Source organism: Pan troglodytes, chromosome 16 (assembly GCF_028858775.2).
Source record: "Pan troglodytes isolate AG18354 chromosome 16, NHGRI_mPanTro3-v2.0_pri, whole genome shotgun sequence".
NCBI lineage: Eukaryota > Metazoa > Chordata > Mammalia > Primates > Hominidae > Pan > Pan troglodytes.
Window position 1 is genome coordinate 93,028,520 of NC_072414.2, and position 144,179 is coordinate 93,172,698.

General features: G+C 44.8%; 3 protein-coding genes across 4 annotated transcripts; all 3 read right to left on the reverse strand.

Annotated features, from left to right (window-relative positions):
• Window positions 1-16,339: 16,339 nt before the first annotated feature.
• CHSY1 (chondroitin sulfate synthase 1) lies at window positions 16,340-95,282 on the reverse strand. The gene is given in 3 exon segments (NM_001396069.1): window positions 16,340-19,688; window positions 77,930-78,425; window positions 94,356-95,282. Coding segments are annotated over 3 exon segments (2,409 nt in total). The 5' UTR covers window positions 94,676-95,282; the 3' UTR covers window positions 16,340-18,095.
• Window positions 95,283-115,519: 20,237 nt separating this feature from the next.
• On the reverse strand, window positions 115,520-120,851 carry SELENOS (selenoprotein S). Its single transcript, NM_001114756.1, has 6 exons — window positions 120,676-120,851; window positions 119,875-120,009; window positions 118,589-118,695; window positions 117,926-118,015; window positions 117,754-117,829; window positions 115,520-116,194 (listed from the first exon to the last, which is right to left on the reverse strand). The coding sequence occupies exons 1-6, from the start codon at window positions 120,749-120,751 to the stop codon at window positions 116,109-116,111; spliced, it is 570 nt and encodes a 189-aa protein (NP_001108228.1). The 5' UTR covers window positions 120,752-120,851; the 3' UTR covers window positions 115,520-116,108.
• Window positions 120,852-124,842: 3,991 nt separating this feature from the next.
• Window positions 124,843-139,065, reverse strand: SNRPA1 (small nuclear ribonucleoprotein polypeptide A'). Of its 2 annotated transcripts, none has more exons than XM_510625.8 (9): window positions 138,875-139,065; window positions 136,417-136,564; window positions 135,366-135,444; window positions 131,034-131,080; window positions 130,286-130,388; window positions 129,592-129,671; window positions 129,104-129,179; window positions 128,345-128,438; window positions 124,843-125,115 (listed from the first exon to the last, which is right to left on the reverse strand). In XM_510625.8, the coding sequence occupies exons 1-9, from the start codon at window positions 138,954-138,956 to the stop codon at window positions 125,057-125,059; spliced, it is 768 nt and encodes a 255-aa protein (XP_510625.2). In that variant the 5' UTR covers window positions 138,957-139,065; the 3' UTR covers window positions 124,843-125,056. The 2 variants fall into 2 exon arrangements, with proteins under 2 accessions (XP_510625.2, XP_016783045.1); XM_016927556.4 differs by having other exon boundaries at window positions 138,233-138,883.
• Between the last annotated feature and the right edge of the window lie 5,114 nt (window positions 139,066-144,179).

Here is a 144,179-nt window from a genome sequence, read left to right on the forward strand (position 1 = left end):
TAGAGGGAGCAGCTCTTCAGGCCAGATATAAAACAGAAAAGCGCAGATCTGAGCTTGGCAGGACGAAAATTGGAAGGACAGACAGTTGGATGCATGGAGAGATGGAACTGGGAAGAGGGATTTGCATTAGTCAGAATGTTTTCTGTTACCAGTGACAGAAACCCAATTCAGACCAGCTTAGGTGGAAAAAAAGAGGGTTGGGGTATGTTGTGGAATCTCTCGGCTTGTGCACCTGAAATATCCCGGGGTGGGCTCCTTTCAGGTATGGCTGGATCCAGGACTCAAGCAATGATCTCAGTCTCTCTCTCTCTCTCTCTCTCACTCACATTCTCTCTTCACTTTCCTTATCTTGACTTAGCTCTCATTTGTGCGTTGACCTTTCATGTCTTCCTGCAGATGGGTCATGCTATCAAGGAAGAGACCACCAGTAGCCCAGGCTTACATCATCCCAGCTCGGTAATCCAAGCAGAAAGAGACATTTTTCTAATAGCCACATACAGACCTGATTGGCTTGGATCACAGGCCTACCCTTGAGGCAACCCCTGACACCAGGGTGACGAGAGCACTAGCTCCAGGCAAGCCAGGGTCATGTGCCAGTGACGTGGCCAGGAGAGAATGGGACCATGACCCACAGTCCCACCAGAACTATTGCTGGAGATGGAGGAGGGTGGTTTTGTGCAGACAAGAAAAAGTCAGTCTGCTACAGCAATCCAAGCTGATGGTATGGAGTAAACAAAAGCCCAGAGATGGGAACAGCCAGCCAGGGCAAAGCATTCTTGCTGGGAGAAGCAGGAAATGAGAGGGAAGGTGGGTCAGGCCACCCACAGAGGGTCCCGGACACCCCACAGACAGCTCATCCTCTCCATCCACCACTCTCTCACTTTCTGTCAAAATCACCTCTGGATACAACTCAACAACAACAATAAAATAAACATCCCAACTCGAGCAAAGGACTTGAATAGACATTTCTCCAAAGAAGATATACAAATGGCCAATAAGCACATGAAAAGATGCTTAAATCACTAACCATTAGGGAAATGCAAATTAAAACCATCTGAGATACCACTTTTCACTCAGTAGGATGGCTATTACAAGAGAACAAAAAAGGAAATAACCAGTGCTGGTGAGGATGTAGAGAAATTAGAACGCCTGTGCACTGCTGGTGGAAATGTGAAACGGTGTAGCCACTGTGGAAAACAGTATGGCATTTCCTCAATAAAATCAAAATAAAATTACTATGTGATCCTGGTCAGGCGTGGCTTATGTCTGTAATCCCAGGACTTTGGGAGGCCGAGGCGGGTGGATCACTTGAGGTCAGGAGTTCGAGACCAGCCTGGCCAACATGGTGAAACCTTGTCTCTACCAAAATATACAAAAATTAGCTGGGCATGTGCGCCCCTGTAGTCCCAGCTACTCGGGAGGCTGAGGTGGGAGAATTGCTTGAACCCAGAAGGCGGAGGTTGCAGTGAGATGAGATCTCACCACTGCACTCCAGCCTGGGTAACAGAGTAAGACCTTTTCTAAAAAAAAAAAAGAAAAAGAAAAAAGGAAAAATTACCATGTGATCAAGCAATTTTACTTCTGGATATATGCCCAAAAGAAATGAAAGCAGGATCTCACAATAGCCAAAATGCTATAGCATATATGCATATAATATAATATTATTCAGCCTTAAGAAGAAAAAGATTCTGACATAAGCTATCACATGGATGAACCTTGAGGACATTACACTAAGCAAAATAAGCCAGGCACAAAAGGACAAATCCTATATGATTCCACTTGTGTGAGGTACCTGGAATAGTCAAATTTGTAGGGACAAAGTAGAATGGCGTTGTCAGGAGCTGGGAGCAGGGAGAACGGGGAGTTATTATTTAGTGGGTGTGGAGTTTCAATTTTGCTAAATGAAACAGTTCTCGGTGGTGATGGTAGCACAACAACGTGAACGCAGTTGTCTGAGTCAGCTTGGGCTGCTGTGACAAATAACATAGACCCAATGGCTTAAACAAAAGACACTTATCTTCTCACAGTTCTGGAGCCTGGAAGTCCGAGATCACAGTACCAGCATGGCTAGGGGCTGATGGGGGTTCTCTTCCTGGCTTGCAGACAGCAGCCTTCCTGCCTGGTGCTCATGTGGACTTCCCTCAGTGCAAGCACGTGGAGAAATCTGATTTCCTCTTCCTATAAGGGATCTAATCCCATCATGAGGGCTCCACTCCCAAGATGTCAACCAAACCTAATCACCCCCCAGAGATCCCACCTCCAAAACCATCATATTCAGAGTCAGGGCTTGAACATGAATTTGGTGGCAAGACCGTCTGTAACAGTAATGTCTGTAATGTCACTGAAGTACACACTTAAAAATGGTTACAATGGTACGTTTCATGTTATGTATATTTTACCACAATTTAAAGAAAAACTACACAGGTCAAAAAAAAAAAAAATCACCTGCGGAGTGAGTTAAAGATTCAGGTCCTTGGGTTCCGTCATAGGGATCTGATGACTGGCTCTGAGCTGCAACTTGGGAGGGGCTGATCTTTTATGAGCTACAGGCAACTCCAAGACACAATACAGCTTGAGAAGTACACTTGAGGCACCAGAGAGCCACGGAAGGTTTTCGGCAGGGCGGTGGCAGGATGCAAGTTGAGGGTGATATGATGGTGTGCAGAAGAGGTTCTAAAGCTGTCCTGTCCACGCGGATAAGAGAGGAAAGGTGGGGAAAAGAAGGAAGCAAGTTATGGCGGGGCTGGGGTGAACAATCCCCAGAGCAGCACTGAACAGAAACCCGCTGACCTCAAGGTCATGGCCAGCTGGGCCAGCAGCCTCCTCTTAATGAAAGGGGAGCGAGCGCCTTCCAGCTGGCTCTCCCAGAGCCACCCTGACAGAGGTGTCTTGCAGCAGGACCATCTGCAGACACAAAAAGAGCAGCTTCTTCCGCTGGAGGAAACCAGCCGGCATCACTGGGGCCCGGCCAGGGACAGAATCCAAGTTTCGGAGCAACCAGCAGGGACAAAGCCATCTGCACTGTCTCAGCCAACACCTGCCACGAGGGAAACAAGAAACCCTCACTGGGAACTGCACGGCTCTGCTCCCAGCCCTCCGGCCACTGATGACCACTTATCATCCAAGGACAGACCCTACGGGGAGGAGCAGAGCTGGGGCCCTCCAGAGGCCAGACTCTCAAGAGCCATTTCTGGTGCTACTGGAGGAGCGAGGCCCTGTTCTGATCCGGAGACACCGCAGCATCTGTAGAAGGAAGAGGCCTTTGCCAGGCGAGATAAAGAGGTCAGTTTCTCCTGGGGCCTCTCTCTGCTGTCTAAACACTTTCCAAGGCACCAAACCGGCTCTATCTAGAATGATAAGGAAGTGTGTGAACTCCAAGCCCCAAGGACAGGCACCCTCCTCCCCTCCAAAGTGAGTCCAGCCAGGTGGCAGTTGGATGCAACCAGAGAATGGTAGCAGAGGCAGGGTAAGGGCAGGGCATCTTCTCTGCCACATAGAGAACATCAGATGGTGGCAGGGGCAGATGGGAGTTTATGTTGGCTCTTGGGTCCCACTGCCAACAAAGTGATCACTTGGAAGAATGATTTCAGAAGGCCGATGTCTGTGCACTTAGTGGCAGTCTTCAGCCTCTGATGTACCCCTGAGGGTCCCTGCCTCCAGAAGGCCACTCCCAGAATGGCACCTGTCCAGGCCTCCACTATTTATCTCCAGATAATCGTAGGTTTCCTTTTCTGTCCCCATTATCGTGCTGTTTGTAAAAACCTTAAACAGTACTGTTATGGATTAAATTGTGTCCAATCCCCTCCCCAATTCATAAGTTGGAGTCCTAACCCCCAGTACCTCAGAATGTGACCTTATTTAGAAATACAGTCATTGCAGATGTAGTTAGTTAGGCTAAGATGAGGTCATGCTGGAATGGAGTGGGCCCTAATACAACATGACAATTGTCCTTATGAAACCGCCTTTGCAAAATTATGACCGAGACAGTGAAAGATCTAACTCAATCAACTCCACTTGCTTCTAACCTCCAAGCTGTCCTTGTTCATTCTTGGGCATAGGCTGAACTAACATTGGGAGAAACTTAGTTTATAGTTTATAGTTTGAAACAAAGATGATGGTAGCCTTTCCCCAAAGCAGACCTCCTTCTTGCCTGGGGACTAGATTGCCTTTGTAGGACAAACATTAGTCAAAAGATTAGAAATTATGGTTTAGGAGCCATGCAGCTGGAGGCTACAAGATTCCCATCCTCCCTACACTGCTCCTAAGATCAGTGCTTGAGATATTTTGCTGACCCTGCACTCAATGGATCAGCTGGTGCCACCCAGATTGATAAACTGGCTCATCCGGTCTTGTGGCCACCACCCAGGAACTGACTCACACCCTGCACTGGATGGATCAGCTGGCACCACCCAGATCGATAAACTGGCTCATCCGGTCTTGTGGCCACCACCCAGGAACTGACTCAGACCCTGCACTGGATGGATCAGCTGGCGCCACCCAGATCGATAAACTGGCTCATCTGATCTTGTGGCCCCCACCCAGGAACTGACTCAGACCCTGCACTGGATGGATCAGCTGGCACCACCCAGATCGATAAACTGGCTCATCCGATCTTGTGGCCGCCACCCAGGAACTGACTCAGACCCTGCACTGGATGGATCAGCTGGCGCCACCCAGATCGATAAACTGGCTCATCTGATCTTGTGGCCCCCACCCAGGAACTGACTCAGACCCTGCACTCGATGGATCAGCTGGCGCCACCCAGATCGATAAACTGGCTCATCTGATCTTGTGGCCCCCACCCAGGAACTGACTCAGACCCTGCACTGGATGGATCAGCTGGTGCCACCCAGATCGATAAACTGGCTCATCTGATCTTGTGGCCGCCACCCAGGAACTGACTCAGCGCAAGAAGACAGCTCGGACTCCATTTGATTTCATCCCTGACCAGTCGGCACTCCCGGCTCACTGGCTTCCCTCCACCCATCAAGTTATTCTTAAAACCTCTGCTCCCCGAATGCTCGGGAGACCGATTTAATAATAAAACTCCAGGCTCTTGCACAGCTGGCTCTGCATGAATTACTCTTTCTCTATTGCAATTCCCCTGTCTTGATGAATTGGCTCCATCTAGGCAGTGGACAAGGTGAACCCACTGGGAGATTACACTTATACAAAGCGGAAATTTGGACACAGAGACATGAGTCAAAGGAAGACAATGTGAAGACACAGAAGATGGCCCTTTGCAAGCCAAGGAGAAAGGCCTGGAACAGACCTTGCTGGCTTGCAGACCTTCCCTCACAGCCTCAGAAGGAGCCCACCCTGCTGACACCTTGATTTTGGACTTCCAGCCCCAGAACTATGAGACAGTGTATTTCTGTTGTTTAAGCCAGAGGTACCCAGCCTTGGTACTGTTTTCAGCAGCTCTAAATCCCCTCTATTAAATGCCTTAGTGCTGAAAATGCCTGAAGCAGTCTTTTTTTTTTTTTTTTTGAGACAGAGTCTCACTCTGTCACCCAGGCTGGAGTGCAGTGGCAGGATCTTGGCTCACTGCAAGCTCCGCCTCCCAGGTTCACACCATTCTCCTGCCTCAGCCTCCAGAGTAGCTGGGACTACAGGTGCCCACCACCAAGCCCAGCTAATTTTTTTAGTAGAGACAGGGTTTCACCATGTTAGGATGGTCTCGATCTCCTGACCTCGTGATCTGCCTGCCTCGGCCTCCCAAAGTGCTGGGATTATAGGTGGGAGCCACCATGCCCGGCCATGAAGTGGTTTCCATTTCCCTCCCTAGATCCTGAGTGATAGAAATAATTTGGTAAGTCTTATTTCAGACCTTTCTGCAGAGAACTTAAACACCATTTGTTAGTTCCCTATTTAAGACTATAAAATTGACACCTACTCATTGTGAAAATTTTGGAGTTACTTAAGAGTATACAAAAGAAAATAATCACTTAGCATTTTTGAGGTTTTTCCATTCAGTCTTTTCTCTGTGGATCTCTGTAAATATATATATTCTCTTCTAAGCTGGGATCATAATGTGAATACAGTTTTATAACTTGCTTTTTATTCTTTTTACTATGTGAGCATTTTCCCATATTGTAGAATTGTCTTCAGGAAGACAAGTTTGAATGAATACAGAATATTGTACTATAGTTCAGTTTATGTTTTAACTCATTTCTTTTGTGAGGTAGCTCATAAATATAAAAGAGGCCATTAACATATGTACAGTTTAAACAATAATTATAACATGAACACCAGGTAAAGAAACAGAACAGGCCAGGAACAGTGGCTCATGCCTGTAATCCCAGCATTTTGGGAGGTTAAGACAGGAGGATTGCTTGAAGTCAAGAGTTTGATACCAGCATGGGCAACATAGTGAGACCCCATCTCTACAAAACAGTTTTAAAGTCTGGCCAGGTGCGGTGGCTCATGCCTGTAATCCCATCATTTTGGGAGGCCAGGCAGGTGGATCACCTGAGGTCAGGAGTCCTAGACCAGCCTGGCCAACATGGTGAAGCCCTGTCCCTCCTAAAAATACAAAAATTAGCCGGGCGTGGTGGCAGGTGCCTGTAACCCCAACTACTCAGGAGGCTGAGGCAGGAGAATCTCTTGAAACTGGAAAGCAGAGGTTGTCTCTGACTATTTTTATAAGAGCTGTTTTAAAGTTCTTATCTGCTAATTTGACCTCCTGGTTCATCTCAAGGTTTACTTCTATTGCCTGATTTTTCTCTTGACTATATGTTACAGTTCCCTGTTTCTTCACATGCCTGCTAATAAAAAGTTAATAGTCTTGCATGGCAGCCAGGCAACCAGCAGATCTTGGCAAGAAGTGCTAGAATTTACAGGGCTTGATGCAGAGTCCAGAGTGAGGATGGGAAGCTATGACTAAAACTCTGCCCAAGGCACTAAGAAAGGCTTGACTAAGAAGGAATTCTGAACATCATAGATGATCTGTTGTATAAGCTCTGGATTATGTTATCCTCCTCTGAAGAGTACTGATTTTTGTTAAATTCCTAACTAATCATCTTGATTTTTGTGGAGGCTTGGTTTTCACACTTTATTAGGGAAGGTCTGTTTTGTTTTTGCCATTGGTCTTAGATAAATATAAGACCTAGTCTTTGTTCCTAATATATAACCCTCTTGGGGTTTCAGTGGAAATCCAAAGGTGTTTATGAAGCCCCATATAACTTAGTGGGACTCTAACTCCAAACTCTGACTTTCTTGCAATGGGAAATCTCTGATTGGCTTTTTCCAGCCCCCCAGCAATTACTTTCTTCTGGGTTCCTTGAAGTCTCCCCCACGCAAACATGGTTAGGAGTTAATTGAGACTGAGAAGGGGGTTAATATGCAGACTTGGGAGTCCCACCCTTTAGTCTCCCTTCTTTTTGGGATTTCCCTCCTCCACTTCCAGCTACTCTGGCAGCTCTAAACCCCATCCTACAAGATCTCAAGCCAATAATAACGGAACTTTTTGAGTTCTAACTCCTAAGTGCTGTGGCCTAGAAAGTGCCCTTCAGGAAGGGGCCGTATAAGTAACATGCATCTCACCCAATGCAGTTCCTTTTTATCAAGCATCAAATTCTCTCCAGTTTCTACCTGATCTTCGTTATTCTCCAGGGCCTTCAAATAGTTGTTTCTTTTTGTCCTGGTGGTTGCTACTTTGTCCATAGTTTATAATTGCTATCTGTGGGAGTAGTCTGATATGAGCTACTCCACAATTCCTGAAACTAGAATCTTCTGAATACTGTGTATTTTGAAGAAAAACGATTTTACTGCATCTATATTGAATAGTATGTTTATGGAATCTTAAAAAAACCAAACTTTTAAAAGGCAGAGAAAAATTGAACAGGTAAACTATTTACGAGCTTTACAGTAAAACATCCTATTCACGGGGCTGCCATTTCTTGGTACCCTACCAGCAGTCTAAATTTAGGATCTTAAATCTCTCTGGCACTGCATGTCCCCTCTCCCGCCAACATGGATTTTGGAATAAGGCTGATCTGGTATGAATTTTGGATCTGCCATTTATTGGCTCCATGACCTTGGGCACGTCACCTGAGCTCCCTGACCTTCCAGTCCTCATCTGTAAACTGAAGTCAAGAATTCTGATCTCACAGAGACGGGGGAGCAGTAAATGAAGTAACTTATACGAAGTCCCTGGCACTCAGTAATGGTTCCGTAAATGTTAACTTTATGATTCAAGAGTGAAAGCATTCCGTATCTGTGAAGTCAGGTTCTTGTTCTTACATTGAAAGCTATTTGATTGTTTTCACCTAAAAACTGAATGTCCCAGGCTGTCTTTATAGAAATATCTAATTTTAGCTGTTATTTTCCTTTGGCAAACCCAGCTGAGAGGCTAGAACAGAAGTGAAGGGGAACTAATCTTGGCTGCACACCATAACCTACCAGACCCCCGGGGGGGCCACAAAGCTGGGTGTGCATGGGCTTGGCCAGCCTGGTGGGGCAGCAGGCACCCAGTAGATCAAGACACAGTCCCCAGCTGGGAGTGAGATCCAATCATGGCAGGTGGAAAGGGGCCCGGGCTGAGGGTTGGGGGAGGCACGGCTAAAACCCTGCCTAACATGCCCAGAGAGAAGGTCACATTGCCCCCGAATCAGGAAGTGCGCCCAGGGCAGCGAGGGCCGGGCATTCCAGGCACAGGAAGCCCCGGGGGAAAAGCATGGCTTCCAAGAAGTGATTGCCTGGCTTCCTCTTCAGGAGGAGGCGGGAGTGACTGGGGGGCTGTGGTGATGGGGTGGGGGCTGTGGAGAACAGATGAGGTCAGAAATACAGGCAATGCCGGTCAAGAAGGGCCTCAGCCCAGTTAAGCCAGGAAGTCTGGGCCTGAACCGGTTCAGTCTAAGTGGGAGAGTCCAGATAAGATTTGTTTTTCTTTTTTTTTTTAAGGAAGAGGCTGGACTAGAGGAGCAGGAAATGGGCAGGGCATGCCCTGTAAATGCAGCTTTGTCAAGAGATGAGGGGGTGGGAGGAGCATCCTAGGACCTTATCTAGGAGGGTTTGTGAGACCTGGTGACTCACGGGATGTGGGTCTGGAAGGAGTTCTGAGCAGCTGATGCTACCAGGTGGGGAGATAGTGGGGAGGTGACACCAAACTGAAATGAAGTGACAGGGGGAGGGCCAGCTTCTGTCAATTCTCCCATCAGTCTTGGGAGTTACTGGTAACTATGCCCATCTTGCAGAGGAGGAAGCTGAGCTCTGGCACATGGAACTTGTCCAAGGTCACACAGCTGCAGGCACACTGGCACAGGGCCTGGCCAACCGTCTGTGGAGTTGATCCAAACCAATGCTGTGCTGGTAAGTCCAATTTAAAAGAGAAAAAAGCCTGCTTTGAAGCATGTGCCATTTCTTGTGGTGTAAATACTCCCACCTCAGCCAATTCCAGTGGCCAGCATGATGTCACTGAATGTGGGGCTGGGGATCCATTTTCATGAGTCCCTAGCTGGCTTCAGACCACCACTGACTCCAACTCAGGCCAGCCTGGTTCTGAGGCCCCTTCTCCTTCCACAGTGCCAAGCACACAGCTCACAACTAATCTGGGTCTTGGTATTTGTATTCACTGCCCTTTACCCTAGTCTCTCATGGGTTTTACATATAGGTTGGTGTGTACAGTGGGATACAGGAAAATATCAGACAGTGTAACAGAATCACTCTCTCTCACTCTGCCCCCAAGCCCAGGCCTGCCCTGTCACTTCAGGATGTACAATTTAGTTAATTCTTCTGGAGCCATATTCAAGCATCAAGACTCCTGCAGAGGGACATTCTGCTGAGGGCTCACACGAATCACTGCAGCACGGTTGGATTTGGTTTTAGTGCTCACTGAGGTGGCTGCAGCTTGGCGAAACTCTGACATTAGCCATAGCAGCTACCTGCTCACCATTCAGAAGCCAAACACAGTGAGGTCTTGTCCCAAATAGGAACTGTGTTTCTGATGTCAAAATCTGCAAATGGATTCAATTTGCACAGCAGCTGTCCTCAAAGTTGGCAATTCGACATCCTCTCAGACAATTCATTTTAAGACAATGTGCAGTGTTTTAGTCCCAAACCTACAAAAGTCCATATGCATCCCATTTTCTCCCAAATCCTGTGGCCTGTGGATATTTTCCTTCTAACTTGAAACTGACTGCTGTGGAGGCATAAGAAAGGCAGATCCACGAGGCCAGGAAAGGCGGGCAAGCGGAGCCGCGTGCGGACAGGGCCCTTGTGTGGGTGAAAAGGGACAGGGCACGGGGGCAAAACGGAGCCATTCTGTGACAAACTCACCTCCCAAAGCCACTCAGGGTGGTTGGCTGCAACAGCAGCGACTCAGAGGGAAAGGCCACTGCACCAGCCCTCAGCTCAGGGAGAAGGCGGTGAGATGATACCACAGGGCATTAAGCCAGGGCCCCAGATCAGGTGTGACGTGGAAACCAAGCACGCTTCAGGGAAGGCCTGGCAGCAGAGACCCGACTTCTGGGCAGGCAGAGCAGTCAAGGCTGCCCAGCAGCTGCTGGTGGACCCTGGGAAACCAGCTGGGGCTGCACAGGGCCATCCTCTCCTGCCGAGCTGATGGAACACGTATGTCACCTCCTCCTGAGGATGCGGCCCAGATGGTGAGTGCGCTGACACCCGCCTTCGAGAAGCCGGGCTGCTGAGTTCCTGCTGGAAGGCACATCCTCTTGGTAGAAAGGCCCATCCCCAAATCTAATTTTAAAGAAGGCCCATGAATCATTATCGTAACTGCTCATTACCCAGGGGCTGTGTGGGGAGCTGCCTCAGACCTTTGGGCTGCTCTAGCCCTGGGGAAGCCGGGAGGGCATGTATTGTTAACAACTGCTCTCCTCGAGCCCACGACCCTCTCTCAGAAACCCCCAGCTCACTGCTGCTGCCCTTTCTGCCACGAGATGTGCCGCGTCTTCCCTTCATCACCTGATGCTCCTATAAAAGTGCTCATTCACAGCGTCCCCAGGCCCCTGGACTCCAGGCCACCCCACAGCCAAACATTATCTTCAGATCTAATAACGTGCCGTGCCTTCCAAGTAGCACAGAAACCATATAATGATAAATCATAACCAATATATATTTTCTATATGACATTATATAAAATATAATATCAGTCTTCAAAACTTGCCTAGAACATAGGTAAAGATGGTTAGTAATTCCATCTATGCATATCCCAATGTATTCCCATCTGTTTGCAAATGTGTACTTTTCCCACTAGGAAATCACTCCTGGCTGCCCAAACGGAGGCCCGGTGCCTCTGGTCATGTCCACATCTCGTCCAGCGCTTCCGCTGCCTCACCAAGTCTGGAAAGAGCTGCTCTTATCTCAGGCTACCCACTTCCACTCCACGCCCCTGCCTGTCCCATCTCTTGGAATGAGCGCCAGCTTCCTGGGAGTGGAGTGTACCTCATTCCCAAACAGGCCCTCTGTCTGGAACGCGCCTCTTCTCGCTCCCTGAGTCATCAATAAATCTGTCTCACTTTGTCCTGACTCAAGCTTTGCAGTCACAGAGTTGGGTCTGCGGAGTTGCCATTTTCACAGGATGAGGGATCCAAGACACTGTGCAATATTCTCACAGTATTTCTTAAAGGTCATTTCACTTTTCGGGCTTATTTTTAAAAAGGTTTTATTGGAACTAGCTAGTAGGTACAAAATGTCAACGTTGACCAAATAAAACAAAACGCCAGACGACTTAGTGTTATGTCAGAAATGGCCAAGTCCCAAAGTCCCTCAGCCCTGGAAGAGGATGATCCAAAGTACGAAAAGGGTGAAGTGGAAAGATGCTCCCTGCATCCTGTGACTCAGGATGGAACCACGGGACGCTGGAGATGGCCAGCAGGAGGGAGACGCCCATTTGTAGGAGAGAAGGCAGCCTTCCCGGGCAGTCTCACAGGACCAATGTGTTTTAAATGGATGGAAAAAAAGCAAGACGTCAAATTGTATGGTACGTGCACCCTACATCAAACGGTACCTACCACAGCCCCTGACGGGAACTCGGCAGAGTGGGAACAGGGTGGTACAGAGGAAGGGCCTGGTCTTTCCTTTCCCTTCTCTACTTCCCTATATGGGTATCCTCTGCTGCAGTTACATTGTTATTTACCATGGAAGAAATAGAATCCGTTCAAAAATCCAAACTGCAGGCCGGGTGCAGCGGCTCATGCCTGTAATCCCAGCACTTTCGGAGGTTGAGGCAGATCCATCACTTGAGGCCAGGAGTTCAAGACCAGCCCGGCCAACATAGTGAAACCCCGTCTCTATCCCGTAGAGGGTTTCAACATAGTGAAACCTTGTCTCATTTTCATAAAAATATGAAAAATTAACCTGGGGTGGTGGCACATGCCTGTGGTCCCAGCTACTTGGGAGGCTGAGGCACGAGAATCGCCTGATCCTGGGAGGTGGAGGTTGCAGTGAGCCGAGATTGCACCACTGCACTCCAGCCTGGGCAACAGAGGGAGACTCCAGAAAGAAACAAAAACAAAAACAAAAAACAAAAAAACCCCCAAAAATATCCAAAATGCTTCCTTCACAACACTAATGGGATCATTTGAAAGTGCACTTTTAGAAATGATTCGTTTCTAGCTTCAGACCTCGGGGTGTGCCCAGGGCTTCTGAGGCTATAAATGAAATTCCCCTTTCTGAGCTTTTGCCTAAAACTCAACCCAAACTTAATTCAGAATGAATGAATCTGAAGGTAGCCCTAAGGCTTGGCTAGAAGCATTTCTTTTCTCCAGTAGGGTCACACGTGGAGCAGCGAGCGAGGCATGCGGAGGGCTGTGGCGTGAACCAAGGGGATGAGTGGCAAGTTGGCGAGGGGAAGGGGGCAGCGGCAGCTCGGGAGCATCGCCGACTTAATTGTGATGGAGAGAAATTCATTACAGATAAGCCAGCTTCATTTAAGCATTTTCCAGAGCTTGCCCAACCACTTTGCTATTAAGTGATTTGATCAATTTCTTATTATATTTTCTCATTAAAAAGCGGTCAGGCATAACCGACTACTCTTACAGTTTTAAAGGAAATGTAGCTAGAATGTTCTTTAAAGGACATTTCATTTTTGCCTGTATTAGTAAGAAATGAAGACCCTCATCACTGAAACATCATGAATGGTAAATTCAACGTATGAAGAAATATCTGACAAAAGACATTAAGTGGTTTAACTGCACTGATGACAAGCCAGCCCCTAATCTGTTTGACATGATCGTTTCTGGTGAAAATCTACACCCCTCCCTCACCCCTACACCCCTGCAGAAAACCAAACCGAACTCTGAAGCATCTACTTTCTACTGGAAGCCATTCGAAATGAGTTACTGTAATTTGATCCATTGCATTGTAACCTTTACATTTTCATTGCATTTATAACAAGTTAGACTAAGAAGATTTGGTGCAAGCATTTTCATTTCAAGCAGAACAGAAGGGGCCATCTTTCAAGGGTTTAGCAAGCACAGCGGGGCCCACCGCGGCAGGTAGCAGCCCTGTGCAGCCGCTTGAGCTGACAGACCACCCCCCCTCCAGCTGAAGCACATAAGCTCCTTTGCAGCAGAGATTACAGCAAGTTATATGGCAGTAATGCAGCCTAATTCCCCAGGGTGGGCGTCTGTGCAGGCACAGGGAGGGCTGGCCCTTGGCTTCCTCCGTGATGAGGGCACAAGAGGAAACCTTCCCACCTGGGGCCTGGGCAGGCGCCCCTCAGTGCAGTGGGCAGGTGTGTCACCTTCCTGGAGGATGGGTCTTGAGAAACGAGACCCTAACAGCAGGGAGAATGCCTCTGAAAGCCGCTGGTTCCCATAACCTAAGTGTTGTCCTTACGAGATGGAGTGTGGTGCCGGCAACACACTAGTGTGTACATTTGACTCGGTGAACACACTGAGTAGTGAATGGAGGTGGCTGCACGAACACCCAGACCTCTAGGTGATCCTTCAAGTGCATGGCAAGGAGGCAAATATGACAATCATTTTGCTCAGGTCAACTGCTATGTAGATGGCCAGTGAGCGCTCTGAGCCTGCTGGGCTGGGGGGAAAGAAACCCGTGTCCACTTCTGGGCTCAGTCAGGGCCTAGGCTTTGATGCCTTTGTGAAATAGCAGGGAGGGGCTCAGACACTTTGCCTATAGGAATCAATAACTCATCAGCAGGGCCATGAAGGCGTGTTGGGGCTGGGGAGGGAATAAGATGAGACATCCGAGGGTCAGAGTTCCTTCCATTATCTGAACTGTCAAAGGGCCCAAGCTGCGAGTTCACAAGCGCCCCCTCCCTGGCCCTCACATCCCGGAGTGGAGGGAATGTTCCACCTTCGCTCCCAAGGCCTGCCTGCTTTTGCAGCCAAGAGGGACCGTCTCATGACCTTGTGACACGTGGCGTCTCCACAGAAGGCCTTGGGATGCTAGGCCCACATCCACGCTCCGGTCTCATCCCAGCCCAGAACAGCAGTGCAAGGAAGTTGACCCACCTTCTGGAAGCAAGCTGCAGGTTCCCCTAGTCTGCCAGTGCTGTCTGCCCCATAAGGCTCTCCTGGTTCCACTCCATGCAGGGCCCCTGGCATCCAACCACAAAGCCGGGATCCCACTGGCAACCCCTCCCCACACACTTCACTGGGTCATGAAGCCACATCCATCTTCTGCCCTGAGGCTCCCCGGCAGGGTCCTCATGCCCAAGAGAGAAGGAATTCCCTCATTTGTGTGCAAAGTTCAAAAATGTTGTCTATGCATCTATGCACACAGCTCTGCCTTCCTGGCCAGGACAAACTTGGTGGCTGTTTGTGTGAAGTCCTGAGCTAGTGCTGGGAAGAAGGAGGGAGATTCCCCATCATGCTTTTGTGGTTGTGCCCTTCTCCCCTTCTTCGGCCATATTACACGCCACGATTTTAACCTACTGTCCACAGGAGTCACAGAGCAGGAAGCCACAGTGGAAGGGCTAAGCAGGAAGCCCCCAGAGATTCAGGGGGAAGGGATTAGTTCCAGGCCCAGCAGGGGCTGCAGGTCTCAGCCTGTGCACTGGCAGGAGTACTCAGTGCGGAGGATGGGAGGGCACGCCTTTGGCAGGAGGCACATGTGGAGACGGCGCTGGAGGGAGTAGGGCAGTGTGGTTCCCAACACGCCAGGGGACCGGCAGGAACAAGAGCCCCAGGCCTCGAGGGGCTCTAGTGAGACAGATACTGCCACATGGTCACAGGAGGAGGCCCAGCTGTGTCACATCCCACAGAAGGGTCCAGGGTGGCAGCGAAGTGGACAGTGGCGTGTTTCAGCTGCGTCCTGGGAAATAGGTTGTCCAGATGGAGGGAAAGTGTGTGGCAGGGCCGCAGACACGGATGCCCCCACGACTTGGGGCGCAGCGGCTGGAGGAGGTGCCCTGTGGAATGGGGGATGATAGACGCAGGGACAGCAGCCAGGCTGAGGAGGGCCCGGGTGCCCGTGGAACTGCCGAGTCCACCCTCTGGGCAAAAGAACAGCACCAGGTGACGGAGGAGAGTGGAACCTGGAGGCCAGCACGCGGAGGGCAGACACGCCACTGCCAGGGCGGGGAGCTAGAGGAGGGGTCCGGCCGCATTTCTGGAAATGGAGCCTGGAAGGGAGGCAGTACTTCCATGAACACCAACACTGCTATCAGGAAGAGGCACAGACCTGATCAGGAGTGGGAGCAGGGAAGGAAATGGCAGGTTTCACCAAGGGTCACTGAAATGCTGGATGCACACTCAAACGTGTCACTCACACCACGTCCCAATTCCCCAGTTTGTCACTATGGTAAATAGGAAAGCATTTATAATACTTTGTCATGAAGATGCATATTATGCTCTTCCTTACCAAAGAATAAAAATGTCTCTGCTTTTTTCTCCAAGAAAAAACTAAACACTCCCACAGAGTAAATGGCAATTAGGCTGAATTACGGCAATTCTTGCTGTGAGTGCAATGTCATTATGCTGGGACTTAACTGTCATTACACTGTAAATATACCTACCCAGGGGCAATGCTTGCCCACATGAGCTTGCTACCTTGGCATCAAAGATCTCACTTCTTTTGACTCTTGGGTTATATTGCAACTGTGTTGATTTATCCTCTAACTAGATTGATCCTGGAACCCCAAGTTGTGCCACAGCCCCACGCCGGGCACTTGTTAAAATGCAGATTCTATGGGGCCTAGGAGGGGACATTTCTATCCAGGAGCCAGACAGGGCCCGGGCCCGGTTTGAAGACCTTTGTTTTGAAGAACGTGGGGTCAGTGAGTTGACGAGGAACAAGGACGAGCTCATTTGAGGAAAAAACGGAAGGAAGCACTTGAAACCGGGTTTCGTTTCACTCCCAAACTGCGGTCCACAGAAGCATTTCCCTCAAATAACTTGAAAAACTTTATGAATCGTGTTTAAGTTTTTTACTCTCCAAATGTAATACAATTCTTCAGCTAAAACAGGAATAATGAGACAAAATGGTTCTGAAAAGTACAATAGAAAAATATTGTTCACTGGTTTATTTTTCCAAATGAGCATCAGGCTATTTACAAATACGCAGCCCTCCAATGACGTGTATTAAAATGGCAAGTCTATCACTGTTTGAAATCTAAATGAAAACAAATTTATTAAGGCACGTTTGATCTGAGAATTTAAAAAACTAACTTTCTGGTATAATGACAGATTCATTTCACTTTTGTCCCCAAAACACATGAGCACCAAAATTGTCAAAGAACACTTAATATTTAGTAAAACAGTAAGGAATATAAAAATTAAGGAGGGGAAAAAGCGTTTCCAAAAGGAAATCTTTGGAGATCGGTTTACTGCAAATAAAACAGACTAAACACACTCCCAATACACATAAATAATACTAACAGGTACTCAAGAAATGGCAGAGCTCTGAACAACAGATATTAAATAAATTAAAGGTATTTCAGATACAAAGGATAAAACAAAACAGTAATGAAAGAATGAAAACCATCTCCACCCACATAACACAGACAGGATGGAAGGAACAAAACTAAATACATTTTTCCCCCACGTTTTGATTAGGGGGTGTGTGTGTGTGTGTGTGTGTGTTTCAGTCTGTGTACATCAGATTTATTGTAATAATTCATCTTTCTCATTCTAAACATTAATATTTTACCCTTTAAAGAGAAGGGTCAGGAAGAGAAAATGCCAAATCCTTCTTGAAATTTAATGCCAGGTCTATTTAGGCCGAATGAACTACCATGAGAACAGCCACATCCCTCACTGTGCCTTCTTCACGCCCCTTGCTTTAAAACCTACGTGGCCAGCTGGGCTTGGTGGCCCACCCCTAGCACTTTGGGAGGCGCAGGTGGGTGGACCGCCTGAGGTCAGGAGTTCGTGACCAGTACGGACAACATGGTGAAACCCCGTCTCTACTAAAAATACAAAAAAACTAGCTGGGCGTGGTGGTGTGTGCCTGTAATCCCAGCTACTCGGGAGGCAAAGGCAGGGGAATTGCTTGAACCAGGGAAGTGGAGGTTAAAGTGAGCCAAGATTGCGCCACTGCATTCCAGCCTGGGTAACAGAGTGAGACTCCGTCTCAAAAAAAGAACAAAACAAAACAAACAAAAAACCTACGTGGCCATGCTGAGCAGAGTACCATTGAGGGGAAATGATCAACTCTGGAAAGCTCTCCTGAAGACAATGATGAAACAGCTATTATCACATTTCCTTATCTTACAACTGGAACATGAAATGGCTTTAAAACAATTGTAAAAAAAAAAAAACAAAACACAAAAGGTAGAATCTGTGGAATGTTAACAATCACAACAGAACATTTACCAGAGTTACAGTGTTTTGTTACAATAATACTTTGCAGGAATGTTCACGTTTTCTGCCATAGGACTGGAGCAAAGGGTCTCAAAAGAAAACATTTTTTTAAAAAAGTTTTGTTCATCAGGTACATTTCAAGTCAAAGTTAAGCAGGTCTGCTACATAATGTTCAGCAAGAAGATGTGTTCAAAGGCAAACATTGATCACATTCTTGTTCAGAAAGCTCAATCTTAAAGGAGTCCTATGTAAGAAAACCACTTGTAAAATATATCCTTGTATACGGACTTCAAAAACTGATCATACAAAAAATTTTTGAAAAATAAATTAGATAATTAAAAACGTCTTTTCCAGCAAAGCTGGGCATTAGGCTGTCCTCACTGAGCCATTATTATTGCTGCTTTTACTGTAACTTGGATCATTTTTTTCCAGCCACATCTCAGCCAGCTGCTGTGTGGACCCATAGGTCGATGCTTTGGACCCCAAGCACATTTTGTACTGTTTGGGGTCAAGATTGGGATCACAAAAGACAGGATGGTGGACGTGGACTACTCCTACTTCCTGGCTCCTAAACGTCTTCAAACCTGCCTGGACAACCTTGTTGAAAAGGTCCACATCCTCCAGCCCCCAGCCTTGGATGGAAACATCAAAGCCACCCACTCGGACAAGATCTCCCTTATAAATACACGTGATGCCAAACCCATAGTTTCTCCAGAAGCCAGTTTTCTGAGTAAAGGCAAAATGGTTGTCACTGGGAACTTTCCCACTATAAACAATCTTTGGGTCATACTGGCTGAAGATGATTGGAAAATATATTTGTTGGCCCAGAACTGTATTTGCTCGACATCGCTGAAGGAATTCTGTAGTAAACACGAGGTCGACGTCGCAGAAGAAGAGCAAAGATTCATTGTTAAACTGGGAGGATCCTACTTCCAGGGCCAGGGCTCTTGAAAACTCTCCAGACACAGGCAAAATCTGCATGTCGGCTTTAGGGTACTTAACTCGGTAATCTCTCATCAGTTCAACTTGTTTGGCCTTGTCAGGGTTGGAGTCAGAATTGAAAAGCAGAACCACGAGCTTGACGTTCTGATTGGGGATAAGACACGTCTTCTCAAAGTTTCCCATAAATCTCACAAACATGTCGAAACGCCCAGACAAAGGAATCAGTATGTTTATCTTTTTATCTTTGGGTTCTTTGTGCTCACTCTTCGACCCAGGGAGCTGAAAGGGGACGAGCTTCTTCAGGGAGTTTGAGAGAAAGGACAAGGATCCAGATTCCTGATTGATCCTCTTGGCCAACTCCTGTGCATCCAGCTCCTCATGCTCCACAAACTGGATTTTGCTGAAAGTCTGCTGTAAATACGCGTGCCTCCTCACAGGGACCGTCATTTTCTTCCCTTTGTGCTTTTTGTACAGAAGCAGCAGGTCCAGGATGTACTCAGCCCCATACATGGGGTTCACCCGGCGGTAGCCGTACTGGATCTCCTTGAAGTCGATGACGCGCCCTCTGGTCTTGGCGTTGGCATTGATCATCTCCATGACCTGCATGACAATGTCGTCCAGGGCTTCCCTCTGGGCGGAGTCCATTCCTCTTCGCGGGGGCTGGCCGTCAACTGCCGAATACAAGTATTTTCCAGTCAGAAACTCCCATTCCAGAATCTCCTCTCGCTGGCGGGGCTGAAACCTCATGAAGGAGGGAGGGATTCCCAGCTGGAGGTCCTCTTTATGAATTTCTGTGTTGCTGTATTTGCTCATCAGGACAATTTCGCGGTGCAGCTGTATTGTGCGATGGCGGAGCTCGGCTATCTTGCGGCTCAGCATGTAGCTGTGGAGCCTGTACTGGTAGGGTGGGTTTTTGTTGGGGTGTAATGTGATAGCTTGGTGAATTTTACTGTTATGGAGATCTCTAATGTACCCCTTTTTGTTCTGCTCATAATTCTCATAAAAAAGCTGCTGCATCTGTTACGGGAAAAAAAAGAGATCACAAATTTAGTATTGTATGATTGAGTGCCAGCACATGCTAAAGAAAATGCAAATATTAGAAATGTTTCTGAATGGACCACAGCACACAAAAGGCCCTAGATAAGGCCCGATCAACAGCAGTCCAATGTGGTTAGAAGAATTCACAGATAGAAAAACTGCTTAAGGAAGTAACGGTTAATAACCAAAGTTGGCCAGTATACTTTCACAGGCAAACAGAATTATGAAAAAGTTGTCCCATAATGAAAACATATAAAATTGAGATCACAGTGCACCACAGGAGCATGCCTGAAAGATAAAGCCACCCCCATCCCACTACGCCTGTGAAAGGGACCCACAGAGTCATGCGTCCCGGGCTGAAGACCTGAAGAGCAGACCCTGCGGCTTCTATCTGTGGGAATAGACTTCCTCCTGAGAGCCAGAAGAACTCCAGGCAAACAACCTGAGCGAAGGAGTACCCTGCTTCCAGGGAGCTAAGGGAAAGGAAAGCCTATCAGAGGCAGGAGGCGGCCTGGCCCTGCGAGGATGCTGTAGGGATGAAACAAGGCTCTGTGAAGTCTCTGGAAGCAAGCACACGCTGAAAACCCTCTTCACGCTGCTGGCCTCCTGTGTACGAGGAAGGTACCCCTCTCTCAGGTCTTCTGTGGAGGCAGGAGCGGGCCTGCTTGCTCAGCACGGGGTCTCCGGCACCAGCACGGAGCTTGGTGCCTGGGGGATCAGAAAATGCTGGCAGATGGGAAACATGCAGGACGCACAGGGCTCACCATTCCACCAACTCTGCCTCCGCCCCGTGGCGCAGGTTTTGGGAGAGCATAAGCTTACGGGCCATCAGCCAAAATGGGTTCCCTCAAGTTAGGAAGGGAATGTGCCTAGTGCCTCAGTACATCTGGGCAAGGAGATGAACGTTTTTACAAAGCATGTTGGAATGCAGAGTAATAGTTTGCAAAAAATGTTCAGTGAAAGCATTTGAGGTTGGTATCTGGTAAATTAGTCCTGTTTCTTTCAAGTTCATGGTTGTTTTTTGTTCATATTGTTAAATACTAACTCTTGGTAAGGGATGATACGCATTCTGGCTGACTGGTTTATTTGCCTCCGGACAATCATATGCTGACTTTTTCCTGAGCCACTGCAACTACCCTAATAGCAGAGAAATATAAATGGGCACTTTTATACCTTACTTCTTTTTCTCATAAGGTAAAAAGTAAACAGGGAGCCGGCATGCCTGCCAGGCCCCGCACAGAGCTGGGGTCTGATGAGGGCTGACCTCTACCTCCTGGGCACCCGTGAGTCCGGTCTTAGAGCAAGAATTAGAGCAGAATTACAGCTCCTCCAAAGCGCCGCCGCTGTTTCCAACTTTCCTTCCCACACCGCTTCTGCTCCCCACATGGCAGGTGCACGCATGGACTTAGCACTGAAATCACTCCCACACTGTGGCACACTTTTCTAATTAATTAGAAAAGGTGGTGAGGTTTTCTGCGGGGGTAGGAAGCAGGGCCTCCCTAGGCTAGGAGGAGAAACTCTGACTCTGACCCCCATGCAGCACACAGGGCACACTTTATATGGAATTTTACATGCCCTTTCTGCTACCTACTATCAACTTTACTATCAACTACAGGAAAGCAAATCTCAAACTCTTGTTTTAAATAAACTGAAGCAAAGAAGTAACCTGGGGCTTGCTGGGAGAAGGCAGTAAGCGACTGGCACTGGGACTCCTTCAAGCCCTGATGGGCGGGCCAGATACAAACAACATGAAGATAAAGGCCCTGCCACAAGGCTTGGATGAACCACGCTAACTTATCTCTCTTTTTACTTTGCTCCTTCTGTGGGTCACAACAAAAGAAGCCTGATGCACTTCCTGCCCAAAGCATCCTTACTGTTCACTTTCTAGCTGGGCTGATTCTTGGGTACAAACGGCAGGGCTACAAGGTGGCAAATGTAATGTGGGGACTCAGAAGAAAGGTTGAGAACGATTATTTGCAGGCTATAAAACCCTGAAGCAAATATAGTCATTTTCCAATCCTGTTGGGGCACTCGGGGACACAGCAGTTACAAGGACCTGCTATGGTGCCTCAGAAGATGCTCCCAGGGTCTGGGAAGCCATGCTTCCTGTTCCACCAAGGCCAGCCTTTGCAACGTGACTTAAGTAACTGCGCAGGCCACCAGACCCCACTGCTGACTGCACCTGACGATCTCATGGTAAGGAAGGCTCTTCCACGGCAGAGACCCACAAGCCCACATGCTGCCTAACTGAGAGCTAGCACAGTCATGACTGTCTGCTGTATGATAAAAAGCTAGATGACAATTCCAGCAGAGATTCTATATGGATTTGTTTCAAGTATAAATTGCTTCCATTTCATCTGCTCATAATTTCCAAATTGTTAACAATGAACACGAAGAACCATAATATCGTTTGTGGAAGGTCTCTCCATTTCCAAGAGTGTAAACACACATTAATTTGGCCTTACAAGCTGCCTTCTACAGTGAGGTGAGAACAGTCTGAAGCATGTGCTGTTCCTTCTTTGCCCTGCAGGAAGCTCGTGCTGCCAATTCCATCTCCACATGTATCTCCGACCCTTCTCTCTCCAGCCCCACTGGGTCATGCCACAGGTTCCCCATGGGTCTGCTTGCAGAATTCTGTTCCTCCCTCAACAGTGCTTCAAGACAGTAGCACAGAGGTATTCTTAGAACACACATTGGAGACTTACGGCTAAACAGGAGTGGTGGAACTCACATGATTTTCTCCTCTCTTCCCAAATACAGTGGATCCTTGAACGACGTGGGGGTTAGGAGTGCCGACTCCTCACGCAGTCAAAAACCCATGTATGAGTTCTGACTCCTAAAAAACTTAACTGCTAATAGCCTACTGTTGACTGGAAGTCTTACCAATAACAATCAATAACACATCTTTTGCATGTTGTGTGAATTATATACTGCATTCTTACAATAAAGGTAGCTAGAGAAAAGAAAATGTTATTAAGAAAATGGCATGGAAGGAAGAGTAAATACACTTACAGCACTGTATGTATTAATACTGTGAGTTTACATTGTCTGTTTACAAGATCAATCGTCTGTATCTGAAATGGATGGGCCACTGCAGCTGCAGACCTCAATCTACAGTACCTAGCAAGCAATTCATCTTTTTCTTGTAATGTCATGACTTTTCCGTTTCTTGGGAGCCATTCAGCATGGTTAGTGGTACTTCATATGGGTCCCACGGTGTTATTCGAGGTTCACAGTATTGCACTAAATCTGATGAAAAATATAAGAACTGCAAGAGATCGCTCTTGACTGCAATATGCAATTTTCTGGAGCGATGAACTGTTCAGGCAGGGATGATTAGTGTCACCCAGCATTTCAAGCCTATATTTGCACCAGCTGAGCTCACCACAGTGGCAACAGGAGGAAGCTATGAAGTCACTACAGGAGTAGAGTATGTACCACAGTTGTTTTATACAGTTATGACTGAATGCTGCATCTTAGTCCTCTGGCTTTACTTCCTTGATAAATACATAACTCTGAAGTTTAGTTTTTCCAGAAATTACACCCAAGCACAAGGTGGTGAGGTGCAAGTCTGATAATGGGGAAATGGAAATTGGGGGACTTGAGCAGGACCCTGCCCTCATATCCCACTTGCCTCCCAGAAAACTTATCCCACTTCCCACCCGACGTAGGACCCTGCCCTCATATCCACTTGCGTCCCAGAAAACTTATCCCACTCCCCACCCCAAGCAGGAAACCGGAAGAGTCTTTTGGATCAACTGAACAGTACCATAGATAGTTAGAGTCTGCCAACAAAAACATCAACCAAAAAGCTGGTTCATTACAGCAAAGACACTAGTTTTAAAAGCCTCTGCTACACAGCTCCTGGTCAGCTTCTCAATGCTTCACTCTTAATGAAAATCAACAGTCAAGGATCATCAGGGCAGCTGAAAAAGGGTTCCAAATGGGAATGATGAAAATAAAACAAAACAAAAGCAAAACCCTTGGTGGAACAGAAACAACGCAGTGAACAGAAGAAAAACCCAACAACAAAAACAAAAAGCTACAATATAGTCAAAGGGAAGACAGTGCAACCAAAACAGAATATGATAAACACGAAAATCAGAGGAAAAAACCCTTGAAACCAAACACAAGACAGCAAAACAAAGGAGTAGAGTTTGAAGATAAAACTGAAGAAATCCCTAGAAGATCATAACGATAAAAAAAAAAAAAAACCAGACAACAGGAGAGAAAAGTATTCATTCTAGGAACAAAAAGCACACAGGAGGGAAAACAACAATATAAAAAAATGGATCCAGAATTAAGGGAGTCAGGTGCCTGGGTTAAACTCTAAGTATCCAGTATAAAAAGTACAGTATAAAAGTATCCAGTATAAAAACTACAGGAAAAAGCAATCTAAAAATTTCCACAGAGGAGGAAAAAGGGCATATACAAATAATCAGAAATGGAAACAGCACCGGACACAGATAACACCACTGGGAGCTGAAGAACAATGCCTTCAAAAGTGGGAGGAGTGGAAAATTATTCTCAGTGTAGAATTCTCTTCCCAAACTATCCATCAAGTGAGAAGAGCGAAAGATGTCAGACACTCAGGACTCAATTTCACCTTGCATCCATTCCTTCCCAGGAAGCTCCTGAAGGATATATGTTCGTCTAACGCAAGGAAAGAAAGCTGTAAAGAAGATGACAGGATCCAGGAAACAAGACGCATGGGCCAGAATGACCATGCAAGGAGGCACCACACGGACAGCCCTGCAGCAGCTGCGGGAACACGTGCAAACAGGGGAGGGTGTGGGTGCTCACTGCCTCCATCTCCAGAGTCCAGCTCAGTGCTCTATATATCGAATTCATAACAAGTGAGGCCTTTAAACAGAGCAAGTATGGAGAAATTGTTGAATGACATCCATACAGAAGGAAACAGCTGATGAGGACAGACACGATATCTTACACACGGTAAACGGCATCCAAGGATAAGGCTGGGCTCCTCTGGCCAGGATGTGTTTTAAAACGCAAAAATCAGTAGCATATTGAAAGAGAAAATATATACTACTCTGGAGAGATGATATAGTGGTCACCTTTTTTTACTCCCTAGACCAAATATGACTGCACACTTTATTCCTGGCCGTCCATACCCCACACAGGGAGGGCGGGCCCCCATGGGAGGCCTCTACATGACTGATTACTTCTCACACACCCACTAGGACAACACGTCCCCACACATTTTCAGGAATCCATTTCACAAAATGTTTTAGAAGCTGCTATGGTTGTTACTTTCACAGAGTGTGTGTGCTAAGGGGGTGAACATGGAGAAAAGCATTGACTAAACAGGTTGGTAGAAGCTGTAAAACAGACTGAGGGTTTTAAACTACAGTGAAAGTTGCTGTAAGTACCTTCCAGCTAAACTCTACAAGTTTGAAATAAATGTGTTACATATATATATAAAAATTTTTTTTTTTTTTTTTTTGAGACAGGGTCTCCTTCTGTCATCCAGGCTGGAGTGCAGTGGTGTGATCTCAGCTCACTGCAACCTCCACCTCCCAGGGAGCTGGAACTACAGGCATACACCACCACATACAGCTAATTTTTGTATTTTTTTGTAGAGATGGGGTTTCACCAGGTTGCCCAGGCTGGTCTTGAACTCCTGGGTTCAAGCAATCTGCTTGCCTCGGCCTCCCAAAGCCCTGGGATTACAGAGGTGAGCCACCGAGCCCGGCCATTTTCTTTTTTTAATGAAAAAGAAATCTGTTGTAAGATAAAAAGGTGTGTGTGAGTGGTGCACATGCACATATGCTTGGGGGAGAGCCCCTGAGAGAAAGTGAACTTAAAGCCAAGTCTATGCCCAGACTGGCTGGTGGCCCCTGCTCTGTCCCAGAGGAGTTACTTTTATTAATTTATTATTTATTAATGTTGCTACAGTATAGAAACAATTCAGACAGAGAAGTTCCTACCTGACAGACTGGGTGGAACACATACCTGTAATGATCTTTAAAAAAATCTAAACTGATGTCAAGGAAATAGCTCTCCCTTTCTAAAAGAGGGTGATGCGGGTTTAAGCAACAGGTGAGCAGACACTCTGTCACAGGTAAGGACGAGTACCTCCACCTTAACCAAGACCTGCCCAAATGGGCTTCAGGTGGTGCCCTTCAGCCAATTTCTGTACAAAGCCTTGTCATAAATGGCTTTAGTGTAGAGGTAGGGAAACATTTCCTTGTTACCCTCAGCGTGTGGAATGGGAGATGGAGAGGCAGAAATCAAATATGCTGTCTTTAGAGCTCTTTAAGAACAGGAAATGTGAAATATAATGCAAAGCAAAAATGTCAATGAGATATTAAAGCCAGGTTAGGAAAGAAATTCATACATCATCTGTGATTTCTGAATGGAGCAGGAAGGAAAACCTAGGGAAGCCCTGACGGGCCCCACCAGGCTCCAGGGCCATGGGGCCTCCAGGCCAGCCCTTGCTCTGAGTGTGAACACCGTCCACGGAGCACCCTCCATCCCCCTTCCCTGTGAACGCCCTCCACGGAGCACCCTCCATCCCCCTTCCCTGTGAACGCCCTCCACGGAGCACCCTCCATCCCCCTTCCCTGTGAACACCCTCCACGGAGCACCCTCCATCCCCCTTCCCTGTGAACACTGTCCACGGAGCACCCTCCATCCCCCTTCCCTGTGAACACCCTCCACGGACCACCCTCCATCCCCCTTCCCTGTGAACGCCCTCCACGGACCACCCTCCATCCCCCTTCCCTGTGAACACCCTCCACGGAGCAGCCTCCATCCCCCCCATCCCCCTTCCCTGTGAACGCCCTCCACGGACCACCCTCCATCCCCCTTCCCTGTGAACACCCTCCACGGACCACCCTCCATCCCCCTTCCCTGTGAACACCCTCCACGGAGCACCCTCCATCCCCCTTCCCTGTGAACACTGTCCACGGAGCACCCTCCATCCCCCTTCCCTGTGAACACCCTCCACGGAGCACCCTCCATCCCCCTTCCCTGTGAACACCCTCCACGGAGCACCCTCCATCCCCCTTCCCTGTGAACGCCCTCCACGGAGCACCCTCCATCCCCCTTCCCCGCCTTCCCAGGTAGCCCTCCCATGTGACCACATCAAGAGATCTCAGTGCTTCTGGATGGAATCTTTGCCTCTGTGGCAATGCGGCCATTTGTACTGAACTTTGGGATCCCCTGCAATGTTCTCCTCGAAATATATATATATATATTTTTTAACCTCACCAGGTTTCCAGTTTCTCTGCTGTGATTTGGCTTTTCCCTACTTCCTACCTTTCATTTTTCTTTGAGGATGCGTATTTAAGAGGCATGCTGTGGGTGAGATGAAACTGAATCATTCTGCTCTAGGCACATCAAGGAGAAATGCTGGTCATTAAGCGTTTAACACCTACATCTCCAACCATCTTCCTGCTTTCCCTCATATTATGGGCTACGTCACTGCTCACCACCAGAATGCCATTAAGTAGGAAACACACAGGTAACATTTAATTACTGAGCTCCAGGCAATTTCCTGCATTCAACAGGAAATTGTTGAAGTCCCTGACCCTTAAGTAGTATAGTCAGGCCAGGCATGGTGGCTCATGCCTGCAATCCCAGGAGTTCCAGACCAGTCTGGGCAACATGGTGAAACCTTGTTTCTACCAAAAAAAAAAAAAAAAAAAAAAAAAATAGCCAGGGGTGGTGGCACATGCCTGAGGTCCCAGCTACTTCGGAGGCTGAGAATCAATTGAGTCTGGGAGGTGGAGGTTGCAGTGAGCCGAGATTGTGCCACTGCACTCCAGCCTGGGTGACAAAGTGAGACCCTGTCTCAAATAAATAAATAAAAATAAATAAATAAAACGTATAGTCACATGACTAAATTGCAATTTTCTTGTAACAGAAATAAAGCTACTATTTCTCTGGAAGAAAGTTTAGAATATAACAATTTCAAGAATAAAGCTGTAAGACCTTGGACAAGCTACTTGAATTGATCGAGTCTCAAGTTTTCTCATTTATAAAATGACTGGGCTGGACAAGGTGGCTCACACCTGGAACCTCAGCACGTTGTGGGGCTGAGGCGGGAGGACTGCTTGAGCCCAGGGATTCAAGATGAGCTTGGGCAACATGGTGAAATCCTCTCTCTACAAATAATTAAAAAATTAGCCAGATGTGGTGGCACATGCCTGTGGTCCCAGTTACTCGGGAGGCTGAGCGGGGAGGATCACGAGCCTGGGAGGTTGAGGCTGCAGTGAGCCACGATCGCACTACTGCACTCCAGCCTAGGTGACAGTGCAAGACCCTGTCAAAAAAAAAAAACAAAACAAAAACCAAAACAAACAGACAAAAAACACAAAAAAGTGACTGCATTGTACTAGACAGAGGATCCGTCAAGGTAAAGAATTCAAAGATCTTATGTGACCATGTCAGAACGAGTCACAAATCCTCTGAAGCCCAGCTCTGACATTCTTCTGCCCACCTACTCCTGCTATGGCTGAAGCTGCAGCAATATCTTCATTGACTGAAACTATATGTGAAGCATTAAAGGGTAATAACATGTCCCTATTAACTGTTTCTATCCTGTGAAACTTAATCTCCAACTCTTCTATAAAATTAGTTAAAAATACGAGATTCTTAACAGTTCATTTTAGTAACTCCAGGAATAAAGTAATGACATTTTTGTTATAAAGAATATTTTGGGCCGGGCCAGTGGCTCACGCCTGTCATCCCAGCACTTTGGGAGGCCGAGGCAGGCAGATCACTTGAGGTCAGGAGTTTGAGACAAGCCTGGCCAATGTGGTGAAACACTGTTTCTATTAAAATTACAAAAATTAGCCAGGCGTGGTGGTGTGTGCCTGTAGTCCCAGCTACTCGGGAGGGTGAGGTGGGAGAATCGCTTGAACCTGGGAAGCAGAGGCTGCAGTGAGCCGAGATGGCACTACTGCACTCCAGCCTGGGTAACAGAGCAGGACTCCATCTCAAAAAAGAAAACAAACAAACAAACAAAACTCCAGAATATTTTGATAGTACCAAATTCAAAGTTTAAGAGGATTTTATTATAAGGTATTTCAATAATCTATAATTTGGCACATCACCTAGAAGAATATTATAAAACAGAAAGAAGTACTGCAGAAGAAAACACAAGTCAATATAGACAGGTTAATTTAATAATCACAAGAGTATTCCTTGCTTAAAAAAAACTCAGCAAAGAAACCTTCTTAAGATGCTTATAGTGGCACTGAGGACTTCATTTAATTTCCACTGTCCATGAAACAACCCTTAATCTTTGTTATAAAAAGTGCCTCCATATCCTTCAACTCCAGCAAAGCCATCTCCCTTCCTGTGAGATGTTTCAGGGCTCTGCGTCATTCTCCAGTGAATCTGAGAGGGGCTAATACCAAGGTCACGCTATTCCCAGGAACTTCTAGCCCAGCTGGGAATAACCATCAACTACCCATATCTAATCTCTGGTTAACGAATACCTTCCACAGTCTTCATTAGCAAATGTCCTTCTTGTCCTCTGCAAGGAGAGCCAACATTCTCATTAAGTCCTCGTTCTTCCTGTTAACTGTTTACATGACTGCCCTTCAGCACGTACACGGTTCAGCCTCAGCTACAGACCATCACTGCTACAGAGCGACAACTTCCCATTCGGACTTAGGCAGTGTTTCAGTTCATTACAGAGAAGTGGTTTTCTCACCCTTTTGTCCTGAAAAGTGGTTCAAAGAAAGTAAGCGTTGTCTAAATGTCAAGAGACCGTAACTGCTGGTAGCCAGTCACGAGTTTTAAACATTTAAATTACATTCTCATATGCTTCCAGGTAGGCTCTACGGGTAACTTACTGTCCCAAGCAGGACCTTTTGAGATGAAAGAGTGTGTCTGCTAATAATCAGGCCGAGACCACCAGCATAAACGGGGCCTGTCCAGACTCAGGACACATGGTTATCCCACTGTCCCTACTAGGTCTTTCCTAATTAGTTTTGTGTAGGCTTTGCCAATTTTCATCTAATTAAGTTCAAGGATTACGTTTTGTGTTTTAAAAACTGAACTGTCATGGAAATTAAGCTGGGACTTTAGTGGTAAAAAAAAAAAAAAAAAAAAAGAGAATTATTATGAATGAGTCCTGAATGGTTACTGACTAATTCTGAAACCTAAACACCTTTTAGAGAAGCCTGACTCATTTCAAAATAATTGAGAATTAAGCTTAGCAAAGTAAAACAAAAGCTGTTGCTAGTAATTTAAGGCTTCTGCATAAGACTATAAGTAAAGTGATAAAACTGAAACAATAGATTTTGCAACTGAACATTCCATGTCTACATCATCAGCAGAGACTGTGGTAGGAGACCCTTATCTGCAGTCCGAAAACTATCTAAACTCCCATGTCTTCCCTTCACAAACATCTGATCTGGGGCAATCAGTTGAATGCACCAGGCATCACCTTTACAAAAAAAAAATGAAGTGGCAGACGTGGCAGCATGATGCAGGATGAATACATGCAGAACCGTCTTTAAACAGATAACGTCCTGTGCACACGCGGCACTCAATATTTACTGAACGCTCCCGTGAAAGGCGCTGTACCAGGCAGTGAAAGCCCAAATGTCACGTACAAAGAAGAAACAAGCGCGAACACAAGATAGAGCTGGCGAGCGTGGCGTTAAGAGTCCCAGCCCGGGCCTGCCACGAAGCGGCCACCAGGCTTCTCTCCCAAGGTGTTTCTAAACCCGGCTCACCCAGCACCAGGTATGGCCCTCTGGCCTCCACACCCGTGCTCTCTCAGCACCCTCTCCACTCCAGTCAACACGGACCACACACCAGCGTCACACGTGACCCAACATGTCTCTATGAGAAGGTGATATGAGCTCTAGTCTAGGGGACTGCCAAAGCACAAACTAAATAAAAAATAAAATTAAAAACAAACGTACAGGGACAAGGTGGATGTAAGCCAGAAGGGATGGAGCTCGGGGGGACCAGGACATGCCACACAGGCCCAGTGCAGCCGGGTTTAAAGGGAAGCTAGAAATCCAGCTGTTCTGTGTCAAGTCTAACTGAAGTGCTGGCAACCAGTTCAAGTGAGAGAGAAAGGGAAAGGGACAGAGAAAAGGAAAAGAGAGAAAAAAGAAATACAAGCCAAAGTATATCTGTGGGTCAAATATGACCTACAGATTCACTTCCTTCTAGGATATTTTTTCATCCACACCTGACTTTTTGTAGAATCTTATTCGACATAAAGACATTCAACGCCGTGTTAACGTACAGCATTTAATGAAGAAATGTCTTACTTAAAAAACCCAACCACCCCCACCACCGCCTAAAGACTCCAGCGGCGCTGGGACAGTGGAGGCCTGGTGAGTGGGGACAGCACGGTGGCGCTGTGGGCGGGGAGCAAGGGTTCCCGCAGCCCAGCTCCACCACTCGAGTCCTCGGAGGAAGAGCAACTGCTCTAGAAGCCCTGGGGTCCCAACCCAGCTTTGGGTCACGTGTTACACTCAGAACTGTCAGTGTTTCTGTCATTTACATAGTGTTGAGTGGGGTGGGGTTAAATGCCACAGGTTTGGACCCTGGGTTTTGAGCACGACCCCTGTGAGGCTGAAGACTCCATGTCTGCCATCTCCAGTTCATATGAAGTCTGAGGGGGGACTCTCACTTCACACCTACCTCACAAAGGTACGATTCTGAAAGTTTTCTTTCAAAAAAAAGGGTAAGAAAAACACTGGAGAGGGGACTGAGGGAAGAAGAGGGAGTGGGTTTGTTTTTCTGGGGAAGGGTGGGTGGGGAAGGGAAGCTAGTAAAGCTTTAAATTCCATAGTGTCAAATTCCCAGGGAAGCGATATGAACAGTTTTCAGAGGATAGGCAACCAACAAAAGCAATCCCACGGAGAAGTGACAGGCTTTTCAACCCTTGGGGCTGGAACAACTGGACATCCAAAAGCAGGAAGATGAAACGAGACACAGACCTTACCCTTCACAGGATCACAGGCCTAAATGCAAAAGGCAAAACTGCAAAACTCCTAAAGAAAACAGAGGAGAAAATCTAGACAACCTTGGGTTTGGTGATGACTTTCTAGACACAACACCAAAGACACACTCCATGTAAGAATTGATAAACTGGACTTAATTAAAGTTAAAAACTTCTGCTCTGCAAAAGACACTGCCAAGAGAATAAGAGAAGTCACAGACTGAAAGAAAATATTCACAGACTTATAAGACTTATCTAAAATATACAAAGAACTTCTAAACTCAAAAATAGGAAAACAACCCAATTAAAAAGTAGCCAAAGGCTTTAACAAGCACCTTGCCGAAGTTACACAGATGGCAGAAAAAAGCATGTGAAAGTCATCATATGTCATCAGGGAGATGCAAATTCAAACAACGAGATGCCACGACACACCTAGTAGAAGGGCCGAGAGGAGTGACGCGAAATGCTGGTGAGGACATGGAACAAGAGGACTCTCACTCACTGCCGGGGAGAATGCAAAATGCTACAGGCACTTAGGAAGACAGTTTGGCAGTTTCCTGCAAAACTAAACATACTCTTACAGGATCCAACAAGTGAGCTCCTTGGTATTTACCCAAAAGAGCTGAAAAGTTAGTGTCCACACAAAAATCTGCATATGGGCGTTTCCAGCACTTTTGTTCATAATTGCCAAAACTCAGAAGCAACCAAGATATCCTTCAGTTGGTGAATGAATAAACGGTGGCACATTCAGATAATGGAATACTATTAAGCATTTTAAAAAAATGAACTATCAAATCATGAAAAGACAGGGAAGAAAGTTAAATGCACGTTACTAAGTAAAAGAAGCCAAACTGAAAAGGCTACATACTGTACGATTCCAACTATATAACACTGTAAAACAAAACAAGGCAAAACTATGAAGACAGTAAAAAGATGAGTGGTTGCCAGGGGTTACGGGGGAAGGATGACCAGGCAGATCACAGAGGATTTTTAGGACAGTGAACTGCTCTGTATGATACATATATGAGGGTATCTGTCATATCACAGAGGATTTTCAGGACAGTGAACTGTTCTGTATGATACATATATGAGGGTATCTGTCATATCACAGAGGATTTTCAGGACAGTGAACTGCTCTGTATGATACATATATGAGGGTATCTGTCATATCACAGAGGATTTTCAGGACAGTGAACTGCTCTGTATGATACATATATGAGGGTATCTGTCATATCACAGAGGATTTTCAGGACAGTGAACTGCTCTGTATGATACATATATGAGGGTATCTGTCATATCACAGAGGATTTTCAGGACAGTGAACTGTTCTGTATGATACATATATGAGGGTATCTGTCATATCACAGAGGATTTTCAGGACAGTGAACTGCTCTGTATGATACATATATGAGGGTATCTGTCATATCACAGAGGATTTTTAGGACAGTGAACTGTTCTGTATGATACATATATGAGGGTATCTGTCATATCACAGAGGATTTTCAGGACAGTGAACTGTTCTGTATGATACATATATGAGGGTATCTGTCATATCACAGAGGATTTTCAGGACAGTGAACTGCTCTGTATGATACATATATGAGGGTATCTGTCATATCACAGAGGATTTTTAGGACAGTGAACTGTTCTGTATGATACATATATGAGGGTATCTGTCATATCACAGAGGATTTTCAGGACAGTGAACTGCTCTGTATGATACATATATGAGGGTATCTGTCATATCACAGAGGATTTTCAGGACAGTGAACTGCTCTGTATGATACATATATGAGGGTATCTGTCATATCACAGAGGATTTTCAGGACAGTGAACTGCTCTGTATGATACATATATGAGGGTATCTGTCATATCACAGAGGATTTTCAGGACAGTGAACTGTTCTGTATGATACATATATGAGGGTATCTGTCATATCACAGAGGATTTTCAGGACAGTGAACTGCTCTGTATGATACATATATGAGGGTATCTGTCATAAACTTGTTCAAACCCACAGAATGTTCAACACCAACAGTGACTCCTATTGTAAACTGTGGACTTCGGGTGATAATGATATGTCACTGTAGGTTCACCGATTGTAACAAAGGTACCACCACTCTGGTACAAGGTGTCCATATTGGGGGAGACTGTGCACGTGTAGGGGCAGGCGCCACTTGGGAAATCTCTGCACATTCCACTCAATTTCGCTGTGAACCTAAAGCTCCTCCAAAAAACTTAATTTTTTTTTAAAGCAACCTATTAGGGAAAAAGCGTCCTCAAATGGTCTATGTTAAGTAGATTGCAGGGAACTGGTAGTACTTTTTCTCCGGCTTCTCATCTATAATAAATTCATTCATTTTCCTTCCTTCATCCATCTACTCACTGCTCTCAGCAAAAAAAAAAAATTACAGAAATATATAAAATACACTAAACTTCAGATCCTTTGTGGAAAGAGGTAGGTGGAAATAAAATGCAAGTAATTAATAATTAACAATGAGTAGGATTGTTTGTTCTTTAACACAGTATTCTAAACTAAAAAGCCCTATACAAAAAGAAGAGAGAAATATTTTTAAGCATCTGCTATGAGATACCATACTTCTCTCTCTCTCAACACACTCATTTAATCCTCACAATTTTAAACTCCTTGAGGGCAAAACTCATTTTGTTCTAGGTGCCAAGCACTGAGTAATTGCCCTCTAAGTACTTGCTGAATAAATGAATGAGTAGATACTGTATCTCGTTTACAGGTAAGGACAAAAAGATTAATCACAGACAACAATGTAAGTGGCTCCTGTCAACACGTAAACATTACAACAGAAGAGACGTGTCATGCCCAATAAACAAGAGCTAAGAGAACACACACTCTGCACAGGGCCTTTGCCTGTCAACACGTAAACATTACAACAGAAGAGACGTGTCATGCCCAATAAACAAGAGCTAAGAGAACACACACTCTGCACAGGGCCTTTGCCTGTCAACACGTAAACATTACAACAGAAGAGACGTGTCATGCCCAATAAACAAGAGCTAAGAGAACACACACTCTGCACAGGGCCTTTGCCTGTCAACACGTAAACATTACAACAGAAGAGACGTGTCATGCCCAATAAACAAGAGCTAAGAGAACACACACTCTGCACAGGGCCTTTGCCTGTCAACACGTAAACATTACAACAGAAGAGACGTGTCATGCCCAATAAACAAGAGCTAAGAGAACACACACTCTGCACAGGGCCTTTGCCTGTCAACACGTAAACATTACAACAGAAGAGACGTGTCATGCCCAATAAACAAGAGCTAAGAGAACACACACTCTGCACAGGGCCTTTGCCTGTCAATACGTAAACATTACAACAGAAGAGACGTGTCATGCCCAATAAACAAGAGCTAAGAGAACACACACTCTGCACAGGGCCTTTGCCTGTCAACACGTAAACATTACAACAGAAGAGACGTGTCATGCCCAATAAACAAGAGCTAAGAGAACACACACTCTGCACAGGGCCTTTGCCTGCTCAGAAAAGACATCCCCATCCCCACCCCCACCTCCTACCCCTCAGATTCCCAGACAGCCAGGCAGGGGTCTGGGGTAGACCAGCCAAGGCAAGACAGCCAACCTTAACCCCAACTCCCCCCACTCCCAAACAATATGGCAACAAGAGCTAAGACAAGGGGACTTTCAAATGCAGAAGATCAATATCTTCAGAAATACGAGAGGAAAAGCATCCTTCAAAGAGGATCAACTAGAATTCTCAGAATTCAGAGTTCTAAACGCCTCCCTCGTGGCTCCACAGAGGTGCCTTGAAGGCAGGTCTCACAGATTCTTTCCACACTCACAGCACACAGCAGAGCCTGGCATTAATGTATTCCCTTAACAAACATTTATCCAAAGGTTAAGATGTCATAGCTCAAAGTAATCATCCTACATGTATTTCCAAAATAACCTACTTCCCTGCACAATCATTCAACTATCCTTTTAGCTAAACTCTAGGCAACATGTTTAAACTGACAGCCAGCCCTTTCACCCTTCAGAGGCACCCAATTTTAAAAAATGCTTATTACCACTCCTCTCCCATTGAAGTGAAATAATTTATGTGATTTTATATAATAACATTAACAACTAACATCTCTCGGAAGCTATACCAAGGACCTACCCTGTATGCACTGGTGTAATCCGATGAGGTAGCTCTGTTACTGTCCACATTTTACTTTCAGGGATACTCTAGTTTGTGCGTTCAGCAACTTGCTCACACCCCACAGCCATTGCACACAGCAAAGCCCAGGTTGGCTCTCAGCTCTCTCTCGGGCTGGTTCTTGACAAGACAAGTAGAAATGCCTGCCCGGCAAGCAGGCAACAAACAAGGAGTGTGTCAGACGGGGATGAGAGCTTTGGAGAACCACGAAGCTGGGGAGACAGCAGCGAGGGCAGGGCTGCAGCATCATATCCTTGGGTCAGGGAAGGCCTCTCCAGCAGGGAAAACCTGAGGGAGACCAGACAGCAGTGAGGGGGCCAGGGAAGCTTTCCAGAGAGAATCAACCTCGGAGCAGACTGAAGAATACGCTGTGCTCTTTCAGAACATTCATTTCTTCCTCTGGGCAAGGGGCCACACCCTGGAGCAAGGAGCAAGCATAACGGCTGGGCCACCAGCCTGACCAGCTGCCCGGGAGCAGGTGAACGCTCCTTCCTCTCCAGCCGCAGTCACGCTGTGTGCATGCACATGTGCGTATTTTAATGGCATCATCAGCAAGAAAGGTTTAAATGCTGGAAATGACTGTTCACAGTTTCTGACCAAGTATGTTTACTCCATGGACCCAAATTTGGGTCAGATAATGCATAAGAGTAAAGAGAAGAGTGGGAAAGTCCTCTATTTAACGTGCACACAATACCAACACTCCTGGCACCGAGGAAGACACGCTGGGGATAGCACCATGCTCCACACCAGGAGAGTGTGCATCTTCACGCTCCTTCCTTGCCTGACAAAATCTGCTCTCTTGGCCATGGAGACCACTCTGACATCACTTCTGCTTGGTGAGCAGGTGGGGCACCGAGTCCCAGCAACAGAGGGCCCCAGCAAGGGTAGGGCCATCAGCGTGGACTTCCACACCTCCCTCTACCACCTCCTTCCTCCATGTGCTTAGGGGCGGTCAGATGCCCTGGCCTTGGCCAAGCACCAGGGCCAAGTGGGATCCAAAGGCCACCAGCATCTTTTAAAAGTGAAAGTGACTCGAAAGCATCGAGTAACTTTCTCTGTGCCCTCTTCATGTAGCTACGGAGCGCCTTCGGCAGGAAAGCCATCACTAGTGATAGCAGAGGTAAGTAATCTCAGAATGGGTAACTTTTGCTTTATTATTAACATTAACACAGAGACCACCCACGTGCTACAAACTGAAAGAAAAGAAAAATTTCATTGGAGGTAAACCTGTCTCAACTAATTAAATGTCTCTACTCCTCTGCTTCTTTCTTAGCCTGTTTGTGTGTCCATGTGTACGCACACATTTTACATGGGTACCTCAACTGAGAAACATTTCAGTAGGCTAGGCAGCATTTTAAAGCATTTCAAAATGATATTTCACAATTGCATTTTCAATTGTAATTTCTAAACTAATTTTAGATCAGAATTACGTAGCCACAACAGCTATCCAGCCATTAATTTTGCCCTTATGTTCCTTGTTCTCTATTTGGTATTTTGCACCATTAAATAAAGCTATATAATAATCAGGTGCTGAATGGAAGAGGATGCGACAGCTGCTTCTGAACAGTGCAGTGGTCTTCAATCACTCACAACCAGAGCTTCCTACTCCTCCTAGAACAGATCTGCTGCATGCTACATGATCTCCAAGTCTCCACACAATTCCATTTTCTAATCTTGCCTCTATTGCTAAATTAAATCACAAACCCTGACTTTTTGTATGCATGGGTTGGGTTGGGAGAAGGGAGACAGGGAGAGCTGTGAAGGGTGGGAGGATAAACAGTGGCATCTCAAAAAGTCAAAGTTCTACTTTCAAGAGTACACTTCTGATGCCAAGAAGATAAGATCTCATGCACTTCCTCCCCAGGTTTTGAACAGATTCCACAACATATGTCTTATAATAGACTGACTACGATGAAATAGAGGGATTCATGAATGAAAAGTAGTCTTCCAAACAGCATTTCAGAAGCTCGTCCATAACCCACGCGACTCTTAAAATGCCATCAAGCAGAAACATTTACATCACTTACGATTAACTATTTTTAAACCTTCTTTATTATTATAAAACAATATATACTTATTATAAAATTCTGGAAATGGGAGGAATCACTCATAATCCTACTCTGACATTTGAAAAATATTCCTTCTAATGCAACATATTCACATATAAGATTACAAAACTAATTATACTTTGCAAACTATACAGTACTTACATACTCGTGTATCACACCTGAGCAATAATCATATTTTGGATCATCTTATTTTCCTGAAATAGTTAACAACATTAACTGCTAAATAAAACCAAGCTATCCTACTATTTGTGTCAGGATTTCAACCAAAGAAAAAGAGACATGAAAATTATAAGCTATAAGAACAACAAAAATTTCACAGATGTGAGAAAGTTTAAAGGCTAATGGTAAAGGTATAAGTCATGTGTCAACCAAAAGCTAAAAACTTTTTATTACATTTTTTATTTAAAAGCTGGCCGGGTGTGGTGGCCCACGCCTCTAATCCCAGCACCTTGGGAGGCTGAGGCGGGCAGATCATGAGGTCAGGAGATCGAAACCATACTAGCTAACACGGTGAAACCCTGTTTCTACTAAAAATACAAAAACAAAATTAACCGGGCGTGGTGGCGGGTGCCTGTAGTCCTAGCTACTCAGGAGGCTGAGGCGAGAGAATGGTGTGAACCTGGGAGGCGGAGCGTGCAGTGAGCCGAGATGGTGCCCCTGCACTCCAGCTTGGGTGACAGCAAGACTCCGTCTCAAAAAAAAAAAAACAACCTGTCTCCAGGGAGGAGGTAATTGCAGGAGAGACTATCAAATAGATTCAAATTCCAGTTACATAGTGTCGACACCCCAGTTAGTTAATATAAATTATATATAAATATTAAAAATGGACATACAAGACCAGGAGCAGTGGCTCATGCCTGTAGTCCCAACACTTTGGGAGGCTGAGGCAGGTGAATCACTTGAGGTCAGGAGTTCGAGATCAGCTTGGCTAACGTGGTGAAACCCTGTCTCTACTAAAAATACAAAAATTAGCCAGGTGTAGTGGAGGGCGCCTGTAATTCCAGCTGAGGCGGAAGAATGACTTGAACCTGGGAGACAGAGTGAGCCAAGATCACAGCACTGCACTCCAGCGTGGGTGACAGAGCGAGACACAGTCTCAAAAAAAAAAAAAATGTAAAATAAGCATACCCTAACTAAACAATGTAATTCTCATGAGATCCGTAAGTATAAATTACACTAGAAGAAATGAAAACATTTTTCTTTGCTGGCTCTTATTCAGGCACTTTCTGGTGTCCCATGCTGATGTGAAGGCCAGGTGTCAGAAGTGGGAAGGTGTACTGCACAACCCATGTTTACTGGCAGAAACCAGGAAAACTCAGAGAGGTGAAAAGAAACATTAAACCTATTCTGTCTACCTGGTGATAACCACTGTTATTATCTTAGGGTATAACTCATGTCAAACTAACTTGAGAGAAGCCACAGCACTGTAATGCCACCAAGCGGGATTACACCCCGAGATCCATGACTAGACTGTAAACTATATACACTAGGAACCATATACACTATGCGAACTATAGGACGATTAGCCAACACCAGCAATAAAGCCATAATTTAAATGTAAATGCCCTGGCTTCAAATGTATTTGTCAAACATTCAATATAGGCTGGGCATGGTGGCTCATGCCTGTAATCCCAGCACTTTGGGAGGCCAAGGCAAGGGAACCACTAGAGCTCAGGAGTTCGAGACCAGCCTAAGAAATATAGCAAGACCTCATTTGTATTTGAAAGAAAAAATAATTTAAAAAAAACCCTTCAATATACCACATTGGGTGTATGTGACCCCAGCAATTCAGTGAACTACTGGTACATTCCTAGAACAAAAAGGGGCAAAGCATGTTTAGTCTTAATTCTTTTATTCTTTGTTTACCTAATTCACAAGTATACATCTATACAGATACTCAACAATCACAAGTTTTGCTTGATTTCTTCCCAAAGAAAGAGGCATTATGCAATTTGAGATTTTCCAGCCAGGTGCGGTGCTACATGCCTGTAGTCCAAGCTACTCAGGAGGCTGAGGCAGGAGGATCACTTGAGCCCAGGAGTTCAAGGCCAGCCCCAACGGGTGGAAGGAGTGGGGAGAGGCAATGCCTGGCAATTTAAGATTCTTCCCTCAAATTATTGATATATTTGACTGGAAGCCCATTAATTATGTTCCTTATTTAAAGGTCACGCTAAGCTTTGGTAACTAATCACAAGACACTTCCATACCTGCCCAAATGTAAGTTTAATCACAAATGTACTCCCAAGCTCTCCTGTTATGGCAGAGGAAGAACTAAAAGGAAGGAACCCTAAGGGAAACGTTTCCATCTGGACTGATCTGCTGGTTTATACTCTGAGAAGATTCCCAAGTCCTTGTATCTACGATTACGGCCAGAATGATTTTCTAGGAGAGACAAATTCAGGGCAAATATCTAAGGACACCCCAAATTACGGCATTTATATAATGTTAAATTATAAACAATTTATAATGTTAAATGATAAATTCCTTATATAATGTAAAGCTATAAATGTATATAATGTTAAATTACAATACGGCAAAACCAAAACTACAAATACAGGTGACCGATTCCTAAGAAGCCAGGATTCTTAAGAATGGAAATACTTGTTAGAAGCCTATTTGAATCTCAAATTAGGAGCTTTTAAAGCTAAAAGTCAATTAAACTACATTGTGCAATTGCATTTCTTAAACATCTGACCTTGGTATACGCTAAGATTTCCGCGAGTGGTATTTGGACGCCTTATATCTGAAACCTGAGAAACAAAAACCCAGTCCACCAAAGAGAGGAAAGGCTGCTGGGGACTCACTTTGGGATGTAAGGATTTGTTTCCGTCACGTCGCACAGACTGCGACCTCGTCGCCAATGTATCTGTTCCCCTTCCCCTGTGGTGACAGACTGTGGTCTGACTCCGGCTATCGGGCCTTCTGTCCAGTTAGGTGTGAACCAAGACCCCCCCCAAGCAGAGTGTGAGTGAGAGACCCGCTCCCCTTTCAGCTTGTGCTTAAGACCTGGCTCTGAGCTCTGTGTCCCCAGGCTCTCTTTCCTCGCCTGCAGCTGTCTGTCACCTAAGCACAGCCGCCACGCTATTGACCAGTGAAGGACAATGCCACAGGAGACGGCAGTAAAGCAAAATGGAAGACCCTGGACCCCTCAATGAGCACAAGGAACACAGTCCCCCGAAATCCTGGAAAAGCCATCCTGTTACTGGACAGAGAAATTAACATCTATCTCTGCTGCATCCTCTCGGGTGTCTGTGACAGTGGTTTGGCCCTCTCGTAAGTCTTAAGTTGGCTACTATATTAAACACGGGAACCCATGAACGAACTATGATTTAAAAGCCACTTTTCAGAGTCACAGCTCCCAAAAAACACATCAGTAACTTCTACTTTCAGAGTGGCATTTTACAGATTATTTCATGTCCTCGCATGCCAGGCACAGGTTTTACAGGTATTGCTCCCATCTTACAGCGGAGAAAGCGTACTTTCAAAAACTGGGTAACTTGACAGGAAACAGCAGTCAGTAGGACCAGGCCCAAAACAAAAAACACTTCTATCTGTAACTCAGGGCAGGGGTCGGCACACTACGGCCCACTGGCCAAAATCCCCCGTTAAAATTTTTACTGGGACACAGTTACACTCACTTTTGTTACTGTCCACAGCTGTTTCTGCATTACAGTGGCTAAGCTGAGTAGCTGGGAGCGAGATCCCACGGCCTGCAGAAACCCTAAAACATTTACCGGCCAACCCTTTACACAACACAAAGAGTCTGCTGGCTCTGATCCAGAGCCTTCGCCTTTATGCTGGAGCCCCACTTACTGGAGGTAAACCAGGCACATGCAGACTTTGCCTAAAGAAACTCATTCCTAAGTGTGGCATCCTCCTAAGCAGTTTGCCTTCCCATCTACCACTGAGCTGCTCCCTGCTCCCACTGCTGCTGCCCAAACCACATGCCTGACCTGTGCCCTGCTGTGTTTTCCTGACACCAAGACACTCTGTTACATTTGTGGACACTGCGCCTCCGGCTTCCTACCTTTTCAATTCTAACAGAACTCCTTCAAAAAACATCACTGCGGCCGGGTGCGGTGGCTCATGCCTGTAATCCCTGCACTTTGGGAGGCCGAGGTGGGTGGATCATGAGGTCAGGAGATGGAGACCATCCTGGCTAACACGGTGAAACCCCGTCTCTACTAAAAATACAAAAAATTAGCCGGGCGTGGTAGCACGCGCCTGTAGTTCCAGCTACTCAGGAGACTGAGGTAGGAGAATCGCTTGAACCCAGGGGGCGGAGGTTGCAGTGAGCCGAGATCGTGCTACTGCACTCCAGCCTGGGCGGCAGGGTGAGACTCCGTCTCAAAAACAAACAAACAAACAAACAAAAAACACATCATTTCAGATGAAACAGTTCTGGAGACTGGTTGCACAACTTACATACTTAAATGACTGAACTGTGTATTTAGATGTGACATGTATTTTACCAGTTAAAAATAGATTTTCTGAAAAGCAACTTCAAAAATAAAATTTTGTGGAAATTCTGTAAAAAAATAAACATGTTTTATTCAAGTTAGATGAAAAACCTGGAAGTGGCAACGCTGGACAGGAAACACGACGCACCAGATTCTGCGTGGCTCTGCGGTTATAGATTCAGTCTACTTCGGTTTTGTGCATAAAAGGCAGTTTCAAGAAACTAAAAACAGACATAGCACTCCCCAAAATAGAACCCCCAAAACCACGAACAGCAGCGTAGGTTCATTTCATCCCTGTGTCTAACAGCATTACAGCTGCATCAGCAACTGGAGATAAGTGAGTCACAAAAGCCCTCCGAAGCATCGTTCTGAATAAGGTACGAGAAAAAGTGACTCACACAATTCGTTTCACGCAACCAATGTTTTGTGAATACTCACTATATGCCCGGTACTGTGGCACAGTTATCCAATATTCTACAACATAAAATAAATACCTCATTCCAAATATCCCTTATCATCCAGGAACTAAGATGACATTCTAGGTTGAATAAGACGAAATGCTGTCACCATATGTTGTCATTTCATGAGCCAGTTTACTTCCAGAATAACTTTTTTGATTTTCATTTTAAAGAGTATCCACGTAAAAAATAAGAGACGCCTTTATGTAAAAATGCCATCTATCAACAAAATTATTCACGTTCGCAGTCCTACTGCATTTCACATGACGGGTAAACACAACGCGAAGAAGACACGGGCTGGAGCCTGGCCTGCTTCTCACAGGCTGTGTCCTTGAGCAAGTCTCCTGACTAATTTGGTCCCAGTTTGTCTCCTGCCTGGTTTGGACCAGAAAAGTCACAAAAGTCTTTTCTGGGGTTACAATTCAGGGCAAACTAACAGTACAACCAAGGTTAGGAGAATTGTTCAAGAACTGTTCTTAAGTACCATGAAAGATGCACTGACTAAGAACACCTGCCAGCCCCTGCACCCCCAGATGGGTCAGGGACCAGACTCTTCCAGATGCAGCTCCCGAGTCTCTCTGATGTACCCACTCTTCTGCAGCCCGCAAGCAAGCCTCTCAGCTATGATTCTCTTCATTTCTTACCTGGCTGTTGCAGAAATCTCTTAGGTCTCCTCTGCCCCAGCCTCACCTTGCTCTGAACCTGTCAGGGTGGTCTTTCAATATGGAACCCTGGTCATGTTGCTTGCTGGGAATAATTCGATCCACCCCAACTGCTCTGCATACCCCTTATGTCTCCTCACATTCCAGCCACCCCTCCTCCCTCTGCCAGGTCTCATGTTGCCAGGCCACAGTTCTGTGGATGAGGCAGGAGGTTCTCCCTCGCCATGTGTGCGAAGTCAGCCACCCTGGGTAAATCCTGTCCCCGTTCCCTGCCTGAGCCAGGGTCTGTGGGAGCCTGTACACCTTCTGAAACACAATATCCAATATCCCACTGCCCACTGCCCTCCCAGGGCAACCCAGAGTGTGTCTATAGGTGGGGGCGGTGGGGGGGAAGGTGGTCAGGGGTGGCGGGGCAAGCCAGAGAGAGAATGTGAAATCTCCTTTAATTCCTCTTAGACAACAGTGATTCCCCACAAATGGGTATAGAGTAGAATCATCTGAGATTGTAATGCATGTCTGGCAAAAATCCACTACATAAAGAAAATAATGAATAATGAGGCTGGTGGTTAAAGAAGGAGTTGCCTATTACTCCCCCGACCCTCAGCCTTCTGTGAATATCAACGTTAAGGCATCCTGGCAGGAGGAACCACCAAACGTCCTATAGAACAAGGTGGGGACGAGTGAGCAGAAGAGAAAGGCTCACATGAGAAAGATGCCTAAGAACAAGGAGGAAGCCAATGAGCCCGCCCAGCCTAACTCCTTCCCATCCTTCTGGGGCTGGTCTGACCCATCTGATTGGTGGAGCGGCAGGGCTGCCTTTCCAGCAGGCGGTTGGGCAGTGGGGTGGGAGGAGAGGAGGCAGGAAGACTCCAAGAGGAGTTAAATCTTAGCTAGGGCTGCAGCTGTGAGTCACTGGATGGCAGGATGACAGAGGTTGCAAGTACCAGCAGCAGGGAAGAAACACAGACAGGCGTTCCCTGGCAGCTCTGGTGGCCCTGGGCTGGTAGGGGCTGCCCTTCTTTCATTCCAGCCAGTGTTTCTTAGAGAGATCAGCCTAACCAGATGGAAAGGAAGGCTGTTACCTTCCACCTTTCCTGAACTGTGTTCAAAGAGAACTGGAGGCTGCCTTCATGTTCTCCCAGTAGGTGTCCAGGAGGGGGTTAGAAGGAATCTCAGGCCAGCAGCAAGCCAGCCAGGGAAGGGCCCACTACAGCAGCTAAGGAGGACAACCCTCAGCCCTCAACACACTTCAGCTTTCAATCGGGGCTAAATTATGGGTCAGACTGCATTCCATGAGCTTTAGCAATTTCAGAAGCTGCTGATGACAAGCTCTGGTCCTATATCAAGCTTGCCAGGGTGGAAGCAGCAGGAGGGGCAGTGGGATGTCAGACACAGCAGAGGCTGCAGGGGAGGATGGAGGGCATTTCTGCAGGAGGGGCAGTGGGATGTCAGACACAGCAGAGGCTGCAGGGAAGGATGGAGGGCATTCCTGCAGGAGGGGCAGTGGGATCTCAGACACAGCAGAGGCTGCAGGGAAGGATGGAGGGCATTTCTGCAGGAGGGGCAGTGGGATGTCAGACACAGCAGAGGCTGCAGGGGAGGATGGAGGGCATTTCTGCAGGAGGGGCAGTGGGATGTCAGACACAGCAGAGGCTGCAGGGGAGGATGGAGGGCATTCCTGCAGGAGGGGCAGTGGGATCTCAGACACAGCAGAGGTTGCAGGGGAGGATAGAGGGCATTTCTGCAGGAGGGGCAGTGGGATCTCAGACACAGCAGAGGCTGCAGGGGAGGATGGAGGGCATTTCTGCAGGAGGGGCAGTGGGATCTCAGACATAGCAGAGGCTGCAGGGAAGGATGGAGGGCATTTCTGCAGGAGGGGCAGTGGGATCTCAGACACAGCAGAGGCTGCAGGGAAGGATGGAGGGCATTTCTGCAGGAGGGGCAGTGGGATCTCAGACACAGCAGAGGTTGCAGGGGAGGATGGAGGGCATTTCTGCAGGAGGGGCAGTGGGATCTCAGACACAGCAGAGGTTGCAGGGGAGGATGGAGGGCATTTCTGCAGGAGGGGCAGTGGGATCTCAGACACAGCAGAGGCTGCAGGGAAGGATGGAGGGCATTTCTGCAGGAGGGGCAGTGGGATCTCAGACACAGCAGAGGCTGCAGGGGAGGATGGAGGACATTTCTGCAGGAGGGGCAGTGGGATCTCAGACACAGTAGAGGCTGCAGGGGAGGATGGAGGGCATTTCTGCAGGAGGGGCAGTGGGATCTCAGACACAGCAGAGGCTGCAGGGGAGGATGGAGGGCATTTCTGACCCCTTGCAGCACTCACTGGTAAACATGGAATAAGGTGACTCTCATTTAGGATTTTTTTTAACTTTAAAAGGCTAACATATAAATAGTAGTTTGCAAATTTAGGGATTTTGGGAGAGGTGGTTAAGACTAAAAGATTATAAAATGAGGACTAATAACTTAAAAGCCATTATGTAATGGTAATCAAACAAGAAAAAAAAATATTTTACCATCATGAACCAGCTATAATTTGGGGAGTATAACATGGTCTTTGGGTTTTATGCTGGATGTAGACCTAAATTCCACATTTCTTAAAATCCAATCTGCACTGCTATAGAGAGGTTACTTGTTTCCAGAGAAAAACATTACTAGTGCTGGTTAGCATATAAAAATAAAAATGTGACAATGGGATTCAGTAACGGCTATTTTCAAGTAAACAAACAAGAAAACAACCACAAATCAATTTTATTAACAACTGATTGCACCCAAAGCCAAGCTTTAAAGTAGAAATGCACTGGGTTGCAGAAACCACAAACCCCTGAAATAGGGGGGGTGAGGGAGTATAAAGGCAGCGTGGGCGCCCACAGCACAGCCAGTAGACCCTGTCCACAGTCCTGACAGGCATGGACCTTCTCCCTTTAGGCAGCCCACTCCACAGGTCAAGGCCATACATCCAAGTGTACAGGAGGATAGAGGAAAAGACACACACTAATTTCAATACAAAGGCTTCCCACAACTACAGACATTCAAACTACTTCTAAGAATGGAGAAACAGAATTCTTCTAAGAATTACCAAAGCCCCCATATACGGCTGCTCAACAATATCATCATTTGACAAACATCATTAATTCAAGTAAAAATCATGTGGATGATTAACTCATCATTAGCTCAAGTAAAAACTAGTGGATGATGCTTACAGGAGGAATAGCTTATCTCATGGCCTCAGAATATTTCCCTATAAGGTATTTATTAAATAACAAAGGCAAAAGTAGTGATTCTACAGAGGAGAATCGTGGCAAGAGGTCAAAGTTAACACTGCCTGTATGGATCATACACCGAAATCATGTGCTCCTGATGTGAGGCACTGAGGACACATCACGTAGCCTGGGGAAACATCAGACAAACCCAGACTGAAGGACTAATAACTACAAAATAACTCATCTGTACTTTTCAACAACGTCAAGGTCATGAACAGCAAAGACAAGGTCAAGGTTAAAGGGCACTTAAAGAGACATACCATATAAATGCTGCATGTGACCCTAGACTACACTCTGGAACACCTCAAGTTCTTTATTTTGCTATGAAGGACATTACTGGGACAACTGACAGAATATGACTAAACTCTGTAGATTACGTAACTGTGCTGTATCAACGTTAATTTCCCTGATTTTGATTACTGCGTTGTGTTTATGTCAATGAATGTCCTTGTTCTTAGGAAATACATACTGATTTAAGGGCAAAAAGAGCATTATATCTGCAACTTCCAAATGGTTCAGAAAAAACTAACGTAGGCCGGGCACAGTGGCTCACACCTGTAAATCCCAGCATTTTAGGAGGCCGAGGTGGGTGGATCAGCTGAGGTCAGGAGTTCGAGACTAGCCTGGCCAATATGGCAAAACCCCGTCTCTACTAAAAATACAAAAATTAGCTGGGCGTGGTGGCGTGCACCTGTAATCCCAGCTACTCGGGAGGGCGAGGCAGGAGAATCACTTGAACCCGGGAGATGGAGGGTGCAGTGAGTCGAGATCGTGCCATTGCACTCTAGACTGGGCAGTAAGAGCGAAACTCCATCTCAAATAATAATAATAATAATAATGTACACTTATAGAGAAAATGATAAAGCTGATGTGGTAAATATTAATAATCAGGGAATTTGGGTGAAAGACTTATAGGAGTTTTCTATTAAGTTAAATTTTTTCAAAATAAAAATTGCCCCCCAAAAAACAGTGGTTAAAAATGACCATCCAGCTGGGCATGGTGGCTCACACCTGTAATCCCAGCACTTTGGGAGGCCAAGGTAGGCAGATCACTTGAGGACAGGGGTTCAAGACCAGCCTGACTGACATAATGAAACCCCATTTCTACTAAAACTACAAAAAATTAGCTGGGCGTGGTGGCACACACCTATAATCCCAGCTGTTCAGGAGGCTGAGGCACAAGAATTGCTTGAACCCAGGAGCCGAAAGTTGCAGTGAGCCAAGGTCACACCACAGCATTCCAGCCTGGACGCTAGAACGAGACTCCATCCCCCCGCCACACACACAAAAAAGACCATCTGGCAGAGTTAAGAATACTGCCACGTGGCGAACATCATAGTAACTAATTTTTCACAATACTACATACTCTATCCACCAGCAAATCATGTAAGTATGGCTAAGAGATTTCTAAACGGCTCTTTAACTACTCAGAGAGATTTTCAGAAGCATAAAGCAAGAAGTTTTTCCTCTGTAATCTATTTTTATTAAGCTTAAAGTTCTAATATTTTACCTTTTTTTTTTCTTTTTTTAAAGTAATCAACATGGCAATACCTCATATGCTTGAGGTTTCCTGGACAAAACCCTATTACTATTTCTGTCTCTTAATTCATCCTTTTTGCCTGCTGTGCTGTGGGCATGACATCAATTTATTATAACCAATAATTTCCAGTGCCTCCCAGTCACTAAATTGCCACCACACACACATGATTCAGAGGAAAGAAACTAGAACCAGCATACTCTTCAGTTGTTTAAGAAAAAGCCTGGTCTTTATATTTCCCCATTTATATAAACAAGCTAGTAATCAATTGACATAGACTCCACAATGTTTCCTGATAACTAGAGAAAACACACAGGTCTACCAGATGTTTATAGCTACTTGTGAAAAGACACATATCCAAACCTGAAGAGTACTGTGATCACAAAACTGAGCTTGATTTTTCTACTAACGACTATTAGTATTAGCAGCCTGACATTTAAACACACAAACCCATACATGCTTATTCTGCTCTAAGTGAAGAATTTTAATTTTGAAGATTGTTGGCCGGGCGCAGTGGCTCACACCTGTAATCCCAGTACTTTGGGAGGCTGAGGTGGGTGGATCACGAGATCAGGAGATCGAGACCATCCTGGATAACACGGTGAAACCCCGTCTCTACTAAAAATACAAAAATTAGCTGGGCGTGGTGGTGGGCGCCTGTAGTCCCAGCTACTCAGAGGGGCTGAGGCAGGAGAATGGCGTGAACCCAGGAGGCGGAGCTTGCAGTGAGCCGAGATAGCACCACTACACTCCAGCCTGGGCCAAAGAGCGAGACTCCGTCTCAAAAAAAAAAAAAAGAAGACTGTTTATTAATTTGCTCTACCCCATGATCCTGGTATGGTAGTGTTTTCTATTTCAAGTTCCTATAGACAGTAATACGCTCCATCACTAAGGCAGCAGGATTCCAGGACATTTGATTTTTGATACATGCTTCATAATGTTTGCAATACTAAATGAGAAGTTTAATTTCAAACTCCAGTCTCTGTCTGCTCTCCTTTCTCTCCCCGGGTGAGCCTCTGAGGTGAGAGGTTTGATTCAGGAGATAAGACTAGGGCTGCACAGGCATGGTGTGCCTCGTGCGCCACGGGGTGAAACTAGACAGACAAGGGAAAACCCACCAGGTCTCGAGTCGGCAGGAGAACCAACGACCGGGTATTTGTTTCTAAAGACTCATATGATCCACTGAAGAGAACCACTGAGTCAGAGGCAGGGGTAGAGGTCGCAGTGAGGGAGGACATGGCACACTACCCACAGGCAGGGGTAGCAGCTCCCACCGTGGGGTTAGTCATCAGCTGGGGCTCTGAAGGCGGTGGCGTGCTAAGTGACAGATCACCACCAAGATCCGTTTCCCATGAAAACACTTTGGAAAGAAGCTTTTATGTGGGCTCACTTTATACAAAAGCACTTCAGAAAATAAACGAACACTCATTAAATTATGCACCAAAAGAAAGTAAACTGTGGAAGCTAGAAGAGACAGCAGTGTTAGATATTAATTAGTAGGCTGCAGAGAAGAAGAAATACATTTATCATCTGTGAGAAAACACGTAGGTTTGTCATTTTATTTTCCCTACACAGAAGCAGCCATAATGGCAGAGAGAGTGAACAAATATTCCCAGGGTTTTGGGGCACAGCCTAAAATAGTCCTCCAAAAAATACCAAATTTCTTTTCTCATTTTTAATCATAAAAATTCACACTAATTTGCATGACACTCTAGGACACCCATGTTTATCTCATAAAAAAAGTCTCTCTCCCAGATCTCAGGTAAAATTAATGTTCTAGGAACGTATGCCACGCATTTCCACTGGCTACCCAGTACCACTCTCGCGTGTCAGCACATTCCAAAATTAGTTTAATTTAAAAGAAACAAGACCAAACAAAACAAAGCCAAAAGGAAACAAACAAAACCTAAAAGGGGAAAAATCCTACTAAGATAACTGAAACAAATATTGTCTAATATATTTCTCAGAAAGGGTCTGCTCTTGACAAATGTTTTTTATATTAACACAGCATTTGCAGTCAAAAGAAAAATAAGCCACTCACTATCCAAAATGGGAATAAAAGTCTTTTCTTCTATACCTCATTTTTGGAAATAAAAAGTCTTTGGCTGAAAGCAAAGGAAAGAGTTACGCCCACATAACCCTTCAGAATGGGAAGAATCAGCGTCACCAAGTCTTCACTTTGCCAACTAACAACAGTATTTTAAAAACTGTTCATTCCAATTTTTAGAACCAACTCATGATGCTGGCTATCTGTGAACAACAATACCTTCTAGTACGTTATATAATATTTCACTTCAATGTTAACAGGATATTTTTCTTAAATTTCCAGGCGCCTCTCTCATAGGCTCTGTATCTGTTAATTTATCCAACACTCAAGTGCCTCATATGTTAACCTCTAAATGGAATACAGAAATAATTAAGATAAGACCCAATCTACTAGAAAAAAAAAGTTGAATATTTGGCACAAATAAACACTCAAAGAAAATAGATCTACAAGAATATACTATCCAAGCAAATATTCAGTCTTGCTAAATTTACCAACAGGTTTTTAAAATCCTCTGAAAATGAGGGCTGCGTTGCCATGTGACACAGGTAGTACCTGGAATCTAGTAACTAAAATTGAAAAGCTTATTTCAAGATGGAGTTAGGTTTCTTGCCCCTGCCCCACCCGTTGTCCTGAAGTAAAAAGCCACTAGTGGGGTCAAGCAAGATAGGGTCCCCAGATGGGGTGAGGGTGGGCTGGCACAGTGGCCCAGCCTTGGGGCGTCAGGTAGGCTGCCAACCCTTGAGTTGAGTCACATAGGGAAGGCACTGGGAAGGAGGCATTGCAACAGAGGATTGCTCACTTACAGCGGAAACTGATGCAGTAAGTAAATGTGGCTGAGGCCAATGGGCAGCTAGATTTCTCAACTGTCAAATAAAGCAATTACAAATACAGAAAGGGAGAGAAGAGGAAGAACCCTTTGGTGTTGAAATGGGATTTGGAGTATCAGGGGGAACCCAAGGACACACAGACACACATGCACATTTTCCCTTGGTCAGCCCACTGCTCAGGAGTGGGCCAGCCAACACCCACAGCAACGAGCACACCCACAGTCTAGATCTTGGCTTCTAAATGTTTTCCACTAAAAAGAACCAGAGACTCTTCGAAAGATGGCAGACTGCAAGGCTAGGGCAGGGAAAAAACAACAGCCTGAAACATCTTAGTATGCCAGAAAGAAATTGCTCAAACAGTTATAGGGGCATATCAAAAAGATACAGAAGGCCAGTCGTGGTGCCTCATGCCTGGAATCCTAGCACTTTGGGAACCCAAGGTGGGTGGATCATTTGAGGTCAGGAGTTCGAGACCAGCCTGGCCAACATGGTGAAACCCCGTCTCTACTAAAAATACAAAAATTAGCCAGGTATGGTGGCGGGCGCCTGTAATCCCAGCTACTCGGGAGGTGGAGGCATGAGAATTGCTTGAACCCAGGAGGCGGAGGTTGCAGTGAACCGAGATCGTGCCACTGCACTCCAGCCTGGGTGACAGAGCAAGGCTCCATCTCAAAAAAAAAAAAAAAAAAAAAGAGATACAGAAGCCTGAAACAAACAGCAGCCACTGGACACGTCTAAGGTGATGTAAACATGGAAATGTATAATAATGGTAAGAGATTATAACTCATTAAATAAAATAGGAATACAAGAGTGTATACTCATACAAGCACACACATAAATAAATGGGAAAAGGAACAAGCTTTTCCTTACTTTCAACTAATAAAAGTAGAAGGAATAACTGGATTAGAAAATCACCATTTAGCAACCATCACACTATTCATTTATTCTGCCAAGAAACATCAATTAATGCTAAAACTATTGGGTGGGAGTTTGATGAGGAACAGGATATTTACAGTCTCTCCACAATGACACTCACTAAATATAAAAAGACAGAGGGTAACTTTACAGTGGAGAAACCTGGCCAGGTTTTCCTAATCACTCCACCTTAGTTAAATGATCAAAGTTAATACTACCAATAACAGAGCAAACCAAAATCACAAACTGTTAGGATACAAAGAGAACACAGCAACGCTTCTGTAGTATCTGCATACTTGAACCTAATCATGAGAAAATAAATGCAAACTGATAAACATTCCACTGGTCTGTAAGCTCCAGAAGTGTCAAGGTCATAAAAATCAAGAAAAGAATGGAGACCTGTTTCAGACTGAAAGTGACTAAGGACATAATGCCAGTGCTTGTAAAATGCCACCAGTTTTAATAAAACTTCAACTTATACATAGACTTACGTAAGAAGAATAAAGCGATATATACCTGTATGCCATGAAGCTTTTTGTTTTAAGGAAAAAGGGTTAAGTAAAAACCTTTATCACTGAGCTTAAGAGACTGGAAATTGTGATATGAATTCAATATTCCATGGGAAAAAAACCTGCTAAACAAAAATAACAAATAGCAGGATCAGTTGCTATGCAACAATAAGAAATGTTTGCATGAAGTCAACAAAGGAGGAGAAAGGGCAGTAAAAATGAATCTTTCTATATTTTCTATGTTAAATTCTCAGGGCAGGTTATAAATAGTGAATCAGAAACTGTTCCAATAGACAGGTATTTTCTTAGAAGATACACAGTGGCATTCTTCAGTTTCTTAGTGTGGAAGATGTGAGGACAACACTATAAGCTAAAAAGAAATCTACTGGCATGTGACTGATCTGTACTGAATGACAACTGAAACGGCAAGTTCAACACACAAAGTATACAAAAAGTATACAAGTGCCTTAAATTTTGTAATGAAGACTCTTTGAGGTTACTACAAGTTAGTGTCGTTAAGATACTGAGTAAGTTTCTTAAAGCACTTGTCTTCAACTCTTAGTCCATTTATTTCTCTTCCTGCCTACTGATTAAACTTGGTAAAACTTTCTGAATGTTTCTAGGAAAAAGCACGGAAAAGAAAAAAACAAAGTTCGAAAACAAGATCTGTAACCTTGGAATATGATTTGATTACAATCACTCACTAAACAGATTAGCCAGTACCTTTTATTGTCAGGTTTTAAAAATACTTGGCCACAGGGAGTTAGTAAGGCCTATTATAGCCACAATTTTGCATAACGTGCAAAGCAAAAGTGCTTAGCAGAAAAAGAGGCTGAAGGCACCATCACACCTTAAACATAAACCTCTTAAGACTTTATCTTCCTGTCACTGCAAAAACACTACATTTAATAGAAAAACTAATCCCCATTTAAATAACATCTAGAAGAGATACAGAGATACCTAGATGGATACTGGAAAAGTAATGCTTTGAATCTCAAAACCTATTTTCTTGAGTTTTAAAATTACAAATAGTTTTTTTTAGTCAAAGAAAACTAGAATCTAAGTTGTGATTTTAAAGAAATCATAATCAAGAAGACTGCAAAATGGAGGAAAGTGGAGGGAGAAAAGGAGAACTGCATCTTAAGAGCAGGGGTGGGCCAGAAATAGACCAAGTCTTAGAAAAATGAAGCAGCTGATTCAAAACTCAGCTCAATATCTGATTGGATTAAGGTTACGTGGTCCAACCTTAACTGTCTGCCAGAAGCAAAATTATATCCTCACTGGAGGACAGTAATCATATCCAAAGACATTCCAGTTTTTTTTAAATACAATGTTTGTGATTCAGTCAAAAGCTACTAAACATGCCAGCTGTTTAAGACCAAGTGACTGAAAACCAAGAAAAACAGACAAGAGAAACCTATACTTGTCAGATAGGGGCTTTGAAATAATGTGATTAATATGTCCAGGAAACAGATGATAAGATGTAGAAGTTTAGCAGACAACATTAAACTATTAAAAATATCAAATGAAATATCTAAAATTAAAATACACAGCTAAAAGTTAAAATGCAATAGGTTTAGGCTGGGCGCAGCGGCTCAGGCCTGTAATCCCAGCACTTGGGGAGGCCGAGGAGGGTGGATCACCTGAGGTCAGGAGTTCATGACCAGCCTGGCCAACATGATAAAGCCCTGTCTCTACTAAAAATACAAAAATTAGCCGGGCGTGGTGGCAGGCACCTGTAATCCCAGCTACCTGGGAGGCTGAGGCAGAAAAATCACTTGAACCCGGGAGATGGAGGTTGCAGTGAGCTGAGATTGCACCACTGCACTCCAGCCTGTGCGAAAGAGCGAGACTCAGTCTCAAAAAACAAACAAAACACAATAGGTGTGATGGCAGATTAGATACAACTGAAGAGATATTAGTATAATGAAAGGTGTGTCAGACGGAAAAAATCCAGAGATTTTAGAGTGAAAAAGAATACTGAAAATAACATAAAACACGTATAGGACTCAGTGAAAATGTGTAATATATATGTAACTAGAGACCCAGAAACAGATGCAAAAATGGGACAGAAGCAATATTTATAAAAATAATGGCTGAGAAATTTCTAATACTGATGAAAGATGTAAACCCACAGATTTAAGAAGTTCAGTGAATCACAGCTGAATAAATACAAAGACAGTATAACTGGGCACATCATAATAGGACTACTCAAAATCAAAGAGAAAAAAATTTTCTATTATTTGACTATCAAGGGAGAAATAATCCTAAATACAGAGAAAAGATAAAATACCTTCAAAGAAAAAACAATACGACTTGAGAGGTGATTTCATCAGAAAATAACTGAAATCAGAAGGCAATGGAATGATATCTTCCAAGCGCTCAAGAATAGTAAGACGAACAAACAAACAAAAAAACCCTGCCAATCTGGAATTCTATACCTAGAAAATATATCATCCAAAAAAAAAAAAAAGTAGGTGGCTTAAAGATAGGAGAACAACTTCAAGACTTGGGGTAGGCAAAAGTCATGGACAAAAGGTGTGAACAGACACTGCACAAAAGACAGGCACATGATCAATAAGCACATGGAAAGGCACTCAATATCACTAGTCATAGGGAAAACGCAAACTGAAATCACAATGAGGTAAATGCACTACACACCCATCAGAATGTCTAAAACCATAAAAGACTGAGAATGCCAAACAATGATGAGGACATGAAATAACCAGAACTCTCATACGGTGCTGTTGGGAGTTAATAAGATACAGCTACTTTGGGGAAAAAACACATGGCAGTTTCTTATGAAATTAAGTATATACCTATCCTCTGACCGAGCAATTCCACTCCTAGGTATTTATTCAAAAAAATATTTAAAAATGTCCACAAACAAAATCTTGTTCAAGAATAGTCAAAGCAACTTTGTTCATAATAGTAAAAAAACTAGAAATACTCCAGGTGAAGTTTACTAAGCAATAAAAAGGAATGAGCAACTGATACACACGACTGTATGGATGAGCCTCAGAAACATGCTCAAGTGAGAGAAGCCTTATACAAAAGAGCCCACAAGTATGATTCCATTTAAATTAAGTTAGAGGACAGAATCAATCTTTGGTAGAAGAAAATCACAACAGTGGTTGCCTTGAGCTGGGAGATTCATTGGGAAGGACAGGAGGAACTTTCTGAGGTAAATGTAATATACATCTTACAAGGAGTCTGGGTTACTACATGTGTATGCACTTATCAAAGCTAGGTGAATGCAAGCTTAAGATTTGTGCATTTTGTTGAATATAAACATGATCTAAAAGAATAGCAAACTGTAAGTCAATATGCAACTCTAGGTAATAATAAACATGTAGAAAACACTTGAAGGAAAGTGTACCAATTAACTCTGAAATGCATCAAAATATAAGATGGTTGGACAGATATGTAATAAAGCAAGTATAATAAAGTATTACTGGTAGAATCCAGGTGGTAAGTATATAAATACTGACTGAAAACACTTTCAATTTAAAATTTTTTCATAAATATTGAATAAAAAATAGGAAGGTGAAATTAATACTTGACAAAAATGAAGAAATTATCAATAGAAAATCTATATTAAAGGAAATCTGAAAGAGTTAATTCTTCCGAAAAGAGGAAGAAATCCAGATGGAAGAACAGAGGTGTAGTAAGGAAAACAGAGTAAGAGGAAGGGCAACCATGAATATAAATCTAAATAAAAATCAACTGTATGGAACAGTAACAATGATGTCTTGTAGGAAACACACACACTTGACAACTATATCCTAAAAGGAGGGAGGACTTCATTGAGCTACAGTGTTGTAAAATCCTTGCATTTTTTTCTGGGAAGTGATACTAGTTTATAGTCTTTAAAAAGTCAAAACTGCGTGAGGTCATCTCTAGAGCTTACCATTAGACAAATGGTAGAGGAAGGAAAAAAACAAAAAGCATCGAAACTGGAAAAAAAAATTAGAAGAGGCTGACCAGTGGAAAACAAACAATAAGTACGGTACAATGAAACCCAAGTGTCGGTTATTACACTAAAAGTAAACAGACTGAATATGATTATTCTCAAATTTAAAATAAGGAAATGTGCTACCTGACAAAATACTGCTGAAATCAGATAAATCCTGTTTATCAAGTGTATTCCACACAATAGCTGACATAGAGACCCAAATGAACAAGCAAGTAGGATGGCATAAATTACGCTGAAGTCACTCAAACTATTCCAAAACACTACAGCAGCACAGCAGCACAAAATATGTCTTTGTGATTAATCACACCTGAAGCAAGATGAAACAGAAGATACAGGTACGAAGAAAAGCAAACTCCCACATTACATATTTACATAGTTCCTACTGTGTGTAACTTCCTAGACTCGGCGTTTAAGTCTTACTCAGTCGTACCCGAAAAATCACGAGGCTTTTACTTTTCCTAATGCGGTTAAAACAAAAATACAAGAATGTGGCAGACTAGCCACTGTCTCATTTTCCCTCCAATGAAAACTGGCTCCTTCAACCTTAAACAGATAGCCTAGGTATGGAAAATTGGTTAAACCTGGGCCAGTCCCAAGTGACCTGGATCCATCACCTGCGGGGCTGGTGGGGCAAAAGCCTGTGAAATGGCATCTGGCCTTGTGCAGAGTCCCCATTGCACAAACTGTTTCTGTGCTGTGTACAGACATCAGGGCGTGTATGTGTGTCTGCTGTCTGTGTGTGCAGAACTTACGGCCCCTATTTGCCAAACCCAGCCTCATCTTGCATTTGGTAGACACAGCAGCTTCACATTACTGGGTGCAGCACATCTCGCCACCCACTGACCCTGTCCCTCACGTACCCTGAACACCTACTTACCAGGGCCTGTGTAAGATGCAAGGATACCCATTTCACTACAGTTTATATCATAAAAGCACCTTATGTCCTTTTTTTAGGAAGACATGAACTAAAGTAAGATCTGCATCAACGTCACCGCACAAGTTGTGTCTGCATCTGCCATCTTAAAATAGTAACTGAATTTTCACTTGTGTATATCCTCAATAACTGTAACAGATGCTTATATGCTTTGGTATATGAATGCTGAGTGATACGGCTTGGATCTGTGTTTCCATAAAATCTCACGTCGCATTGCAGTCCCTATGTTGGAGGGGGGACCTGGTGGGAGGTGGCTGGATCATGCAGGTGGATTTCTCATGCATAAGGTTTAGCACCCTCCCCTTGGTGCTGTTCTCGTGACAGTGAGTTCTCGCAAGATCTAGTTTTTTAAAAGTGTGCGGCACCTCCTCCCTTTGCTTTCTCTTGCTTCTGCTCCCACTATGTGAGACACCTCGCCCCCACTTTGCCTTCCACCATGACTGTAAGTTTCCTGAGTCTTCACCAGAAGCCAAGCAGATGCCAGGATCACACTTCCTGTAATGCCTGCAGAACCATGAGCCAATTAAACCTTTTCTTTATAAACTGCCCTGTCTCGGGCATTTCTTTATAGCAATGTGAGAACTAACACAATGTGTAAAGATCTGAGAATACTAGATAAAGACTGTAAGTTACAGAGCTTAAAATCTTAAAAGGTTCTCCAGGGTATACTATCAGCATGAGCCTACATCATCAGATACAGCAAACTTAAGTTTTCAAGGCCATAAAAAGATGAAGGGGTAGGATACAAAGTTTAACAGCTACTGAGTAAGACCTTCACAGAGTTGCTATGGTATAGAATCTTCTATAATTTTTAAATATAGGCCACGCGTGGTGGCTCACGCCTGTAATCCCAGCATCTGAGGAGGCCAATGTGGGTGGATCACCTGAGGTCAGGAGTTCAAGACCAGCCTGGCCAACATGGCAAAACTCCGTCTCTACTGAAAAAACAAAAATTAGCCAGGCGTGGTAGTGCATGCCTGTAGTCCCGGCTACCCAGGAGGCCGAGGTAGGAGAATCACTTGAACCTGGGAGGTGGAGGCTGCAGTGAGCTGAGACTGCACCACTGCACTCCAGCCTGGGCAACAAATCGAGACTCTGTCTCAAAGCATCAGATATGAATTCATCAACAAATGAATGAACAATTCATGTACATCTCTTCAAGATCTTTTTCAGCTTGTTAATATTCATCTAGGTAGAAAACATGGAATGTGATAATCTTCTGTAAGTTGTTCAGACTTGTCTTAAAAACTTTTGCCATTACCATTAAGGTTAAGTAATCCATATTATTAATATTCTAGATGCCTGAGGCACATGAACAATCATAAAAAGAACATTAAAAAAATCAAACCCAACCTCAGAGAAGATCACTTCAACAATTTTCCATATGCTCATTATAGTCAGGCGTAAACATGCCTAACTTTAATATTATTAAAATACAAAAATGGAAAGAGCAACTTGCCCAAATTGTAAACAGCTAGAAACACAGTACCAAATAAAAGCACCTCAGCCTGGACTAAGCCATCAAGAAGGCATTAAAAACCTCTTCCTAAAACAAAAATGAGACATCGCTATATAACTATTAGAATGGTTAAAATCCAAAACACTGATAACACCCAGTCCTGGAGAGGATGCAAAGCAGAAGGAGCTCTCGTTCATTGCAGCTGGGAATGCAAAATGCTACAGACACTCTGGAAGAAAGTTTGGCAGTTTCTTACAAAGCTAAACATAGTCTTATATACAATCCAGCAGTCATACACCTAGATATTTACCCAACTGATTTAAAAATGTATGTCCCCACAAAAACATGCACACAAATGTTTATAGCAGCTTTATTCCTAATCGCCGAAAACCAAATGTCTTTCAGTGGGTGAACAGATATGGTACATCCGTACGATGGAATAATATTCAGTGATTAAAAGAGAAGTGAGCTATCAAGCCACACAGAGGCATGGATGAATCCTAGATGCAGACTCCTAGGTGAAACAATCCAGTCTGAAAAAGCTATGTATGGGATGATTCCAATTATATCACATCCTGGAAAAAGCAAAACTATGGAGACAGTAAAAAGATCAGTGGTGCCAAGGACCTAGCAGTTGGGAAGGAAGGAGAAGCATTGAATAGGTGAAACACAAGGATTTTTAGGGTAGTGAAACCATTCTGCATGATACTGTAATGGTGGACACATAACACTGCATTTGTCAAAACCCATGAACTTTACAGCACAAAGAGCTAACCTGGATGTATATAAATTTTTACGAAATCATTTAGGAGGTCAGGAGCAGGGGTCCCAGGATGGAATGCAGAGTGTGACAAAACAATCTAACTGCATTACAAATGTATGAGACAATCTCACTGAAGTGGGCAGGGCAGAAGGTGCTGACCTAAGTAACTGTGAAAATGAGTGAAGACTGTAAGACTAAAGGCAAAAGAAAATGTACATAAGCACTGTACTCTATTTGCTAAAGTTGTTTCCCAAAGAGATATGTGTTAATTCTGAAACCACTATGCTTGTACACTGAAATTACAGAATTAAGTAAATGGATGGTGGGTGGTAAAAGCCAGGTTTCTCACTGTTTGGGAGGTTACAGTTTAGCAAAGAAGGAGGCTAGAACGATCCACATGGTAATAATTAGAGCTGGAGACATCACTATCAATTCATGCTTAGCTTAATATAAATACAGATTGTCACATACAGAAATATTTATAAATATGTGTATACACATGGGTTAGCATACACATAGGTATTTCCATGTTCTGTCATCTGAGGGGGCCAAGCAAGTGACACCCCAATAGCAACAAGCATACCTAGCATCCAAATCTTGCTTTCTAATACCATTCTCCAAGAGAAGAGCCTCGATTCCTTGAAGAAATGGCTGATTCTAGGCCTTCGGCAGGAAATACACAAGATGAGCCTGGAGCAACTTCTAGTGCCAGAAAGCAAAGAGGTGCAGGAGTGCAGAAGGAAGGGATGGAGGGAGGGAGGACCGAGCAACTGAAAGAGCACCCAGTGGACAAAGGTGGAACAAGTTTAGCAACAAAATAAAAGCGTATATAATCCAAAATATAAATACGCAAGGGACCATATTGACATAAATATACAACTGAACAAATAAATGAGGAAGAACAGACAAATTTCCCTCCTGAACAGAAGAAATCACATAGGTATTCCAACCTCAAGGAAGGAGAGTATAACTCCCCACCCGTAAGTGTGAGCTGCATATTAGTGACCTTCTCCTGAACAGCACAGTATGTAAAGGAGGGGAAAGGGTAACTCTGCAGTGAAGAAACCTGACAAACACTCCCTTCAGCCAGGTGATCAAGGTCAACATCAACAATGATAAATCATGCTAACAGTATGTACCCTTGATATGACGTGATGGAAATAGCATTTTATCTCTACAGTCTTCCCCTCAGAAATCCGTAACGCCAATCTAATTGTGAGAAAAACATCAGACAAATCCGAATAGAGGAAAATTTTACAAAATACCTGACTAGCACTCCTCAAAACTGTCAAGATCATCAAAAACAAGGAATGCCTAAGACACTGGCACAGACTGGAGAAGCCTGGAGATATGACAATAGAAAAAAGACAGCAGGTCAAAGCTAAGGACATTTAAATAAAGTATAGATTTTTATCTTTATAATTTTTCTGTAAATCTAAAACTCTCCAGCTGGGCACAGTGGCTCATGCCTGTTAATCCCAGCCCTTTGGGAGGCTGAGGCAGGTGGATCTCCTGAGGTCAGGAGTTTGAGAACAGCCTGGTCAACATGGTGAAACCCCGTCTCTACTAAAAATACAAAAAATTAACCTGCTGTGGTGGTGTGTGCCTGTATCCCAGCTACTAGGGAGGCTGAGGTGGGGAATCACTTGAATGCAGGAGAATCGCTTGAACCTGGGAGGCGGAGGTTGCAGTGAGCTGAGATCGCACCACTGCACTCGAGCAGTGCATAAATAAAACTCTCCTCAAGTTAAACTTATGTTAAAACAGGCTGGGCGTGGTGGCTCATGCCAACAGAAGGCTGAGGTGGGAGACTGTCTGAGCCCAAGAGTTTGAGGCTGCACTGAGCTACAGTCATGCCAGCCAGGGTGACAAAGCAAGACCCTGCCTCAAAAACAAACCCCTCTATGAGGCCCAACAGCTGTCACTTGAATAGACTGTTAAACATATGAGTATACTAAAAGTATCCCACCAAATGAAGAAATGTAAGAACCATGAAAATCTTCCCTTTGTCAAAAATTCTCAACATTTCAACTTTATTGGTTCTTTTCAAACAAATACTGGCGGTATTTACAAAAAAAAGGTATAGTGCAGTATCATACAGAAAAAGAAAATGTGATCATTAGAGTTCAAACTGCAGGCTCCGCAGTCGGCCTGCCTGGATTAAAACTCTGAATCTATCTCTCTACAAGCAGTACAACCTCGGACAAGGTTAAATAATCCTGTTTTAGGGAAGAACGGAAGCAGAGGCTTAGAAGAGTGCAGTTTAAATGGGGTTTCTCTCTATACCAAAAGAATAAGATAACCTTAAACCTCATCCACCCCCAAAAAATCTATTTATTACAAAGGCTTAACTGAATCAATGTTCAATTATAACTGCCTCCTGAAATTAATAGTGATTTCTGCCAAGTTAAGTGTCAGTTAGAAATCTTAAGTATTACGAAAGGCTTAGATCACCAAGTGATCAACAGCATTCAGTCTCTTAAAGTTGATGGACTGCAGACTACACAACAAAGGCTGAGGCCCTGGTAGATTTCTATGCAGCTGGTAAAGGTATAAAGCAGCTTCACGAGGATGCATCCAGTTCCACGTAGGAAGGGGTGGATTATCTTTTTAAAAATAAACAAATCATACATTTTTAAATCAACACAAGCAAACGTCAAATTTCATGGTAAATAAAACCTCTGTAACACAGGGCCCACACTCCACAGCTTACTTCTCCAAACAAACACCACTCAGCTCTGCCCAGGTACTGACCACCAACCATCTGTGGTCCACTGGTTCTCAGGCTGCCACTGAGGTTGATTTTTTTCAAGTACTGTCTCGTACACCAGTCATCAGCAGAGAAAAAAGTTTCCCATTGTTATGCCAGCACATACCCCATCCTTGTCCACCCATACCAGAGGATTCTTGCTTTTCTTGAGATGGAGTTTAGCTCTTGTTTTGCCCAGGCTGGATTGCAATGGCGTGATCTTGGCTCACAGCAACCTCCACCTCCCAAGTTCAAGCAATTATCCTGCCTCAGCCTCCCAAGTAGCTGGGATTACAGGCATGTGCCACCACGCCCGGCTAATTTTGTGAGGGGGTTTCTCCATGTTGGCCAGGCTGGTCTTCAACTCCTGACCTCAGGGGATCCGCCCGCCTCGGCCTCCCAAAGTGCTGGGATTATAAGCATGAGCCACTGTGCCCAGCCTAGGATTCTCTTTTTAAACATAATATTCACTTTTGATAAGAATCTCCCAAATACCTGCCATCCAAGTCAACTATTAATGTAATAAGTACCCAAACGGTGAGTGTTCAAGCATTCCAAGTGCAAACTAAGCAAACGTAAATCAAAGTTTCCTCCTATTTCATTGGCCTCCCCTGCTCAGTCTCCTCAGCTGGTGCTCCCTCACCTCTGACCTCTAACTCACTGGAGCCTCAACCTCAAGGCTCAGCCCTCAGACCCTGCCTCTATCTCCCTAACTGCCCGCGTACTTAAATACCATCAATATGCTGCAGATGGTATTTGTATATCAAGCCTGAACTTCCCCAGTCTTCCCCTTTACCAGGAACCCTATCCCTGTGAGTTCCCTGGGAATTCAACTGCTCAGGCAACCTCTCTCTCTCCCCACATCCTATCAAGTCTACCTGCAAAATTTATCCATTTATCCACCATCCAACCACTTCTCACCAGTCACCTGGTCCCAGTCACTTTCCCTCCCCTCTTCGCAGATGTATCAGCATCCCTGCCAACCAACCTCCCTGCTCCAACTCTGCAGCTGCCTCTCCATGAGCAGAGCAGAGGGACCCTCTGGAAATGGAGGCTCGTCTGCCCCAACTCTCAGGGCCCTCTCAGCTCACTGACTGTAGCCCTCAATGTACTTATCACAGAAGGGGACAGGCCTCACAGGACGCTGCCCCTCTCACTCACGTGCTCTAACTCAGCTTCCGTGTTTTCTTAGTCATGGACATGTTCACTGCCTCAGGGCCTCCGCACGCCCATTCCCTCTGTTTGAACTGCTCAAAACGTCCTTTCCCAGATATGACCATGGTTTGCCTCTCACTCTCTCAGCTGGACGAGCAGCCCCGTCCCTCCATCAGTCGACCGCCTTATCATGCTTGTATTGCTTCAGACTCAGTGCCACCTGCGAGCAGCCCCGTCCCTCCATCAGTCGGCCGCCTTATCATGCCTGTATTGCTTCAGACTCAGTGCCACCTGCCATTATTTCTTTATTTGTCTCCTTATTTTCGGACATCCCCATAGAGAAACAAACGCATTGAGAGAATAGGAGCTTTGCTGTGTTCACTGTGGCAGCCCCTATGCCTATAGCAGGGCCTGTCACACGCAGGTACGCAGACAAATTTTTAAAAATATATATTAACAGGCCGGGTGCGGTGGCTCACGCCTGTAATCCCAACACTCTGGGAGGCCGAGGTGGGCGGATCACTTGAGATCAGGAGTTCAAGAACAGCCTGGCCAACGTGGCAAAATCCTCTCTACTAAAAACAACAACAACAACAACAACAATTAACCAGGTGTGCTGGGGTGCGCCTGTAATTCCAGCTACTCAGGACGCTGAGGCACAAGAATCTCTTGAACCCGGGAGGAGCCAAGCTTGCCCCACTGCACACTAGTTTGGGTGACAGGTTGAGAGTGTCTCTCTCAGTCTCTCTCTCTCCCTCTCTCTCTATATATATAAATAAAGTTTTAAAAATTAAGTTTGTATTATCTGGGATATTCAATATCCATGCTCACTTTACCCTAATAAAGTAACCAGAATTCTAAATTATTACAGAATCAATATATAAGCACCTAAAAAGCAAACAGGCATTCCTCAGGTGGTAAAAATAAATGAAACCATACTCAACTTTCTGCCTTAAATAAACCACATCATTTTAAATAAAAGTTTTGTCTTTAAAACCAGTGTACCTGTTCCAGGAGACGGCACAGACATGTTAACTATGTGAAAGAAAAACTAGCACCTATAGTATTTTTCTGTCACAGGGGTTTTTTTGTTTGTTTGTTTCTTAAGAAAAGGCTGTGGAAATAATTGCTAGACATCCAAGAAAATAGCTTTGTACTTTTTTTTTTTTTAAATCCCTGCCAGAGTTCAATGAGAGAAAACACAGAAGCCAAGCACTACAGGGTTAACCAAGATGATGTCAGCAAGCCCGAGTGTTAAATTGCTGAGTGAACGCTGAAAGATCTTTTTAGCCAGGGAAACATTTTGCTGTAATGGTACCATTACAAATTTTTTACAGTAATAACACAGCACATTATAAGCTTGCTCAACTGATAAGCTCTTTGTAAGGGTTAGAAGTCTACAGCCCTCACACACAAAGACCTTTCTGTCTGAGAGTTCTTAGAAGTCAATAAGCTAAAAATCACATCCTGCACAATATCCACTTAGAGTCACAGAGGATCTAGTCTTCTATTGCTTTGCCTAGTTTCCCCTTGGCATGGAGAAGCCATCAGGATACAGAGGCAGAGACAGCGACATCACTTTTGTGTCCAATTATCTCTTGGTTCTAGCCACTTTGTACTTCAAGACGATTTTAGATTTAAAGAATCGTAAAGATGGCAGAGACAGTTCCCACAGCTTCACCCCGCTTCTTCTGATGTTAACATCTCACTTAACTATGCTACACAGAGCAAAACTAAGAAACTGATACAAGTATACACTATTACCTAAAGTGTAGACTTTATTCAGATTTCACCAGTTTTCCCACTAATGTCCTTTTTCTCTTCCAATCTAGGGCCCCACAGTACATTTAGTAATCCCACCTCCTTGGTCACCTCTAACCTGTGACAGTTTCCCTGTCTTTCCTTGCTTTTCGTGACCCTGACACTTTTGAAGAACACGGGTCAAGTATCTTGCGGAAAATCCCACCCCTTGGTTTTGTCTGAAGTTTCCTCCTGATTAAACTGGGGTTGTGGATTTGGGGAAGACTATGCAGAGGTGATGTGTCTTTCTCATGCCATCATGGTGGGGGGTACCTGATACAAATGTGACCCACTCCTGCGATGTCAAGGTGGTGTCCACCAGATTCCCATTCTCCACTCCATTCAGGAGCCTCGAGTCACCCTGTCCCTCCACAGTCAAGAGGAGGGAAATTAAGCTCCACTTCCAGGAGGAAGATTATCAAAGACTTTAAAATGAGCATTAAAACCACCACAGTGACTAACAAATACTTTGTTAACTACTTTATTTGAGACAGAGTTTTGCTCTTTGCCCAGGCTGTAGTGCAGTGGCGCGATCTGGGCTCACTTCAACCTCTGCCCCCCAAGGTTCAAGTGATTTTCCTGCCTCAGCCTCCCGAGCAGCTGGGATTACAGGCGCCCACCACCACACCCGGCTAATTTTTTGTATTTTTAGTAGAGACAGGGTTTTGCCATGTTAGCCAGGCTGGTCTCGAACTCCTGATCTCAGGTGATCCACCCACCTCGGCCTCCCAAAGTGCTAGGATGACATGAGCCACCATGCCCGGCCAACTACTTTGTTTAAACTATAATTTGTTTGATAAATAACTCCGGAGTTACAGTTCATGGCAACCAACAAAAGCTGAGGCTTAAGAAGGCTTATAACCAGACCACATGAACATGTGTGAAATCATCAATTACAGAAACAAAAGATGTTTTAAAATATCTTACAGTGTTAGCTTTAAGGTGTTTGTCAGTTTAACCCCCCGCCAAAAGTCCTTTGTTTTCATCACCTCATCTACTACAGAGGACTTCCACACAGGGACTCAGGCCTCGTCTACCACAGAGGACTTCCACACGGGGACTCAGGCCTCGTCTACCACAGAGGACTTCCACACGGGGACTCAGGCCTCGTCTACCACAGAGGACTTCCACACTGGGACTCAGGCCTCATCTACCACAGAGGACTTCCACACGGGGACTCAGGCCTCGTCTACTACAGAGGACTTCCACACTGGGACTCAGGCCTCGTCTACTACAGAGGACTTCCACACTGGGACTCAGGCCTCGTCTACCACAGAGGACTTCCACATTGGGACTCAGGATTTAGTGCTTATCATCTGCTCACTTTTACAGTCCTGGCCCCTGTAACGATGTCTCAGTCAACAACTGACCCCTTAGACTGTGGTCCCGTAAGATTGTAATACCTTATTTTCACTGTACCTTTCATATGTTGTGATATGTTTAGAAATACAAACACTTACCGTTGTCTTACAGTTGCCTACAGTATTCAGCACAGTAACATGCTGTACAGGTTTGTAGCCTAGGAGCCGCAGGCTACACCATACAGCCTAGGTGTGTTGGAGGCTGTACCATCTAGGCTTGTGTAAGTGCTCTCTATGATGTTTATACAACAAAATCACCTGAGGATATACTTCTCAGAATGCATCCCTGTCATTAAGTGACACATTACTGCATCTGGTTATACAACTCATTGCCAGTAACATGGCTCAGAGGAGAGAAGGAAGGAAAAGAATACATATATATAAAGCATTAACCTATCAAACATATGACTGGGGGCATTTGTGTGCCACGTCTGGCCTCCCACTAACCTGACTTTATAAAAGTTACTTACTAGAAAGACCCAGGGCTAAATGGGATGATGTCAATTAACAAAAACATAACTTCAGTTCCCACACATCCATAACATCACTAAATCATAAGAAATGTTTTAAGAGTATAAATGGCAATGACGGTTCTTAAACACTAGCAAGCATAAGATTCACCGGAGAAGCCTGTCAACAGCGCAGATCACTGGACTCCACCCGCCAAGTCTGGGGCCTAGAAATGTGCCCATCAGCAAGCGCCTCAAGGGAGTCTCTCGCAGACGGTCTGCCTCTAAGAAACTCCCACCTGGTCTGAGACCCGCAGGCAATGCTAATCCTTCACGTCCACACACACGCTGACTTACACTTCTAAACCTTACACTTCACCTCCGATGTTCCTATCCCAGACAACACTGCCACCACCAGATCCAGCTGCACCTGTTCCCTCCCCTGTTCCTTTTCAAACACCAGAGTCTTATTAGTTCAATAAAGATGATTAAATGTTAGAACTAAAGACTCAAAAGCTTCGCTGATGCCATCTTAAGACCTCTTAAAAATGTGAAAGGATGCCTTAGTGATTGGTTGGAACAGTCCAGAAACCCAGTCACCTTTACAGAAGGGCGTGGCCCAGGCAACGAGAGTGCCTCCCACCCCTCCCCAACTCATCCTGCCTGCTCTAATTGATCCAGGCACCCACCCTGTGCTTTCCCATATAGCTTACAGTATTCTGCCTTGGTGTGCAGTGGCACAGTCACAGCTCCCTGCAGCCTCAACCTTCCAGGCTCAAGCCATCTTCCCACATCACCTCCGAAGTAGCTAGGACCACAGGCGTGCAACAAAATACCTAGCTAATTTTTTTTTTTTTTGGCAGATACAGGGTCTTACTATGTTGCCGAGGCTGGTCTTGAACTCCTGGGCTCAAGTTATTCTCCCACCTTGGTGCTGCGATTACAGGCGTGAGCCACTGCCGAGCCTTGTTTTATTCTAATTTCAAAATGCTTTGAATATTGATATACGTTTTAAAAGGCAGATTACCGTTGATATAGTTTGGATACTTGTCCCCACCCATATCTCATGTTGAAATGTAATCTCCAGTGTTGGAGGTGGGTCCTGGTGGGAGGAACTGGATCATGGGGGTGGATCCCTCATGAATGGTTTATCTGTGGTGCTGTCCTCCTAACAGTGAGTTAGTTCAAGATCTGGTTGTTTAAACATGTGTACCACCCCTCTCCCCTTGCTCCCACTTGTGCCATGTGAGATGTCTACTCCCCCTTTGCCTTCCACCATGAGTAAAAGCTCCCTGAAGCCTCCCAGAAGCCAAGCACATGCCTGTGCTATGCTTCCTGTACAGCTTACTGAACCACCAGCCAATTAAACCTCTTTTCTTTATACATTACCCAGTCTCAGGTATTTCCTTATAGCCGTGTGGGAACGGACTAACACGCCAGTTCTATTATGGGAATTGAGGTGATAACAGCTGTGATCTCAATCTCTTCAAATGTATACAGGAAATGCCACTGTGCTATGTCTTAAGATAAAGAAAACGATATGTCGATCCCACCTCCTGAGAACGTGCTAACAGGCTCTCACAATCACAGGACTCTGATATACCCAACGGTGGAACCATTTCAGAGATGTTCATGTACCTGGAGAAGGTTTGTTTTGCCAACAAAATAATCACAGATCCAAAGCAACTAACACATCCATTTTAGGTAAACTATGATTGGTTCTGTCAAAATAGTCTTCCCTAAATTGTAAAAACAAAAACATGAGATTCCAAGACTACACCGTTACTACAAAGCATATTCAAGTATTTGTTTACATAGATCAAAATCTATGTGGTGGTCTCAGGGAATGAGTTCCGAAGGGCTTTGCTTTTCAGATACTTGAGGATAGTTTCCGGTAGCCCTCACATTTCACAAGCAAGCACTCACCTGTCCCAAACATGAGCTATGGTAATAGGTAACACGCATCAACTCAATTTATCCTTGGAACCACCCTATAACGTAGACAATTTTTACCCTCACCCCATCTTTAAGGAAATTAAGGTTCAGGGGAGTCAGGTAACTCGCTGCCCAAGACCACACAGCTAGTGAAGAACAAAGCTGAATGAAGCGCCATGATTCAAGTCAGGCCTATTTGTGCCCGAACCAATGTCCTCAGCATTCCCTGCCTCCCCTCAACTCTGATGCCATCTGGCCTTACCCTTCGCCCCACTCTGCCTCGTCACTCCACTCATGCTGGCCACTGTGCTATGTCCTAAACATACCACACATACTCCTCTGTACTGTCTCTCACTGCAGCCCACCTCGCTCCACCAGCATATGAGACCATGGTCTTGGCTTTCTGCACTGTTGTGTCCCCAGCTAGCACAGTGTCTTGCTACAGACGTCCAAAATTTATTTTTGAAATGAATGTATGTGAAGATTGTAACTAATTGGTTGGAAGTCTTTCTAATTTTTAGAGCACAATACCCTGACTTCTTAAACAAAGTATAAGGCGACACTCAGCATAATTCATCTAATTATAAAAAGCAAAATTTAAGCTGTGGAGCTAAGTCCCCATAACAGATGCTTTTAGGTGACATCAGTGAAAATGGCAGAGTGAAGACCTCCAAAAATTCTGTCTGCCCTGAAAGTAAAGCGAACACTGACAAAAATGGGCAGAGGCAACCTTTCCAGGACTCTGGATATTAAAGATTTGCAGTACTCCAGACAGTATTTATGCAAGAAAAAGACAAAAATTTTGGTAACAGTAAGCTTGGTGGCATTTTAATTTGCCCTATTTCCAGTCTGTTTTCTACCCTAGCCTTGAAAAACAACAGTCTACAATCACAGCAAAAACCAGCAGCTTGGAAGCCACTAGAGGGGTCAAAGAGGGGCTGGAGCTCCTTCAAAGCCCCATTCCCAAAGAACTGTCATTATCTGACCTATCTGGTGGTTCCCTGGAAGACCTTGCAATGTTGTCTTTATTTGACCTGACTCAGAATTTTCCTATTGCAAACAGCTTCTTGGAAGGGGAAAGGGGGCTGGTCAAAAACAATCACAGGCAATTGTTGAATGCAGCACTGCCCAAGGGGATGGCTAACCATACACGCAGTGTGTGGGGGGAACAAACAAACAAAAAACAGGCTAAATAAAAAGCTTAAAAAGAAAAGCAGGGAATAAGATGCGATATGGGGTTTTGAAAAAGCTTCAGTATATTACTCCTGGGAATCTACAAGGCCACATGCATGTGTGGGAGTGTGTGCAGGTTCAGCAAAGACCCAAGAAGGCCCTAAGCTCTCTGTACAAGCAAGTTAAGTAGTTAAGTAACATTTAAGGCAGGGTTGTCAAATGCCTGCTGAGTGTTCAGGGCAAGCACCAACAGGTATACAAAGACCCTCAGCAAAGAGCCAGAAACTTTTTAGTTCCAGGCATCTAAGGAAATCTCTGTCCAGTCATTAGCTAAGCACTAAGCAAATCATGTAGAGACTTCCGTGGCCACATACAAAAAAAATACACTGTACGGAACTGGTTCTGAAAAGACACTAAACAAACAACAAAACCCAGCAATAATATCCCTGAAGGGGTAGAATGTGATTTCAATAGTTGTCACATTTAAATAATAGTAAGTAAATGTCTAGTTTCCAAAAAAAAAAAAAAATTATGAGGTATCAAAGAAACAAGAAAGTATGGCCCATACAAAGGCGGAAAAAGCAGCCAATACGGAGACAGAAATTATTTGTATTTTTAATGAGCCAAACAGAAATTATGGAGTTGAAAAGTACAATATCTGAAATGAAAATATCACAACAGATTTGAACAGGCAGAGGAAAGAATCCATGAAACTGAAAATAGGCCATTGCAATTATCTAGTGTGAGAAAGAGAAAGAAAACAGGAGTAAAAATGAGTAGAACACAGCATGACGGGCATTCCAAAGGAAAACAGAAACAGAGAGAAAGGGGCAGAAATACTCAAGAAATAATAAGTGAAAAATCTCCAAATTTGATGAAAAACAAGCCACATAACCAAGAGACACAACAAACTCCAAGTATGATAAACTCAAAGGGATCACCTAGACACATCCTAATCAAACTGTTGAAAGCCAAAGAGAATCTTAAGAGTAGCAAGAAAAGCAACTCATGACATACAAAGGATCCTCAATAAGATTAACAACTGATTTCTTATCAGAAACCATGAAGGCCAGAAAGCATCCATTCAAAGTGATAAAAGAAAAAAAGATTGGCAACTAAGAATTCTATATCCAAGAAAGATGTCCTTCAAAAGTGAAGGAGAAATTAGGAAAAAAGTGAAGGAGAAATTAGGACATTCCAAGAGAAACAAAAGGAATTCATCTCTAGCAAACTTGCTCTATGAAAAATATTAAAGGAAGTCTTTCAAGCTGAAATGAAAGAACATTATACAGTAACTCAAATAGGCATGAATAAGAAGCCCCATAAGGGTAACTACATAGGTAAAAAAGGGTATAAATGTATTTTTTATTTGTAATTCCTTTTTTCTCTGATCTGATTTAAAAGATAAGTACATAAAGCAATTATTATAAATCTCTGTTGACTGGCATACAATGTATAAAGATATAATTTATTTGACAACAACAGCACAAAGAGAGGAGACAACACAGCTACACATGAGCAAATCTTGTGTTTACTACTGTTATTAAGTTGGTATTAATTGGAACTAAATTATCAGGTAAGATGTTCATCCCCAAGGCGACTACTAAAAAATACAGTAAAAGAAATGACAAGGGAATTACAATGGTACACTAGGTAATAAAAAAGGTAGTACTGGAGTAACAGAAAAACAAAGATATGACATACAGAAAACAGCAAAATGGCAGACATAAGTCCTCCTCTATCAGTAATTATATTAAATGCAAATTAATTAAATACTCCAATTATGAGGCAATATTGGCAGAATGCATTTTTTAAATGATCCAACTATATGCTGTCTTCATGAGAGACACACTTTACATTCAAAGACACAAACAAGTTGAAAGTAAAAGGATGAAAAAAGATATACCATGCAAATGGTAACCAAGAGAGCTGGAGTCATTATACTAATATCAGACAAAACAGACTTCAGAAAAAAATTGTTACTAGAAACAAAGAAGGAATTTTATAATGATAAAAGTGTCTATCCATCAAACAGGTATAACAAATATAAACATATATACATCCCAAAACACAGCCCTGAAATAAAAGGAGAAAAACCTGACAGAACTGAAGGAAGAAATAGAGAATTCAACAATAACATTAGAGACTTCTGACTAGGTACAGTGGCTCACATTTGTGATCCCAGCATTTTGGGAGGCTGAAGCAGGCAGAACACTTGAGGCCAGGAGTTCAAGACCAGCCTGGTCAACATGGTGAAACCCCATCCCTAATAAAAATACAAAATTTAGCTGGGCATGGTGGCACACTCCTGTAATCCCAGGTACTCAGGAGACTGAGGCCCGAGAATCGCTTGAACCGAGGAGGCAGAGGTTGCAGTGAGCTGAGGTCATGCCACTGCACTCCAGCCTGGGTGACAGAGCGAGACTCTGCCTCAAAAATAATAATGATGATATTAGAGACTTCAATATCCCACCTTTTTTTTTTTTTGAGACGGAGTTTTGCTCTTTGCCCAGGCTGGAGTGAAGTGGCGTGATCTCGGCTCACTTCAACCTCTGCTCCCCAGGTTCAAGTGATTCTCCTGCCTCAGCCTCCAGAGTAACTAGGACTACAGGCGCCCGCCACCATGCCTGGCTAATTTTTGTATTTTTAGTAGAGACGAGGTTTCACCATGTTGGCCAGGCTGGTCTTGAACTCCTGACCTCAGGTGATCCACCCACCCTGGCCTCCCAAAGTGCTGAGCCGCCACGCCCGGCCCTAATACCCTACTTTTGATAATGGATAGAACATGCAGCATTAGTGCTCACTCTTTGGGACATCTAGCCACTGCGGGTCTGCCTGGTTCTCAGGCCTGCGAGTTTAATGGGCAGCCTAAATGAGTGAGGAAGGAACTACTGGAACACAAATCATCTCCGTGACAACCCAAAGTCAAGAAAAATTATTTCTTTGTGGAGAGAACATTCAAAAACCTCTCATGAGGTGATGGACATGTCAACCTTCCTGATTTGATCCTTATACAACATACACATGAATACATTAAACCATACTCCATAAATATGTACAATTATAATGTGTGAATTTTTTTTAAAAAAGAAACATTATTTCTTCTATTATTAAAGGGAAAAATACCACAGGCTTCTGGTATATGGATGTTCAACATTCCTTTATAAGACAGACTAACAAGGAAGATTTTATCTTTTTACACATTTTGCTGCAAACTCCAATTTCCCTTGATATATCCCTCCCCATAAAAAGAACATTATCCATTTCAGCCTTCCCTGTACTGTTTTATATTTAAAATCAGTATCACAGGTTTCATATTTTTAATTTCTTTTCAACTGGTTCATGAACATATGGTCTTTGTCTCCTCAACTACTCTGAAGTCCTTGAGGGAGAAAAAGGTGGCCATTCATGTTTCAATCTTTTGCAATTTCCCTACCAATTCAGAGGGCAGTTCTGGGCTCATTAATGAACCCTTAACAAGTACTTACTGGCTAACTCAGAGCTTCATAACTGGTATATTTTGGTGTGCGGGTGTAACATGAACAAGTTCCATGTGTGCCCAGATAACAATCCTTCCAGGCCTAGAGTGGTATGGGGCTGTAGGGGTGGTGGAGGGGACAGGAGCTAGGGATTGGGGTAACAGCAGCCCTTGGAGGCAGGCTCCTCAGCGTGAGTGAACTGAGTCAATGTCAAGATGTGAAAAAGATTGGGGAGCCTTGGGCTAAATGACCGCCTAGAAACACTGCTGAAAGAACTGGAAATAGCCCGAATGTCCATCAAAAAGACGAAGTTCTTTTATTTACCAAATGGGAAATCTTCCAAGACATAGTTGGTAGGTACTACGCTACCATTCATGTAAACGGGGAGAGAAGTAGAAACTTAATTGTTTGTATATGATATGATAACCATGATGGCTAATCCACAGCGGAAGCCCAGGGGCCGGAGGCAGAGGAAGGAAGGCGTATTCCTATAAGCCCTTTGCACTTCTGAATTTTGAGCCACGCGACAGTACCGGCTATTAAAAACAATTAATATTTTAGAGCTGTCAAATTCACCTTTGCCTATCTCCAAATTTCATTAATAATCATTACTGTCTACAGCTTCACCCCCAGTCAAGTATGAGAAAATAATAGAAGAAAGATCTATTGGTTGCCTGCGTGCAGTCTGTGAAAATCCACTGGGCTCGACGCTTACGACCTATGCACTTTCCCATACGTACAGTACACGTCGAAGCAAAAGTCAAAGACAAAATGAATAGGTTACTTAAGTCAATTTTCTTTTTGTTCCCTAAGAGTAGTATAGCTTTTCATGTATTTGCCTTGATAAAATGAATTCCTATTTCAAAATTTTCAATAATAATTCTCAAAAACACCTCACCTGAGTTGAATCAATATTGCTGACACCATGTGGCAAAGGGAACCAGGAGCTGAGCTCCTCCCAGCTCTTCCCCAGCCTCCAGGCCTACACTCTCACTATCCTCTGACTTCTCTGTGAGTTTAACATTATTTCCAAACAAAGTTCTCAAGGCTATTTATTAATAACCACCAGTAATTATCAAAGCAAGTTTAGAAATGAATCTAGACTTTGATTTTGACAGTTGTTACTCACAAGTCATTTTAATTACCTAAGTGTTATCCCAAGGTATTATTTCTACTCCCCCCAAAAAACACTATACCTTCTGGCTAGGCTTATAATAGGGCAAAATAAGTACCTTCCAAGTCCCAAAGCTTAACGTAATTGTCTTTAACATAAGACTCCACCTCAATAATTTCCCATAATTATTGAGGGAAACTAGATTTACAGGAAGTTTAATAAAAAGTTCCTCATCCACACGAAGGATTAATCTTACCTGAGTGGTGAACACAATGATAAACCTAATAACAACTTAGGTTAGAAGCACTTAAAGCTTTATAAAAAGAAAAAGAAAAAACAGAAATAAAAGGTCTAATAAGATGGCAAGTGTTCCAACAGATGAATTCTTAACATTATAATGAAGAACTACACGTGAAAGGGAACACTTCAAACATGTAAGAAAACATACAGGAGAAAAAATACTCGTGACCTAAGGAAGGGAATTATTTCTTAAACACAAAAGCACAAACCGTAACGGAAAAGAATGATGCATTAGACTGCACTTAGGTTCACAATTTGTGTACAATAAAAATCCCACAATTAAGGTGAAAAGTTAAGTCACAGTCTGAGAAAAGATACTCTATCCAGAATAAAGCACTTCAACAAAACCGTAAGACAACATTTCAGCAGAAATATGGGCCAAGACTATGAACAGGCAAGGCAGCTCACAGGAGAGAAAAAGAGAGCTCTGGGCACTGCAGGTGGGAGGGCCCTGTGGCACAAGCCCAGGAGAAGCCTGCAGCAGTCAGTCAAAGCTCTGACACCACAGGGCATTTAAAGAAATGCAGAGCAGCAGCAGGCCCAATAACCACACTCCCAAGGAGAGCCTTGCTGCTGCTGTCCCTGACCCACCTCCCAAGGCAGGGAGACAGGGAACCACACGGGGAGGAGGCCTCCTCACCAACCAGGTCCCTTCAGCTGATGAGGCCACTGACAGGATGCACCAAGCCTAAGAGGGGGCTCCAAGTGTCCAGACAGGATCATTCCATGCACCCCTTCGCAGGCCATCAGAAACCTTTTGTGATTACCTCATGTCAGAGGAAAATCATCTCCAAAATGGCCTCCCACCCTGCAGCCCCAGGATGACACTTTCTAACTACATCTTGGCACTAACGCTAAACCCAAGTTCTTGATCAAACTCAAGAGACTGGCTCTGTTGGTGTCTGTCCAGCAGTATATAACAGCACGACCTAACTAAGACATACTTTTAAAAATTCTCTCCCAAAAGAAGGTCTGTCTTCTATGATTCGAGCAAGAAGGTTGGCTTCTCGGAGATGATGGTCAGGGGAAAGTGTTCCAAAATACACAATGTGTTACATATTTTAACCATAATGAAATGTGTCAAGGTTACAACTACTTAATTAGGATGGGGAAAAATGCAGAAATATTGCCAACTGTATCCTGCTTAAAACACCGTGAAACCCTCAAACAGCTTTCCTCGCTGCAAAAATCCGTGACAACAGAGAGATCCCGTAGGCCCAGTGAGCTGTCCCCTATGTGCTGGGGTTGGGGGGATAGTGTAAGGCACACGGGGATTGAAGAGTTCACTCAAGATCACATTTAGGACTTAAAATGTATCTTTGTGACTTTGTAATTAAAAATTACATGGCCACTCCCTGTATGCTTGAAAATGTCCACTTCCCTAAAGTTCAAACAACAAAAAAAGTAAGAGTGATTAGCAGACATTTAAAAGCAAGTCTAGGGGTGGACAAGTACAGGCAAGAACACTGCTCTTTCACTCAAGTACGTGCTTTAGAACATTAGTTCAGAAAAAAGCTAACAGTTCATATTAGAAAGTGTATTCTTTTTCTTGGGCAAAAGATCTAGCAATTACCTCTGCTCCTCACAACTGCCAGGAGTTTATCAACCTAAAGACAATACAACCTAAATAATTTTTTTCGCCATTAACTGGTATCAGATTGTGCAATCTGCAGGCAAAGGGTGCAGCAACAACAGAGGAAAGTCCAAAGCCAGTCCATCTTCTCTAGAACTGCTACAGAGAAAACATTCACAAGCGGACTTCCTTCGGCAAATTTCATTTACGTGTCACGGTAACTCAGGAGTTGCACGACAACTATTCTGAAAGCAACAACTATATTATACACTCACAGATTAAAGTAACTATCTGAACAGTCAAGGTACACAACAAATGCGAAGTCAAATGCTATTGGCTTTTTTACACCATGATTCCTTTTATAAATTCAAAACATGTTAAGTTTCTAATCTGTGTAGGTCATTATGACCAGATGAGAAGAGCCAGGCCTTTGCGAAAACAAATAGGGAGATATCCTACATTCTTGCAATTACATCTGTGGAATCAGCAGAAGTCAGACAAGATGATTTTCTAGATAATCAAGAAAATATCACCATGACCATCAGCAACCCATTATCTTTTCTTTAGGCCCCAAATGCCATTATTTATTAACTAAGTATTAGGACAAATGTATGGAAGAGCCGGGCACAGTGGCTCACGCCTGTAATCCCAGCACTTTGGGAGGCTGAGGCAGGCAGATCACAAGGTCAAGAGTTCGAGACCAGCCTGGCCAGCATGGTGAAACCTCGTCTCTACTAAGAATACAGAAATTAGCCTAGCGTGGTGGCGCCTGCCTGTAATCCTAGCAACTCGGGAGGCTGAGGCAGGAGAATTGCTTGAACCCAGGAGGCGGAGGTTAAAGTAAGCGGAGATCGCGCCACTGCACTCCAGCCTGGGAGACACAGCAAGACTCTCTCTGGGGGGAGAAAAAGTACAGAAGATATGCGCTCAAAGCCAAGAAAAGGTAATAAAGGGGAACTGAATTTTTTTTTTAATCTAGGGCTAAAAATGTAGAATAATACCAACTTTAACCCTCAAAGAGGATATCATCTCTAGTTTCCTATGATACGCTCAGAACTAATGACAAAATTGACAAAATTAAGTTTTTCCCATGGTAAAGAATTCTGTTCTTACCTCATAAGACCATACACACTGCACCCCTGCAAACCTCCGGACACATCTTCCCACCTCCACGTCCTCATGGGTGGTGTACATCTCCCGGAGACACTTGCCAATGTGCGGCACCATTCTCCGAAGCACCTCCCGGCTCATGATCACGCCAGGCCCCCCCATGCAGAAGTTCTCACCAGGCTCGAGGGCCAGTTTTCCCATTTCTTCCGTGGTGCCCAGGCCTGTCTGCCCAAGAAAGAGGGGCTCGCTGCTGTTCAAACTCCTCAGGAAGTTCTCCAGACGGTCTCCTTTGATGTACACGTCATCATCTGCTCTCATAAACCATTCATACTTGTCCAAGTAGTGGTCGTGCATGTACTTGAGCATCATGAAGGACTTCTTCTGGGGCGGGTAGGAGTCGTCCACACCCCGTAGTGGCACTACTGGAATTGGTACAGATGTGTCAGAACCCTCACTTGAGAAGAACTGAACTTTCCCAGGAATTGTCTTGGACCATGTTCTGGAATTAAAATAAATATCAGTTAGAGAACAGTTTATTCCAAGCTGATTTTCAGGAATTCACGTTATCTGCTCATCTTGTATCGCCGTGTTCAAGGGAATGATAAAAAGCTACTTGGCCTGCTTGGTTCCTCTTAATGAAAGCCCAGGTTACCGCATATTGCAAAGTCTAAATTAATTTTCAAAAGAACCCCAACAAAAAATGAAGAAGTGTTAAAACTGTTCTGGGATAACTAAGTTTTAGTTTTGGCTGAAAACCAAACTGCCAGGGAACCAAGGTCTGGGTATACAGATTAATTTTGTGATACTATCAACTCCCTACCTAAAAACTTCTCAGCTCTATAAAACAAAAAACAAAATCAAATGGTTCACTCAAAAAATTTTCTTTGAACCAAGTGCCAAGTATGTGCTAAGCTGAAGGGATGTGGTGGTGGACAAAAACGTGATCCCCAACTCATAGAGAGGACATCAGGAGAGACAGACACTTACCAGAATAATGCGACTAATGTATATATTATTATGAACTAAGAGAAGTACTCCCAAAGGGCAGAGCACAGGACATGAGCTGGACCAACAGAACAGGGAGCCTTCCCCTGAAACAGGGTAAACATCAAGGAATGCAGGGCACGAGAGCGCTGTCATGAGGCGAGGAAGAAGGCTGATACAGTTTGGCTGTGTCCCCACCCAAATCTCATCTTGAATGATAGCTCCCACAGTTCCCACATGTTGTGGGACGGACCCAGGGGAAGTTAAGTGGATCACAGGGGCAGCTTCCCCCACACTGCTCTCATGGTCAGGAGTGAGTCTCATGAGATCTCATAGTTTTACAAGGGGTTTCCCTTTTTGCTTGGCTCTCATTCTCTCTTGTCTGCCACCAAGTAAGACGTGCCTTTCACTTTCCGCCATGATTGTGAGGCCTCCCCAGCTATGTGGAACTGTAAGTCCATTAAACCTCTGTTTCTGGGCCGGGCATGGTGGCTCAAGCCTGTAATCCCTGCACTTTGGGAGGCCGAGGCGGGCGGATCATGAGGTCAGGAGATCGAGACCATCCTGTCTAACACGGTGAAACCCCGTCTCTACTAAAAATACAAAAACAAAATTAGCCGGGCGTGCTGGCGGGCGCCTGTAGTCCCAGCTACTCGTGAGGCTGAGGCGGGAGAATGGCATGAACCCGGAAAGCGAAGCTTGCAGCGAGCCGAGATCGTGCCACTGCACTCCAGCCTGGGAGACAGAGCAAAGACTCTGTCTCAAAAAAAATAAATAAATAAAATAATTTTTAAAACCCCTCTGTTTCTTTATAAATTACCTATTTTGGTATGTCTTTATCAGCAGTGTGAGAACAGACTAATATAGAGGCAAATGTGGCTGGGCGCAGTGGCTCATGCCTATAATCCCAGCACTTTAGGAGGCTGAGGCAGGCAGATCACAAGGTCAGGAGTTCAAGACCAGCCTGGCCAACATGGTGAAACCCCATCCCTACTAAAAAAACAAATACAAAATTTAGCCAGGCATGGTGGCGTGTGCCTGTAATCCCAGCTACTCAGGAGGCTGAGGCAGAAGAATTGCTTGAACCCGGGAGGCAGAGGTTGCAATGAGCCGAGATCGCACCACTGCACTCCAGCCTGGACAAAAGAGCAAGACTCCATCTCAAAAAAAAAAAAAAAAAAAAAAAAACCAGAGGCAAATGTGCAAGGCCTGGCAGAGTACACTAGAGATGCAGGCCTCTATGTTGCAAGAGCCACAGGAAGCCTCTAGAGGGAATGCGGCAGAAGACAAGATTAAGGCCCACACATTTTGAACTCCCTAGGAATGGAGAAGAGGGCCGAAGGAAGCCAGAGTGCACACAGGAAGACCACTGAGTAAACTACTGCAGCAGCCCAGACCCGGGTTTAAGAGACAATGGTTGCCCATCAACAGAGGGAAGATGAGTGGTCAACTGAGGGGAAACCACGTAAAGGGTTTAAGAGACAACGGCTGCCCATCGACAGAGGGAAGATGAGTGGTCAACTGAGGGGAAACCACGTAAAGGGTTTAAGAGACAACGGCTGCCCATCGACAGAGGGAAGATGAGTGGTCAACTGAGGGGAAACCACGTAAAGGGTTTAAGAGACAACGGCTGCCCATCGACAGAGGGAAGATGAGTGGTCAACTGAGGGGAAACCACGTAAAGGGTTTAAGAGACAACAGTTGCCCATCGACAGAGGGAAGATGAGTGGTCAACTGAGGGGAAACCACGTAAAGGGTTTAAGAGACAACGGCTGCCCATCGACAGAGGGAAGATGAGTGGTCAACTGAGGGGAAACCACGTAAAGGGTTTAAGAGACAACGGCTGCCCATCGACAGAGGGAAGATGAGTGGTCAACTGAGGGGAAACCACGTAAAGGGTTTAAGAGACAACAGCTGCCCATCAACGGAGGGAAGATGGGTGGTCAACTGCGAGGAAACCACGTAAAGGCTGCTTCTGCTGAGCAGCTAATTGAAGGCTATCATATCGCACTTTCCCTCCTACTTTCTTCACGTTCTGTTTTCAGATCTAAAGTTGTTTGGCTACAATAATTCATTCATACAGACTACTTCCAAGAAAAATGTATTGTGCAGAATAAATAAAATAGTAAATTTAATCCTAAAATCAGAAAAGCAGTTATCAAATGATGTTCTTTCAAATATTTTTTATTTTACCTGTTACAAGTGTATTTATTATAGTGAAAAATTACTTGAAGGATCAATGAAACCCCCACACATCTTTAAGGGAAAGTCTTAGGAGAGAAATATCTGAAAAGATACACACCAAATCTCTGCGGAAAAGGTACACAAGGAGGAAAATTGGGAGGAGCTGGAATGTGTGTGGACAAAGGTGACTTTCACTTTTTATTCTATGCATCTCTATATTGAAGGACAACTGCATAAGTATCATATTTTTTTTAAAAAAAATTGTGATAAAATATACATAACATAAAACTTATCATCTTAACCATTTCTAAATGTAAAGTTCAGCAGCATTCAGTGTTGTGAAACCATCGGCACCATCCATTTCCAGAACTTTTTTCATCTTGCAAAACTGAGATTCTAAATATTTACTTTTGTAATTTTAAAAAGAACTTACAGTGAAGTACTTGGAAAACAAATGACTGGCTTTTATTTCTCTTCCAAACCCAAATATGAGGAATACAAAACAACTTTGAATGTATCTCTTTCAAATAGGGGCAAAATTCAATGGAATTCAACTTTCTGCCAACACGCCTCTCAAAAAGTGCAAGGATTAAATATATACATTTTTTCATCAAATTTAGGATGTTAACTGGAAGATGCACCATTGTTTTATCTATCAACAAATTTAAAAAATACTGCCAATCACAATCCCATGACGCAGGTAACTATAACATGCATCCTAATTTCTGAGATGTCAAAATCACAGAATGGATATAAGATGGTGTTGTTAATGTTTTCCCTTAGTGCCTATGGATTTAAAATGGACCCGTATTCTTACGCCACTTAAATAACTCATTAACAAAGAACAAGAATAACAACAAAAAACAAATTCAGCCCAGACATTCATTCCACGGTTATTAACAGATACTGTTCTAGGTACTGCACTTCATTTTCACAAAGGATATGCTCCTGAAGAAAAAGGATGTAGAATAAACGTAGAAATGTGGCAATTAATTTAAAGAAAAACCAATCCCACCTACAAAGGGACAAGTCCTTTTGCAAATGCGACAATGTGTGAATGTGTGACAAGCTATACACAGTCTTCTGATGCGGTGACATATGGAGGGGAGATAACTTCTCAGAACTCCTCCAGCCTTGGGAAGTTAGTAAGGACAAAATTATAGAGCAATGACCCCCCATTCAAGTCGAGGAGCCCCTGATAATGCTCTCTTTATAGAGAAATGTTTTTCACTTGGCAGTCGCAACAATTCTTTGAAAATGTAACTAATTTCAGTGCTTGGCACATAATAGAGGTCACTAAATGTGTGCACTGAATACCGCCCACTCGTGTACAGTAAGTGACTTAATGGTGCCGCATGTGTTTGCAAAAGGTCAGAAATCATTTCTATCTTGTATCTTTGAGAAATTTTCAACCTAGGAAGCCATGAAAATACTAAAACACTATAATGTTATTTGGGAGATGGGGTGGGTGAGAGAATTCTTGCCTTCAAAGAACAACCAACTAAGGAGGCAATCTACAGCATCACGGTCAAGAGCTGGCTCTGGAATCAGGCCATGGGGGCGAGAACCCCAGCTCCACTTTGGACAAGTTACTCTGTGCCTCAGTTTCCTTATCTGTAAACGGGGGTTGTTGTGAGGGTTAAATGAGTTCTCTGTAAACAGCTTAGAAGCCTGCCTGGCACTATGTAAGTATGATTATTATTAAGGAAGACAAGAGTTTGCAAATCAAATAAGGTAGTGAAAGAAAAAGTAAAGAAGACAGGAAAGTGTGGGCTCCACATGGACTCGTCAGTCTCAGGAGCACACGGAGCAAAGGAAATGTGGAAAATGCTTCTTACATTTCTGGCTAAAAACCTGAGCCTCAAGCTATGTATTGAAATCCTCTTTTACTATCAACTTCAGACAATGTTACAGGAAAGAGGTCTAACTTTAAATTCCGCAAGTATTTTTGCTGTAGAACACGAGAAACTTCCCTATTAGACTGAGGATGAAACTTCATTTTAGTTTGGCCCTGCTTCCCGTGTGCCCCACCAGGAAGAATACAGTGAAAGAGGCCCCAGCAGTACAACCAGCACGTACGCAATTAATGCCTCAACTATGACTTGAAATGGTGTAATTTGCCCAAGAAGAGAAACCAATTAATTTTAAAAACAGTCTAACCTCAACCCTACAGTTTTATGGTAACTCCACCCAATTATTATCTGTTCCTTTTTAGGTAACTCAGGGAAAAACCTCATGTTGTCCTTTTCTGTTCTAAATGACTGGTGGTTGGTTTGAGGGAAATCTCTCAATGTCAAGTCTTTGTAAACCCTCCAATCTTAAGAAATTATAATCTTTTCAATTAGGGTCCTTTAACTTGAAGAGCTCCACAAAGTGAACGAGTTCTGGAACATAAATCGTGATTCACCACCATCCTGAGAAGGAGGAGGGGATGCATTAATAATTTCAAATAATTGAAGGGAATGCCCCCAAAGAAGCAAGCTGTCCCCTCTTCTGCAATATCAACAAGTCCAGTTCCTTCATTTTCATAAGCAAACGTCAGCTTTGCCATCAACACATTTGTTACCGGGAGCAAAGAACTCTCACTTAATTGAAATGACAAAACGTTTGCAGAGGCCTTGCCAGAAAAAGCTCATTTTCAATGAACTGATATCCAACTCTTGCTCAAGCCCAGATAAGACAGCTGAAACCTGAGAGTGCCAAGTGAATCCTCCATCACTCTAGGTTTCCAAACGCTATTCCTACACTGAGTTAAATCACAGTTAAGTAATTCAGCTGGACCAGTATTAGCTTAGCTAAGGAATGCCTTTGCTGGTTAGGACTTAACCCATTTATGTCAGAGGTTGCGATTTTTTTGTGTGGAAAAAAAATCAGACTTTGGTGATAACCTTGAGCGGGATATAAATAACTCCCACAAGCTTAGCGTTCCAATAATGGAACTCTAGGCATAAATGGGTTAATATCATAGTCTCCACTTCCATTCAGTGTTGTTTTAAGAAAAACTACATAAAATACACTTCTGTACAAAACTGCATCAATAGCATGACTCTTGTCCTCGGTAAATATTCATAATATACGGGTAAGCTTAAAAAGCAGGCAACAGTATATACTTGTGATGTGGCTTACCAAGGGAACAAAAGTACATATACAAAAATAAAATAACGTACAACTCCACCCCCAAAGTATTCACCGTGGTTATTTTTGGATGGGAAAACCAGAAAGGATTTAATAGTCTTTTTTTTTGTTTTCTGAGACGGAGTCTGGCCCTGTCGCCCAGGCTGGAGTGCAACAGCGTGATTTCACTGCAACCTCCGTCTCCCGGGTTCAAACGATTCTCCTGCCTCAGCCTTCGGAGTAGCTGGGATTACAGGCACCTGCCACCACGTCCAGCTAATTTTTGTACTTATAGTTGAGACAGGGTTTCACCATGTTGGTCAGGCTGGTCTCGAACTCCTGACCTTGTGATCCGCCCACCTCGGCCTCCCAAAGGGCTGGGATTACCGGCAGAAGCCATCGCGCCCGGCCAATAGTCTTCTTTGTGTTTTCTAAATTTTCTAAGTTTTCTGCAACAGGTATATTTAGAGCTGGAAAAAAAGTTTTAACTGGGCAAAAGCTTTGAGGCTAACAAGCAACCAAAGAAATCAAAACATGTAACAACAGAGAATTTTTACTTTTGTAATAAAATTTTTTTATCCAACAAGAAAAACTGAAAGAAAAATGGAGTAAGATTGAGTCGTTTCGATTGTGATTTTTAAGCTTTAATAGTTATTCTACTAGTTACCATTAAAAAGGTGGGGAGATTTTCTGTGAGTTCCCCGAAATCACTATTACATGTGCTGTCTGATGGCTACACGGCAGTCAGTTTGAAAGGACTCATGATAAAATCATCTTGGAAGTTAAAGAAGGGAGGATATGGGTTTTTCTCTTTGTAGAACTGATGGACAATAGGAATTAAGGGTATATACAGCTGTTCCTTATCATCCAAGACGGAATGATCCCAGGACCCCAAAATCCACAGACGCTTTAGTCCCTGATATAAAATGGTGCAGTATTTGCTTAAACCTTCACATACCCTCCTGTATACTTTAAATCGTCTCTAGATTACTTATAATACCTAATACAATGTAAATGCTATGTAACTAGTCGTTATACTATATTGTATTTACTTGTATTGTTTTTATTATTGTTATTTTCTATTGTTTTTCCCCCCAAATATTTTCAATCCATGGATGGTGGAATCCACAGATGTAGCAGATAGCAGGGCCAGCTGTATTTACATTCTCCCCTGTTACAGAAGGGATTTAAGACAACTTAACCAAAATGCATACAGGATGAGAAAAATCAGCAAGAAAATGAGACCAAAGAAAAGGAAGAGTAGGAAACCCTTACGCAAGGAATGAAAGGCAAATCCTGGTGGGGGCTGCCCTGCCCAGGGCAAACCCTGACTCAGTGAGAGCACTCTCAGGAGCCACCACTTCAACTGCAAAGTGCTCTTGTGCTGAGACCTACCTGCCATCACGTGACCTACGGATGTGCTAGTGGTGGGCCCAAATTCAGCTACAAACTTTTCAGCAGGCGCCATGAGAAGTCACGAGACTGTGTCCTACTGTTCAGGGTTAAGTGTAAAAACTCTTTCAGATACTAAGGCCCGAGGGAAACTTCTCCCGAGGTCAATGATGGAGGTATCCTTACAGGAAGCACAGGGTGATGGAGCAGCAGTCCAAGTTCATCCTCCAAAAAAGTACACGGAGGGCACCACTCTATGCTGCCAGTCAGAGCCACAGCCTTCAGAAAAGGCAGAGGTCTCTCAAGGCCACCAAGTGATGCCACGGGCCTCTCCTCGGCCGGAAGGAATCCCCTCCGGCAGGATGTTGCAAACACTGTTCAATCCCTCATTTCCATCTTCTGCCTTGGTCCCAAAAGCTCTGCAGCAAATGCATTCAGCTGCAGTTTCCCACTTCTGTGCATGTGGTTTCCGGGTATGTGGTTTCCGGGTATGTGGTTTCCTCTTTCAAAACCTTTAACTGTCTCATCGTGCACGTCCTTATGACCTGTCCAATCTCAAACCCTTTTTGAAAGGAGGTGGGAAAATGTAACAGAGGCTGTGAATGGTGGGAAAATTATTTTAAAAGAAAAACCAAATTATACTCCTTACTGTCCATCCTAAAAAATAGACTTGAGGGGAAAGCAAGCAGTAAAGAGCCCTTTTTTTTCTTAATTAAGCTGTTGGCAGGGTGGATTACAGCTTCCCACTTCAACAATGGCCTGGGCACAAGCCCAGACGGCATTCCAAGGTATTAAGAGCTACAAGGAGCCCGCCCTTTGAGCCCAGGTTCACGGCAAACAATGGGAACAGAGACCACAAATAGGCCACTTTTGAAACATCAGAATTAAAATTTGGAGTGTAAATGACAGAAGATGAATTCTGATCTCACGAGACATTTCCAAAGCTTGAAAGTGTTGGAGAGCTCCTTTTATAATTTGCATATCGCTGCTGTACCCTTAGAAGTATAAATATGTGACTAATACTTAATGATCCACATGAACCAAAAATCAGTATCGTTTAATGCCAACAATTAAACCAGCCTGAACTTGTTCTGGCCGACCACTTTGCAAATCACCGTCTCCCTGAACTGAGGCACCGTCCTGTATAAAGCCCACCTAACCACTGTCACCAGCCACCCTGGCCCCACAGCCTCCACACTGGCTCTCCATCCCACACACGCGCCTCCCAGGTGATCACCCACATCACTTTTCCAGTCTCACGGATGCTGCTAAGGCTGGACAAACAGTCATCGTGGATAAGGAGACCAGCCTTACACACACTTCAACCACTTTCAGACCCACTCCCAGCGTGCACGGCTTGGCGACTTGAAAACCTGGACAAAACCTGCCGGTCAAGGACAACTTTGCAGTGCTTGGGCTGGATTTAACTGAAGGCCAGACAACTTGATTCCAGTGTTAGCTTCTGAGGCCACATTCTGTGTCTGGATCCGTGTGCGCCTCTAAATTGTGCCCAATTACCTGCAGACACTGCCATCGGAAACACGCCGAGCAACGTGTAACAGCCTTTGCGCCTATGGTCCACCTAGAAAACCACAATTTCAATGGCCTCAACACCTACAGTCAATAATCCTCAGGCTTTTGGTTTAGAGGCATCAACTTGACACCATATCAGAGCAGACTGGACCTTATTTGTAATCATCCAGAAAATGTATTTGTCTACAGAATAAATGCTGCAGCTATAAATGCTTCAGAGATGACACTGAATTCAGGTGAGAAGATGGACAGCTTTTATGCTTGTAAACTGTAGCTAGGTTTTCTTGTTCACCCAGTGCCATCCGGAACCAGAAGCCAAAAAGGCCTCAACAACAGGTGGAAGCACTGAGTATTTACATTAAGATACAAAAGCTGAGGCCCCTGCACTGAAAATGCTGCCACCAGATCCTCCCCAATGTCACCTGGAAGCGTGAAGTTACAGTAACTGAGGAAAACAGTCGTGACACTAACCAAGTAAATGTGTGCTAAGCTAGTTCTGTCACTTCAGGACAGAATTACTGGTAACTGACTGAAACGAGAACGGGCTGCAGCTCCGTGCCTAGTGGACCTCCATGCCAGCAGCCTAACGTGCTCAAAATGGAACGCAGTTTCTCTCAGAGCTGACATCTTTTTGTGGTTTTACTGTAGCTTTATTACAAAATAACTGCTTACTGTAGAAAAACCAGAATATATAGAAAAGAGCTAAGAAGAATGTAAAAGATCACTTGGCGTCACAGTGAGTACATCCTTTGATGTTTCCTTTTCTATGCTACACAAACATACACTCCTGTTTTACTTTAAGCACAGAGGGCTTTGTACTGGCCATACTGTTTTACAGTTTACTTTCACTTAAGTATATTCTGAACCTCTCCTCATGTCAATAAAAGTATTTCAGCCACACCATTTTTACTTGTTAGAGATGCAGACCACAGTATGGATGAATCAGTTAAGTCAATTTTGGTCCTTATCTCCTAAAGCAGGACACCTAAAATACCTGAAATTTCCACTTCATATGTACACATTTAAGCACACCTTTAAAATTCCTTTGGAAAAAATTCTAGAGGAATTGCTAGACCTCAAGAGAGCTGCATTTTAGACTTCTTGATAAATGCTACCCAAGCGTCCCTCAACAGGTACCGGTCCTGTCCAACTCTAGCTAGGTACCGGTACTTGACCAACTCTAGCCACCCTCTGCAGCAGCAACACCGCTGGGCTGATCTTCCAAAACACACATCCCATCAGGCTACTGTCCTGCCGAAATGTCACCAATAGCTCTGGACAGCAACCACACAAAGCCTGGCACGCAGACCTTCCCTCCATGTCCCTGCCCACCACTCTACCACCCACAGCCTACACCTAGCCCCAAAGAGCTGGCCTTTCCCATCGCTCCTTCACTAACTCCTGCCATTTCATGTTGTAGGAAACCTGTAGTTGTCTCTGCCTCAAAAACGCCTCTTCATCTTCCAAGACTCAGCTAGTGGGTAAAAAAAGGGTGGGAGTGTGGGTGAGACATTTCTTGATCCATCACCCACTGGGTGTAAGCCTCTTTCTTCTGTTCCCCCACAGTGATTAGTTCATGCACCCTGACAGCCCTCATCAACCAATACCCTCGCTCGTTTCCTTCTGACACGATGAACTCTGCAGAGACTAGGGCCCTGTATTTGGAATCTACTGTTAATAAAGAGCAGCTTAGTTAACAGACAGGGGAACGTGAAGCTGCCGGTGCAATGGAAACAGTCACGCACAATCCGCTATTGACAGCCACAGCCATCCCTGGAAATCCCTGGAATATTGTTTGAGCGCATCAAGATCTTGAACCTGACATAAAAAACTACACTCATTTTCAGAGCCACATGGTTCCCTAGTCTCCTACAGGAAGTTCACGATCTGAAATGGCTTGGTGCTCCAAAAGTTCACTTACAGGTTGATTATTTGGATTTTACATGGAAAAGCCTTCTGTATAAATGTTTGCCAAGTTGAATTCTATCTAAGAAAGTGAGGACTGCTCTGAACCGTTTCAAGATAAACATGGTTTACTTAGCTCAAGAAATAAGGAAATGAATTCAGATGTATAAGATAGGAGGATCTCATTAAGGTTGGTAGAGGAACAGTCCGTCTTCATTTAAAGCATTAGGAAGAGATCATTCACTGATAACAGTATCTTGAAATAAGATTCCTACATCTCAAGGTAATGCTTCTCAAACTTTCTTCCCACAGTCCCCTACAGACTGATGCTAATCTGTAATGGTGCCCTTGTTCAATCTTGGTGCAAAGAAGGGAAACCATCCACCTCTTTCTTCTGACAACATAAAAAAAGAACAAAACTATTCCCCATCTTCAGCCCAGAGAGGGTAAGAACCAAAACAAACAAAAGGTGTTGGATTAGCTCAAGGTTCTGGGCATAAAAATGGACGAATAAGCAAAATATGTGTGGCTTTTTCTTTTAAATCAAAACGTTGATTAAAAAAATCTAAATAGCATAAAAACTCTCTCAGCAAGAAAAGGTAAGTGTAGCCAAGAAATGTTTGAAGCAGATGAATAACAAAGGGGAACTTGTCCACCGGATATGAAAATATTATTCAACCTCCAATAATTTCAATGGGTGGTACTGGCACAAGAACAGACAGAAAGATCAACGGAACAAAACATGAAGTCCAGAAACATACCCAAGAATTCTGAGCATGACAAAGATGGCATTTCAAACTGGTAGGGAAATGAGAACTTAGTCAACGGTACGTGGTGCTGCGACCACATACTATTTGGGGAAAAAATAAAGTTGAGATGATTTCTGCCCTTTCTAGAATTAGGAAGGAAACGTTACCTTTAAAAATCTCTCCAGGACAGTAACTGTGAACCTGGGGTAGAGGAAACTAAAATCAGAAAGGGAAAGACATAGACTGAACTACATGAACATTTCCCTTCCATATATCACAGAACATAACTAAGAAGAAAATGTTTAAATATGGGAAAAATACGAATTGCAGCTAGTAATGCAAGACACAAGAAACCCAGAGGTTCTGACAAGCTGTCCTTAATTTGCATAATAAATGACTTCAGAGGAATCACAGTACCATTTTAAAGCGAAATTACCTAGAACACACACTTGCAGATGAGTCAAAATAAATTATTTTATGTGTTAATTTACAGAACCCCAGCTACCCACCTCCTTTCCCTGCATAAACCCTCCAGTGGCTTTCTAATTCACTCAGGATGAAACTTTACAAGACTGGACACTAGCGAGCCCCTTCTTGGGGCTCTTCTTTTACTGGCCTTCTTGGCTTTCTTTCTTTTACTGGCCTTCTTGGTGTTCCTTTCCAAGCCAGTCCCTGCCTTGGGACTTCCCGGTGCTTCCTTGGCCCTCATGCTCATCAATGATACTCACACAACTGGCTCTTCATGATCAAATCTCAGCCCAGATGACACTCTCTCCAAACTCTTCCCTAATCACCTAACACAGAGAGGACACACTTGCCCTGCCCCAACCCTGTTCTATTTTCTCTACAGCATCCATCACTAGCAGAAACCCTCTTTTTAGTGTCGTCCCTCTGACTAAAGAACATGACAGCAAGCCGTGTATTGCAGTGTCCCCCAGGACTCAGGGTCGGGGGCCAGAGGGGCCATGCATGCATGTGCTTTACAAAGAAATGGATCCTAAGTAACGAATCAGGATCACTCCTATTAACTCCACAGCTACTGTGTCACTCAGGGCCTCCAAAGCTCAGCCCTGGCTGGTCTCTCACCTGCTACATTTTGAGTTTCGTCTCACCTGCTTTGAAAAAATCTGTTTCTTGTCTGCTATCAGCTGTCACTGCCCTGCTATATCTTGGTGGCCCCCATCCACCCCTCAAGCAGATGGCAGGTCTAGAAAGTAAAAATGTATAATGATGGAGATGTTCTATCATCAAAGTGCTGTGCCTTTAGTGTGGACAGGCATATCTCCTTGGATTTTCAAAAGCTTTTTTAGCCCCTTTCTGGATCTCAGAGTTGTTGGAATGAAGAGGTTGCTAGGTACTAGTCCCTACACCTAAATTCTGACATTTTCAGTATTCTACACCAAAGTATCATCTTACTGAAAGTGCTGGCATCTCCTTCATCTATAAGCCAAACAACAGTTGTTTTTTTGTTTTTTTTTAAAAAACAAAACTACAGTTTTCGATAAGATGAAGAATGAATTTACCTTTCAGGAGAAATGTAAAGCTCAGCACATCGATTTCCAAACTAGAGTTCTACCTTGTGCTAGAAGAGTCAAGCTTACTTTTATACTGAACTGTGCATGGAATTTCCAATTTAAGAGCTCAGTGTGGACTTTTGGTCTGGGCTGCAAAGCAGAGTAAAACTGTAATCATATGTTATACCCTATAACCTCCATCCCAATTGAGGCCCTCCCCAAAAGTTCCTTAACTTTTAGCCTTAAGGCTAAAATCGTCTTGTGCCAACTCCTGCAGTCAGTCTAAACACAGGGTTGGCAGGCAAGAGGCAAAGAACCCTAACTGGCAGGGCAGGTCCACCTCCAGGCTCCACGCACTCTGACTTCTTAAGATCTGAGAGAGAAAAGGAAACTTCTGTGAGAAAGCTGGAGTGACATTAGCTGGACACTATCTCCTGGTAGGCGTTTTCCCTTCTCAGAAAGGCAGAGGTGTCAAAAGAAAGGGAGAACCCGGCCTGGGGGCAAACTGTGTTTCTGCTTTCCCCTAACCACCTGAAAAAAAAATAATAAATAAACAATGAGATTAAATCTTACATCCAGAAAAAGATGAGGGAAGAGATGTGGAAAGGAGGCCAAAAGTAAGAGCGTTAAGCTCGAGTTTGGAAAACCATCTCCAAGTGTGAAACAGTAGTTCTAGTTTGCATTACATTTTCTTTTACTTATTTTCTTTTTTTTGAGACGGAGTCTTGCTCTGCCCCCCAGGATGGAGTGCAGTGACGCAATCTCGGATCACAGCAACCTCTGCCTCCTGGGTTTACGCCATTCTCCTGCCTCAGCCTCCCGAGTAGCTGGGACTACAGGCACCTGCCACCAAGCCCGGCTAATTTTTTTTTTTTTTTTTTTTTTTTTGCATTTTCCGTAGAGATGGGGTTTCACCGTGTTAGCCAGGATGGTCTTAATCTCCTGACCTCATGATCCGCCCGCCTCAGCTTCCCAAAGTGCTGGGATTACAGGCGTGAGCCACCGTGCCCGGCCTGCATTACATTTTCTGAGTATTGCTGGTGCATTAGGCCCCCCACTGATTTGAATATATTGATACCGTAACCATGAAAATGCATTTGGTTCAGGGGGCATGGGGGAAATAAGGGAGTTACCTAATTTACTGTTTGTACTAACTGGTTTGGTAACTGTCCCCAAAACTGTGATTTCACATGGTCTATCACCACACTAGTCATGCGGATTTACTTTCAAAACCATGCTGTAAATAATCTATATGGCTCATCCTCGATTTCTGATGCGGCTGTTTCTCTGGTCAAAAAAAAATAATCCCATAAAACCTCAGGTAATGCAAGGTAGATCTGGGAGAGATCCTGATAGGCTGGTTCCCAAATCACTGCATTAGTCTATGTATCTCTATCTATCGATCGATAGATAGATAGAATTTTTTTTTTTTTTTTTTTTTTTTTTTTTTTTTTGAGATGGAGTCTCACTCTGTAGCCCAGGCTGGAGTGCAGCGGCATGATCTTGGCTCATTGCAACCTCCGCCTCCTGGGTTCAAGCGATTCTCCTGCCTCAGCCTCCTGAGTGGCTGGGACTACAGGTGCACGCCACCACACCCGGCTAATTTTTGTACTCTTGAGTAGAGACGGGGTTTCACCATATTGGTCAGGCTGGTGTCGAACTCCTGACCTCAGGCGATCCGCCCGCCTCGGCCTCCCAAAGTGCTAGGATTACAGGCGCGAGCCACGGCACCCGGCCTGCATTAGTCTGTATTTACAATACCTGCATTCTAAGCTTTTCAAGCCACTCAGGACCCTTCCTGGCGGAATGTGGGTTCTGGACTTCAGCAGGACCCTAATGGAAATGTGCAGGAACGGGGATCAAGCCATTCAAGGGGCAGTCACTGAAGACCACTTTCACCTAATTTCTCAGTCCTTTACTAAAGGACACTAAAGGACCATATATGCTTTTCCCCTCACAACATCTAGTGCCTGAAAAATCTGACCAAGACTGCATTTAAAAACTGAAGTGTGAAGGTATTGGTTATAAGAACAAACAGCAACCAGCTTAGCCTGGCTCAGCACTGGCTGCTCTGAAATTTCATTCCCAGACCATTGATGCTCTAAAACCATTCCCCACACATTGGTTTGCTCTGTGGCTGGATAAGACCCAAACTTTTTCCATACAGTAAGTGTCTCTATACTTCACACATATAGGGTTTCCATCAAATCCCTTTATCGAGTCTACAACCCTCTCCAACTTCAAATTCACTCCAATACAAATCTGATTCTAACCATGCCAGCCATTCCAAAATCATCTCCCTTCTAAAGACTACATTGGCTAATCCCTTTGTTAAACCTGAACACAATTCCAGCTGCTTTTATGACTCATTTGGCCAACTAGAGCCCAGTTACTGGATAACATGCATACACCACCAAGCTGAACTAATTAACACCAGAATGCAGTTTTCCACTGAATCTACCAAGGGCCAAGAACTGCTTTTCCCCAAGGTTCTCTCTCTCTTTACTCAACAGACTGGTGTGGTCCAATGTGCTGCGGGCATTCTCTTTCATTTATAGGAGTGCCGCCAACTGCGAAATGTGAGAGTATGATGTGGAAAGGTTCTAGAACTAGATTAATGTACACGGGCTCTAGCTTTGCAAGGACAAAGGTGCACATTTTAGGGAATCCAATATCAGCCCCAACTGCCTCCACTATCAGGTACTGTGCTATGAGTTTTCCAACATTATGAGGGAGACCCGATCTGTCGGGCCCTTTTAACGAGAAGCTTCGATTTGTAAAGGCTAAAACGCCTTCATCAGGGTGAGAGGCACACCCAGCGAGGCCACACTAGTCCATTTGACCCCAAAGGCCATGTTCTTGAGCGCTGCGCTCACCATCCCGCCTCTGATCTTTTCTCCCTCGGCCCGGCGTCTCCCGAGAGGCAACCCGATCCCACCGGAAGCCCAAGAAGGGCCTAGGAAGCGGGCGGAGGCGAGAGCCAGGAGAGCACCCGGGATGCCGGACGCCGGGATGCCGGACGCAGGAGGCGGTGCCCGGGGAGCAGGCGCTCACCTGTAGGCGGCCACGGCGCGGGTCTGCAGGTATTTCTGGGCGGTCATGACTCCCACGAAGAGAAAGCTCCTGTCGCGCGGGCCGCCATCTGGGTCCGAGCCGGGCGGCCAGAGCTGCGCCCCGCGCTCATCGCCGCGCGCCCCGCCGGCCTGGGAAGCCGCCGCCTGCCCGGACCGGCAGCCCTCGGGGCTGGCGCGGCGCCGTGGGCCCGCTCGCTTCAGCTCGGAAGCACGGGGCAGGACGAGCCGCGAGGCCAGCACGAAGCCCAGGACGAGCCCGAGCAGCACGCTGAGCCAGGCGCGCCGGCCGCGCGCGGCCATGCCCGCGCCGCTCCGCCCGCCGGGCCGCCGCCGCCGCCGCCGCCGCCGCCGCAGGCTCCGCGCGCCCTCAGCCCGCTGCCCCCGCCCGCGGAGGCCAGCCCGCCCTAGCGCCGCGAGGCCCGGCCCGGGCAGCGCCGCCGCCGCCGCGGGCCCGCCGCGCCCATCGCGGCCCCCGAGCCGCCCGCAGGCCCCGCGCCGGCGCTTTGTTCCGCACGCCCGCCCCCGCCGCCGCGGCCTGCGCCTTTAAGAGGGGACCATGCCCGGCGCGCGCTAGCGGCGGCTCGGGCGCGAGGTGGCGGCGGCTCCTCCCGCTCGCGCGCGGGGACGCGGGGCCGGCACGACGGCGACGGCGGCGGCAGACGAGTCCGGGCTCCCGTCCCGCCCTGCCCGCGTCCTCCGGCTGGCTGGGCTCGGTTCGCACGGCGCCTGTCCCCGTCCTCTTCGTAGCCGGCGCCGCCGCCGCAGCTGCACATCCTCCGGCTTAGCTCGCCATTGCAGCAGGAGCCCCTCACGTCACGCACAGCGCGTTATGAAGTGGCCCCGCCGGCGGCGAGCCGTGGCCCCTCTCGGGATCCGTCCGCGCCGCGCGATTGGCGCAAAAGTGAATGAGGGGCGGTTCACGTGGCCAAAGTTTGACCAAAAAAAAAAAAAAAAAAAAAAAAAGCCCTCTCGGGCGCCCCGCCCCGCCCGCGCGGTCTGCGACTGGAGCTGGCGGGCGGAGGGGGCGTGGGCTCCCGCCCGGCGCCCGCGGGGCCGGAGCTGCCCGTTATCCGCACCTGGCACCCGGCGCAAGGGCGTCCCCGCGAGGGCGGCCGGTTCCTGCACCGCGGCGCCCGGGCGCGAATCTCAGGAGCCAGCCTTGCAGTGGGGGCTTCTCGGCCCCCAGACTCCACGCTGCGCACGTTCCTCCCGCACAGGCCGTCCTCGCTGCACCCCACGGCCACGCCCTTCCTGCCGCCGGGCCGGCCTCCCGCTCCCGGCCCCGCGCTCCCGACCACACTGCAGCTTTGTCCGCAGTCCCGCGGCCGCACGCAGGGAACAGCCGTCCCGGAGCCCTGGGGACGTGCGCGCCTGCGAGTGGACCGTGAATTCAGTTACCTTGTTCCCTGTTGCTAGTTTCTACGCTAAAGAAGAAGAAGAAGAAGAAAAAGCCATCTTTAATATTTAAGGTCCACGCTCCTCATACAGTACTAGCATTTAATGGATCTTGAAGACAAGGAAAATGATGTTAATGCCCTGGATGGTAAACCCTACTTTCATTTACATACTGTGTGGGCAGAGAGCCGGCTAGTACCCCCAGCCTGGGACTTTCTCAGTATTTTAATATAGTCCGTCTGTGAAAGTGCCGTGGATTTCTAAAGACGGATTTTGGGTCCCAGATCCTCTACTCTGGATTTTAAGTTTTATACATTTCCTTTACAATACTTCAGCTAAGGCAGCAAAAGCGGAGGTCTCCATACAGCGAAAGTTTGTGTAGAGTTTCAGTCTTGTTACTTAGTCACCAGTATATTGGGGTTTTCTAATGAAACTTTTGAAGGGCAAAGTGTTTCCCTGGGCCTGAGAAGTTACCTGCATTGAATCAAATAAACACATGCCTGGGGCAATCCTTGGATCTTTCTTCATTGTTGACCAAATGGTTGAAATACTATCACACAGTTTAAAATGCCTGTGGGAGCTTCAGATACCTTCTCGGCACCTGAATGGTGGTCACTCTTGTTTATTCTTTGGATATTACCACTTTCTTTGACACTTGTGATTTATATTAAAAATAGTTCATTACCTACCTTCCCACAGAGTCCCTCCCTAAGGGGTGATCCACATCTAAAAATAAAATACTCATTATGCAGTGAATACAGGATTCCAGCAGTGCTCTTGGGAAAAATACAGAACATACAACCATGAATTACAGGCTCGAAAACCATCGAAAAAGGTTTCCAGTAAGACCATAAACCACAAATGCCGAGGAGTCACCAGATCCCCCAAATTCAGCAGCCCCATCATTCACAGTGATTTACATGAAGCACGAATCTGGCCAGATTCAGATGTTCAATTTTGTGGCATATTCAACGATTTCAATATTTTCTAACCTGCTTTAGACTTACCTAGTTTTCTTCGAAACTAGTGTCCAGTGAAAAGCTGGCCGGGCGCGGTGGCGCACGCCTGTAAACCCAGCACTCTGGGAGGCTGAGGCGGGCGGATCGCCTGAGGTCAGGAGTTCGAGACCAACCTGACCAACATGGAGAAACCCCCGACTCTATTAAAAATACAAAATTAGCCGGGGGTGGTGGTGCATGCCTGTAATCCCAGCTACTCGGGAGGCTGAGGCAGGAGAATCGCTTGAACCCGGGAGGCGGAGGTTGCTGTGAGCCGAGATCGTGCCATTGCACTGCAGCCTGGGCGACAACAGCGAAACTCCGTCTCAAGAAAAAAACAAAAAAAAAGTATATAAATATGTGATGGGAATAATATTCTGAGGATGCCAAATATTTTGTCCTCCTCAATATCCTGGTTCCTAGTTGTCCCTCAGTTCCTAGGTTAACAGTCTCACCTGTCTCACCTGCAGGCTTAATGGGGGTCTTTCGTAATGTGGAAAGGATACCCTTTTCTTTGTAAAGGCTGAGCCTGAGGGCTTACAATTCCCTGGAGAAGGAGAGTAAGACATACGGGAAGTCCCTCTGGGAGAAGAGGGATATGCCAGGCCAAGAGAGGGTTGGAAGGAGAAGAGAGAAACTGAGGTCCTATAATTCCGGCACGCAGCCTAGGAGCAGGAGGGCAAGCTCTAGTACATCTAGAAGGAGCAGCTGGATTGTTGAGCTGAGGCAGTTCTCCTGGGGAAGAATCCAAAAGTGTCCCAGTAAGGGGCCTGGCTCAGGAGACAAGGCTATCCTAAGTGGGGATTTCACAGCCAGTAGCAAATACCTGGAATCAAGAACTTCAGTGACAGCCAGAGGCTCAAACAGCTGGACAGGACTGGTACCCCCAGTATGAAGGCCTGTCCCACGCCCAGCCCCACTAGTCAATACCAGCAAGGAGCCAGGGAGGACAACGAGGGTCTGGAACATCTGCCCCCAGTGCACACACATGCGTCCTTCCCCACAGCCCCCTGGGGGCCAAGGCTGTCCTCATCCTAAAGCCCCCTCACCCTAAGTAATTTTTAAAGGTAAGGAGAAGGCAGGGTGATTCGCATTTATAGGGATTTCACTGCAGGGAGCTGAGGAAAGACTTTTCATGTTGCGGGCTTCTTGATTTCACTGTGCTACCGGCCTTCTCTGTTGAGGGAATCATTGACCATTTTTCTCATCATAAAAGAAGGGGAGGTATTAACTGTTACCAGGAACACTTGTAAGGAAGCCCTTAACTGTAGTTATTCCATGAAAGTCCCAATGGCACAGGAGTGGCCCAAGAGGTGGGCTGTGATGGATCAGGGATCAGGAGTGTGGGACCGAGTCTGAGCTCTGCGTGGAGTGAGTTCCACCTGGAGGGGCTCCGGGAGTCTGGCTCTGTCTCCAAATGAGTCTTTCTGCTGGATCACGTTAAACGGTCCTCCATAGTGATTCCAGACCAGTATTCAGAAATGTGTTCAAAAATCCCAGATCACTTAACTTCCCTTCTGTGTTCATGAGTGTGACTCTTTATGACACATTATTAAAGTTCCTCGCCACCTACCTTACTGAGCATTTTCTCACAGATGGCAACTTTGTTCCCACACACTTCACATTTTTTTTCTGTTGCTAATACATTGAACGTCTGTTACCAGTATAACATTTCATATAATTTGCAGCAATTTCTTGGAAACCCTTGGTAAATACCTCAATTGTTTGTTGGCAGCAAGCCTCAAACGACCGACAGAGTTCCCTGTAAGAGCTTCTTTAAAGATGAAGCCTCTCCACTCTCGCCTCAAACAGGGGTCCTTGGAAAAAGTGGTAATTTTTATTAAAGAAAAAAAACTTTCAGAAAGGCCTGTTTTAAGAAACAGTGAATGCTGAGGAGTTATAATCATCCATCCTTTCAGAAGGTTCTGTTCACTGCCTGCAAAGAAGAAAATCTATAATGACCACTTTACTAATATTGCCACTTAACCTCTGTTAACCCAATAAAACGCTGCTTCATTATGAATGCTGCTATTAAACTTACAAGCAAGATCCTCATGAGGTTGTTAATTTCGCTCAATATTTCCTTCTGTTTGTAGCATTTCCAGTCAGATGCAGGAAAGGGCAAGTGAGCAGGGCTCCCGTTCTGGTTTCACACACTGGCCTATCCAGCCCTGGGTGTTCTGCAAAGTCCTTCAGTGCTTATCAGCTGTGTACACTGTTTCCATCAGACGCTGAGTCAGTGTGAGTGCTTCTCACACAATGTGTGTGTGTGTGTGTGTGTGAGCTTTCATGTGTATGATAGAGACACAAAAGAGATTTAAGTTCAGTACAACCATGTGGACCAGCCAGATGGGATGTGATCTTCCTAACTAGAAAACGTTGGGTGCCGCCAGCACAGGCACTACTGGGAACCAGCCTGAATGTTCTTTAGGAGACAACCTCACTGCAGAGGCTGAGGACAGTTGGCTTCTGGTGTAAGACTTAATCCTTGTGGAGAGGAGTTTGCCTTTCCCATCCCTTGCCAAGAAATGCATTGATCCTTAAAGCCGTGCCAGAGTTTCCACAGCTGGGAAGTTTGCACAAAGACAAAGCTCCTATCCACAGGAGGGAACTCCCTGTAGGAACCCAGGCACTGGACAGCTGGGCAGCAGCATGGCCACCTGAGGGCTCAGCGCAGCTGGGGCCAGATGTGCAGCTCAGATTCGATTCCCACCGGAGGCCTAATAAAGCATAAAACTGGGAAAAACATTCACGCTGCAGAAGACGGTTTAAGCTACAAATTGAGGCAGCAGAAATAGGGATCTACAAACAGCTGAAAGTACAATGCAAGAGAAAACACTGTCACCATAATACTCATGGCTAAATGGCCCCAGGTCATTGATCCTTCTCACACCCTGTTATGCTATCAAGCCCATGCTGGGGTCATAAATACTCTTAATGCACACCTCATGGGTGATAAATGTTGTTATCCAAACTTGGCAATTAAGGCCTCTCTAGGAATTCAAAATAATCACCGTATGTATATTCACTCGGAGGAGTCTGTGGAAATAGAGGCTTTCCCAACATGCTTGCGGGAGAGCAAAGTCATACAAACCCACTGGGAGGGCGGTTTTGTCTGAATGTAAGTGTGAATTTTTATTTCCATTTTTTTAAAGACAGGGTCTCACTCTGTCACCCAGGCTGGAGTGCGGTGGAGTGATCGTGGCTCACTGTCAACATTACACATTACGAGTGCATTTGCTTTCGACCCCACAGTCCTGCTTCTGAGATTTGTCCTCCAGCCATACCAGTACAAAATGACACTTGAACGAGGTTATTCTCTGCGACACTGTTTCTGATAGTAAAAGATGAGACCCCAGTGTTCATGTATAGGGGAATGGATAAATACACAAAGGCGCACCCGTCAGAGAATGAACTATTGTGCAGCTGTAAACCACAGCAAGGAGGCGCTCTCTCTACTGAAATGGCACAAAACAGAAAGCAGAAAGAATAAGAAGTTTGCTAGTGTTTTTATAACAAAACACTAGAGGGATGCACAAGAAATAAAAGTGATGGCCTAATCGGGGGTGGAGAAAATGAGGGCAGTTGAAGTGTGTGCGCAAGATTTCCCAATTGGGCACTGATAAATATCATTGATATCACCGATGTGTGTATATATATATATAATTTATATATATATATAGTATATGTGATATATATATATATTTATGTATATATCACACATTCTTTTTTCTTTGAGACAGAGTCTCGCTCTGTCTCCAGACTGGCGTGCAGTGGCGCGATCTCAGCTCACTGCAACCTCCGCTTCCCAGTTCAAGCGAGTCTCCTGCCTCAGCCTCCCCAGTAGCTGGGACCACAGATGTGCACCACCACGCCCAGCTAATTTTTGTATTTTTAGTAGAGACAGGGTTTCACCATATTGGCCAGAATGGCCTCAATCTCTTGACCTCATGATCTGCCCATGTTGGCCTCCCAAAGTGCTGGGATCACAGGCGGGAGCCACCGTGCCTGGCCCTTTTTGTGGTTTTTAGACGAAGTTTTGTTCTTGTTGCCCAGGCTGGAGTGCAAAGGCGTGATCTTGGCTCACTGTAACCTCCGCCTCCTGGGTTCAAGTGATTCTCCTGCTTCAGCCTCCCAAGTAGCTGGGATTATAGGTGCCTGCCACCACGCCCGCCTAATTTTGTATTTTTAGTAGAGACGGGTTTTCACCATGTTGGCCAGGCTGGTCTTGAACTCCTGACCTGAGGTGATCCACCTGCCTTGGCCTCCCAAAGTGCTGGGATTACAGGTGTGAGCCACTGCGCCCGGCCATGATTTTTTTTTAAAGACAGGGTCTCACTCTGTCACCCAGGCTGGAGTGCAATGGAGTCATCCTGGCTCAGGGCAACCTTGACCTCCCAGGCTCAAGCCATCCTCTCACCTCAGCCTCCCAAGTAGCTAGGACTACAGGCCTAACTTTTTTTTTTTTTTTTTTTTTCGAGATGGGGTCTCGCTCTGTTTCCCAGGCTGGTCAAGTGATCTTCCGGCCTTGGCCTCCTGGAGTGTTGGGATTACAGGTTCCTGAGCCACGGCACCCAGCCTTATTTCCCTTGTTTTCTATGTGTTCCTCCTTGTACTTTATTCTCGGACCTTCCATAATATTAGAGCCTTGTGTCATGTCTTTTTTTAGCCTTTTAACATAGAAAAATAATTTTTCAAAATTTCCTTGGATAGCGTATTGAATATAACAAAGGGCTGGAAGGGCAGTGCCGCAACTTTGCGACAATGGCACCCTCTTGTGGTACACAGCTAATTCCTGCGAAGTGAGGATTTCTTTAATCTTGGACTTAAAGAACAATGGTCAGACATTTTACTTTATGGTTAATAATAACCTACTTCTAATTATCGCCTATTCCAGCATTTTCCAAGGTGACACCCTGGTTCTGGATTTGTGGTTCTCCAGCTGGTGACACTGTAACATGAGAGAAGTTGAATTAAAAGCTGCCGGCTGGAAACTCCCCCTAAACTCTGAGGGAAGTAGGTAGGTTTAGCAAGCACCCAAGATGATTCTGATACCCAGAGTGGTTTGAGAGCCACAGTCTCTGCTTTCATGTGAGAAATGGGTCAGTTATCTCCCAACAGATGCAAACTGTCAGCCAGTGTAAGTTATTGCGCATGGCTGTAGATGCTAGCTGAGAAGCTTTTGTCTTCCTGCATCTGCATGGGTATCTCAAGCTGCAGAGGAGGTCACCCAGGACAGCTTGTCCGCAGGCCCTTGCTGCCGAAGTCTGAGCCAAATAAGCACTATGTGGCTGTACAAAATCCGGAGTTGTCCGGGGTACTCTTGGGCACACTGCCTCCAACAGCATCAAACATGCTCACAATGCACAAAAGGTCATGTGCCTTCCCTCAGCCTGGCAAATCTTGTCCCTTGGGGGCTGGTGGGCATAGAATCTGGGGCAGTGGGAGGAAGGGCCAGGGTTAAAGGTCAGAGAGGTTGTTTACATCACTGGGCTTTCATTAGCCCCCCAACACCAATGCAAAGGGAGTCAGCCCCTCTTCCTCCCCATGAGGGGCTGCTGACCTCTTTGAGACTTCTGTTTTCTTTGCAATTCTCCTAAAACTGCGAACTTTTTTTTCTGTATTTTGAAAATTTTTGTGGATATGTAATAGTCATATAAATTTATGGGTACATGTGATAATTTGATACAAACCTACAATGTGTAATGATCAAATCAGGGTAACTGGTCACTTCAAACATGTATCATTTCTTTGTGTTAGGAACATTCCAATTCTACTCTTCTAGTTACTTTGAAATACACAATAAATTATTAACTAAATCACCCTATTGTGCTACTGAACACTAGATCATATTCCTTCTAATCTATCTCTACTTTTGTGCCCATTAATCATTCCCTCTTTATAATCCCTGGTAATCACCGTTCTATTCTCTATCTCCATGAGAAAAATGGTCTCACATATGAGTGCAATATTTGTCTTTCTGTGCCTGGCTTATTTCACTTAACATGTCCTTAGTAGTTCCATTTATGTTATTGCAAATGACAAGATTTTATTCTTTTTATGGCTGTGTAATATTCCATTGTGAATATGTACCACATTTTAAAATCCATTCATCCATTGATGGGCACTTTTTTTCTTTTTCTTTTTTTTTGGGGGAGAGACAGAGTCTCACTCTGTCACCCAGGCTGGAGTTCAGTGGCACAATTTCGGCTCACTGCAACCTCTGTCTCCCAGGTTCAAGTGATTCTCGTGCCTCAGCCTCCTGAGTAGCTGGGATTACAGGCACCCACCACTACACCTGGCTAATTTTTGTGTTTTTAGTAGAGACTGGGTTTCACCATGTTGGCCAGGCTGGTTTCAAACTCCTGACCTCAAGTGATCCGCCCACCTTGGCCTCCCAAACTGCTGGGATTACAGGCGTGAGCCACTGCTCCCAGCTTCATGGATGGACACTTTTGATTCCATATCTTAGCTGTTGTGAATAATGCTTCAATAAGTGTGGGATATTGAAGACATATCTTCGATATATTGATTTCCTTTCTTTTGGGTATATACCCAGCAGTGGGACTGCTGGATCATAGGGTAGTTCTACTTGTAGTTTTTAAAGGAACCTCCGTACTGTTCTCCATAATAGCTGTACTGATTTATACAACAGTGTACGAGTTCTCTTTTCTCTGCCTCCTTGCCAGCATCTGTTATTTTTTGTCTTTTTGATAAAAGCCATGTTAACTGGGGTGAAGTTGAAGTGATATCTCATTGTGCTTTTGCTTTGCAATTCTCTGATGATGAGTGATGTTGAGTATTTTTTCAAATACCTGTTGGCCATTTGTATGTCCTCTTTTGAGAAGTGTCTATTCAGATCTTTTGTCCATTTTTTAATTGGATTACTTGGGGTTTTGTTTTTGTTTTGAGATGGAGTCTCGCTCTGTCACCCAGGCCTGAGTGCAGTGACGCCATCTCAGCTCACTGCAACCTCTGCCTCCTGGGTTCAAGCGATTCTTCTGCCTCAGCCGCCTGAGCAGCTGGGACTACGGGCACACGCCACCACGCCTAGCTAATTTTTGTATTTTTAGTAGAGATGGGGTTTCACCATATTGGCCAGGCTGGTCTTGAACTCCTGACATCGTGATAGACCCGCCTCAGCCTTCCAAAGTGCTGAGATTACAGGCGTAAGCCACCACACCCGGCAAAATGTTTTGTAGAGATGGGAAATTTTTGAGTCAATGTTTTACTTGGTTAAAAAAACGTGTATGCCACTTAGCATTTGTTAACTCAGAAATGAACATTTATGCCACTGAAAAGTATACGTAATTTTAAAGTATTTAGCAGTAGTGAGGCCAATTGCTTCACCTATGAGACAGCAAACATCAGAAACAAGGGTGAGAAGCTGTGTCACTTCAGCTAGGGCACTGGAACTGCCCATGATGCTTGCCTGAAACATATTCCAGGCCAAACCACCTCTGCTTCACTTTTGGTCAACTTTTATGATGTCAAAGAAGCAAAGCTCACAGAGACTCCAAGATCCCACAGGGAGCTCTGACCCTGAACCAGAACTACCTGTGTCACGAGGGTACAGAAACTTTGCCACTTATTTGAACAGAGAGGATTTTTTTGTTTGTTTGTTTTTTTGAGATGGAGTCTCCCTCTGTCACCCAGGCTGGAGTGCAGTGGTGCGATCTTGGCTCACTGCAACCTCCTCCTCCAGGGTTCAAGGGATTCTCCTGTTTCAGCCTCCTGAGTAGCTGGGACTACAGGCACCCGCCACCATGCCCAGCTAATTTTTGTACCTTTAGTAGAAATGGGGTTTCGCCATGTTGGCCAGGCTGGTCTCGAACTCCTGACCTCAGGTGATCCACCCACCTCGGCCTCCCAAAGTTTTGGGATTACAGGCGTGAGCCACTGTGCCTGGCCAAGGATTTTTAAAAAACAGTTTTATTGACGTATAATTGATATACGATAAACTGCACATGTGTAAAATGTACAATTTAAGTGTTGACATATACACCTGTGACACCATGTGTGAAAAAACCAACTCATCTGTGTTTTTCCTCTGCTTTCACACCATAACAATCAACACAGAAGGCTTCTGTGATCAAACGTGTTGGGGGTTGTGTTTTCCCCACCAGGAAGCAACCAATCAATTCTGCAGCCAACATCAGCTAGGTGTCCTCCAATTCAATTCTGACACCATCTACCTGGAGACAGCGTCGGATACAGGTTGAGGGCTCAGTGCCCAAGATGGCTCCTGTCCACACTCAGGCGCGTATAAGTCTGGGCCTTTGGACCTTGTGACTATGAACTGGGGTTCCCACAACCCCTCTTTGGTTCAGTGAATTTGCTAGAGGGGCTCACAGTACTCAGGGAAACGTTTATGTTTACCAGTTCATTACAAAGGATATTTTGAAGGACACAGATAAACAGCCAGATAAAGAGAGACACAGGGAGAGGTCTGGAAGGGTCCTGAGGACAGGAGCCTCTGTCCTGGTGGAGTTGGGATGCACTACCCTCCTGGCACACGGATGAGGTGTTGTTCAGTTCCTTGTAAGCCTCCAAATGTTCAGCTGTCTGAAATCTCCCCACATCCAGTCCTCTTGGGTTTTTATGGGAGCTTCATTACCTAGGTATGATTGACTACATCACCGGCCATTGGTGATCAACTCAACCTTCAGCCCCTCTCCCCTCCCTGAGGTTGGGGAATGGGGCTGAAAGTCCCAACCCTCTAATCCTGCCTTGGTCTTTCCGGTACCAGCCCCATCCCGAAGCTACCTAGGGAGCTACCAGCCACCAGTCAACTCATTAGCATAGGAGAGGACATCACTTGAAGAGTCTGAGGATTTTAGGAGTTGTATCCCAGCAAAAAGAGTTGAAAACCAAATATATGTTTCACAGTATCACAGACACCATCACCACCAGGACAGCAGACTTGTCTATTACCCTGGAAAGTTTTCTTGAACCACCTTTTCCTCCTTCCCTCCCTGTTCCCCACCTCCACCTCGGGCAACCACTGATCTGCTCCATCACTATAGATTAATGAGCGTTTTCTAGATTTTTGTAGAAATGGAATCATATGGTACGTAGTGGTTTTTTGTTGTTGTTTTGGCCTGGCTTCTTTCACATGGCGTAACTATTTTGAAATCCATCCACGTGGCATGCATCAATAGTTCATTCCATTTGGTTGCTGAATAGCGTTCCTTTCTATGAACATACCACGATTTAGCCATCCATTCACCTGTTGATGAGCATTTGCATTGATTTCAATTTGGGCTACTACATGTAAAGTAGCTGGGAACATTCCTGTGCAAGTCTTGGTGTGGACAGATGCTTTTATTTCCCTTAGGTATTTATGGATGGAATGGCTGGATCATATGGTAGGTGTAATGTCACTTTTTATGGTACTGCCAAACTGTTTTCCATTTTCTGTTGCTACCAGGAGTGTGTGTGTTCCAGTTCATCCACATTCTCATTAACATTTGGAATAGTCTTTCTAATTTTAGCTCTTTTTTTTTTGGCAGAGTGTCACTGTGTCATTCAGGCTGGAGTCAGTGGCATGATCTCAGCTCACTGCAACCTCCACCTCTCTGGTTCAAGCGATTCTCATGCCTCAGCCTCCCAAGTGGATTACAGGTGGGCACCACCACACCCAGCTAATTTTTTTTTTCTTTTTAGTAGAGATGGGGTTTTGCCATGTTGAACAGGCTGGTCTCAAAATCCTGACCTCAAGTGATCCGCCAACCTCAGCATCCCAAAGTGCTGGGATTACAGGCGTGAGCCACCACTGCGCCCAGCCTAGCCTTTCCAATAAGTGTGTAGTGGTATCTCATTGTGGTTTTTAATTTGCATTTTCCTAATGACTAACAATGTGGTCTTGGGAGACATACTCTCAAAATGGGACTGGGGAGAGGATCGCTCAGCTATTTAAGGAATGAGCAACAGCACTCTGATACTTACTCAATGGCAGGCAGGAGCATCATGGGCATTCAAAGTACCCATGGCCATGGCCGAGGAAAGTGGACGAGAGCAGAGCGAGGCAGTGGAGGCCAAATGGCTGTGAAGCAGGCACAATGGCAACGAGGATGACTATGAAGAAGGTGGGGTCACCTGGCTGCTTTGGATGGGCCTTGAGTGTGTACAGGGAAAAGGACAAGTTAAAGTTACTTAGGATCCAATGCAGAACACAGATGAAAATTGAGGTCGGGAGTTCAAGACCAGCCGAGCCAACGTGGTGAGACCCTGTCTCTACTAAAAATACAAAAATCAGCCGGACGTGGTGGCATGTGCCTATAGTCCCAGCCTCCCAACTGGGAGGCTGAGGCAGGAGAATCGCTTGTACCCAGGAGACAGAGGTTGTAGTGAGCTGTAGTTGTAGAGTGAGTCACCCACTGCACTCTGGCCTGGGTGACAGAGCGAAACTCTGTCTCAAATAAGTAAATAAATAAATAGAAAATAAGAGAAGAGACACAGACACTGAAAGGTGATCACGTGAAGCCCATGGCAGAGAAGAGTGATGCAGCCACAAGACAAGGAAAGCCTGGGGCCACCAGAAGCTGAAAGAGGCAATGAAGGATCCTCCCGTCGAGGCCAGGAGGGAGCATGGCCCTGCCGACACCTTAAGTTTGGCCTCAGAAACTGTGGGAGAAGCAATGCCTGTAGTTAGAAGCCGCCCAGTCTGTGGTCATTTGTTCCAGCAGCCACAGGAAGTGAATGCAGTGAGTTCTAGCCCTGCTGGAACTCCCCCATCCCCTGTAGTTGTAGGAGAGAAATGGCTGAAGCCCAGCCCAGGCCTGGCTTTAAGGTCTGCAGAGCAGCATTGCCAATGAAATGCTGACCCCTGTCAGGTCCTTAATGCTAAGGGCACTGATGGGAAAGGAGCGGGACCCTGAAATACGGGTCGACACAGAGGAGGCTGAGAATTGAGAACGCTGAGCCTCCCAATCCCTTCATCTCAGCCCCCTGCCTGCTTCCTCCTGCAGAAACAGCTTTCACTTAAGGTACTGGGACAGTTGTCTCTCCAGCTGCTGCTGATCCTGCAGGCTTCACTCTCATCGCCCCTCACAACCTCCAGGCAATGGAAAGAGTCTGATTCCAGAAAATCCCAGATCAAAAAGTACAAGGCTCACTGTACACAGCTATCACTGAAAATGTAGTATGACTTCATCCATCCCTGTGGCAGGAGTCTGGGAAGAATCACGGCCACGGACTCCAAGGGTGTCAGGAGGAGGAGAATGGATCCTAAGGGTGTCAGGAGGAGGAGAATGGATCCTAAGGCTTGCTGGAGTCCAACTTCAGGAAAAGGAATTCAGGGTTTACTGTGCTGGCCGGAGCACCTGGGGTGGTGTTCCTATCCATTGAGAAAGTTACCTGTGCCTGCAGTCACGGTGGCCTAGGGACAGCACCCCAGGAGAGGGCCTGAACGGACTGCATAGAAGGGCTCCCTGCATGCATACAGGTCAGCCTCCTGGGGCAGGAACCGGGTGGAGAGTAGATGTGGAGGGGCAAACAGACCTCATCCAGCACGGCGCAATCCCACTGCCCTCCAGCCGGCCTTCCTCGCATGCTGCTCAGGAGTCCTGGTTCTCCCACCAGCACTTGCTTTATGCTCTGATGAAGGAATGTCCTCTGGACCATCTCTGGGGAGCATTGTTGGGGAGGGGTGCTGAGCAAGCTACGTGTGGTACATCCATGCAACTTGCGTGTGCCCTGAGCCTTGGGACCATATCTCGTCACATGCGAGGGAAATTCCGAGAGTTGAACTGTGCTTGCCAAAGGCCACTGTTTTCATTTCCTGTGGCTGCTAGAACAAATGACCACAAACTGGGTGGCTTATTACTACAGGCATTGCTTCTCTCACAGTTTCTGAGGCCAAACTTAAGGTGTCAGCAGGGCCATGCTCCCTCCTGGCCTTGACGGGAGAATCCTTCCTTGCCTCTTTCAGCTTCTGGGGGCTCCAGGCTTTCCTTGGCTTGCGGCTGTGGCTGCGTCACTCCAGTCTCTGCCGTGGGCTTCACGTGGTCACCTTCTTTCAGTGTCTGTGTCTCTTTGATTTATTTATTTAGAGTCTCGTTTTGTCACCCAGGCTGAACAGAGTGCAGTGGTGGGATCTCGGCTCACTGCAACCTCTGCCTCCTGGGTTCAAGCGATTCTCCTGCCTCAGCTTCCCAGTGGGGAGGCTGGGATTACAGGTGCACACCACCATGTCTAATTTTTGTATTTTTAGTAGAGATGGGGTCTCGCCATGTTGGCCAGGCTGGTCTTGAACTCCTGACTTCAAGTGATCTGCCCACATCGGCCTCCCAAAGTGCTGGGATGACAGGCTTGAGCCACCATGCCCGGCCTCTTCTCTTCTTTTATAAGGACACCAATTGTTACGAGCTGAATTGTCCCCCCTAAAATTCGTATGTTGGAGCCTTAACCCTCAGTACTCCAGAATGTGACTATTTGGTGACAGTCTTTAAAGAAGTAATTAAGAAGAGGCCATCAGAGTGGGCCCTAGTCTGGTATGACCGATGTACTTGTAAGAAGAGATTAGGACACAGAGAGGCAGGAGGGGTAACTGTGACAAAGAAAAGAGCCTGTGACCAGGCAGCAGGAGGGTGGCCATCTGCAAGCCAAGAATTGAGGCCTTGGAGGAGAGTCCTGCAGCATCTCCTCCAACTTCCAGCCTCCAGAACTGTGAGGGAATAAACGTCTGTGGTTGAAGACACCCAGTCTGTGGCATTTTGTTACGGCAGCCCTAGCCAATGATACAGTAATCACATTGGCTCAGGGCCCACCCTCTCCGCAGATCTCATCTTAACTGGGTTACATCTGCTGAGATTCTATTTCCAAATAAGGGCATATTCACAGGTACTGGGGGCAGGACCTCAGCACATTTTGGGGGACACAACTCAACCCCTAACAGTCACCTTGAGTGCAGGCATCGGTTAATGAGCTTAGCAGATATTAAAGCCGGGCACAGTGGCTCATGCCTGTAATCCCAGCACTTTGGGAGGCCGAGGCGGGAGGATCACTGAGGTCAGAAGTTTGAGACCGCCCTGGCCAAGAAGGTGAAACCCTGTCTCTACTAAAAATACAAAAATTAGCCGGGCGTGGTGGTGTGTGCCTGTAATCCCAGGTACTCAAGAGGCTGAGGCAGGAGGGTGGCTTGAACCCAGGAGGCGGAGGTTGCAGTGAGCCGAGACCGCGCCACTGCACTCAGCCTGGGTCACAGAGTGAGACTCCATCTCAAAAAAAAAAAAAACACCAAAAAAAGAAACAAAAAGAGATATTAATGCCATCCCCAGAGGCTCACGCCTTCAGCTGGGCTCAGCCAATGGGAGGCACAGGCAGAAAGACTGGTGGGGGGGAGGAGACTAAGGTCATTTATCGTGGTCCTTCTCGCTGGGTCACTGAAAGCTGGCGTCTCTATTGAAGGCTGGTCTCTGTCGGGCGGCCCTCCCCCCAGGTCCTGGTAACTGCTCTCAGGTTTGGGGGCATTAAAGGTTCCCCGATGTTGCTAGCCGCCCGGATTATATCATGCCTAACCCTGTCTGCACCCTGGCAAACAGCTCGTTTACTGAACGCTCCTCAGCCAGCCAATTTGAGATGCCATTTCCGGCTGATACAGGCCATGTCCTAGGCTCTTTTGGGATTCAGGTGGAGTGTATTGGTCACAGCAGGAGTCTTCACATTTGCCGGGTAATTCTCTTGCTTATAAATTTTGGGGATGATCCTCAAAGATCAAGTTGGGGCAGTCTTGATCCAGATGGGGAGAAGTTTCACAGACGCAAAGATGTATACTAAGGCTGTGTGACCCGGAAGACTCCCTTCTACTGCAAATGGCCAGTTTCTTCCCCTCCCTGCATCTACGCCTTTGCAATGTGACTCGACAGCTCCTCCCACCGAGAGGCTGTGCCTTCCTCCAGCCTTTGCATTGGGACTGGCCTCATGAATTGCCTTGACCCGTGGGAAGGTAGCAAAGTGTGGAGCAAGCAGCAGCTTGAAAAACTTGGGCGCACAGTTCTTGGAAATGAACAAATCCGGGTTAGCCGCAGATGCAGAAACACACGGGCCAGTCGCCTGTCACCCAGCTTAGCGCCAGCCAGCGGGCAGATGTGGGGGAGGCCACTGGGCCCAGCTTAGTGCCAGCCAGCGGGCAGATGTGGGGGAGGCCACTGGGCCCTGCCAGCCGCCAGCTGACCACAAGCATGAGTACAGAGCCAGCCCAGCAGAATCTTAGGGATAAATGGTTGTTTGAAGTCATTATGTTCAGAGCAGTCCAGATGCTGGAAACACTGAGCTGACCATCTTCCAAATCAGAGGTCACCCTGGCAAGCTCACTTCTCTTGCATTTTTTCATGACGAGCCCTTTTTATTACAGGGTTTGCCATTGTTTGGGTGATGATGAAGAGAAGCCTGAAGTGAGCTGAGTGGAGGCTTGGTATAGCTACTTTGAAGAGAAGGGGGCTTAACCTGCATCAACATCTGCAGACGTGCTCTCCTGAAGCTGGTCTGGTGGCACTGTATGACCCCCTCACAGGATGCTGAAGGCAGCAAGGGGCCAGTGAAGGTTCCTCAGAACCTGCAAAGGACCACGTAGACCCCAAGACGGACATAGCTACTCAGGAATGTTAGGAGCTGTACTAATACTGAACACTAGAGTCTCCTGGTTTGTGGTTGTTATGGATTGAATGTATGTGTCCCCCAACAAATTAGCATTTGAAATCCTCACCCCCAAGGTGATGGTATTGGGGGGATGCCTTCGGAGGTTAACTAGGTCATGATGGAATTAGTACACCTATAATGGGGGCCCCAGAGCTCTCTCCACCACGTGAAGACACAACGAAAAGTTGGCCATCTGCAGCCTGGAAGAAGGCCTCACCAGAACCCGGCCATGCCTGCACCCTGATCATGGACTTCCAGCCTCCAGAAGCAAATGCTTGTTGTTTATAAACCACCCAATCTGTGGTACTATTACAGCAGCTAAGACAGAGGAAAAGGTTGTTTCATCTCTAAACTATTTCCTACAACTTCCAACCCCTACTTCCACAGAAGTGGAATCTGTAGCTACAGAATAAACCTAAGTTAGGCCTTCGTAAGTCAGATCATTTCTCACTGGAATGTGTATTTCCCATCTACGGGCCTTCATCAGCTATCGTCAGCTACTTCTGTGGCCGTGCAGTGCTCGTCTTCCCCCACAGATGTCAAGACCCTCAGGGCGGGGCCTGTGCTTACACTGTCCACAGCATCCTCGGCACCCCCAGGCCCATTCTGAGCCTTTAGTTCCCCAGAGCCCATAATTTTCTGTGAGTTCTTTGAAACAGAGCATTCGAATTGGGGTATGGGACACTGATATTTTATCACAGGCCACGATTACCCGTCTACAGAATCACTAGAAGATGCGTTTGCACATATGTGGTATCCACAATGCCACTTTCGCCACGTGACATTAGTGATGGTTTCCTTCTTGCCTTTTCTAACTCCATGAGGTGGGCGCTCATGTCAGGGCTTGTTCTAGTTGCCAGGGATGCACCCACACACCAAAGAGACAACTCCTTTTGTCTTGGAGTGAGGAAAAGACACAATTACAACGAAATGTGACAGTTGTGCCAGAGGAAGACTGGATGCTCCGAGCACACACAGCATTCACTGCAACCTGACTTCTTCCCCTTAGTCAGGGGAGAAAGGGGGAGACACACTGTGTCAAATGTGGCCAAGAGAACAGGTCTAAAGACAGCTCTGGGCACCCCAGGGGTTTCAGGAAGGTGAGAAAAAGCAGCAAAAGAGAACGAGGAGTGGCCAGAAACATAGGAAAAAACCAGGCCAACTCGGTGTTTTGGAAGCCAAGGGAGGTGTTTCTTCAGGAGTGCTCAAGGACCGCAAAGGATGCTAACTTCAGGCGAGGACCGAGGCGACCCATCACCCCCTGCCACAGGTGACCTGAAGAGCAGCTTCAGCAGAATGGATTTAACAGCAAATGCAGGAAGAGAAATTAGGGAACACAGAACACTTTTTCAAGACTAGAGACCATGGCACAACTGGCAAAGGAGAGAGGTGTGGACTGTCACGGGGGCTAAGATCCAGTGTGTAGAGTGTTCCAGAAGAAGGGAGGGCTGCGAGGAGGGGCATGTAGGAAATGTGCTGTCAAGTCAAATACAGCGAGACCAAAATTCCACTGGCACGTGAAATGGGATGAACTCAGTAAGAGCACCTTCCACATCCCTAAGGAGTAGGGTGAGAAACGCCCACCCAGAGGCACCCAGGGCTGCGCATTTGATGGGGCCTTGCTCTTTCCAAGAAGAGACAGACTTGGCATGTTACCTATCTGATGAGCAGCAGCCAGTGGAGACGGCATGAAGGAGAGGAGAGGAAGGGGGCGCAGAGTGGAGTCCCTGAGGAGAGGATGGGATCCAGGCGGTGACAGGATCCAAACGTGGTCGTTCAAGTCTTTTCTCCTCAAACATTTGGCCAAGGGCACAACTCTATCTCCTAAGCATTCCAACTGAAGACTCTTGTGTGTTCTGCCCCGCAATTTACTCATGTTGCTCCATGATTGGGATAGGGTGCGTCACACATTATCTAAAACTTCACAGCTCCCACTGTCTGTCCCAAACTCCTGCGAACTGCCAGGACACACCGCGAGCCCGACAGCAGCCTCTGCTGGTGGACAAGGTGAGCACACGGCCTAGGTTTGAAGCATGGTTTTTATGGCTCTGGCCGTCCCTTCTTCCCCAGGGGCCTCAGCTTTTGGCATTTGCACCTCTGCCCCCAATTTCTCATTTTTTCAAGAAAGGTCCAAGACCTGCTTTCCCTGGCAAGCTCAGTCCACCTTTCTGAAATGCTTAATGCCCTAGATCTGTAATGTGATTTTCACTGTATTATTACTTCATATAACTTTTTTTTTTTTTTTTTTGGAGACGGAGTTTTGCTCTTGTTGCCCAGGCTGGAGTGCAATGGCACGATCTTGGCTCATCACAACCTCCACCTCCACCTCCCACGTTCAAGCAATTCTCCTGCCTCAGCCTCCCAAGGAGCTGGGATTACAGGCATATGCCATCATGCCCAGCTAATTTTTTGTATTTTTAGTAGAGACAGGGTTTCACCATATTAGTCAGGCTGGTCTCGAACTCCTGACCTCAGGTGATCCACCCATCTTGGCTGGTGGGATTACAGGCGTGAGCCACTGTGCCTGGCCACATAACTGTTTCATTAGCTGCAAGAAGCTTCCCACACCTTGATGACCTAAGGCCTTTGGCTAATATGAACACAAGGATGAAGAAGACTACAGCGAGTAGGGTTGTGGACCAGTTACTAAGCCCATCTAAGCTTCAGTTTCCAAAAACCAAGGTTAGTAACATACCCATTTCATAGGATTCTAGGGGGATCAAATAGAAATGGACACTCCTGCCACGTGGTAAGTGCTCTTCAATGCTATTACACAATGCAAGTTTCCCCTCCCCTCCATTATCTCCTAATCATTCTCCCTGACACCCTCCTTCCACCCCCACCAAAAGGTGCTAGATGCAAGGGGGGCATGCAGAATTCAAGCACTGTTTCTTCCCACGAAAAAAAATCAGGTTTCAAGGTAGTCAGTCACATCTAATAGTGAACTTAAACATACCCCTCTACTTTTTGTCTTTTATTTCTATTTATAACAAACTCGTGTTGAGGGCTCTTGATGGACGGCAGCAAGGGAGCTGCTCTGCTGCATATGAAACCCCGACCCAGAGCCCCTCTCCTTATGCAATGTGTAGTTGACAGCCACTTCACAAACATTTTCAGCTACAGAAAATATATTCAAGGAAGAATGTTAAAAAGTTTCCTTATAACCTACAAGGGGTTCTCTCTAGATGTAAACAAATCTGGATGAAATATTTTAATCCAAGTATACCATTTCCCACGTCGTAGATCTTCTGTGCTGGTGGGAGCAATCCAGTTACACACCGGAAGGGGAGTGAGGGTCCCAGGGCTTCCCCACACCTCACAAGGCCCACCCTTGTTTCCACTGACCCTCTCTTTGACCTGAAACCCCCAATTTCCTCCACAGGCAAAACAAAACTCAAATCTCTCTAGACTCAAAGACTTAAGACTATGCCAACCTATTTGTTTGTAATTACACTGCTCAAGGCTCCTGTTTCCTCTCCTTCAGCCATTCTCCAGAGCGCTCCTCAAGAGATTTTAAGTCTCGCACAGCCAGACTGTATTTCCCTTGGTCAAGAAGCAACCACGGAATATTCTACCTGCAGGAGATAACAAATGTTGACTAATTTATGTATGAGACCATTCTATAGTACTTTTGTAGCTAATTACCCCCTATTCTGAAGGTTAATGTTTTTCCTTCTGATGATCTAGACGGGGTCCACACACTACAGCATTCAGCCCAAAACCAGCCCATGAGCAGAGAATCTTTTTTAAAAACAATCCTTTAAAAATATAAAAACCTAAGACTATGTGACAGAGATCATATGTGGCCTGTAAAGTCTAAAATATTTACTGTTTGGCTCTTTATCCAAAACTGCTGATAGTGCCTCTGGACAAGAGCGTAAAAGATGAGTCATGGCGTAAGGGAATAACTGAGAGGTCACGTAGAAACCTGGTCAGCCTATGAGGAACCTTGAGGCGCGATGTTTCTTTATCCCAGTAATTCGGCAACTCGACTCCAAGCACCCAATTTTGTGGATGAACCCCAAGGAGTCTGTCAACTTTCAAAATCACGGCAGCTGTCTGCCACTTGCCAGACTTATTTTGGGTGAGTAATAATAAATAGAGAAATAAGTAATAGTTGGAGGTTGTAATAAAAAGCTATTTAATGTTTGATAGACAAATTGAAGTCCATAAATCTCCTTGAATAAAGATGCTAAAAATGTTATTCTCGTTTTTTAAATAGCTTCGTTTTTACAAAGTTCTGTACATAAAAATAAATATACAGAAACAAACCCCATCAACTGTCCACATCAGTAATCCTCACTGGTGGGCTCACCATTGATAAGGAAGACATCATTCAACGCAACCTGTCACAGAGACTGTCCTAGCAGCAAGGATTTCTAACCTCAAAAGAACATTACTAGGCCTCTTTTATCAAGATTGCTAATCATCTAGAGGCCTTTACCTACCAACTAGCAATTAACCATGAAATCAATGAATGCAATCACTGTCTCCAAGTAGAATGTGACCAATGACCTCATGCCTAGAGGCAACATCTATACCTTTTGCTGACTGGAGCCCTGACATATGCAGGTGTAGTTAGGAACAGAAATCAACCCCACCTCCCCTTGGCTAGTCACTGTGAAAAGCGTGCGTAAGGCAATTGAATCGAGGGTTAAGGGTTCATCTTGCTAATGTCAAAAGTGACACTAACAAGATTCTTAGCCTCATCCGCCAGATGACGGGCCTCTGCGTCCAGGTCTCCAGGAGCAAGCTCCGCCTCCTTCACCAGACAACGGGTTATAACCTGGGAGCACAGAAAAGAAGCACAACAGCATTGATAAAAATCTGAAAATCTGGGAACATTGTATATCCACAATAAAATTATGAGAGTGACACACAAAGCACTGCAAAGATACAGATCCTAAGGGACATTTAAAAAAACCTTTTAGCTATGTGAAAAAAAAAAAAACCTTTATATTGTGATTGCCATTTGAACTGATTTTCTGGTGGGGAAAAAAGTCATTCAGCTTCTTTGTCCCAACCTCCGAAACACATGCAAAAGGGTCACCAAAAAACTCTCTCAAGAGGGCCTGATTTAAGTATATGAATCCTCCTATCACAGTGCTTACTAAAACTCATACATTCAAATAAGGGCTGTTCAAGCTACAGAAAACAGATTAAAAAAAATCAAAAGAGTCAAACTTGTCACTTCTACCAGTTAGAACGGGGTCATCTGTATCCTTCCCTACCCCCCACCACCCCACTCCCTCGTGAGCTTCCCAAAGTCAGTGCACAACTGGTAACCTGGTTGAGTGCTAAGGTTCTAGGGCCAGCCAGAACTTAAATGTTACTTTTACTCCTTACAGTGGAATCTTTGGGCAATTAAACCCTGTGCCTCAGTTTCCTTATTTGTAAAGCCAGGCTAGTCAAAGTCCCAGCTCAGAAATGCTGGGGACGCTGAAAGAGGCCGTGCAGGCAAGCACACCCCGCATTCCATCTTCTACGATTTCCATTCCTCTCCTAAATATCACCTCTATGTGTCTAAAAATAAGCTTCCGGCAGGACCATTTAAAAATAGCATTTTCTTTCCAGATGCATCACCTTCTCTACAGCAAGCCAGGTTTAGTCTTCTGACACAAAGGGGATTACAGCTCAGTGTTTAAGGTCAGCCAAGTCTGTGGCCCTGCTGCCTTGGAGCCCATGCCCCAGTCTTTCCTCAGTCCTCAAAGACACCATCAGGGCCTCTGCGGTGCCCCTCTCCTCCTAGGGAGGATACAAAATCTTCCGCCTTGGTTCCTACAGTGTTCTAGTGTGTTTGTTCTTTCCTTCCTCAGCAGTAACTTGCAACTCTTAGCCAGAATCACCAAGGATTGCTTATTTTCGTTTGTGAGTCCCATCTTCCCAGATTTGAAATTCTCAGGGATGGGATGAAGACAGACTGCTGTGGCATCATCCGAGTCCCCGGGGCAGTGCTGCACACAAGAAAAAGCTTTGGATGAGCATCTGTCTGCTACTCCTTGTTATTTGCAAGAAACAAGGTGGTCCCGGCTAGAAAGACCAAAACCGCTGTGTTCCAGCTCCTTGACACTCATCTGAAGATTGGCAGACAATTCCTCACCCTACTTAGCTCTCCCTCTACAGGGCTGCAGAAGGATCAAGTTAGAATACTATAAGTACAATCCTTCTAAGTACTTAGTGAGGACCTAGGAGGTGATTTGCATCTGTTTCCTTTATTGAATCTTCACAATCCTAAGGAATTAGTCTTAATTTATGGACAAAGAAACAAACAATCTTGTTCCTAAAAGGTAACTGTATCCTGTAAGTGATGAAAATCTGTTAACATTTGACATCAGTGGTGCTTACCTCCTCCCCGCAAAGGCTTTCTGTCCGATTTCCGTTTCAGGACAGATGAAGTGGAAGGCCCAGGACTGTCTTCCTCCTGTTTGAACACACACAGTAGTGTAAGAAGCAATTAAAACATTCTACTTGGCAATCTTCATCTACCGCATGCCAGCCAGCCGAGGTCTCCAGTCACCTGGGGCTTCTTTGCATTTCCTTTGTAACTTTTTCCCTCTTGCATGCTGTCCCACATTTCAATCTTCTGTCTCCTTTTTTCTTCTTCAAGCTGAGAAACAATCACATTTTACAGAAAGAATTCAGAAGCTGCCATTTCTCTCAAAGACAAAGCTAACTCTGATAATTCTTAATTTAAATGTCTTTCAGGACAAACTTCACCTTCGTTTTCTTTAGTTAATAAAACTGTTGTGATCTGGTAGTGTGAGTTTAACTCACATAGAGCAGCTTTGGTTTTTGTACACTATTAAAGAAAGCAAAATGTTTCATGAAAAAGATTACTGACTCCATTCTTCTGAAACTCACTCCTGTCAGGACATTTTTGGTAATGGGGAAGACACAGGCACATGCACACACACACTCACATGCTCCCTGCTCCAGCCTGTCCCTCCCTTTGTGCTCTGGACCTTTCATGGTAACATATTCACACATCTAGTGTTCCCTAACAATCGTGTATTCTTCTTGATATCACCAATACTTACATGGTGGGAACTGAAATGCTTATTGAATCTAATGGGATAGGACCTGGTCCTAGAAGCTTATAGACAACACACACACAGGCATCGTTAGCCGCTAAACCTCAGACAATTTCTGTGCACACATTCAAACTGAAACCAGTTCACACCTGTTTCAGTTTTTCCTTATGCTTTTCAACTTGCGCATTTAGTTCTTCTTGCATTTTCAGTCGAGCAGCTGCTACAGCTTCTTGTCGTTTAACAACAACATCAGGTTCTAAAATGTCAGAAAAAAATGGAGATAAAGCACTGTGTACAATATAAAATAGAAACTTTTGAGTGTCCATATTATTAAAAGTATAAAGAGGTATGGATATCAGACAATGAAACAACATATTTTTACATAAATACTCCTAATCCCTCTGCATACATTTTACTGCTTCAGGGGGCAGGGGTCTGTTGCTGAGCCACGGATTTTAGCCCCAAATATCTACATCACCAGAAATCTGTTAGAAATGCCAATTTCTGAGCTCCCCTGAGCAATTCCGATTCATAAAGCCTGGGATAGTGGCCACACAGAGCACATCCTGGATACCTCAGTGGCACCCACAGTCTCTAGGTTGACTAGAATCCTGGAAGACTACCAAGGAAATATAAAGTTTTCTAAATCATTATCCATCCCTTAATTAGCGCAGAAGATTCTTAAGTATTTGTTTCTACAGAAAAGAAAAATCCTTCCAAATAGCATTATGAATAGAAATGAACTCATTTCTATTCATAATGTCTACTCATAGAGTCTCGCTCTTTGCGACAAGGCTAGACTCCATCTCATAGAAAAAAAAACAAAAAGAAAGAAAAGACAGTCTCACTCTGTTGCCCAGGCTGGAGTGCAGTGGCACAATCTCAGCTCACTGCAATCTCCACCTCCCAGGTTCAAGCGATTTCTCCTGCCTCAGCCTCCCTAATAGCTGGGATTACAGGTGCCTGTCACCACGCCCCACTAATATTTGTATTTTTAGTAGAGACAGGGTTTCACCATGTTGGCCAGGCTGTTCTCGAACCCCTGACCTCAAGTCATCCGCCTGCCTCGGCTTCCCAAAGTGCTGGGATTACAGGTGTGAGCCACCGCGCCCCGCCGAGAACCATATACTTCCTACTTTTTTTTTTTTTTTTTTTTAAAGACAAGGTCTCAATCAATTGCCCAGGCTGGAGTGTAGTGTGGCCCGAGCATAGCCCACTGCAGCTTTGACTCCCTGGACTCAAGTGATTATCCCGCCTCAGCCTCCTGAGCAGCTGGGACTACAGGTGCCTGCCGCCACTCCCGGCTATTTTTTTTTTTTTTTTAAATAGAGACAGGGTCTTCCTGTGTGGCCCCTCTTACTTTTACTAAGAGACTAACTCTTAATATAAAGGAGGTGCAAAACCACCGCTTTCATTTCGGTTATCAGGCACTAACCCACAGCAGCCGCAGCTCGGTCCAGCTGCCTCTGCCTCAAGGCTCTTAGCCGGGCGGAAAGCTTCTGAAAGACCACGTAGAGCAGGATGCAGCTGAAGACGACGTACCAGCCATAGGTGGCCAGCAGGGAGCCCACTGAAAAGAAAAACAGTTTTCAAAAAACTAAAAATGACACTACTAGTTGACCTTTCCATAAGACTCAACAAACACAAAGTGTTAACTCCTGCCCTCAAAGCCTTCATGGTCTAGGCTGAGGAAAAAGCCTCCTAAGTAGATCGTTAAAACACGAACTCAAGAATGCGACAATTCAGGGATCACTGAGAAGTGAGACTTCCCAACCATCTGGGGAGTCGGGGGCAGTTAGAGTGTGGAGGGCACAGCAACTGGGTTTTGAAGAATGAAGAGCAACTAATCTGAATCAGGAAGGCAAAGGCCTTTCAGAGCCACATATAAAGGGGTGACAGCGCGGGGAGTCAGGAGCGTGTATGGGGCTGTGTGGGACGGGTCCCAAAGGCAAACGCCAAGGCCCGAGTGACCCCAGTAACTACCACAGGAAGGGCTTGGTTCGCAAAAAAGACTTGCGCAAACAAGGGACAGCCGAGCCGCCCAGGGAAGTGCGGCTCCCGAGAAGCCTCCGCGCAAGGTCCGGGCCTGCTGCCCAAGGTCCGCGTAAGCGCCAACGCCCGACCGTTCCCAGGCCTCCCAGGCTCCGGCGCCCGGTGCAGCGGAGGACGACCCACCGATCATGGCTGCGCATCGCAAAAGTGGCGGCGCGCGCCCTGCTGCCCCGCAACGACTCACCCGTGGTGTGCAGGAAGCGCAGCCCCTCGGTCTCCAGGGCCGGCCGCGCGGACAGGGACTCCTCTTGGCGTTCCATGACCGCCGCCGCCGCCGCCCAGCCCGGCCGCCGCGCCTCCAGCCGGGCGCTTCCGGTGCGCTCCTACGCACACGTGGCGCGCCCGGACGCGGTCGTGGTCCCGGCCAATCGCAGGCCGACCCCGCCCCGTCGCTGGGCCAAACGCAGGGGGGCGTGGCCGAGGGGCGTGGCGGGGGAGAAATCCCGGCTACGCTCGCTGGGGCCGGGACAGCGCGTGTGGGAACGTTCTGTGCTATCTCTTGGCTTGAGTCGGGGGTGGAGGACGGACCTCTTTCACGGATTTCTTACCGAATTTCTACTTTCTTTCTTTTTTTTGCTAATTGGACACTGAAGCCAAGGAAGTCAGTGGTCGCCCGGAAGCAGGATTTGCACCCACATCCTTGCCCGGGGCACATTGGACAACAGGGCTCAGTTGGTTGACGACTCCCAGCATTTGAGGGTTGCAGCCAAAGTCCACCCCAAGTGAAGACACGAAATGTGAGCAGCCTCCTGCTCCTGCTGCTGGTGATACCTTTCAGGCCAAGAAAGTCCCCACCGATCCTCAAGGTTCTTTCTCCAAAATCAAAGCCTTTTAGGAAAGAACGATCATAGTAACTGCTCTAACCTGTGTTGAATTATACTGTATCACCACAAGACACGATCACAGAGTTACTTATAATAGTGTCCTGGCTGTGTTCCTCTGCCTGCAACGCCGTCCCGCACCCTCTTCCACCACTCAAACGTCACCACATTTATGGTGACCATAACCATCCTATTTGAAATGTGACCTTGGGTTTTTCTGGAGCATTTGAAGTGCACATACCTAGCTGTGTTTCAAAAGGAGGGTTGGGAATTGGGAATAGAACTGAAAAAATAATGAACAGGTGACAACATCCGAGTGCTGCGTCACCACTGTCGCCAGGAGCAGTGTGGGGAAGGCAAACCATGACATGAAGCGTGAACGCAATCAGTGTTTCTTCAATGCAGGTTTGCCAAGAAGTTCCTCAAGGGGGACAGCTGCAGGGATTTGAGCACTGACCTCATCAAGCTTTCCCAGCGGTGTGTTCAGAAAGCAATAAAGGGGACCTGGCATTCATGAGCCATAGCAAAGAGAAGCCTGAAAGCTCTTCTTCCCTGTTGGCCACCTTGAAAATGGACTCCTCAAATGAACCGAGGACTCTGGATGTTATCCATAAAGGCTGTGAAGATAGCTATCGATTTAATGAGGAATTTTAGGAGGGAGAATTTCCTTCTTCATGTTTGCCTTTCCGTTGTAAAAGGTGATGAGCCATCACCACTCTTTGCTTTGCTACAGATGATTTCTCACTTGCTCTGGCATCTTGCACGAACATTTATGTGCTAAATTGAATGACTTCTATGGAATTGGTTGCAATTCTCAGTCCCAGATTAGCTTTAAATCCGCCTTACATCTAAATACTGATAAACTAGACAGGATGAGCAGGGTTGCCTCAACTATTTTGTTAGGCTGTGAAGGACATTAGGTATACCGTACTGGGGTCATAGTTCATGGAAAAAAATGGTTAGGGCCTCACTTTTCTCTCAGGAAACTCATACCAAAACAGTTTCAATCAATGCTTGGGAGCAGTTTTATGTTTATATAGTAACTTAACAGGATGGTTTAACACAAGAGTTCCCCATCTTGACAAGGTGTCAGATGAAGACTTGAGAGCTTCAAGAATGTTGCAGTGGGCCAGGAGTGGTGGCTCTTGCCTGTAATCCTATTGCACTTTAGGAGGCTGAGGCAGGAGGATCACTTGAGGCCAGGAGTTCAAGACCAGCCTGGGCAACACAGCAAGATCCCATCTCTACAAAAAAATTTGGCCAGGCACGGTGGCTCACGCCTGTAATCCCAGCACTTTGGGAGGCCGAGGTGCATGGATCACCTGAGGTCAGGAGTTCAAGACCAGCCTGGCTAACATGGTGAAACCCTGTCTCTACTAAAAATACAAAAATTAGCCAGGTGTGATGGCGGGCGCCTGTAATCCCAGCTACTAGGGAGGCTGAGGCAGGAGAATCGCTTGAACCTGGGAGGCAGAGGTTGCAGTGAGCTAAGATTGTACCACTGCACTCCACAGCCTGGATGACAGAGCAAGACTGTCTAAAAAAGAAAGAAAAGAAAAAAAAAAAAAAAACACAAAACTTAGTTATGGAAGAAGATCCTAAATTGCAAAGATTTGTTGTTGCCGGCTTTCAATCCATGTCAATGAATTCAAGTCAACGTGCACAGTATAAAAATGCCAAAATGTTGCATCTGATTAAATGAAGGGAACGTTTGCTTTATTTGCCTTGTTTAGCTACCTTATCCTGTAATGTCTGTAATCACAAAGATGGAATAAATTGTAACATTTTAGGTTCTATCATTAAAAAAAGGCAACAATCCTTTTCACTCAGGACTTTGCGATATAAAATGGAAACCAGTATTAACTCATGAAAATAATGCACATTCTAAGCATATAGAAAACCAAAGTATCCTTGTAAACTATTGTGAACTATTGTATACGTATATACATATAATGCATATATTCCACTAAAATCTAATAGCTATTATTTGAATGCATGGATGATGGCTTTTCAGTTCCTAGCACATTGATCTTATGGTCCTATTGATAGAAGTTACTCATCCTAGCCAGGAATTTGTTACCTTTGTCCCTTAAATCAGGTGTTATAACCTCACCTGGCTTGGCTTGTCTAGAACTGGAAAGGTATTTCAACAAACACTTTGCTCAATGTAATTGCTCAGGTATGATTTGCAAAAAGAGGACAAAGGTGGACAGTAACCAGGGCTGCCACCTGTCACTGACTGTTGTAGGCTAAATGATTGGCCGAGGCTGAACGAGTGGCCCTAATTCGTCACTCCTTCTCACAGCCATATCCTTGCTATGGCAAGGTCAAAGGAGTATATTTCCCCATCATCCTTTGACTTTGTACTTGGCGAGGTGGCTTGCTTTGGTTAATATCAAGTGGGCAGAAATAAGTGTGTCAGTTTTCAGTGTAGGTAGGCCTTAAGAAGCTCCTAGTGTTTACTTCTTGTGCCTTTGCCGGGTGAGCTGGCTTATCTGAGACCTGTAAAGAAACCAAGCCACCCCAGTTAATCCAGACCTACAGTGATAAGCAGAGCCAACTACATAATAGTGTTGTTGATTAAAACCCCTGAGTTTGGCCGGGCGCGGTGGCTCACGCCTGTAATCCCAGCACTTTGGGAGGCCGAGGCGGGCGGATCACGAGGTCAGGAGATAGAGACCATCCCGGCTAACACAGTGAAACCCCATCTCTACTAAAAATACAAAAAATTAGCCGGGTGTGGTGGCGGGCGCCTGTAGTCCCAGCTACTCGGGAGGCTGAGGCAGGAGAATGCTGTGAACCCAGGAGGCGGAGCTTGCAGTGAGCCGAGATCACGCCACTGCACTCCAGCCTGGGGGACAGAGCAAGACTCTGTCTCAAAAAAAAAAAACAACAAACAAAACCCTGAGTTTTCGGGTGGATTGTTATACAGCATTATTGCAGCAAGAGCTAACTGATAAAGTGCCAAGCTTTTCACAAAAGTATATGCAACAAGATGGGATTAAGACTGTCGTGGCTAAGGGGGATCAGATAGATGGCAATGAAACAGTAGTGTTCTTCAAATATGAGTAACTTACGCCCCTTTCAACAAATGTTCTTGTAGACTCTCCATATGACCTTTATGTTAACTATGTACATATATAAAACTAAAGGCTGGGTATGGTGGCTCAGGCCTCTACTCCCTTGGGAGGCCAAGGCGGGAGGATCACTTGAAGCCAGAGTTGGAGACCAGCCTGGGGGGGGAGAAAAAAACAAAAAACATAGCCAGGTTTGGTGGGACACACCAATCAGTTTCAAAAATGGAATCATTTCAGTTGTGCTATCAGAAGCCAGAGCGACAGGTAAGTCTGCACTAACAGAAGGGCTATGTGGGAGTGGAAAAGGCGGCCTTCCTGGCATGTGTCACGACACTGCAGGAGCCAGACGCTAATCCAGCCCAGGAAGCCTACCGAGAAAACGCTGCCCTCCTGCATTTGCAATTTCAACGTGTCCTTAGACCTCACTGCAAATGCACCATGATGACACACAACTTGGTAGCACAGTGGGTGGAGTTTATTTTTATAATTTGTAGAAAATTGACATTTAGATTTCAAAACTTATATTACAAAATTATCAGCAGCAGTCTTAAGCATTTCAACAATGCTGATAGATTCCACTTTGCTAACACAAACAAGGCTATTATACCATGTTCGAAAAGCAAGACTTGTTCCAAGAGGGCCTATTATTATACATCTGCCTCACTGCTCAGGACCCGTTTGTGACTGTGTCTTCTTCCATCTCTTCTTCACCATCATCAGTGGGCCCTAAAGAAAACCACCAAAGCAAAAGTAGTATCAATTTTAAAGAATCCATTCCCTTAGCATGCAAGTGTTTGTTCTGTGGCCACTGTTTGTTACACACTGAAGTAGGTACAAAAAGATCAAAAGCAGCACCTGCCTTTGAGGAGCTTATCGTCCAGGGATGGTCTAGTCTGTCTTTGGCAGGTACTGGAAGGGATGCTCAATTTCAAAGGAAAAGGGTCACAAAGATTTCAAAATTGTTGCCTCCCATTGTAGTTGATAATAATTCATTTTTGGTGAAGGTAAAGCCTATACTCATGTGCTTTTCATGGCACTACCGTAGGCAAAGAAACCAGAAATACTCAAAAACATCTGGGCACCTACTACATGCCAGATACTGGCAACAGTTCAATGACTTTATTGTCTCTAAATTAGGGAAATATGCCAACAACTACCAAAAAATGTTACATTTGTTCAACAATTTATGGCAGGTATTTTGCTCAATGTATTCCAGGGGGAAAAAAAAGTTGTCACTCCTTCAATTGTTTGGGAAACAATTGTTATTGTTGACTTAATGTCTGACTTAACATCAGTCAGCTGAATTATTGTATTGGTTTCATCATTCCATCCTGTGCAATCGGCATTTTGATTGACGGGCATGAAGAAAATCTGGCCACACAGGCACACAGTTAGAAAAGGGAGGAAGATTTTAACAGCCTGTGCAGATGATGGTGGATGCTCTTTTTAGATACTGCGCTAAAACTTGACAAATGGTAGCTTCCTCAAGGTTAGATGGCAGTGTAAAAGTCTGAAACCTTATCAATGAACTTTTCATACTCTTACTTGGTTTATCTTGTACTTTGAACAAATCTTTTAACCGTACATGATTTCGTATCATTTGGAAAACTGTGGTTCACCGACTTTGCAGATCTTCCAAACGTTGAGCCATGTAATTACACAACATCAAAAATGTCACACCCATTAATTCACATGCACATAACATTACTATTGAGTTCCCCAGAAAAGTCTTAAAGTACTGGGAAGCTGGCAGGTTACGGCAGTGGATACAAGTTTTCTAAATTTTAATTTTTGCTTCAAACTTTGAATTTTCAATTGTTTTCCCTGAAGTGACAGGCTCACTTCATCATGTTTGAGAAGACAGGTAGCTGCCTCTCAACTGAAACAACTGCACCAGTGCATGGAGATAACCACCTAACTCAAGAATGCAGACATGTGCACCCCCTTTCTGTCACCCAGAATATCAAAGAGACGTGTGCCCGAGGAGTGATATTTAATTATCTTTACTGCTGCATCCAGGACACTCTTAAGTGAAACTGGTATGCACGCTACTGGGAGTGCAGAGCAGGGAAGAATGTAACAGCTATTATTTAGGCTGCTGCCTTGACTCCTACTGAGGTACCCGCAGTTCTACCCACTATTGCTCCATCAGTGCAAATGTTCATACTAAAGCAAGTAACACCTTGGTGTTATTAGATGAAAACAGTCTTCGGCCAGGCGCGGTGGCTCACGCCTGTAATCCCAGCACTTTGGGAGGCCAAGGCAGGTGGATCATGAGGTCAGGAGATCAAGACCATCCTGGCTAACATGTGTTTTTAGTAGAAACCCTGTCTCTACTAAAAAAAAAAAAAAAAAAAAAAAAAAAAATACAAAAAGTTAGCCATGCGTGGTGGCGGGCGCCTATAGTCTCAGCTACCCGGGAGGCTGGGGCAGAAGAATGGCATGAACCCAGGAGGCGGAGCTTGCAGTGAGGTGAGATTGCACCACTGCCCTACAGCCTGGGCTACAGAGCGAGACTCCGTCTCAAAACAACAACAACAACAACAACAACAACAACAACAACAAAACCAGTCTTCACCTTACAGACTCCCAGAGGCCCACAAACCATACAGTAGAGAATTACTGGTCTTAAAAAATTTCTTTTTGGCTGGGCACGGGGCTCACGCCTGTAATCCCAGCACTTTGGGAAGACGAGGCAGGTGGATCACGGGGTCAAGAGATTGAGACCATCCTGGCCAACATGGTGAAACCCTGTCTCTACTAAAAATTAATTAGCCGGGCACGGTAACAGGTGCCTGTAATCCCAGCTACTTGGGAGGCTGGGGCAGGAGAATCGCTTGAACCCGGGAGACGGAGGTTGGCGTGAGCTGAGATTGCGCCACTGCACTCCAGCCTGGCCAAAAAGAGCAAAACTCCGACTCAAAAAGAAAAAAAAATGTCTTTTTAATTTTTAGCTCCCAGCTCAAACATTATTTCCCTAGGAAACTTCCCCAAGACAGCAGTCTAAGTGGCTGTCCCCAGTTACATTCATATCAAAACTTGTAAGATGTATTTCAGTATTTTTTTTATTTTATATTCCTAGTGCCCCACATGCTGCCTAGCATAAAGTAGGCATTCAAATGTTAGAACAGTTACCACTTATCAAAAACTTGCTAATGTTGAGCCTTGTGCTATGTTCAGTCTCTTAGCCTCTCGGCAACCTTTTGAGGTTTGGTACTATTGTTATCTCAGATTTAAAGATGAGGAAAGACTTGAAGAAACTTGTCCAAAGGCAGAGCTGGTGAAGCTGAGATTTGGGCCTCGGACTGCTTGGTTCTAGAGCCTGTGTTCCTAACTACTGAGGTATTATGCACACACGCAAATATATATAGGTAAAAGTCCACATGGCTATCGCTAGTGTTCAGTGCACTCCATGGCTGAAGTAATGCTAGCTTCAACTTTTACATAAAACCCCCCACAGTGCTGTAACTTAACTTTCTTCATGAAATACCTTTTTTAAAAAAAATTTTTTTTTTGAGCTGCAGTTTCGCTCGTTGCCCAGGCTGGAGTGCAATAGTGCGATCTCGACTCACCACAACCTCCACCTCCCGGGTTCAAGCTATTCTCCTGCCTCAGCCTCCCGAGTAGCTGGGATTACAGGCATGCACCACCACCCCCGGCTAATTTTGTATTTTTAGTAGAGATGGGGTTTCTCCATGTTGGTCAGGCTGGTCTCGAACTCCTGACCTCAGGTGATCCGCCCGCCTCAGCCTCCCAAAGTGCTGGGATTACAGGCGTGAGCCACTGCACCCAGCCCATCAAATACTTTACTTTCAAAGAGCATTTAAAGAGATTTCATAGATTTGATGTAAGGAGGCACTACTCTGGCATTCCAGAGTCACGGCATCTAAATGGTTGTGAGTTACACTCTGAGTGTAACATTAATTTGAACATACAAAGAACACCATTTGCTCACCCGATCTGCGTTCTCTGCCAGGGATCTGACCAGACTGCAGCAACCCCTTCAGCCTCTCCACTTCAGCCAGAGTTGAAGCATTTGCTATGGCATTCTGGAGGACAGAGGGCAATGGAGATGGATGATTAACTTCAACCAAGTATCAGCTACCCAGAAAACTAAGTGTCAATCACCTACAGAAATTCACAGCAACTTCTCCATCAGGAACATTAAACACTTTGGTGTAGGGGGAAGAATGTTATTGGCCCACAAAAATAAAACTAGAAGCCAAACCACAAATTTCTAAAATTGGTGAAGAGATGCAGGCCTTCTTATAAATAATCACTCCACATGTTCTAAAATCGTAGCTAAGTGAAGTAACTATTTGCAATTATGTTACTGAATAATTTAAGGAGGCAATATTATAAAACGAGGGTCCCTACTGATCAGTCAAAAGGATTTGCCAGACAGCAAATCTTCGAAAGTAAAAATTAAGGCAAACACTGAGACAGCATACCAAGGTAAGTAACTGTTCGAAGTGATAAATGCACCTTGGAAAATGAGAAATACAAAGCTGCCTCCACATTAATTAGCTTGTGTAATTTCAAGTCTGATCAAATGATAACTTTATGCTAGTTTTTCCTTAAACAGAAATATTGCTGTATGCTAATAACTGTGGGAAAATGAAATCTGCAATGTTCGGAACATGTTTATTATCCAGCTTTGTGTTCTGAACCCATCTTAGCTCATTCCAGTCCAAGAATCCTAACACATGATTACCTTGATTGCTTCTACATCCCCTGGAGATGGCCCACCTTTCTTTTTGTCAGTTGGCAAACCAGCACCTGGATTAAAACTTAAGAGGGGGAAGAACATAACTGTTAAACCTAGACCAACAGAAGTTGCTTCTCTTTTACTTTCAAAAGCTTTTGAAAGTAATTCAACCAGTGTAGTATCTTATCTTTGTTAACAAACTGATACAAGAACTCTCTCCTTCAGAAACACCATCCAGTTCATCTTCCTATATAGAAAATAGGATGTACATGGTGTCACATGAAGACTGACTACTGAAATATTTGCTCTGCTAAGCCGGTAGAAATTTCTTGTAATGTATGGACCATTGATGTACATGGACTATAAGCACTCAAATTTAATACCACATTAATATGTCAGAGTTTTTGGTTAATTTTGTAGGAGACGAACTGCCAGACAGATCAGATCATGTTTCTGAAGGTGAAGTAGAGTTAAGTTGGATATCCGTGTCTTACGTTTTGCTTCTCCTGGCAATATCCTTTGCAAGCTGTGCACCCCGTTTGCCCTTGAACATTTTCTCTGCTTCCTGACGCTCCTACAGCGACACCACACACAGAGTTAATGGAAATAGGAATACCACATGCATTTAGATGCATTCCTCAGAAGACATGGAAGCGAACTCTCCTACAGTACTCCGGGCTGGTGAAAATACCAAAAAGCAATTTCAAATTAAGAGAAGACACAGTAGTCTTCTTTCTTTGGTAAAGCTCCCTGAAGAAAGTTCATTCTCCTAGCTCCAAGGAGGGGATCCCAGGGAACTAAGAAGGCAATTAAATGAATAATAAAGTAATGAATTCCTAATAAAGGGAAAAATCATTCTAACACACGGAGCTGCACGAAAGTGGGTTACATTAAGTTCTCCGCTGGGAGCGTATCTAGGCAGACAATCCACTGCTAAGACTGCTCACCGTGGCCTCAGCACTTTGCGAACTTCGGAATAGCCAGCATTACATAAAAGAGCTCCAACTTAAAAGTTCTATCGTAAACTCTGCTATTAGAAAAAAATGTGATGTAACATTTTCCCTCCCACTTTTATTACAAACTAATGGTAAAATTTACTCATTTAGACAATTTTAATAATCAGTAATAAAAATATAAAGAAAAACACACAACTCTATAATGACTCACAAGCAACAGATTACTACTTACTTTTAGTTTCACTTTCTGGAAATCCAGTACTCTGACTTGCGGAACTTTATAAATCACATACAATCTGTAATGCTTCTTATTGGTTACCGGATTTCTTAGGATACTACAAGAAAAGGAATAACACAATGGCAAACTTGTTCATGGCACAGCACTCAAGAGGTCTGTTTGAATAGTCTAAGGAACCTATAAATCAAGGGAACATTCACATTCTTCACATTGCAACATTGTAACAATTTAACATTAAGGAAATATATTCAATCTTTCTTTGTAAAAGGCACTTTTTTTTAAAATTATACTTTTAAGTTCTAGGGTACATGTGCACAACTTGCAGGTTTGTTATATATGTATACATGTGCCATGTTGGTGGGCTGCACCCATTAACTTGTCATTTACATTAGGTATATCTCCTAATGCTTTCCCTCCCCCCTTTCCCCACCCCACAACAGGCCCCGGTGTGTGATGTTCCCCTTCCTGTGTCCAAGTGTTCTCATTGTTCAATTCTCACCTATGAGTGAGAACATGGGGTGTTTGGTTTTTTGTCCTTGTGATAGTTTGCTGAGAATGATGGTTTCCAGCTTCATCCATGTCCCTACAGAGGACATGAACTCATCCTTTTTTATGGCTGCATAGTATTCCATGGTGCATATGTGCCACATTTTTAAATTATCTGATTACATTAAGGTCAAGGCTGGTAAAAGTAAAGTTATTTTAAAGGGCTTCATTTTGTCACAATATGTAATTCCCATACCTTAGGTAAGTCAGCGATTTGAGAGATGCCAGAGGGTCCAGATCACCCTGTCAAGCAATAGCCACAGGTAAGAACGCGAATACCACATGCTATTTTGAGATTCTGAAATGGAGAGTGCTTTTGAAGCAAGTTGTCTTTTAATTATTTACTTAATTTTTACTCTCTAGCAACAAGCCCAATACTAGCACATCACAAATGTTTAAATAATTTCTACTGATGAATACATTTGAGCTTCTTAAAATCTTGGCATTAACAGCTTCTGTCTCAATAGCAGGAGATAAAAAATTGCTTTCCTACAGGAATCTCAAAGTGGCTGCTGAGCCATGATTTGGAAAAGAAAACAATGGCAAAGCTGATGGGACTCTGGAGCAACCTATTCACACTGGGAACTGCAAGCCAGAATCTTGGTGTAAGTGGGCTTTCCTGCTAGCGCCAGCTTCAGCATCTAAGAACAACAAAGGCATAGTGTCTTTTGAAAGAAGGTACATTTATCCTAGCTGCCCCTGCAAATCTCTTTAAATAAAATTTGCAGGGAAAAGGAATAGTATAGTTTAAAAATGATCGAATTAATGGAAAGAAGGCAGGGTGATTTTTTTTTTTTTTTTTTGAGACGGAGTCTCGCTCCGTTGCCCAGGCTGGAGTGCAGTGGCGTGATCTTGGCTCACTGCAAGCTCCGCCTCCCGGATTCATGCCATTCTCCTGCCTCAGCCTCCCAAGTAGCTGGGACTACAGGTGCCCACCACCATACCCGGCTAATTTTTTTTGTATTTTTAGTAGAGACGGGGTTTCACTGTATTAGCCACGATGGTCTCGATCTCCTGACCTCGTGATCTGCCTGCCTCGGCCTCCCAAAGAGCTGGGATTACAGGCGTGAGCCACCACGCCCGGTGGGCAGGGTGAATTTTTAATCTTCTCCAATTGTTCCATAAAACATAGTGCAATAAGGATAGCAAAAAAACAAAAACCTATGGTTACCAGCTACAACCAAGCTAGATGGCAAGACATTCTGCAGTAACTCTAAAATAGGAACAAGTAGAGACAACCCATGTTGAGAGCAACAAGGCTTGCAGGGTGACGGCCTTTGTACAGGAAGCAGCAGAGGGGAGGCGAGGAGCCATCTTACAAACTGGAGAACTCCAGTGACTGAGAAAAGCAGGCCCAAGACCAGCATGTTCCAATAATGACTACAGGGGTCTGTGATAAGGGCTGCAGGGGCAAGAGCAATTTGGGCCCTCACTCTTAATAGAAATCATGTCCCAACACGGCCCTGCCCTGAAGAGAAACTGCTGGAACAGGCGCAAATTGGGTAGATGGTGGGGAAGGGGTGTGTGTGTGCAAGAGGCACAATGAGAAAAAAAAGTACTGATAAAAACAGGGAGCGCAGAGCCAGAAATTCTCAAAAAGCAAGCTGCCATCTTCAAATATGTCACAAAAACCACCAGAGGGAGCTCTAGAGCTTGATACTGTTTTACCCCCACTGAAGATGATCCAAAAAGGAATAAAGAACAAAGTGGTAACATTTGTTACATACACAGTGTAACACATAATGGCGATGTAGTGATGGGCTTCAAAAAAGAATAAATATGTAACAACCCGAAGGCTGCTGAAATGTTGAAGGTCACTGTACTGTATTAATTAGGAGGGTAAAGGTGTCAAAGTTTAAAATTAAATGTTGAAGGTCATGGTACAGTGATCTTAACATTTAATTTTAAACTTTTATAAATATATGTGTTTTAATTCCTACGATGCTAACTCAAGATTGAAAGAGAGTAATTTCTAAACCATCAGAAGAAAAAATGGAATGACAGAAGGAGAGCATCTACAATAAAGGAGAGAAAAAGGATTGAAGAACGGGTGGGACAGACAGGAAGCCCCAGAACAGAGAGAAGACAAACTGGAACACACCAGTAATTACATTAAATGTAAACAGACTAAATATAAATAATTCACTTAAAAGAGCTTTCAGACTGGATTGTAAAAAATTCCAACCAGAGCTGGGCGCGGTGACTCACGCCTATAATCCCAGCACTTTGGGAGGCCGAGGCGGGTGGATCACAAGGTCAGGAGTTCGAGACCAGCCTGACCAACATGGTGAAACTTCGTCTCTACTAAAAAAAAAAAATACAAAAATTAGCCAGATGTGATGGCGCCCACCTGTAATCCCAGCTACTCAGGAGGCTGAGGCAGCAGGAGAATCACTTGAACCCAGGAGGCAGAGGTTGCAGTGAGCCGAGATCTCGCCACTGCACTCCAGCCACTCCATCTCAAAAAAAAAAAAAAAAAAAAAAAAAAAAAAAAAAAAAAAAAAATTCCAACCATACAGTTTTTAAGAGAGAAATCTAAACTACAAGAGGTACAGACAAGCTGAAAGTAAATTTTGGGTGGAAAACGATTTATCATGTATATAACTAACCAAAACAAAGATTGTTTCGAGGTAAAAGAAACCTCAAGGTAAACAGCATTAATAGAGATCGAGGGTCACAACATAATAAAGTTTCCGTTCACCAGAAAGATATGAATAATTTAAAATTTGTATGTATCAAATAAGGCAACTTCAAAATATACAAAACTAAAATCGACAGAACTTCAGGGATAGTCAAATCCACTATCATGCTGTGAGATTCTAACATACCTCTCTCAATAACTGATAAGCCCAGTAGTCTTCATTTTTGCAAAGAGCTTTAAATACAACTATAATTTCTCTAACAGCACCTATCATGAGACACATTGCCTATAAATATGTATTTCGGGTTGAATACATCACACACTTCAGAAAGGACATGGACATGGACCAGTGCTTTCTTATGTTTGTAGTCAAGCATCTCCTTGAGAATCTGAAGGATGCTATGGACCTTGTCCACAAGGAAAGGAACACAGTTCATTCTCAACAATCAGGAAAATACGGGAGGAAGGTTAAGTCACAAAATAAAGTTATACGATTTTTTTTTTTTTTTTTTTTTGAGATGAGGTCTCGCACTATTGCCCAGACTGGAGTTCAGAGACATGATCATGTCTCACTGCAGCCTCGATTGATGGCTAGGGCTCAAGCGATCCTCCCACTTCAACCACTGGAATACCTGGGACCACAGATGCACGCTACCACTTTTGGCTTTTTTTTTTTTTTTTTTTTTTTTGAGACGGAGTCTCTTTCTTTGCCCAGGCTGGAGTGCAGTGGCATGATCTCAGCTCATTGCAACCTCTGCCTCCTGGGTTCCAGCAATCCTCCTGTCTCAGCCTCCCAAGAAGCTGGGATTACAGGCACCCACCACCACGCCCGGCTAATTTTTGTATTTTTAGTAGAGACGGGGTTTCACCATATTGCCCAGGCTGGTCTTGAACTCCTGACCTCGTGATCCACCCGCCTCGGCCTCCCAAAGTGCTGGGATTACAGGCATGAGCCACTGCACCCGGCTTTTCTAAAAAAATTACTTATAGAGAGAGACAAGGTCTGACTATGTTGCCCAGGCTGGTCTAGAACTCCTGGGCTCAAGTGATCCTCCCACCTTGGCTTCCCAAAGTGCTTGGATTACAGGCATGAGCTACGGCACCTGGCCTACAATATAAATTTAAGCATCCAGTGTTTAAGTGAAGAATTTAGGTTACAAAACAATACACAGTATCTCAATCATGTTAAAAATTGGATACACAGAACAGAAATTTAAAAAGCATGAAAACAGTTCCAAGTGGATTGCTCATCTAAGGTGAAGAGTAAAACAAGGTTTCTAGACTGGAACTGTTCAGCAAGATTTAATGCATATCAGATATGTAATCTAAAATTTTCTAGTAGCCATGTTAAAATAGGTGAAACTAATTTTAATAATATGCTGCTTAACCTATTATCCAAAACGTTATCATTTCAACATCGATATAAAAAAATTACTGAGATAGTTTACTTTTTTTTTTTGCACTTAAGTCTTTGAAATCCAGTGTCTATTTTATAGTTCTAGCACATCTCAATTATAAGTAGCCACCTGTAGTTACTGGTACTATATTGAACACTGCAATTGTAGAAAACAACATAGGAGTTTATAACCCTGGAATAGGGGAAATTTAAACATCAAAAGGGCTACAATAAAGAAGAAGATTGATTCATTGGACTGCACCTAAATTAGGAACTTCTCTAACAAGACATCCTAAGTCAAAAGTCAAGTAGAAGTAGGAAAATATTTGCAACATACGGCTGCAGAACCCAAAAGGCCCAGATTCTGAATTAAGAAAAAGACAAGAAAGAGGATACTGAGATCATTTTCTAGATTTTGTAAATTTTCTGTAGGAAGCACATAGTACCTTTAACCCCACCCACCAAATACATTTTCCTTCTGTGCAACTTACCAGTTCCACGAGACTATTATTGGTGAGAATGAGTTCTGTCAGACAGGGCAGAGCCTGATCAAGTCCCTCACCTATACGGCTAAAATAAAAATAGAGTCTTAGTAAAAGTGAAAATTAAATAAGCTAACAATTTTATCTACCTCCTTGCTCAGAGGATCAGAGAGAGACACTTAGAGATCCTTCTTCCAACACCCTGACAAAGAGGAAACAAAGCAAAAAGAACCCTTTTCTGAGGCCACAGGGTCAGCAACAGAAGTGGGATTTTAGACACTGCCTGGGGCTAATTCTACTGTCATACCATCTAGTGGAACCTGAGAAAAGGTGCAACTCTTGGGTGGCACAAACTACTTAACTCACTTCATGATTTTTTGTGCAGGCAGCACAGAAATACAAATAATTCTGGATTCCCAGCTCAGGTACAAGACACAACAACTATACTATAGGGGAATGGTTAACCTATGAGAAATATTTCTATCTGAAGGAAATCCCACTCACCACCCAGTACCTTTAAAGACATTATCTATACACCAAGTGCTTTTTTTCCAATAAAGTTTACACAGAGCTGATGAAGGCAGGGTCAAAAAAGATCTCAATTTCAATAAGTAACAGTCTAGAAATTAGTTGCAGTTAAAAAAAAAAAAGCAGAGACGCTCAGTCAAAAGTATAATTGTTATCTTTATATATCCTTTTACTATGACCCCTTTGATAATTGTTTTAGAAGCCAAAATGTATACAAAGCAACATGTTTTTAATTAGAAACTTACCATGAAAATAAAAATACATGATTTCTGAACAGATACAAGTAAGACTAGACTAATGCCAGGTTAATCTCTGGATCTCTATAGGAAAAGTGAAGTTCATTTCTCATTTTAAGAAAAAACATGTATTGAATGTGGCTTCCATTATGGAAAAAATATTTTTTCAAAATATAAAAAAAAAAAAAGAAAAAGAAACATGTAGGTTTAACCGGTAGCACGTGCTACAACTTCTTCAGGAAACACTGCAACATTTACTCTAGGGGAAAAAATTACTTTCCCCTACAGACACGTACCATATTCTGTTGTTGTTCACTAACAATGTTTTCAGTCTTCTCAACAAAGGAAAACCATCCAGTTTCCTGATCTCATTGTCAGAAAAATCAATAGCATCAAACTGGTCTAACGTAGCACCTAGATTTTCAATGACGGGAATTTTATACCCTATAAAACGGAGAAAAAAAAAAAAAAACACAAGAGGTATTAATGTAACTAAACAGTTGCCCCTTAAAGCATTAGCTGTATTTCATAGTATCTGACTCCAGGCTTTGATTTATTCAGGAAGTATTACCTAGCACCTATGTCAGGTCACGCATGACTTGCCGCTGTTTAAGATACTAGAGAGAAAACGCTGAACGAGTCTCAAGTCCCCAGTGCCATGAAGCTTACAATCTGATGACAACAAGGACAAGGACAATAACAACGGCTGATACAGGCAGCTAACATTTATAAGAACATTTACAAGGTGCCTTACGCTGTTCTAAGTCGTTTGGGCTAGTTAAGCGGAATCGGCACAACAGGAGTTTACACTTGGAGCTGCTTAGTCTCAGTGCCCAAACGGCGTTCAAACACTGTGGACGACAGTTCTCCACTCTTGCATCTCCACAGGCCAGATTCTTAGAACCCATCAGAGCAGCCTCAACATATCACGACAGTTCTCCCTCCCCTCCCCCAGCTCCAATTCAGAATTGAAGATCGATGGTTTACATACAGAAATAAATCTGTGAACACTCAAATGTTAATTTGTCTAATTTGGGCATAATTATTGTGTTAGGCACTATAAGAAAAGAAATATTCCGAAGAAGCAAGGTCTACTAAAAAAAGAACTTACCCAAAGTTAAAGGACACAATTCAGAGCTGTACTACACGTACTGCATCAAAATACGTATTCTCAACACTGCACATGCTCCATAAAGAGAAATGGCAGAGATCATCAAAAGTGGTGAGTTGGGCCGGGCGCAGTGGCTCAAGCCTGTAATCCCAGCACTTCGGGAGACCAAGGCGGGCGGATCACCTGAGGTCGGGAGTTCGAGACCAGCCTGACCAACATGGAGAAACCATGTCTTTACTAAAAATACAAAAAATTAGCCGGACGTGGTGGCGCATGCCTGTAATCCCAGCTACTCGGGAGGTTGAGGCAGGAGAATCGCTTGGACCCGGGAGGCGGAGGTTGCAGTGAGCCGACATTGCGCCATTGCACTCCAACCTGGGCAACAAGAGCGAAACTCCGTCTCAAAACAAAACAAAACAAAACAAAAAAAAACAGTGGTGAGTTGCTCTTTAACTGAACCTTTCTCTAAGAAACTTTATTTCAACAAAATAAAAATACTGGGGGCCGGGCGCGGTGGTTCACGTCTGTAATCCCAGCACTTTGGGAGGCCAGCGGAGGCGGATCACTTGAGGTCAGGAATTCGAGACCAGCCTGACCAACATGATGAAACCCCGTCTCTACTAAAAATACAAAAATCAGTCAGGCGCGGTGGCTCACGCCTGTAATCCCAACTACTCGGGAGGCTTGAGACACAGGAATCACCTGAACCGGGGAGGCGGCGGTTGCAGTGAGCCGAGATCACGCCACTGCGCTCCAGCTGGGGCGAAAGAGCGAGACTCCATCTCAACACAACACAACACAAAACACTGGGATTTCCCAAAGGTCAGCAAGAAATCTGAGCAGATCCCGCAGCGATGCTGCTCCGAGGCCATAGGTCCCCATGGGAACAAATCTCAGGCTACGACAGCATGGTCTTATCCTCAGAGAAGTTGCTCTATCACGTCCTTTTTAAAGCCATCTCCTGAAATACCAACTAGCTAGCCGCCCTCCCAGTAACTTACCAAGTCTTGCTAAGGTTGAAATAGTACAGGAATCTGAATGATTGCGAGCGCTTCCACAACTTACACACAGCACCCGGCGGTGCAAGCCTGGGTGACACAGTTCCATTTTTAAAACGTCTTCATATAGGGGAAACGCCAGACAGTTAAAGCTACTAAGTAGAAAATACTGGAGGAAACAATCGCGGTTGTTCGGGGACTTAGTTTCCTCCTTCACATTAGGAATAATGAACACATATCCTATCTACGCTCAAAATATCATCTGGCGGCAAGTATTAAGAACCAATCCCTCGCCCTGCACTTGCGTTACAACCATTAATGAGCCGCTCTTCCGGGCCCCCAGAGCCAGCGGCGAGACAGCCAAGCAAGGCCTAACAGGGCCCCACGAGTATGCACCAGGAAGTAATGAAGTCACCCGTGCCTGTCAAGAGGCACGGCGCTAACACAAGGCTCCCAAGAGCTTAACGGGATGCTCATTTGGCAACAACGGCAAGAATCAGGCCCGGCGTTCCCTGCGCAGCCCGGTCGGGGCCCAGACAACCGGCCCGCGGGCCAAGCTCCGGCCTTCGGTGCACGCGGCAAAGCGCGGAAAATAAGGCGGCTCGGTGCCGCCTGGGGACTGGCCGCCCACGCCCCCGGACTCACCCCGGAGGTCCAGCTCCCGGTCGCGCACCGCGTTGGTGTACTGCGCCGCCTGCTCGATCAGCTCCGCCGTCAGCTTGACCATCCTGCAGCCTCCCGTTCCCCCGCGCTGTGGAAAGTCCGTGGCCTCCCGCCAGCGAGACGTCCCAGCGTGCCCCGCGCCCCGCCGCCAGGCAGCACCAATCGCAGCCGCCGAGTGCGCGCGCAGCTCGACCGCCAGGCCGAAGCAATCGAAGAGCCACGCCTCCGGGGGCGTTCTTGCCGGAAGTCGTGGCGCGCGCACAGGGGATGTGTCTAGTTTGGGGTTGTTTCCTAGGGTGTGTTCGGAGTCTGGAGGACCCCTGATTCCAGACGTTGGTGTTTAAAAGTTAAGGCGAATGTGGAAACACCCGAGGGGAACTTTCTCATGCATTAGCGCACCTCGAGGTGGGAGGGGAAGCTGTGACTGTCCTCCCTCCACCAGCCGTCGCGGGAACCCGTGGGGTTCAGTGAAGGGTCCAGGAGTTCAGGTGCCCGTCCCGGGCCTGGGCCTTGGTTCCGGGCTACACTGTGAGATCCCGGGCTAGGTGGCCCGCCCGGGGCAGGTCGCCGGGACAACCCCACCGCCCCGCAAGTCCAGCCCGGCCTCGGGCACGGTAGGGTTTGCGGTTAAGCTTGTGACCTTTAGACTTCTGAATATTCATATGTATGAAATGTGATACACATAAAAGTGTGCATATCAGGAACTTACAGAGTGATTAATGACTAGAGTGAACACAGCTGCGTAGCCGACACCGGGATCCAAAACACCACTATTCTGAAAGCCTCCCTCTTTCCCAAAAGGCAACCGCGAACTCAACACTACAAATTCGGTTTGCTCGCTTTTGCTATAAATAGAATCATGCAGTATGCTTTTTTTGGCCTAGTTTCATGGAGTCTATATTATGTCTGGAGTCCATCCAGGTTGCATACAGAGATGGTTTGTTTGCTTTCGCTGCTGAAGAGAATTCCATTGTAGGTATTACACCATAAATTACTTATTCTCCTGTTGATAGACATCAAAGTTGTTTTCAGTTAGGGCTATTCTGAGTAATGCTGCTATGAATTTTCTGGTACGTGGATCTGATGCACATTTGCATGAGTTTGTCCTGGAGTGGAACTGCTGGGACATAGGGTATGGTATCTATCATCAATAAGTAATGCCCAACAGTTATGCTAAGAGGCTGAAATAATATACACACTCCAGCGGTGTGTAAGGGTTTTCATGGCTTCCAGCTTCAGCCTTGTTGGCATTTTTAACTCTATAACTTCAGCTATTCTGATGGGTGTGTGGTGGTATTGCACTACTGCTTTGCTTTGCTTTTCTCTAATAACTAATGAAGCTGAGAACCTTCTCATGTGTATGGTGCCCATTCTGATAGCTTCCTTTGTTAAGTGTTCTTTCGAGTCCCTGGCTCATTTTTTTTTCCTTATGGAGTTGTCTGCCTTTTTTCTTATTGATTTGTGGAATTTCTTTATATATTAGGGATATGAACACACTCTGTGGCTTGCCTTTTCACTCTTAATGGTGTTGATGATTAGATTTTTTTTTTTTTTTTTTTAGACAGAGTCTCACTCTGTCACCTAGGCTGGAGTGCAGTGGTGCCATCAGGACTCACTGCAGCCTTGACCTCTCAGGCTCAAGAGATCCTCCCACCTCAGCCTCCCAAATAGCCGGGACTATAGGCACAGGTCAACAGGCCTGGCTAACTTTTGTATTTTTTGTAGAGACAAGGTTTTGACATGTGGCCCAGGCTGGTCTCCAACTCCTGAGCTCAAGTGATCCACCTGCCTCGGACTCCCACAGTGCTGGGATTACAGGCGTGAGCCACCTCGCCTGGCTGAGAAGTTTCCAAGTTTTATGTAGTTCAATTATTTTCTTTAGGTTAGTGGATTGGGGGTGTGTGCATGTGCATGTGCCTTAGGAAATCTTCCCTTACCCCCATCGTATTTTCCTATGTGGTCTACTAGACGATTGTTTTGCTTTTCACATTTAGTTCTACAATCCACCCGGAGATGATTCTCCTTGAACTTTTATTGAAGTATGATATACATATAGAAGAATGCAAACTGAACACACCCAACCAACTAGCATCCTCGTAAGAACAGGACATTGCCACATTCCAGAAGCCCTCCTCCTGTCTTCATCTAGTCACCACCCTTGCCCCAAGGGTAACCATTATCCTGCCATCTTGTATAGATTTGCTTTACCTGGTTTTGTATTTATGCAAATGAAGTACCTTACATATTTTTTGCTAAACATTATGTTTGTGTGTAGATGTAGTTAATCTATTCTCACTGTAATATAGTATTTCATTGTGGATGTTTTACAATTTACTTATCCATTCTGCTCTTGATGAACATTTGGGTAATTTTCACTCTTTTATATTATAAATAGTGCTTTTATATTATAGTGTACCTACAAACTCAATAGTATATATCTTTATGTGAACACATATACTGATATACACCCGGGGATGGAATTACTGGGTCATAGGGCTTACTTATGTTCAGCTTAGGTAGGACATAGTTTTCCAAAGTGGTTGCCAACTTAAACTCCTTGCTAACGTTTAGTATTGTCTTTTTAATCTTAGCCATTCTGGTAGATAGGTAATGGTATGAAATTGTGGTTTTAACTGTATTTCCCTAATTACTAACACAATTGAGAACTTTAAAAAATATATTTATGTTTGTTTGGATAACCTCTTTAATGAAGTGTCTGCTTAGGTGTTTTGCCCATTTTTCTATTGGGCTTTATTTTTAAACTGATTTGTAGGAGCTCTTTATATTTTTTCAATAGGAACCTTGTGAGCTATGTCTGTAGTGAGTATCCTCCCCCTGTGGCTTGGGTTTTCACTGTCTTCATGGTACCTTTTGATGAACAGAGGTTCTTCATTTTAATACAGTCTGATTTATGAACCTTTCCCTATACAGCTAATAGTTTTCGAGTATGCTGTGAGAAACTTTTGCCTACTCCAAAATTATATTTTCTTCTAAAAGCTTTCTTCTTCCACCTTGTCCATGTAGATCTGCAGTCTCTCTGGCCTAGATTTTTGTGCATAGTCTAAGGTAGGGAAGAAGAGATATTTTTCCCCATATGGATATTTGGTGGACCCAGCACCATTTATTGAAAAGACCATCTTCTCCCCCACTGCTCTGCAGAGCAGCTCTTTTCAAAAATCAAGCGTCCAAATATGTGAGGGCCTCTGCTTCTGAACTAGCTGTTCTTTTCCATGGGTTTAGTCAGCTATCCTTGCAGAATACAAGCTTTAGAAAAAGACTTGGTATTTGTCCCTCAAAAAAAGCTCCCATTTTTTTCTCAGATTATCTAGTAGTTATCTGATTATTCTAATCCTTTGCATGTGAACATAAATTATAGATATATCTTATATGTGAAAAAGCACCCATGATTTGATTTGTATTGTGTTGGATCTGTAGATGAATTTGGAGAGAATTAATATCTTTACAATATTAAGTATTCCAATCAATGGGCATATTATAACCCTACATTTATTGAGGTACTCTTTAATTTCAGTAGCATCTTGCAGATTTTGTGTCGAGGCCTTGTATATCCTTTACTAGATTGTCTAGATATTTGATAGATTGTCTAGATATTTGATAGTTTTTGATGCTACTGTAAATAGTACCTTTTGTTTAAAAACTCCATTTTCTAATCATTAGTTCGATATATTTAAATACAGCAGATTTTTGTATATTGGCGTTACATCCAGCAATCTTGTGAAATTTACTTATTATAAGTTTATCTGTAACCATTCTTGTGGATTTTCTACATACATAACCATGCTATTTTAGAATAATGATAGTTGGCTGGGCGTGGTGGCTCATGCCTGTCATCCCAGCACTATGGGAGGCTGAGGTGGGTGGGTCACCTGAGGTCAGGAGTTTGAGACCAGCCTGGCCAACATGGTGAAACCCCGCCTCTACTAAAAATACAAAAATTAGCCGGGTGTGGTGGCACGTACCTGTAATCCCAGCTACTTGGGAGGCTGAGGCACGAGAATCACTTGAATCAGGGAGGCGGAGGTTGCAGTGAGTGAAGATCATGCCATTGCACTCCAGCCTGGGCAACAGAGTGAGACTCGGTCTCAAAAAAAAGAAAAAAAAAAAAGATAGTTTTATTTCCTCCTTTCCAATTATTATACTGGTTCTGTATTTTTTGCCCTGTTACACTGGCTGGGATCTTTAGCACAATGTTGAACAGCGGTGGTAGTGGATATGCTTTGGCAGGCATCACTTCATAGCCCAGAAAGAAACTCTAACCAATGATCGTTAACATCACCAATAATGGAACAGATCGTGTACTCCCTGCTAGAATGCAGACAGAACACAGAATCAGCCTGTGAGATTCGTGTCAAAGACGCATGACTTGACTCAAAACGTGAGGAACCCTCAGACAAGTGCACAGCGAAGGACAGCCTACAAATAACTGGCCTATAGTCTTTAAAAGCTTCCAGATCATGAGGCAAGGAGACTGAGGAACTGTTCCAGATGGAAGAACATGAAAGAGACATGATGACTAAGTGAAAAGTGTGTTTCTAAACCAGACCATTTTGCTAAGAACTTTATTGGGACAACTGGCAGAACTAGAATTCAGTCAGAGGGTTGATGGTAATAACATACCGATGTTAATTTCCTGAGTCTGATGGCTGTGCCGGAGAATGTCGTTGTTCATAGGAAATACCCACTGAAGTATTGGCGGGGGGGTCATAGGGTATATCAGCAACTTACTCTCAAATTGGGAGGGAATTTCTTTGTATTGTACTTGGAACTTTTTTGTTTTCTGAGATGGAGTCTCGCTCTGTTGCCCAGGCTGGAGTACAGTGGCGGAATCTCAGCTCACTGCAACCTCCGCCTCATGAGGAATAACATGAGGTTCAAGTGATTCTCGTGCCTCAGCCTCTCAAGTAGCTGGGATTACAGGCGCTCGCCACCATGCCTGGCTGATTTTCATATTTTTAGTAGAGACGGGGTTTTGTCATGTTTGCCAGGCTGGTCTTGAGCTCCTGACCTAAGAAGTGATTTCCCCTGCCCCCTGTCCCTGCCTCGGCCTCCCAAAGTGCTGGGATTACAGGCCTGAGCCATCACACCTGCCCCGGTCACTGCAACTTTTGTTTAACTAAAAAAACTAAAAAAGTTAAACAAAATAACTAAAGAATTAAAATAACTTTAAAAAGTTAAAATAACTAAAAAAATTAAAATAACAAGTTAAAATAACTAAGAAATAAAATAACTTAAAAGTTAAACAAAATGACTAAAAATTTAAACAAAA

What these genes read in the sequence shown, in the direction of transcription:
- SNRPA1 (XM_016927556.4), bottom strand. Translation starts at nt 138,338, where the DNA reads ATGGAACTGTGTCACCCAGGCTTGCACCGCCGGGTGCTGTGTGTAAGT. An exon ending in TCCAGAAAGTGAAACTAAAA is followed by an intron (nt 129,672 to 130,285) that starts GTAAGTAGTAAT and finishes GTGTCGCTGTAG; the next exon opens with GAGCGTCAGGAAGCAGAGAA. An exon ending in TGGCAGAGAACGCAGATCGG is followed by an intron (nt 125,116 to 128,344) that starts GTGAGCAAATGG and finishes GGTTTTCTTTAG; the next exon opens with GGCCCACTGATGATGGTGAA.